Genomic DNA, 105,126 nt, shown 5'->3' with positions numbered 1-105,126 from the left:
AGAACAATTAATGGTTACCAGAGGGGAGAGGGGAGAGAGGTGGGGTTGAGGGGCAGCAAAGTATGTAGAGTGGATTAAGAAACACCAACAACCATTTATAAAATAAATAACTCACAGGGTTATAATGTCCAGCACAGGGATTATAGTCAATATTTTATGTTTTGTATTGTGTGTAGTCTCTGAGAATACGGAATCACTATGTATTACACATGTAGCTAATATAATATTGTAAGCCAACTATACCTAAATTATTAAAAATTGTTTCATGTTGAAGGAACTTGGCCATGCATACATAGAAAAGAAAATACAATATAGGAAAATTCATAGATTAAAAAAATCATGAAATTAGCATTTTCCATAAAGAAAATTTTACTTCAGATGTCACAGAGATGGTTGAACATTAAAGATAAAATATAATGCTTGAAAATTTTTTAATATAGGAATGAAATAAGAAATTCTATGAAAATCATATCAAGAATGAAAACAGAAAACAATTCAGTGCCTCAAAGTCATAGCAGATTAGATATTGTGGCTTACATTTTTGGTAAACTTGAAAATGTAGCCAAAGGTAGGTTTGGTCAGAGGTTGTGGTTCAAGTTGTTAAACACTCTGAAGAGACAGAACTGGCCTTAAAATTTTCCAGGAAGCCCAATTCCTCCCTCAGCCTGGGGCCCCACACAATGCCTTTTTTAAGGTAAGAAGAGCCTGTGTGAGTCACCTTTCCGTCCTGTGGTCAGCTTGCACACGATGTTAGTTTGGGCGCCATCATAACATCCTGTGTACTCTTCAGGCCTGCTGAGCTGCTGCCTCCTGCTCAGGAGAAGCAGCGCCATGCTGTCCACCATCGTCAGCCTGGCATGTGTTGAGTCCTGGAACGGAACAAAGCCTGGTGCAAATACTGACCTGGAGGGCTGGATCCACCTTACAGGAGAGCCCTGCCTCCACAGGGGTGAAGTGGATCTTAATGGTTGGGTTCATCAAGGCTGAGCACCGTCCTTGCCAACAAGGCCCATAGAACAGGCCAGGGGAGTAGAAGGCCAGGTCTGACATGAGATGGATTGTCCATCACGAGTCTTTCTTTCCAGGGTTCTTCTTGGTCCAGAGCATCTGGGCACAAGAGGGTGAGTCTTTCCCCAAAACCGTGGTTGCCGTCCACCTCAAGTAAGACTCTCCAGTAATGAGAGAGGAGATGGCACAGAATGCAGGGTGACGGTCAACAATGGGAAGTCATTACCATATAAGGGTGAGTCTTTTGGAAGGTGAAAATGGGAGCCCAGGGTGGTTTTGATGGTAGAGAGTCTGCCTGCAGTGAGGGAGACCTGGGTTTGATCCCTGGGTTGGGAAGATCCCCTGGAGAAGAACATGGCAAGCCACTCCAGTATTCTTGCTGGGAGAATCCCATGGACAGAGGAGTCTGGTGGGCTGTAGCTCAGGGGGTCACAAAGAGTCAGACACGACTGGTTGACTAACACTTTCAGGGAAATCTAGCCCCCAATTCTGGCCCAGAGACCTTCCCCCAGACACTCTTCCCTCTGCTCAGCCAGGCTCTATGGGCACCTACAGGAGACTGTGATGCTCAGAGCTGGGGTGACTGGGAGGGACTGGTGTTATCTGTAGACTGAGGGAAGGCAGCAGGACCAGGGACAACAGACCCTTTGAGGACAAGGTGATGACTCAAGCTCTCCAGCAGTTCCATGGATGGGCATTGCAGAGAAATGCTGCTGCTGGCCTCCATTCAGAAGAAGGGGAGAACCTATGCCCTGCCCCCTGAGATTCCAGAAGGTTCTATCACAGACTCCATCATGTCCTGTGTTTCTCATGTGAGCTGACATCATTTCACTCACAAAGGTTGTTCTTCCACTGGGTGTCTACTCCATCTTGTTTTATAAAACAAATTTTACATCATCAACATCCAGGAAGAATCTGTTAGTTGACACTTGCTCAACATTCTCAGGCTTCCCGGGTAGCTCAGTGGTGAAGAACCTGCCTGCAATGCAGTGGCTGCAGAAGATCGGGGTTCAGTCCTGGGGTTGGAAGATCCCCTGGAGAAGGAAATGGCAACCCACTTCAGTATTCTTGCCTGGACAATCCCCATGGACAGAGGAGCCTGGCAGGCTACAGTCCACGGCGTCACAAGAGTCAGACATGGCTGAGCACAGACACACGCTCAAAATTCTCAGCAGGTGTTTTTCATGTAGGGTGTGCTATGCCTCTGTGGTGTGGGAATCTCCACGCAGCATGGGTTCCCCTAGTTTGAAAAGGAGCCTTAGAGGGGGCGGTCCTAAGACGGCAGAGGAAGGGGACGGGAAGACCATTTTCTCCCTCACAAATTCCTCAAAAGAACATTTCAACGCCAAGCAAACTCCACAAAACAACTTCTGAAAGCTGGCAGAGGACACCAGGCAACCAGAAAAGCACACCATTGTCTTCGAAAACAGGTAGGGAAAAATATAAAAGATGAAAAGAGAGACAAAGGAGGTGGGGAGGGAGCTCCATCTCGGGAAGGGAAAGCCAGTCCCGGGAAGGGAATTTTAAGAAGAGAGGTTTCCAAACACCAGGAAACACTCTCCCTGCCAAGTCTGTGGCAAGCCTTGGAAACACAGAGGGCAACATAACAGGAAGGAAAAATAAATAAATAATTAAAACCAACAGATTACAAGCCCAACAGTAACTCCCCCAGCTGAAAAGCAGCACAGATGCCTGCATCCGCCACTAGCAAGTGGGGGCAGGGCAGGGACACGCAGGAGGCACGGGCTGCAGAGATTTGTAAGAATCGGGCAGGAATGCCCCACACGTAACCAGAACGATCTAACTTGGGCTAGCAAACCAGACTGTGGGATAGCTACCACGTGAAAAGCTCGAACATAAGACACCACCAGGACCGCGCACAGAACAAAGGACGGAACGGACATAGCCGCTGCAGACCATCCCCTGCTGGACACAGGCAGCCAGAGCCATAAGGGCTGGAAAGGGGCAATTGCAGACCCGGAGAGACTCTACCTACCAAACTGCAAGCAGGCTTCTTTGCTAAGACTTCTGGGGGTGCTGGACAGTCACCATCTGCCTCACAAGGGGCGCCAGCAGTACACCCAGAAAACTGAGCAGCAGAGACAGAAAAGGCGACAAGTCACAGCGACCGCGCTCGCCAAACTCCTGAGCTACTCGGACCTGGGAAGGGCACAAAACGCAGTCCCAACCAAATCTGAGCCTCTGAGGGCTACCTGAGCACCAAACCTGAGCGGCTTAGACCGGGGAGGTGCACGCAGCCTAGGGCCGGCCTCAGACGGTTCCCGGCTGAGCATTGTAGAACTGAAGCAGTGTGTGCACCGCGAGAAGGGACAGGTCCAGCGGGGCTGAGACACTGTGTGCACACGGCAGTGCTATTTGTTTGCAGCATCCCCCCCTCCCCACAGCACGACTGAACTAGTGAGCCTAAAAAACCAGCAAACAGAAGTTAAACAGAGGGAACCGCATTGGAAGTGACTCCACACTGCCCACAACATCAGAGAAGGGCCAGATATATCTTTACTATTTTTACAATCATTCCTGGTTTTTTTCCCCCTCTTTTTTCTTTCTTTTTTTTTTTTTTCTTGCTTTTTTTTCCGAATTTTTTTTTAATTGTTAAGTCTTCTATTTCTCCTCTAATTTTTATTTCTATAACCTACTATTACTCTTCAAAAAAAAAAGACTATTTTTTTAAGGCAAACACCATATATAGTCTTTATGTGGTTGTTGTTGGAGTTTTTAAATAATTCTTGTGGCTTTTTTTTTCCTTTTTCTTTTTTCCTTCTGCTTCTTCTCTTTATTATTGTATTTTTGAAAATCCAACCTCTACTCTAGATTTTTAATCTTTGCTCTTAGGTTTTTGTTGTCAATTTTGGACATTTAAAAACCCAAACTTCACTACCCAATTTTACCTGACAGCAAGATTACTGGCTTGACCACTCTCTCCTCCTTTGGACTCTCCTTTTTCTCCACAAGGTGGCCTCTGTCTCTTCCCTCCCCCATCTCTTCTCTATCCAACTCTGTGAATCTCTGTGTGTTCCAGACGGTGGAGAACACCTAAGGAACTGGTTACTGGCAGGATTTGTCTCTCTCCTTTTCATTCCTCTCTCTTATCCTCCTGGCCACCTCTGTCTACTTCCTCCCTCTCCTCTTCCCTCTATAACTCCGTAAATACCTCTGAGCGGTCCAGACTATGGAACGCACATAAGGAAGTGACTACTGGCTAGCTTGCTCTCTCCTCTTTTGATCTCACCACATCTCATTCCAGTCACCTCTAACTACCCCCTCCCTCTTCTCTTCTCCACGTAACTCAGTGAACTTCTCTGGGTGTCCCTCAATGTGGAGAAACTTTTCATCTTTAACCTAGATATTTTATCATCAGTGCTGTATAGATGGAGAAATCTAGAAGCTACTGTAAAAATAAAACTGAAAACCAGAAGCAGGAGGCTTAAGTCCAAGCCTGAGAACATCAGAGAACTCCCAAATTCAGGGAACATTAAGCAATAGGAGCTCATTAAACACCTCCATATCTACACTGAAACCAAGCTCCACCCAAGGGCCAACAAGTTCCAGAGCAAGACATACCACGCAAATTCTCCAGCAACACAGAAACACACCCCTGAGCTTCAATATACAGGCAGCTCAAAGCTACTGCAAAACCTTTCACTTCTCATAACCCATTACTGGTCACTCCACTGTACTCCAGAGAGAAGAAACACAGCTCCACCCACCAGAACTCCAACACAAGCCTCCCTAACCAGGAAACCTTGACAAGCCACTGATACAACCCCACCCACAGTGAGGAAGCTCCATAATAAACAGAACTCCACAAATTACCAGAATATTAAAAGGCCACCCCAAACACAGCAATATAACCAAGATGAAGAGACAGAGGAATACTCAGCAGGTAAAGAAACAGGAGAAATGCCCACCAAACCAAACAAAAGAGGAAGAGATAGGGAATCTACCTGAGAAAGAATTCCAAATATTGATAGTGAAAATGATCCAAAATCTTGAAATCAAAATGGAATCACAGATAAATAGCCTAGAAACAAGGATTGAGAAGATGCAAGAAAGGTTTAACAAGGACCTAGAAGAAATAAAAAAGAGTCAATATATAATGAATAACGCAATAAATGAGATCAGAAACACTCTGGAGGCAACAAATAGTAGAATAATGGAGGCAGAAGATAGGATTAGTGAAATAGAAGATAGAATGGTAGAAATAAATGAATCAGAGCGGAAAAAAGAAAAACGAATTAAAAGAAATGAGGACAATCTCAGAGACCTCCAGAACAATATGAAACGCTCCAACATTCGAATTATAGGAGTCCCAGAAGAAGAAGACAAAAAGAAAGACCATGAGAAAATACTTCGGGAGATAATAGTTGAAAACTTCCCTAAAATGGGGAAGGAAATAATCACCCAAGTCCAAGAAATACAGAGAGTTCCAAATAGGATAAACCCAAGGTGAAACACCCCAAGACACATATTAATCAAATTAACAAAGATCAAACACAAAGAACAAATATTAAAAGCAGCAAGGGAAAAACAACAAATAACACACAAGGGGATTCCCATAAGGATAACAGCTGATCTTTCAATAGAAACTCTTCAGGCCAGGAGGGAATGGCAAGACATACTTAACGTGATGAAAGAAAATAACCTACAGCCCAGATTACTGTACCCAGCAAGGATCTCATTCAAATACGAACGAGAAATCAAAAGCTTTACAGACAAGCAAAAGCTGAGAGAATTCAGCACCACGAAACCAGCTCTCCAACAAATGCTAAAGAATATTCTCTGGACAGGAAACACAAAAAGGGTGTATAAACCCAAACCCAAAACAATAAAGTAAATGGTAACGGGATCATACTTATCAATAATTACCTTAAACATAAATGGGTTGAATGCCCCAACCAAAAGACAAAGATTGGCCTAATGGATACAAAAACAAGACCCCTCTATATGCTGCTTACAAGAGACCCACCTCAAAACAAGGGACACATACAGACTGAAAGTGAAGGGCTGGAAAAAGATATACCACGCAAATAGAGACCAAAAGAAAGCAGGAGTGGCAATACTCATATCCGATAAAATAGACTTTAAAACAAAGGCTGTGAAAAGAGACAAAGAAGGCCACTACATAATGATCAAAGGATCAATCCAGAAGAAGATATAACAATTATAAATATATATGCACCCAATATAGGAGCACCGCAATATGTAAGACAAATGCTAACAAGTATGAAAGGGGAAATCAACAATAACACAATAATAGTGGGAGACTTTAATACCCCACTCACACCTATGGACAGATCAACTAAACAGAAAACAAAGAAACGCAAACTTTAAATGATACATTAGATCAGTTAGACCTAATTGATATCTATAGGACATTTCACCCCAAAACAATGAATTTCACCTTTTTTTCAAGTGCTCATGGAACCTTCTCCAGGATAGATCACATCCTGGGCCATAAAACTAAACTTGATAAATTCAAAAAAATCGAAATCATTCCAAGCATCTTTTCTGACCATAATGCATTAAGATTAGATCTCAATTACAGGAGAAAAACTATTAAAAATTCCAGCATATGGAGGTTGAACAGCACACTTCTGAATAACCAACAAATCACAGAAGAAATCAAAAAAGAAATCAAAATATGCATAGAAACTAATGAAAATGAAAACACAACAACCCAAAACCTGTGGGACACTATAAAAGCAGTGCTAAGAGGAAAGTTCATAGCAATACAGGCATACCTCAAGAAACAAGAAAAAAGTCAAATAAATAACCTAACTCTACACCTAAAGCAACTAAAAAAGGAAGAAATGGATAACCCCAGAGTTAGTAGAAGGAAAGAAATCTTAAAAATTAGGGCAGAAATAAATGCAAAACAAACAAAAGAGACCATAGCAAAAATCAACAAAGCCAAAAGCTGGTTCTTTGAAAGGATAAAAAAAATTGACAAACCACTAGCCAGACTCATCAAGAAGCAAAGAGAGAAAAATCAAATCAATAAAATTAGAAATGAAAATGGAGAGATCACAACAGACAACACAGAAATACAAAGGATCATAAGAGACTACTATCAGCAGTTGTATGCCAATAAAATGGACAACGTGGAAGAAATGGACAAATTCTTAGAAAAGTACAATTTTCCAAAACTGAACCAGGAAGAAATAGAAAATCTTAACAGACCCATCACAAGCACGGAAATTGAAACTGTAATCAGAAATCTTGCAGCAAACAAAAGCCCAGGTCCAGACGGCTTCACAGCTCAATTCTACCAAAAATTTCGAGAAGAGCTAACACCTATCCTACTCAAACTCTTCCAGAAAATTGCAGAGGAAGGTAAACTTCCAAACTCATTCTATGAGGCCACCATCACCCTAATACCAAAACCTGACAAAGATGTCACAAAAAAAGAAAACTACAGGCCAATATCACTGATGAACATAGATGCAAAAATCCTCAACAAAATTCTAGCAATCAGAATCCAACAACACATTAAAAAGATCATACACCATGACCAAGTGGGCTTTATCCCAGGGATGCAAGGATTCTTCAATATCCACAAATCAATCAATGTAATTCACCACATTAACAAATTGAAAAATAAAAACCATATGATTATCTCAATAGATGCAGAGAAGGCCTTTGACAAAATTCAACATCCTTTTATGATAAAAACTCTCCAGAAAGCAGGAATAGAAGGAACATACCTCAACATAATAAAAGCTATATATGGCAAACCCACAGCAAACATTATCCTCAATAGTGAATAATTGAAAGCATTTCCCCTAAAGTCAGGAACAAGACAAGGGTGCCCACTGTCACCGCTACTATTCAACATAGTTCTGGAAGTTTTGGCCACAGCAATTAGAGAAGAAAAAGAAATAAAAGGAATCCAAATTGGAAAAGAAGAAGTAAAACTCTCACTGTTTGCAGATGACATGATCCTCTACATGGAAAACCCTAAAGACTCCACCAGAAAATTACTAGAGCTCATCAATGAATATAGTAAAGTTGCAGGATATAAAATCAACACACAGAAATCCCTTGCATTCCTATTCACTAATAATGAGAAAGTAGAAAAAGAAATTAAGGAAACAATTCCATTCACCATTGCAACGAAAAAAATAAATTACTTAGGAATATATCTACCCAAAGAAACTAAAGACCTATATATAGAAAACTATAAAACACTGATGAAAGAAATCAAAGAGGACACTAATAGATTGAGAAATATACCATGTTCATGGATCGGAAGAATCAATATAGTGAAAATGAGTATACTACCCAAAGCAATTTACAAATTCAATGCAATCCCTAACAAGCTACCAGCCATATTTTTCACAGAACTAGAACAAATAATTTCAAGATTTGTATGGAAATACAAAAAACCTCGAATTGCCAAAGCAATCTTGAGAAAGAAGAATGGAACTGGAGGAATCAACTTGCCTGACTTCAGGCTCTACTACAAAGCCACAGTCATCAAAACAGTATGGTACTGGCACAAACACAGACATATAGATCAATGGAACAAAATAGAAAGCCCAGAGATAAATCCACACACATATGGACACCTTATCTTTGACAAAGGAGGCAAGAATATACAATGGAGTAAAGACAATCTCTTTAACAAGTGGTGCTGGGAAAACTGGTCAACCACTTGTAAAAGAATGAAACTAGATCACTTTCTAACACTGCACACAAAAATAAACTCAAAATGGATTAAAGATCTAAATGTAAGACCAGAAACTATAAAACTCCTAGAGGAGAACATAGGCAAAACACTCTCCGACATAAATCACAGCAGGATCCTCTATGATCCACCTCCCAGAATTCTGGAAATAAAAGCAAAAATAAACAAATGGGATCTAATTAAAATTAAAAGCTTCTGCACAACAAAGGAAAATATAAGCAAGGTGAAAAGACAGCCTTCTAAATGGGAGAAAATAATAGCAAATGAAGCAACTGACAAACAACTAATCTCAAAAATATATAAGCAACTTATGCAGCTCAAGTCCAGAAAAATAAACGACCCAATCAAAAAATGGGCCAAAGAACTAAATAGACATTTCTCCAAAGAAGACATACGGATGGCTAACAAACACATGAAAAGATGCTCAACATCACTCATTATTAGAGAAATGCAAATCAAAACCACAATGAGGTACCACTTGACACCAGTCAGAATGGCTGCGATCCAAAATCTGCAAGCAATAAATGCTGGAGAGGGTGTGGAGAAAAGGGAACCCTCCTACACTGTTGGTGGGAATGCAAACTAGTACAGCCACTATGGAGAACAGTGTGGAGATTCCTTAAAAAATTGCACATAGAACTACCTTATGACCCAGCAATCCCACTGCTGGGCATACACACCGAGGAAACCAGAATTGAAAGAGACACATGTACCCCAATGTTCATCGCAGCACTGTTTATAATAGCCAGGACATGGAAACAACCTAGATGTCCATCATCAGATGAATGGATAAGAAAGCTGTGGTACATATACACAATGGAGTATTACTCAGCCATTAAAAAGAATTCATTTGAATCAGTTCTGATGAGATGGATGAAACTGGAGCCGATTATACAGAGTGAAGTAAGCCAGAAAGAAAAACACCAATACAGTATGCTAACACATTATATATGGAATTTATAAAGATGGCAATGACGACCCTGTATGCAAGACAGGAAAAAAGACACAGCTGTGTATAACGGACTTTTGGATTCAGAGGGAGAGGGAGAGGGTGGGATGATTTGGGAGAATGGCATTCTATCATGTATACTATCATGTAAGAATTGAATCACCAGTCTATGTCTGACGCAGGATACAGCATGCTTGTGGCTGCTGCATGGGGATGACCCACAGAGATGTTATGGGGAGGGAGGTGGGAGAGGGAGTTCATGTTTGGGAACACATGTAAGAATTAAAGATTTTAAAATTAAAAAAAAAAAGAAAAAAAAATAAAGCTGTCTCTGAAAAAAAAAAAAAAGAATGCAGAATCAAAGTCTCTATTAATGAGTTTTTAATTGGCAACCGGCACTGAGCCTGATTTACAAGGTGGGAACATGTGGTTTCTCTTCTGTAAGGAGTTAAGGTTAATGAGATTTATCATGAGCTTGGGAAAAGCATCCTGCATGGTATACACTGAATCACAGTTACTACTTCCTAAAGGCAGCAAGATCTGTTCGAATCCTCTTAGGTTTATAGTGTTTAGGGAAACAAAATGTGACGATCGGGTCACGAGGCGTGCTCCGCGATGCGGCTCAGGTCAGACTTCCATCATGGAGTGAGAAGAGGCTGGCCATCTTCCCATGTGACCTGAGCCAGGCTGACTGTACCAACAACACTGACCGCTTCCGCATCCTGTGACTCTGTCAGCTTTGCTCAGTTCTGCCTCCTGTCTCACAGAAGCAGAGCCATGTGCCCCACACTCCTCAGCCTCCTGAGTCTCGGTGAGTCCAGAAAGACACCGTTGGAGAGGGTTATGGTGGAAATTAGGAGGTCTTCACACCACTGACCGGGTTCTCTGGATGAGGGTGCAAAGAGCATGGGGTCCATCAGGACAAGCCATCTCTGACATGCTTTTCCTTCCAGGTTTCTGTGTGAGTCTGAGGATCTTGGCAGTTGTGGGTGAGTCCTCCCTATCCCTTATTTCTCTGTTGAGCAGAGCAGTTGGGGCTGATGCAGATGACACTGGAGGCTGGGTGTCAGTACAGTGAGAGCTGCATGTCCTGTGGATCCCAGGTCCTCCTATTGGCCTTGATACCCATCTTCACTCTCCCCAGAAGTTAACCCAGTTCTGGACTCTGGACCTGAAGGCACAGTGTGAAGTTTGGGAGCTGGGAGCTAGGCCCACAGAGTGCCATTTCTATCATGAGAGGGGAGCAAGAGGCTGCAGCCCACAGACCATCCCCTACAAGCTGGCTCATGGCATCTCCAGCTGGCCCTTAACAACAGGATCTGCAGGAAGTCCACTGGACCTGAGCCCAGGGAACGGTCTGGTCATCAGGCAGGGCCACCTGGATCTTGTCACACATTTTATCTAGGTTAGTGAACAAAGGAGCCAGGTTCCAGCTTTATTTCCTTCTTTTCAGTCAAGTGGCTTTTTCATTTGTTAGTTGTGTTACTGTTAGTCACTCAGTTGTGTCCGATCTTTGAGACCCCATGGACTGTAGATCACCAGGCTCCTCTGTCCATGGGATTCTCCAGTCAAGAATACTGGACAGGATTGCCATTTCCTTCTCCAGGGGATCTTCCCTACCTGGGGACTGAACCCTGCTCTCCTGCATTGCAGGAAGTTTCTTTACCATTTGAGCTACAACAAATCCAACAGGGAAGCCCTCTCACTTCTTTTCCATGCATCAGTTTTTTTGTGGTGTTTCTTTTGCCTGCATCGTACAGCATGTAGGATCTCAGTTTCATGATTAGGGATTCAACCCGGGCCCTTGGCAGAGAAAGTGCTGAGTCCTAATGATCGGACCACACAGGAATGCCCAGTGTTTTGTGTTTTGAGGGAGCTTTCAACATTTTGTCAACCCAAGGAGTTATTCTCCTGATAAAAATCACTGCTGAGAATCATATTCTTAGAATCTCTGTGATGTCTGTCCTGGGTTGACTGTGTCTCTGTCTGTCCCCCAGCCCCAGGTGTCCTTGAGTATCAGGGTGATGCACTTTAGGGTTGGTGCCTTGGAAGAATTGAAGGGGAAGCACTCCAACAAGACCAGTGGGGAGAGGGGACCATTCCTATTTTCCTCTCAAAACCTGTGACTCCTTCTCTCCTAGGTGAATATGACAAGCCCTCTTTGTCAGCCTGGACAAGCCCCATGGTTCCCTTAGGACAGACTGTGACTCTTCAGTGTCACTTCCGTTCTCCACGTAAGAGATTCAGACTGTTCAAAACAGATGGGACCAGTTTGACCGAGCTCCATGGAAATCATTTCAACACCTTCACCCTTGGCCCGGTGACCAGAGAACATGCCGGGTCCTACACATGTTCTGGATTCGCCAGGTCATTCCCTGTGTTGTCCAGACACAGCGACCCCCTACAGATTGTGGTCACAGGTAGGAGGGGTCCAGCCCAGCCCAGGACAGCTGTCTATGCAGGCAATACCATCCTAGATCCAAGTTCCTTACGTGGTCCAAGATTTACTCAGGATTTCCAGCTAGGAATGAATCAGGAAAGAGAATCCACTCTGAGAGTTTAAACTCAGGGTGTTGAATAGACGGGGTGCTCTGGCAAAGGAAGGAGGAGCCTCACTAGGCATTAGTTAGACAGGATGCAACTGCTGCTTGCCAGCAGGGAGGATGCGGAATGACCTGATCCAGCACCTGCCACTCAGGAGGGAGCTGTAATGCCATATGAAGGAGCTGGAGCCCCAGGGAGGAGTCAAGGACTGTCTCCAGAGGCATTAGTTGGGGGTCACAGATGGGGAAATATTCCCTTTTTTCTCCACCTCCTTTCCAATCTCCTGCCAGTCATCACCCACATTCTAGATGAGTGTGAACGGAGCCAGGGAATTCATCGTCAGAACCACCCAGCTCCCCACCACACATATTAGGGACAGGATGAAGCTGAGAGCATGGCAACCCACTCCAGTATTCTTGCCTAGAAAATCCTATGGACAGAGGAGCCTGGCAGGCTATGGTTCATGGGGTTGCAGAGTTGGACAGGACTGAAGGGACTGAGTATGCATGCATGAAGCTGAGAGCAGATCCAACAGCTGAAGAGCTTAGAATAAACACAGAGGAGGCTGGAGGTCTTGAGCAAAGAGAAACAGAAGAGCATTGGCCAGAGCCCGAGAACAAGCCTAAAGAAAGTGCAACAGATCAGACAGGAAGGGTAATTGGTGTTGCTGCTTCATGGGGAGATTTTTTACACCTTCAGATGTCAGGGGAAGCGCCGAGGTGGGGTGACTCACTGAAGCTCACAAGCTCTTTGCTCCTAGGTGTGTTCACAAAACCCTCCATCTCAGCCCACCCCAGCCCCCTCATGCGTGCGGGAGAGAATATAACCCTCCGCTGTCAGTCACTGCTGGGGTTTGACAAGTTTATCTTGCACCAAGAAAATAGCACAGGGAATTTCCAGAGACGTGGACAGATGCTCACTGGTGGGCATGCCGCAGCTGACTTCTCCATTGGCCCCATGACCTGGCGAGTGCGGGCACCTACAGATGCTATGGCTCTTTCAGCCACTTCCCCTATGTGTGGTCAGCTCCCAGCGAACCCGTGGACATCATCATCTCAGGTGAGTGTGGCCAGACCATTGCCTTCTGCTCTCTGTGTCACAGAAGGTGTTGTGTCCAGTCCAGCATCAGTACCAGGAGAGAATGACAGGCGTGCAGAGACACTCACAAACTCGGGAGAGGGAACAAAGCAGAGAGAGGAGGTGTGGACGCAGACGGGAAAGGGGAACAGAGTCCCTGCCGTGTGCCTACAGGAAGACACAGCTGGTGACAGAGGGAAGGAGCAAGAACGTGAAAGAACGACCAACAGAGAAAAGTGTACCAGAGCAGGGACGCGGGCAGTTCCCTGCTCAGGCAGCCACTGATGGCTGGTTAAGGGGTTGGTTTCCTGCTTTCACGTCAGAGCTCCCTTCCTCTGTCAGCAGCACACTGTGGTACCGGCCCCCCTGCAGTCTGGCCCCTGGGTGATCGAGATGGAGGTTGACACCCTGAAGTTGCTCAGCCTTGTGGTTAATGCATCCTTCTGCACAAAGAGTGGGGAGTGGTCCCTCCTATTCTCCCACTAAGGAGTCACGTCCAGCCCCTGGGGTCGGACAGGGCAGCACTGAACACTCCCTCAAGAATGAGGTGGTCAAAGATCCTGTGAGATTCTGGCAATTTCCACTCCATAATGCCTGCTTCTGGGTCAATATCATGTTTTCTGATGGTCCCAGAAGTAGTTAGTAGGTTACGGTTTTCTAGAGCAGCCCAATCTGGTTGATTTTTTAAATCTATTTTTTCTTATTTATTTTTGTTGAAGTTTGGTTGATTTAAGATGTTGTTGATTCCTGTTGTACAACAGAATGGTTCAGCTATTCATATACATATATTCTTTTTTTAACTTGAATTTATTTATTTTGGCTAATTACTTTACAATATTGTATTGGGTTTTTTAAAAAAGGATATTACTAGTTTGCAATCCCACCAACAGTGTAACAGGGTTCCCTTTTCTCCACACCCTCTCCAGCAATTATTGCCTGTAGACTTTTGGATAGCAGCCATTCTGACTGCATGAAATGGTTCCTCATTGTGGTTTTGATTTCCATTTCTCTGATATGAGTGATGCTGAGCATCTTTTCATGTGTTGCCAGCCATCTGTATGTCTTCTTTGAGAAATGTCTGTTTAGTTCTTTGGCCCATTTTTTTGATCGAGTCATTTATTTTTCTGGAATTGAGCTGCAGGAGTTGCTTGTACATTTTTGAGATTAATTCTCTGTCAGTTGCTTCATTTGCTATTATTTTCTCCCATTCTGAAGGCTGTCTTTTCACCTTGCTTATAGTTTCCTTTGTTGTGCAGAAACTTTTAATTTTAATTAGGTCCCATTTGTTTATTTTTGCTTTTATTTCCAATATTCTGGGAGGTGAATCATAGAGAATCCTGCTGTGATTTATGTCAGATAGTGTTTTGCCTATGTTCCCCAATATTCTGGGAGATGGTCCTAGAGGATCCTGCTGTGATTTATGTCGGAGAGTGTTTTGCCTATGTTCTCCTCCAGGAGTTTTATAGTTTCTGGTCTTACCTTTAGATCTTTAATCCATTTTGAGTTTATTTTTGTGTGTGGTGTTAGAAAGTGTTCTAGTTTCATTCTTTTACAAGTGGTTGACCAGTTTTCCCAGCACCACTTGTTAAAGAGATTGTCTTTACTCCATTGTATATTCTTGCCTCCTTTGTCAAAGATAAGGTGTGCATAAATGTGTGGATTTATCTCCGGGCTTTTTATTTTGTTCCATTGATCTATATTTCTGTCTTTGTGCCAGTACCATACTGTCTTGATGACTGGCTTTGTAGTAGAGCCTGAAGTCAGGCAGGTTGATTCCTCCAGTTCCATTCTTCTTTCTCAAGATTGCTTTGGCTATTCGATGTTTTTTTGTATTTCCATGCAAATTGTGAAAATATTTCTTCTAGCTCTGTGAAAAATACCCTTGATAGCTTGATAGGAATTGCATTGAATCTATAGATTGCTTTGGGTAGGATACTCATTTTCACTATATTGATGCTTTCGATCCATAACCACGGTATATTTCTCCATCTATTTGTGTCCTCTTTGATTTTTTTCACCAGTCTTTTATAGTTTTCTATACATAGGTCTTTTGTTTCTTTAGGTAGATATATTCCTAAGTATTTTATTCTTTTCGTTGCAATGGTGAATGGAATTGTTTCCTTAATTTCTCTTTCTATCTTCTCATTATTAGTCTATAGGAATGCAAGGGGCTTCTGTGTGTTGATTTTACATCCTGCAACTTTACTATATTCCTTGATTGGCTCTAGTAATTTTCTGGTGGAGTTTTTACAGTTTTCTATGTAGAGGATCGTGTCATCTGCAAACAGAGAGAGTTTTACTTCTTCTTTTCCAATTTGGATTCTTTTATTTCTCTTTCTGTTCTGATTGCTGTGGCCAAAAATTCCAAAACTATGTTGAATAGTAGTGCTAAAAGTGGGCACCTTTGTCTCGTTCCTGACTTTAGGGAGAACAGTGTGGAGATTCCTTTACAAACTGGAAATAGAACTGCCTTATGACCCAGCAATCCCATTGCTGGGCATACACACTGAGGAAACCAAAATTGAAAGAGACACGTGTACCCCAATGTTCATCGCAGCACTGCTTATAATAGCCAGAACATGGAAGCAACCTAAATGTCCATCAGCAGATGAATGGATAAGAAAGCTGTGGTACATATACACAATGGAGTATTACTCAGCCATTAAAAAGAATACATTTGAATCAGTTCTAATGAGATGGATGAAACTGGAGCCGATTATACAGAGTGAAGTAAGCCAGAAAGAAAAACACCAATAGAGTATACCTATGCATATATAAGGAATTTAGAAAGATGGTAATGATAACCCTGTATGTGAGACAGCAAAAGAGACACAGATGTATAGAACAGTCTTTTGAACTCTGTGGGAGAGGGTGAGGGTGGGATGATTTGAGAGAATGGCATTGAAACATGTATAATATCATATGTGAAACAAATAGTCGGTCCAGGTTCAACGCATGATACAGGATGCTCAGGGCTGGTGCACTGGGATGTCCAGAGGGATGGTATGGGGAGGGAGGAGGGATGGGTGTTCAGGATGGGGAACACGTGTATACCTGTGGCGGATTCGTGTTGATGTATGGCAAAACCAATACAATATTGTAAAGTAATTAGCCTCCAATTAAAATAAATGAATTTATATTTAAAATTTTTTTTCAAATCTGTTGTGGAGGCAGATTTTTAAAAATGATGTTAAATGACACTCCATTTAAAAAATTATTTTTTAATTGGATTTTAAATGACACCCCATATTTAAAGTTATTTCTCAAGTTTTCCCTGTGCCGCGTATCCCTTGCTGTGGGGCTTTCTCTCCTGGCGGTGGGCGGCCTTCTCATTGCAGTGCTTCTCTTGTTGCACACTTCCGGCTTTAGTCCTACACTTCGGACTAGAGTTACTTTGTGCTCTAAGATGAAGGTCTCCTCCTTCCAGGTCTGTCCAAGAAACCCTCTCTCTCAGCCCAGGGGGGCCCTGTGGTGAGATCAGGAGAGAAAGTGACATTGGTCTGCAGCTCCGAAAGTGCCTTTGACCAGTTCCACCTGCTCAGGGACGGGGAGAACCTTGGGTGCCCACTTGCTGGAGGGCATAGCCCCCATGGAACACTCCAGGCAGAGTTCCCTCTGGGTCCTGGGACCCCTGACCACAGTGGGGTCTACAGGTGCTACAGATCCTTCACTCGCTCTCCCTACTCATGGTCAGACTCCAGCGACCCACTGTTCCTGTCTGTCACAGGTGAGGAACCTCTTTCTGGCCCATGCTTTCTTGTTGCTGTTCCAGCTTGCTGTCACTAAGCTGTGTCCAATTCCTAGCGACCCCCTGGACTGCACCGCAAGCGACTCCTCTGTCCTTCACTATTTCTGCTTCATGTATCACAGCCTTGTCCTGGTGAAGGGGTTTGCATAACTCAATGAAGCTATTAGCCATGTCGTGCAGGGCCACCAAGACTGACAGGTCATAGTGAAGAGTTGGACAACACATAGTCCCCTAGGGGAGGAAATGGCAACCCACTCCAATATTCTTGTCTCCAGAACCCCAAGAAGATTCCCATGCTTCACAATGCACTAAATCACACTGCGTTGGCCAAGAAGTCCATTTGGGTTTTTCCATAACATCTTACTGTATCACTGAGCTCTATCTCAAGGGATCCACGCTGGTGTCAGGGGAACCTTAGGGCTTCTGGGGAAATGGAGGCAATGAGAACCAGAGAGGAAGAGAGATTGTAGATGACATCTCAACCCTCTTCCACCTCCAGTATAGATGCTTCATATCAGAATTCTGTCTATCCAGGCAATAAAGAAAAAGGTCAGGGTAGACCCAGGGAAGGGAAAGGCTGGGCTGATTTGGGAAGATCAGAGATTGCCTTGGCTCCTTGCTTTTAGTCTTTTCCCAGAAACACCTCTGACATACAGGAGATTTCCCAATTAAGGAGCATGGACACTCATTCCCGGAGCAGAGAGAATGTCTCTAGCTTACAATTGTCTTTCACCACCAGGCGTATCCTTCCCACATCCTTCCACCATCACATCTGCAGGATGGAGGGTCTACTCAACGCATTCACAGGGAGGAACCAGAAGTTTTCCCCTCCCCCATCAGTGCTCTGAGGGATGACAGAGTCAAGGACAGGCAGGAGGTCAACCTTCCAGACAGAATAGTCCTCATTCAGTCAGTATGAGGAAGGTTACTTGTTAACCCTGTCTTTTTTCTTCTAGAATCCAGTACAAGTACTTGCTCATCACCCATGGATCCACACACCACAGAAGGTAAGCAAGACGGTCTCCTATCTCAGCAAATGTCTGAGAAGACAGAGGGTTGCTGTGTGAGTGTTGGCTCTGCCACCTCCCAGCTCTGTGACTTTGGGCTCCTCAACATCCCTGTTAAGTTAGCATTTGAGACTATGGTCTGCAGGAGACCCACAGAGGACATTGAGCTTCTCATGCTCGGGGACTTGGAATTTCTAAACTGGACAAAGTGGGTCAGACTGACCTGACCCCATGCTTAAAGGAGATGCTTACCTTCCCTCCACCAGGATCTTTGGTGATGGATGTAGGGGGGCAAGCAGAGAATTTTAGGGAGCACCTTCAATATGCGTTATTCCTCTGTTAGTGTTTTATGAAGAAAACATTCCAGTGTTCAGATATAAAAGTGTTGTCTTCCTGAGGATTCCACTCCAGGTCTATGTGGATGGAGGGGAAATGTATTGTGGATTAACGCAGTCTCCATTCATGCAAAAATGCCATGGCTTGTAATACGGGGCACCAGACAATAATTGCTTCAATGCCCAAGAGACCTTGATTCAGACTTCAGCTGGTCTTGCACAGCCTCTTTACTTTATCCACTGCTAGCATCTCTTCTGGATGCTTTGGTACCTCCTGGGAAGTGGAGACCATCACTGATCAGGTTGACAGATGCTGACAGTTTGACACAAGGATACAATAAATCCAAGGTGTAGGGGCACAGCCTACTCAACAAATAACCAGATTTTCTTCCATTTGCTTGTTGGTAGAAGTACCGCTTCCTCGAGAACACTCCAGCTCGTGGTATATTGTCCTTGGGCTTGTCATAGCCTTCACCTCTACCAGCATCATCCTCACTGCTCTTGTCTGTCACTGGTTTTCTACCCAAAATCGTAAGTCTGAAAGTGGCGAGCTCAGTATCATCTGACCCAGGGGGAGGTGGGTTCACAGCAGAGAATGGCATTTTGACTTCCTGTAGGTTGGTTAAAAACTTATCTCCAGTGTTGAGATCCCTGATGGAACGTCTTCCAGAGACCCATGAAGCCCTGTTTTTTTTATGAAAATATGTGTTGATTTATTCTTGGCTGCATCATGTCTTGGCTGCAGCCTGGGGGATCCTCATTGTGGAGCTGGGGTGCAGTTCAAGGCTGCAGAGCTTGTGGCCTCAGCAGGTGCAGCACGTGGGGCTTAGTTGCTTCAAGGCAGGTGGGATCATAGTTCTCCCACCCGGGATAGTGCCTGCACCCCTGCACTGGATGGTAGGATCTTAATCCCCGGGCCACCAGGGACATTCCAAGCCCTGTTCTTCCTTTCAACCACAGCCATCTGTTCTTATTCCTTACATGATCTTGGGAATCTGCTGTTACACAGAAAAGGATGGTCCATAACAGAAGACGTAGGATGGGTCCATGGGTTTGCACAGGATCATAAGACAGTCCATGAATGGCTGGGCTTGTATATGGGTGTGTGTGTGTGTGTGTGTGTGTGTGTGTGTGTGTGTGTGTGTGTAGTAGACAGTCTCAACACCTGGGGCATACCCCTGCCTTTTTGTGGCTTTGATGTCCCCATCAAAGATACGGAGGTCTGGAATAACTGCCTCCACCCCGAAGAGCCTTGACTCTCTTCCATTCTCAGATGTTTCCCTCACAGAAGGAGAGCCCAAGGAAGACAGAATAGTGAACAGCGAGGTGAGTCCTCCCAGGACAAACCCTTGCCATAGCCTGAGCCCCTCCAATACCCAGTGGCCCAGCCTTCGAAGGTCACGTCCCAGTCCATCATTCACACCTCCTTCCTCTCAGGATCCTGCAGCAGAAGACGTGATATACGCCCACTTGAACCATGGGACCCTGTCCGAGAGACTTCACTCCCGCTCCCTCGAGCCCCATGCACCCCTTCACCGAGCCCAGTATCTATGAAGAATTCAATGTAAACCACGACCATGCTGAGCCCTGACCTGTCCCCAGGCTGTGAGCACATAGAGTGTTACAAATCGAGGACTTAGATCTCTTTTTTAAGGGGTTCCTCCGTGGACACTCCTCCTTCTCCAAAGCAGTCCAGCAACTCTGAGGTAACAGTGCAGTCCAAGAATTATAGGATCGTCTTCAAAACTCCCACAACCTCTTAGTAATCTCCTGGCTATTCTAGGACTACATTTTATCTATCTCACCATTTGGGGAGAAGGTACAATCAATCACACATCCTGGGAAGGTTACTATGATCATCCTACTTTTTCTAAAATTCCAATAAAGCATAAAAAATTTGCCATTTGACTCTTCAAATTATTCAGTTAAAAAAATAAGTATAATGTCTATGCGGTAATGTTTTACAAGGATGAACATATTTACAAGACAGAAACAGACTTGTAGACTTAGAGAACAATCTTAGAGTTACAGAGGGGAAGGGTGGGGGGAGAGATAGATTGGAAGTTTAAGATTGACATGTGCACACTGTTACAATTAACATAAAATGCCTTCCATGAAGTATAATAAAATCAATGCTAGATGGCCTTTAAAAAGATGAAGTATATTCTGTTTGAGATATCCATTGTGGTGGCACTAGCGATCTGAGGCCACGTGTGTGCGTGCTAAGGCGATTCAGTCATATCCGACTCTTTGCAAACCCATGGATGGTGAGTAGCTCACTAGGCTCCTCTGTCCACGGGATTCTCCAGGCAAGGATACTGGAGTGGGTTGCCATTGCCTTCTCGAGGGGATCTTCTTGACCCAGGGATTGAACCCACGTCTCTCATGTCTCTTGCATTGGCAGGTGGACTTGTTATCACTGAGCCATCAGGGAAGCCCCCTCAGCCTTCCCCAGCCGTGTGCCCTGAGGGTACTGGGGTTCCAGGGGTAGAAACAGGACAACAAGATCTCCTTCAGTCTGGATCTGCAGCGGCCAATAATGTAGTTACCCAGCCACGTGGTACAATGACTCTACACGTATATGAAGTAGAGCATTCAGTTCTTCAGTCACATCCACCACATTTCATGTTCTTGGCAGCGTCATGTGGCCAGGTGCCATGGTGCTGGACAGAGCAGATGTTTAAAAAGTCCCGTCATCACAGAGAATTCTACTGGACATTCCCCGCCAGATCACTGAGGGCTGCAGGGGAACACTTGCCCCAGGGAGGCTTTGCATGTGTTGTGTTAATCCAGCGATATTTGCATGTTTTGTCTTTTTTGCTTCTTTTCAACAAAGCCAAGGATTTGAGAATCTTGTGCCTTTTAAGTTATCAACTGTTGGCACAATATGGCTTGGCTTAACCAAGAGGAGGGCTGAAGAGCATAACACCATGAGGACCCCGGTGTGAACTGAGCTGGCACATGGGGTGAAAATCAAGCTCCACAGAGCCTTAGTTGCTCCCTGAGGTCGTGTGTGTGATCTCTCCCTGGCTTAGAACTAAACCATCCAAGAACTGTTTTACCAAGAGAAATGTCAGGATCACTAAAAGTGAAGACATGCTGGGGCTTCTGGGTTGTTACTATGAGGGAGCATATACCACACTGCTGTGTTATATATCTGAATGTGCAATCATTTCATAATATATGTAAGTCAGGCCATTACCTTGGATACCACAGGGCTGTATGTCAATTATAACTCTGTGAAACTGGATAGATAGATGATACATGTGCTTAGTCACTCAGTCATGTCCAACTCTTTGTGACCCTTTGGACTGAAACCTTGTAGGGTCCTCTGTCCATGGGATTCTCCAAGCAAGAATACTGGAGTGGTTTGCATTCCATTCTCCATGATGATACGTAGATAGATACGTAGATAGATCAATAGACTTCAGTGGTTGCAATACCACTTCCTGAGGCAGTTGATGATTTTAGCAGGCTATTTCCTGTCTTTTTTTCTTTGCTTCATGGAAGTATACCATATGTATTAATATATGCGTCTGTCCTTGATCAGGAGCTCTGATGAGGACCATTCTTGTCTAACCCTGAGTCTCCGTTGGTTGAAGAGGATAGCAACATGCAACATCAAAGGATGCTTTGAAGAGACAGAAATGACTCACATGCTTCCCCTCAAGGGGACAGAGACACAATCTGCTTTTTACAGACACTGGCCTGTCACTGGGGGAAGTAAAGCCTGCCCTCTGGGCCCCAGAGGAAGAGTTGTGCTTTCTTGTGGGAGCAAAGAGTACTTTGCAAAACTCGCCAGCCCTCCTCACTCCCCCACCCCTCGGTTCAGCAGTTCTCTGAGGGCATCGCTGAAGGTCACACTCAACTCCTCGACTCACATCTCGTATTCAATCACACAGTAAAAGAGTTCAGTCCCCAGGGCCCCTCTGACCCCTGATGTCCTCTCCATCCACAGAGTCCACCCACAGCCACACCTGGATCCCACCCATAACCTCCCTCAGTTCTGAGCTCCAGACCCACACTCCCATCTCCAGTTCACCCTCCACTTTTCATCTTTCTAACTCACATTTCAGAATCTGCTTTCTGCCCCAAATCCTTCCATGGTGCCCACATCTTCAGGGCAAACTCCAAACTCTTCCATCTGAATTCAGTCCTGTTCATGGTCCTCCAGAGCTGACCCCTCCCCCCCCAACCTCAGCTCTCACCTTTTCTTCCCTCCAAATGATACTGGTGCAATTACACCACACACACACACACACACACACACAGAGAGAGAGAGAAAATGGACCATTTAACATCCGTGTGCTCTCTCATATCAGCTCTTCTGAGAACACTGAGACTCAACAAGTTCCTTTTGTACTCGCAATCAAAAGTAGACACAAAGGTAGCCACTACCGTTTACATCACTTGTTAATGGGTTTTTGCCTTATTAAGGGGCAATTTTCATAAGAAAAATCGACATAAATCATTTAGAATGCTGGTTTACAGGCCCATATCAGAATAATTGAAGGTCAAAATTATTTATTTTTAATTAAAAAAATTAAATTTATATTCTCATTTCTCTTTTCTCTACAGCAGCTAATACAATATGACCTTCATGAAGTTTTCTTATCATACAGTCTCTTGCTTCTATATTCCATTTTTTCTTAAAATGAAATCATCACCCTTGAACAGAGGACAGCACTGTACCTGACCACCATCCACTCCCCCTGCCCCCTCAGTAAGACCCTGTGTCCAGGGTTCTGTGGAATGTTCTTTTCTCTCTAGAATGCACCTGCTCCCACCCATGGCTCTCCACCTCTTCAAGCAGCTGTTCCCTCAAGTAGAGTGTAGACGTTGTTGTCGTTGTTTGGTCACTAAGTCATGTGTGACTTTTGCAACCCCATGGACTGCAGCATGCCAGGCTTCTCTGTCCTTCACTATCTCCCAGAGTTTGCCCAAACTCAAGTCCATTGAGTCTTGATGTCATCCAACCGTCTCATCCTCTGTCACCCTCTTCTCTTGCCCTCAATCTTTCCCAGCATCCAGGTCTTTTCCAATAGTCAGTTCTTTGCATCATGTGGTCAAATTATTGCAGCTTCAGCTTTAGCATCAGTCCTACCAATGAATATTCTCAGGGTTGATTTCCTTTAGGATTGATCGGGGTTGATCTCCTTGCTGTTCATGAGGTTCTCAAAAGTCTTCCTCAGCATTACAGTCTAAAAATGTGTTCTTCAGTGCTCAGCCTTCTTTATGTCCAACTCTCACGTCCATATATCCCCACTAGAAAAACCATAGCTTTGACTATAAGGACCTTTGTTGGCACAGCACTTTCTAATACAGAGTCTAGGTTTGTCACAGTTTTTCCTCCAAGGAGAAGGGATTTTTAATTTCATGGCTGCTGTCCCTGTCTTCGGTAATTTTGGAGCCCAAGAAAAGAAAATCTGTCACACGTTTTCCCTAATATTTTTTTTTCTTTTTTTGCCATGAAATGCTTGGACCAGAGTTCAGGAGCTTCAATTTTTAAAATGTTTACAGTGTAGACATGAAACCTAGTTATTTTCTTGTTTCTTCTTTTTAAAAAATAATTTATTATTAGCATTTGATGCCCACATTCTGCAGAATCTTAGTTCTTCAAGCACCTACAGAGGATGGGTTTACCTGGGTCATGGGTGTATTTCTGCTGTGTGGCATCAATGCCTGGTACAGAGTAGGTGCTCTGCAATAACTTATGAACTGACCGAAGACGAGAAGTAAATCCCATTTCTAGGGGGGACTGGGAAAATAAAGTTCTGAGTTCTATTGGAGCCAAACTGTCCCAGACTGACTCAGGACGAGAACCTGGGTCCCACCCTCTAGAGCAGGCAGTCAGACTGGGCAGAAAGAGAAAGAGCTGACACCTCAGGTCTGGGCTGAGATGCCTCCTGAGCCCTGCCTGGAGACATCCGGGCTGCGTCCACAGAGGGGCCGCCCCCTGTGCGAGTCCACGGCCGTGGGAACCCGGAGGGGCAGCGCAGCCCCCCAGGGACCACATCCTGTTTGTCCTCTAGGGCCCCGTGGTCTCCTCATCTCTACAGGGTGGGGGCGGGGGCGGCTGGGTGCTCAGAGCTGCAGACATGCCTTCCATCCTCTCTGAGGTTCTCCTCCTCTACCAGATGTGCAGGGCAGGGAGGGGACCGCAGGAGGGCACAGGATGCCCACCCCACCACCAGTTCATGGGAACCTCAGTGCTCGGGCACCTGGAGGGGCCAGGAATTCTGATGGGGTGAGAATCAGCCCAAGCTTTCAGTGGCAAATATCTCACTTTCAGGTCAGAGTCTGGGCCAGAGAACCCCAAACCCTTCTGGTGAGTCATCCCAGGGCTTCTGGGTCCCCATGTCTCACTTCAGTCCCAGGAAATGGGTGAGGGAGGAGCTGGGGGCACTGGGATTCTAGTGTGATGCTTGTGAAACCTGGAAGGGCTCCTGAGATGAGCTGGGGAATGACGGGTGGGGAAGTCCTGGGACTCAGCCTCTGACTTCCTTCCAGGGACCTTCCACAAACTCACCATCTGGGCTGAGACTCTTTTGGGCAGCTCAGGGTGCCATGTGAGTACACCGCATGCAGAGATGGAATGTGAGAGTGAGCACACAGACCATCAGGAAGTATGCTGCAGTTGGCCTCCACTATTTGAAGAAAGAAATGGCAATGCATTCCAGTATTCTTGCCTGCAATATCCCATGAACATTGGAGCCTGCCAGCCTACAGTCCATAGGGTTGCAAAGAGTCGGACATGATTGAGTGACTTCATTTTCTTTCACTTTCTTTTAAAATTTATTTCTTTTACTGGTTCCATTTTTTAATCTCATAATATTTATATTTTATTGAAGTGTAGTTGACTTAAAATGTTTCAAGTGCACAGCAAGGTGATTTTCAGTTACACAAATATGCATACATTATTTTTCAGATTTTTTCCATTTTAGGTTATTACAAGATATTGACTATCACTCCCCATGATATACAGTAAATCTTTGTTGCTTGTTGCATATGTATTTTAAAAATATTGGAAATCTAGCACTGTATTTGTACTTCTATTTTTAAATTGATGGCATATTCCATGTCAGTGTCATGCTACACTGAGAGTGAAAGCATGATGTCCAACTCCCACCATGTGTGTTAAAAGTAAATGGAAAACAATGGCAATGTTAATTGTGGGGAGAAATATTGAATCGCATTATGTTACTGGTGGGCATTCCTGGTGACTCAGAGGATAAAGAATCTGCCTGCAATGAAGGAAGATCTCCTGGAGAAGAAAATGGCAATGCACCCCAGCATGCTTGCCTAGAGAACCCCCATGGTCAGAGGAGCCTGGCGGGTCGCAGCCCGTGGGATCACAAAGAGTCAGACATGACTGAGGGCCTAAACTATTCTCAAGGCTCTGAACTTGAAAGGTATAACACTTTCTCATTCATATAGAGATAAAAAGTGGCAGAACAGACAGAACCTTTTGTCTTGTCAGGTACTTAAAGGGACTTTATGATCAGACTTGCGTGAACAGCTTCAAGAACAAAGGATTCCAGGATTAAAAGATTTCCCAGTGGAGGGGATGTAAGTATAGCTATGGCTGATCCATGTTGATGTATAGCAGAAACTAACAATATTATTCAGTTCAGTTCAGTCACTCAGTCGTGTCCAACACTTTGCAACCCCATGAACTGCAGCAGGCCAGGCCCCCATGTCCATCACCAAGGAATATTACTCAGCCATTAAAAAGAATACAGTTGAATCAGTTCTAATGAGATGGATGAAACTGGAGCCTATTATACAGAGTGAAGTAAGTCAGAAAGAAAAACACCAATACACTGTACTAACACACAAATATGGAATTTAGAACGATGGTAATGATGACCCTATATGTGAGACAGCAAAAGAGACACAGATGTAAAGAACAGTCTTTTGGATTCTGTGGGAGAAGGCAAGGGTGGGATGATCTGAGAGGGTATTGAAACGTGTGTTTTATCATACGTGCAGCAGATCACCAGTCCTGGTTTGATGCATGAGACAGGGTGCTCAGGGCTGGTGCCCTGGGATGACTCTGGGGGATGGGATGGGGAGGGAGGTGAGAGGAGGGTTCTGGATGGGGAATACATGTGGGTCCATGGCTGATTCATGTCGATTTTTGGCAAAAACCACCACAATATTGTAAAGTAATTAGCCTCCAATGCAGAGTTCCTAAGAATAGCAAAGAGAGATAAGAAAGCCTTCCTCAACGACCAATGCAAAGAAATAGAGGAAAACAACAGAATGGGGAAGACTAGAGATCTCTTCAAGAAAATTAGAGACACCAAGGGAACATTTCATGCAAAGAGGGGCTCGATAAAGGACAGAAATGGTATGGACCTAACAGAAGCAGAAGATATTAAGAAGAGGTGGCAAGAATACACAGAAGAACTGTACAAATAAAGACCTTCACGACCCAGAAAATCATGCTGGTGTGATCACTCATACTCACCTAGAGCCAGACATGCTGGAATGTGAAGTCAAGTGGGCCTTAGGAAGCATCACTACGAACAAAGCTAGTGGAGGTGATGGAATTCCAGTTGAGTTATTTCAAATCCTAAAAGATGACACTGTGAAAGTGGTGCACTCAATATGCCAGCAAATCTGGAAAACTCAGCGGTGGCCACAGGACTGGAAAAGGTCAGTTTTCAGTTCAATCTCAAAGAAAGGCAATGCCAAAGAATGCTCAAACTACCACACAATTGCACTCATCTCACACGCTAGTAAATTAGTGCTCAAAATTCTCCAAGCCAGGCTTCAGCAATAGTGAACTGTGAACTTCCAGATGTTCAAGCTGGTTTTAGAAAAGGCAGAGGAACCAGAGATCAAATTGCCAACATCTGCTGGATCATAGAAAAAGCAAGAGAATTCCAGAAAAACATCTATTTCTGCTTTATTGACTGTGTCAATGCCTTTGACTGTGTGGATCACAATCAACTGTGGAAAATTCTGAAAGAGATGGGAATGTCAGACCTGTCTCTTGAGAAACCTGTGTGCAGGTCAGGAAGCAATAGTTAGAACTGGACATGGAACAACAGACTGGTTCCAAATGGGAAAAGGAGTATGTCAAGGCTGTATATTGTCACCCTGCTTATTTAACTTCTATGCAGAGTACATCATGAGAAACACTGGGCTGGAGGAAGCACAAGCTGGAATCAAGATTGCTGGGAGAAATATCAATAACCTCAGATATGCAGATGACACCACCCTTATGGTAGAAAGTAAAGAGGAGCTTAAAATCTTCTTGATGTAAGTGAAAGAGGAGAGTGAAAAAGTTGGCTTAAAGTTCAACATTGAGAAAATGAAGATCATGGCATCCGGTCCCATCACTTCATGGGAAATAGATGGGGAAACAGTGGAAACAGTGTCAGACTTCATTTTGGGGGGCTCCAAAATCACTGCAGATGGTGACAGCACCCATGAAATTAAAAGACGCATACTCCTTGGAAGAAAAGTTATGACCAACCTAGATAGTATATTCAAAAGCAGAGACATTACTTTGCCGACTACGGTCATCTAGTCAAGGCTATGGTTTTTCCAGTGGTCATGTATGGATGTGAGAGTTGGACTGTGAAGAAAGCTGAGCGCTGAAGAATTGATGCTTTTGAACTGTGGTGTTGGAGAAGACTCTTGAGAGTCCCTTGGACTGCAAGGAGATTCAACCAGTCCATTCTAAAGGAGATCAGTCCTGGGTGTTCATTGGAAGGACTGATGCTGAAGCTGAAACTCCAATACTTTGGCCACATCATGCGAAGAGTTGACTCGTTGGAAAAGACCCTGATGCTGGGAGGGATTGGGGGCAGGAGGACAAGGGGATGACAGAGTATTAGATGGTTGGATGGCATCACTGACTCGATGGACATGATTTTGAGTGAACTCCAGGAGTTGGTGATGGACAGGGAGGCCTGGCGTGCTGCGATTCATGGGGTCACAAAGAGTCGGAAACGACTAAGCCACTAAACTGGACCGAACTGAACCAAAATGCACAAACTGAAATGAGAAAGAATACAGATCTATTTTGAAACATGATATTAGGAAAATAAAAGGAAATTTTAAGAAGGGTGACTGTACTGTTACTCCATTACATACAAAATAATCAAGAGGAGACCAGATTTATTACTTACAGAGCATCACTAATGTTAATGACTCATCCCCAGGAAAATGGTGTGGAATCACTGCCCTTACTGAGGTTCTTTCCTGTCTATGAACAACAGTTGAACTGGGTGTATGTCTGCCCTTGGAGTCCTGAAACAGCTGGGCTGTTTTGTCCCAGTTTGGAGTTGATTGTTCTGGACACCCCTCTCACTCAAGCATTCTGGACTTTGGAAGTCTCTACCTTACACAGTTTTATGTAGTAAGCAAGGTTGTCCACCTTTTCTAGCAAAACAATTTCCTTTCCTCACAAAACCCCCCACAATTATCTTACACACATTAAATTTGTGTACGTCTGTGATCCTTGGATTGGAAAAGGAGAAAGAGAGAGAATGTGTGTGTGCAAAGTTTCCACTCATAGTCAGGAAATAGTTTCAGATGAAGAAGAGTCAGGGGAAAGACAAACATCACATGATATTGCTTATTTGTGACATCTTAAAAAATGAACTTATTTACAAAACAGACACACAGAGAATGACCTTACAGTTACCGGGGTGGGGGGCGGGGAATGGTGGCTGGGGGGAGGGATAGATTAGCAGCTTGGGTTCAACATATACACACGGCTATATTTAAAATGGATGACCAACAAGGACCTACTGTACAGCATAGGGAACTCTGCTTAATATTCTGTAACTACCTAAGTGGGAAAAGACTTTGAAAAGCAATAGATGCATATATAACTGAATCACCTTGTAGTATACCTGAAACTAACACAGTTAGTTTCTTAATCACATATACACCACTATAGAATTTTTTTAAATTTTCTATGCATGTCTCCTCTTATAAAAATGCAGAATCAATGTCTCTATTAATGAGTCTTTAATTGGCAACCTGCACTGAGCCTGACATACGAGGTGGGAACATGTAGTTTGTCTTCTGTGAAGAGTTAAGGTTAATGAGATTTATCATGAGCCTGGGAAAAGCATCCTGCATGCTATAACTGAATCACCTGTTCTACTTCCTAAAGGCAGCAAGACCTGCTCAAATCCTCCTATGTTTATAGTGTTTAGAGGGGAAAAAAAGTGATGCTCGGGTCATGAGGCGTGCTCTGTGATGCAGCTCAGGTCAGACTTCCATCCCTGGCATGAGAAGAGGCTGGCCATCTTCCCATGTGACATGAACCAGGCTGACTGTACCAACAGCACCACCCGCCTTCCACATCCTGTGACTCAGTCAGCTTTGCTCAGTTCTGCCTCCTGTCTCACAGAAGCAGAGCCATGTGCCCCACACTCCTCAGCCTCCTGAGTCTCGGTGAGTCTGGAAAGACATGGTTGGAGAGGGTTATGGTGGAAATTGGGGGGTCCTTGCACCACTGCCCAGGATCCCTGGATGAGGGTGCAAGGAGCATGGGGTCCATCTGGACAAGCCATCTCTGATGGGGTTTTCCTCCTAGGCTTTTGTGTGAGTCTGAGGACCTGGGCAGCTGTGGGTGAGTCCTCCCCATCCCTTATTTCTCTGTTGACCAGAGCAGTTGGGGCTGAGGCAGAGGATGCTGGGGGATCGGGGTGAGACCCCTGTCAGTACAGTGAGAGCCGCATGCCCTGTGGATCCCAGGTCCTCCTATTGGCCATGATACTCATCTTCACTCTCTTCAGAGGTTAGCCCAGCTCTGGACTCTGGATCTGAAGGGACATTCCGAATCCACCATTGAGTGCCATTTCTATCATGAGAGGGGAGCAGGAGGCTGCACCCCGCAGACCCCTCTCCAACAAGGTGGCTTGTGGCATCTCCAGCTGTCCCTTAACAACAGGATCTGCAGGAGTGCCCGCTAGACCTGACCCCGGGGAAGGGGCTGGCCATCAGGCAGGGCCACCTGGAACTTGTCACAGATTAGATGTAGTTTAGCTAACAAAGGAGCCAGGTTCAAGGTTTACTTCCTTCTTTGCAGGCAAGTGGCTTTCTCACTGCTTAGTTGTGTTAGTGTTAGTTGCTCGGTCATCTCCGACTCTCTGGAACCCATGGACTGTAGCTCACCAGGCTCCTCTGTCCTTGGGATTCTCCAGGCAAGAATACTATAGGTGGTTGTCATTGCCTTGCCCACGTGATCTTGCCAGCTCAGGGATTGTACCCTGCTCTCCATTGCAGGAAGATTCTTTACCATTGTGAGCTACAAGAAATGCAACACAGAAGTCCTTTCACTTCTTTTCCAGGCATCAGTTTTTCTGTGGTGTTTTCTTTTGGCTGCATCGTGCAACTTGCAGGATCTTAGTTCCCTCATCAAGGATCAACCCGGGCCCTTGGCAGAGAAAGTGCTGAGTCCTAACCACTGGACCAACAAGGAATCCCCAGTGTTTTGTGTTTTGAGAGAAAGTTTTTCAACATTTTCTCAACCCAAGAAGTGATAAGAATCACTTCTGAGAATCATATGCTTAGAATCTCCATGATGTCCATCCTGGGTTAACTGTGTCTCTGTCTGTCCCCAAGTCCCAGGTGCCCTTGAGCATCAGGGTGATGCACTTTGGAGGAGGAGAGCTGGAAGAATTGAAGGGGAAGTGCCCATGGGGGCAGTGGGGAGACGAGACTGTTCCTAGTTTCCTCTCAAAGCCTCTGCCTCCTTCTCTGCTAGGTGAATATGACAAGCCCTCTTTGTCAGCCTGGCCAAGACCCATGGTTAACTTAGGACAGACTTTGACACTTTGGTGTCACTCTGGTCCTCCATTTGAATACTCAGATTGTTCAAAGGAGTTGGGACCAGTTTGCCCAAGCTCCAGGGACATGATTTCAATACCTTCACCCTTGGCCCAGTGACCAGAGAACATGCCCGGTCCTACATGTGTTCTGGATTCTACAGGTCTGTCCCTGTGCAGTCCAATGTCAGTGAACCCCTGCAGATAGTGGTCACAGGTAGGAGAGGTCCAGCCCTGCTGGGGACACCCGTGCCTGCAGGCAATCCTATCCTAGGTCCACGTGGCAGTGCACCCAAAGATGTCCTCAGGATTCCCAGCCAGGACCGAACCATGGAAAGAGAACAGACTCTGAGAGTTTAAACTCAGGATGTTGAATAGAGGGAGGTGTTCCCCCAGCACAGGAAGGAGTAGCCTCCTTAGGCATTAGTTAGACAGGATGAAGCCACTGCCTGCCAGCTGGGAGGCCAAGGCGAGACCCCGATCCAGCACCTGCCACCCATTACGGAGCTGTAATTCCATATGAAGGAGCTGGGGCCCCAGTTAAGACCAAGTCAACCCAAGAATTTCTCCAGAGGCATGAGGTGGGGGTCACAGATGGGAAATGTTCCCTTTCTTCTCCACCTGCTTCCCAATCTCATGCCAGTCATCACCCACGTTTTAGGAGATATGTGTGAAGGGAGCCAGAGTATGAATCCTCAGAACCAACCAGCCCCTGAAATGCATATTAGGGATGGGATGGAGCTGAGAGCATGGCAAACCACTCCAGTGTTCTCACCTAGGAGAATCCCACAGACAGAGGAGCCAGGCGGGCTACAGCCCATAGGGTCCCACAGAGTCAGACACAACTGAAGTGATTGAGTATGTATGCATGAAGCTTAGAGCAGACCCAACAGCTAAACAGCTTAGAATAAACACAGAGGATGCTGGAGGTCTTGAGCAAAGAGAAACAGAAAAGCATGAGCCAGAGCCCAAGAACAAGGCTAAAGAAAATGCAATAGAACAGACAGGAAGGGTAATTGGCTTTGATGGTTCACAGACATTTTTCACACCTTCAGATGTCAAGAATAGCACCTAGGCGAGGTGACTCACTGAAGCTCACAACCTCTTTGCTCCTAGGTGTGTTCACAAAACCCTCCGTCTCAGCCCACCCAGGCCCCCTCGTGCGTGTGGGAGAGAATGTGACCCTCCACTATCACTCACTGCTGCTGCCTGACAAATTTATCCTGCACAAAAAAAGCAGCACAGGGCATTTCCAGAGACGCAGAGAGACACTCACTGGTGGGCATGCCCCAGCTGACTTCTCCATTGGCCCCATGACTTTGGCGAGTGTGGGCACCTACAGATGCTACAGCTCTCTCAGACGCTCCCCCTATGAGTGGTCAGCCCCCAGCGACCCCATGGACATCGTGATCACAGGCGAGTGTGGCCAGACCAGTCCCTTCTGCCCTCTGTGTCACAGATGGTCTGGTGTCCAGTCCAGCATCAGTACCGGGAGAGAATGACATGCATGCAGAGACACTCACAAACTCGGGAGAGGGAGCAAACCAGAGAGAGGAGGTGTGAATGCAGAAGGGAGAAGAGAACAGAATACCTGCTGTGTGCTAAGGGGAAGACACAGGCGGTGACAGAGCGAAGGAGCGATAACGTGAAAGAACGACCCACAGAGAAAAATGCACCAGAGCAGGGCCACAGGCAGTTCCCCGCTCAGGCAGCCACCGATGGCTGGTTAAGGGGTTGGTTTCCCGCTTTCGTGTCAGAGCTCCCTTCCTCTGTCAGCAGCACACTGTGGTACCAGACGCCCTGCAGTCCAGCCCCTGGGTGATCAAGATGGAGGCTGACACCCTGAAGTTTCTCAGCCTCAGGGTTTAACAGGTCCTTCTGCACAAAGAGGGGGGAGTGGTCCCTTCAACCATCACTGCTAAAGAGTCCCTTCCAGCCCCTGGGGGTGGACAGGGCAGCGCTGAACACGGCCTTAAGATTGAGCTGGTCAAAGATCCTGTAAGATTCTGGCAATTTCCACTCCATAATGTCTGCTTCTGAGTCAATACCATGTTTTCTGATGGTCCCAGCAGTAGCTAGTAGGTTCCGTTTTTCACGACAGCCACACCTCTCATTGATTTTTAGAGTATATATTTTTCTTATTTATGTTGTTGAAGTCTAGTTGATTTTTGATGTTGCTAATTGCTGTTGTACGTTAGAGTGTTTCAGTTGTTCCTATATATATATAAGCATTGTGAAAAGACAGCCTTCAGAATTGGAGAAAATAATAGCAAATGAAGCAACTGACAAACAACTAATCTCAAAAATATACAAGCAACTTATGCAGCTCAATTCCAGAAAAATAAATGACCCAATCAAAAAATGGGCCAAAGAACTAAATAGACATTTCTCCAAAGAAGACATACAGATGGCTAACAAACACATGAAAAGATGTTCAACATCACTCATTATCAGAGAAACGCAAATCAAGACCACAATGAGGTACCATTTCACGCCAGTCAGAATGGCTGTGATCCAAAAGTGTACAAGCAATAAATGCTGGAGAGGGTGTGGAGAAAAGGGAACTCTCTTACACTGTTGGTGGGAATGCAAACTAGTACAGCCACTATGGAGAACAGTGTGGAGATTCCTTAAAAAACTGGAAATAGAACTGCCTTATGACCCAGCAATCCCACTGCTGGGCATACACACCAATGAAACCAGAATTGAAAGAGACACATGTACCCCAATATTCATCGCAGCACAGTTTATAATAGCCAGGACATGGAAGCAACCTAGATGTCCATCAGCAGATGAATGGATAAGAAAGCTGTGGTGCATATACACAATGGAGTATTACTCAGCCATTAAAAAGAATACATTTGAATCAGTTCTAATGAGGTGGATGAAACTGCAGCCGATTATACAGAGTGAAGTAAGCCAGAAAGAAAAACACCAATACAGTATACTGACACATATATACGGAATTTAGAAAGATGGTAACAATAACCCTGTATGCGAGACAGCAAAAGAGACACAGATGTATAGAGCAAACTTTTGGACTTTGTGGGAGAGGGAGAGGGTGGGATGATTTGGGAAAATGGCATTGAAACATGTATAATATCATGTAAGAAACGAATCGCCAGTCTAGGTTCGATGCAGGATACAGGATGCTTGCGGCTGGTTCACTGGGATGACCCAGAGAGATGGTACGGGGAGGGAGGTGGAAGGGGTGTTCAGGATTGGGAACTCATGTACACACGCGGCACATCCATGTTGATGTATGGCAAAATCAATACAGTATTATAAAGTAAAATTTAAAAAAAATTTTAAATAATCACTGAAATAAATCTAGTTACTATCACCAAAAAATAAATAAATAAATAAATAAAGGATAATAAGTGACACTCCGTTATTAAAGTTATTTCTGAAGTTTTCCCTGTGCCGCGTTTCCATTGCTGTGGGGCTTTCTCTCCTGGCGGTGGGCGGCCTTCTCACTGCAGTGCCTCTCTTGTTGCCCACTTCAGGCTTAGTCCTCTATTTAGGACTCGAGTTACTTTGTGCTCTAAGTCAAGGTCTTCTCCTTCCAGGTTTGTCCAAGAAACCCTCTCTCTCAGCCCAGGGGGACCCCGTGCTGAGGTCAGGAGAGAATGTGACCTTGCTCTGCAGCTCCGAGCATGTCTTTCAGCAGTTCCATCTGCTCAGGGAGGGGCAGAACTTTCGGCGCCTGCACGCTGGAAGGCAGGGCCCCCATGGAGCACTCCAGGCATGTTGAGGCCCTTTAATGGACCAGAACCCGGTGGTCCAGAGTCGACAATAAGAAAGTGAAAGAGAGAGCCAGAGGGAGGGAGAGAGAGAGAGAGAGAAAGACACGGGGACCCAAGCTCTGATGGAGCAAAGGTGCTTTAATGATCTTTCTGTGAGTATATAAAGACTGATGTACAAGAAATTTATATAAAGACTGATGTACAAGAAATTTCTTTCGACAATGATAAAGATCAGAAAACCAAACGTACAGCAACCGTTACCAAGGGAACAAGGGATTAACAATGGTCACAAGGTCTGGAGACAATCCATATCTCAAGAAAAAGGATCGAGACTGGGCAGTTTTGTCGTAAGGAGAACGTTTACTGAAGGAGACCCAGGCCTGTCTCACACAATGACCTCAGTCCTGAGAGCTGCATGAAGTTCTACTCGCCTCTGGCAGAAGCTGATAAGGAACAGAGGATTTATGAGAAACAGCACATAGGAGTCCTCCTGTTAAACATTCCCTGACAATTCCCTCTTATTTATTTATAATATTTGTAAAAAGAGTTCTGACCATCAGAGTTTGTTCAGTTTTAACAATCTTTGCCTGAAGGCAATGGTAGGTGACAAATATAATTGTCAAGAGAATCACCAAAATTACAGTTCCAGACCCGATGCTGTGGAGAATGCTTTGAAACCATCCACGTGGGTCTAGCCCAGATAATTGATCAGCTAGTTGTTCAGCTAAAGTTTCCAAATTAGTGGAAGAGGGCAGACTATGAGAAAAAGTTTCAAAGATTTCTTTTTGTAATAATTGTACATTCAGAGAGGCATTGTCATGTATGTTTTGTAAATGAAATTTGATTTGTTCCCAGTTGTAGGCACTATTATTGAATTGAACAGGATTAATGCAAAACTGAGTAGAATTCCAATCACATTTTAGCATCACCTGTTTTTGTACATCTATTGATTGATCTCCAACCCATTTGATGGCTGTTTTTAGTTCCTGTATTTTATCTGGAATATCCTCATCTATCTGAGCCTGAGTGGTCCACATAGTATGAGCCTCTTTAGTCCAATTTTGGATAAAATTATGTGTTTGAATTGAGGTTTGTAAAGCAACACCAGTGACAGCAGCAGTGGTGCAAATAGCTATTAATCCCCAAATGCCAAGAATCAGCCATCCAATGAATCGTCTAGATCACTGGAGCAGTTTAGTAAGTAACTGGGAAGCAAGTCCAGCCATGGGGCCTTCTTCCCAGGGCCACTGGAGATTTATTGGTAACCACAGATTATGTCGAGATCAAAGAATCAAAAGGGAGTCATTTCTCCAGGAAATAGAGGAGTTAAGACAAGTATATAATTTACAATTTATGCAGGTTACAGAACATGAAGTCTTATTGAACTCTAAATTTCCTATAGCCACAACAAAAGGAAGTGGAACACAGGCTTGTATAAAATATGATTGATTACAGTGAAAGAAATAATTGCTATGGCTACGACTGGTCCCTGTGAATTGTCCGGTCCAAGTCCCAGGTTCCTCGGTCCTTGCAGCAAGTTTCCAGATGTCCCATTGTTCAGGCCCAATCTGTTTATCGAGGATGATTCGAGGACGAGGGGGCGCCATTCCACCGTCAAGCCACCCAAAAAGTCCTCTGTCGTGGTAATGCTCCACTGTAGTGTTAGTAACCTTCTATGCTACTTGAGTAACATAATCACACACAGTGCTGTTAATATCATCTGAGCAGTTAGATAACCACATACCATGGGGTCCCCAATCGACAATTGTATGATTAGCCATAAACATTAATTTTCCTGATTTGGCCTGACATTTGTCTCAATGAACAAGAATATATTTCAAGTTCTTCTTAGTAAACCCTTTGCATAGTGTTCTTTGTTCTTTCCTCAACTCTTTCCCTAAAGTTTCAGTAGCATAAACACAGTTCACAGACAAAGAAAGGGCAGTAAATAATCCAAGCAGCGTCCAAAAGTCCTCTTTCAGAGGCAGGACAAAAGCCCATGTTGGTCGACTAACATTAATATATAATTTTGTTGGGCCCATGCATAAAGGAAAGACTTCATAGCCTAGAGAAATGTTAATTAGTTTTCCTTCTTTCTCAGGATGAGAGGGCCCCTCCAAGCTCCAAGGAGGGGGCATATGGGTTGAGTTGTCAGTGGATGCGATTAGTCCTACATCTGTCCATTTTACAACCTACAACAAAAAAGGGGGGGTTAGGTATATAAGCCCAACAAGTGTGATCAATCAAGTCAGCCTGAGCAGGGGCAGCAAAAGCAAGCAAAGCAAGCATAGCAAAAAAAATATTTTCAGGATTCCGAGGCATTCAGAATCCTGTTGAGAAATCAGATTTTCAGCTTGATTAGTAAGGGTTTTTATCTGTCCCCATGTAGGGAGATCATAAGGTCAGTGACATCAAGTGCGGCATTTTTTGGAAATTTTTAAAGCCTCCATGGCTTGTACTGGAATTTCTTCTTCCTGGGGTTTTTGTTGGTTCATCTCTAGCTTGAATGCTGGGGGCCCCCTTACGTTGAATCTTCTGAAGAGGAAGCCATGTGAGTTAGTTGGATCCATCTAGAGAAATAGGAGTATACCCCTTTCCCTGTGAGATTAGTTTCTTAGATTTCCATTGATTAGTTAACCCCTCTTGATATCAAATGGACAAAGGAAGGGAGGTGTCTTTAATGTTTCAAACTGTTTTTCTGCTTTTTGTCAAAATATCTCCTTGTGGTAAGTTTTAAAAAATTAAAACAAATAAAGCTATATTAACAACAGTCATAGGAAGAAAGGAAAGTGATAATGATGAAAACATTCCTAGGAAATATTTCAGTAAAAAAAAAAAATCATCTAGAGATCTGTTTGGGGACTGCTACTTGTCTGTGGTTTTGAATTAATGGGTTGATTTCTTCCTCATACAGTACATACATTTTTCCTGATATAAAAAGAAATGGGATCTGACTGTGTTTTAAGTGGTTTGTGTTATTTGGGGCAAAGGATTAGGAGCAAACACTCAAACATTTTTTCCTAAGTTAAATTATTGAAAAGCTGATGCAGAACGTGACAAATGAAACGCTGCTCATATCCAAATATTTGACCTTGTCCCCGGAAAAGAAACGCAGCCTGGTGGCTGTTGAATCTCTCTTTTCAGTGTGTTAGGGAAGATGATTATACTTTCAAGACAGACCTGAAAAGAAGGTGAATATTTTGCACTTTTGATACTCTTAGGAACAAATAACTTATTTGGCAAACGGTGTCTTTTTTATGTTGTTTTAATTTTGCATTGTGAAACAGGCATTGAAGTTGATGTTATTTTGTTTTAAGAATCTTACAGACTGGAAACAGAAATAAAGCTATATTAACAGTAGTTATAGGCTTAAAGAATATATTGCATTAGAATCTAGTGAAGTTGGCTCTAGATAAAAGGAAGATAAAAGTGTTCCTGTATATCCCCTTATTTAAATTTTTATTTGTAGCTTCAGCGTGTAATGTGTTTGTTTAATTATGTTTTGTGCTTGTGGATAATAAGGAATGTCTGTAATTTGTTTAATAGAAAATGAATGTAAAAATTGTTTGAACTGCTTAGAAATATAGGCTGGGCCATTGTCTGTTTTTATAGAATTAGGTGTTCTCATTATTGCAAAGTAAGTTGAAAGGTGGCTTATAACATGTCGTGTAGTTTCACCTCAGAGAGGTGAGGCCCATACAAAAGAAGAAGAATTTGTATTGATTGAGAAATGTAAGAAGGAAGAGGAAGAAAGTTCGGGGCAATGAGTGACATCTATTTGCCACAGAATTCTCTTTCACTTGTCATAAACCTTATTTATATTTTTGTAGTCATCATTTTATTTGCCATTTCTTTTTTTTTTTTTTACTTTATTTTACTTTACAATACTATATTGGTTTCGCCATACATCAACAAGAATCTGCCACAGGTGTACATGAATCCCCAATCCTGACCCCCCCTGCCAGCTCCCTCCCCGTACCATCTCTCTGGGTCATCCCCGTGCACCAGCCCCGAGCATCCTGTATCCTGCCATTTCTTATATCTTTTTATTAAAAGTATACATTTTACTTTTCTTTAGAAACTATGAAGTGTCTTGTATATTAGCATTTTATTCATTGCTGAATATATGTATTATATCATATTATATATATTATATATATACATTTATATTAATACTTTAAAATCTTTTTAGTTTTTCTGTAAGAGGAAGTTAATGTTCAGTAATTAATGTTTTAAAATCTTCTTTTATTTGGAAATGACCTAGCTCTTTAATAACCTTTTATTATTTAGTTTAGTATAACTCTAGAAACTTATGTTATCCCAATCCTAAGATATTATTTTCAGTTCAGTTCATTTCAGTCGCTCAGTCGTGTCCAACTCTTTGCGACCCATGAATCGCAGCACACCAGGCCTCCCTGTCCATCACCAACTCCCGGAGTTCACTCAGACTCACGTCCATCGAGTCAGTGATGCCATCCAGCCATCTCATCCTCTGTCGTCCCCTTCTCCTCCTGCCCCCAATCCCTCCCAGCATCAGAGTCTTCCAATGAGTCAACTCTTCGCATGAGGTGGCCAAAGTGCTGGAGTTTCAGCTTTAGCATCATTCCTTCTAAAGTAATCCCAGGGCGCCATTCATGGGGTCGCAAAGAGTCGGACACGACTGAGCGACTGAAATGAACTGAACTGAATCAAACTGAATCTCCTTCAGAATGGACTGGTTGGATCTCCTTGCAGTCCAAGGGACTCTCAAGAGTCCTCTCCAACACCACACTTCAAAAGCATCAATTCTTCGGTGTTCAGCTTTCTTCACAGTCCAACTCTCACATTCATACATGACCACTGGAAAAACCATAGCCTTGACTAGACGGACCTTTGTTGGCAAAGTAATGTCTCTGCTTTTGAATATGCCTTCTAGGTTGGTCGTAACTTTCCTTCCAAGGAGTAAGCATCTTTTAATTTCATGGCTGCAATCACCATCTGCAATGATTTTGGAGCCCAAAAAAATCAAGTCTGACACTGTTTCCACTGTTTCCCCCATCTATTTCCCATGAAGTGATGGGACCAAATGCCATGATCTTCGTTTTCTGAATGTTGAGCTTTAAGACAACTTTTTCACTCTCCTCTTTCACTTTCACCAAGAGCCTTTTTAGTTCCTCTTCAATTTCTGCCGTAAGGGTGGTGTCATCTGCATAGCTGAGGTTATTGATATTTCTCCTAGCAATCTTGATTCCAGCTTGTGCTTCCTCCAGCCCAGTGTTTCTCATGATGTACTCTGCATAGAAGTTAAATCAGCAGGGTGACAATATACAGCCTTGACATACTCCTTTTCCTATTTGGAACCAGTCTGTTGTTCCATGTCCACTTCTAACTGTTGCTTCCTGACCTGCATACAGATTTCTCAAGAGGCAGGTTAGGTGGTCTCGTGTTCCCATCTCTTTCAGAATTTTCCAGTTTCTTGTGATCCACACAGTCAAAGGCTTTGGCATAGTCAATAAAGCATTAATAGATGTTTTTCTGGAACTCTCATGCTTTTTCCATGATCCAGCGGATGTTGGCCATTTGATCTCTGGTTCCTCTGCCTTTTCTAAAACCAGCTTGAACATCTGGAAGTTCACGGTTCACGTATTGCTGAAGTTTGGCTTGGAGAATTTTGAGCATTACTTTACTAGCATGTGAAATGAGTGCAATTTTGCAGTAGTTTAAGAATTCTTTGGCATTGCCTTTCTTTGGGAGTGTAATGAAAACTGACCTTTTCCAGTCCTGTGGCCACGGCTTTAGTTTTCCAAGTTTGCTGGCATATTGAAGGCACCACTTTCACAGCATCATCTTTTAGGATTTGAAACAGCTCAACTGGAATTCCATCACCTCCACTAGCTTTGTTTGTAGTGATGCTTCCTAAGGTCCATCTGACTTCACATCCCAGGATGTCTAGCTCTAGGTAACTGTGAGTGATGATACCATTGTAATTATCTTGGTCTTGAAGATCTTTGTACAGTTCTCTGTATTCTTGCCACCTCTTCTTAATATCTTCTGCTTCCATTAAGTCCATATCATTTCTGTCCTTTATCGAGCCCATCTTTGCATGAAATGTTCCCTTGGTATCTCTAATTTTCTTGAAGCGATCTCTAGTCTTTCCCATTCTGTTCTTTTCCTCTATTTATTTGCATTGATCGCTGAAGAAGGCTTTCTTATCTCTTCTTGCTATTCTTTGGAACTCTGCATTCAGATGCTTATATCTTTCCTTCTCCTTTGCTTTTCACCTCTCTTCTTTTCAGTTATTTGTAAGGCCTCCCCAGACAGCCATTTTGCTTTTTTGCATTTCTTTTCCATAGGGATGGTCTTGATTCCTGTCTCCTGTACAATGTCACAAACCTCAGTCCATAGTTCATCAGGCACTCTATCTATCAGATCTAGGCCCTTAAATCTATTTCTCACTTCCACCGTATAATCATAAGGGATTTGATTTAGGTCATACCTGAATGGTCTAGTGGTTTTCCCTACTTTCTTCAGTTTAAGTCTAAATTTGGCAATAAGGAGATTATTTTAGATTATAATAATAGATTAGTTTATCTAAAAGTTTTCATCTCATTTATATGTATATATATATAAAGATTTACCTTTTTGTTGACAAATTTAGTTTATCTTAAACCTAGGCATAATAAAAGTATTATATAATGTTGATGATTTAAGACATGTCTTAATTAGATTAGAGAATAATTATATTTAAATTACATTTATATTTAAATAAACATTATATTTAATATTGAATATTTTTCAGCTCACATGAACTTGAATTTAAATAGGGCTCATTAACTTCATATTATCCAAAATCAAAGACATATATTGAAACTTAGATAATTTTAGATAGACTGAGAGAGACAGTTTTCCATTTGAAATATCTTTTCCACTTTAAAATATCTTTTTGATATATATATATTTCTTTCTACCAATTTGTTTATGGCTGGAGTCCCAGATAGAGTTGATTGTGTATCCCAAGGACATGAGAAGAGTTAACTTTAGGGCTTTTTTAGGCCTGTGTTTGTTTCCCAGACAGAACTGGAGCTCTAAAAAAGTATTTTAAGAAGTTAATCTTTTCTTAACTGCACGTGTAAGAAGAATCGGTTTCACAATTTCAAAAAAGATTTTATTTTAATCAGTTTTCTCTGGAGTCTAAAGAATATTAGAATAAAGAATAATATCAATGTCAAAATATTATTTCTCCTTTTTGTAGTTATATTCTATTATTAATGATATATGCATGAAGGAATTGCTGTCACATTGGTTGTAAAGCCTTGGCTACAAAATTTTGACACATAGTAGGACTGTTAAGCATACCTTGAGGTAATATAGTCTATTGAAATCTTTTATGAGGCCCGATATGATTAGGATAAGGGAGAGACAAAGTGAATCTCTCCCGGTCTAAAGGGTGTAAAGGTATATTTAAAAAGCAATCTTGTAAATCAGTAATAATAATGTGCCAATTTTGAGGAATAGTAATAGATGTAAAAGATGCCTACTCCTTGGAAGAAAAGTTATGACCAACCTAGATAGTATATTCAAAAGCAGAGACATTATTTTGCCGACTAAGATCCGTCTAGTCAAGGCTATGGTTTTTCCTGTGGTCATGTATGGATGTGAGAGTTGGACTGTGAAGAAGGCTGAGCGCCGAAGAATTGATGCTTTTGAACTGTGGTGTTGGAGAAGACTCTTGAGAGTTCCTTGGACTGCAAGGAGATCCAACCAGTCCATTCCGAGGGAGATCAGCCCTGGGATTTCTTTGGAAGGAATGATGCTAAAGCTGAAGCTCCAGTACTTTGGCCACCTCATGCGAAGAGTTGACTCATTGGAAAAGACTCTGATGCTGGGAAGGATTGGGGGCAGGAAGAGAAGGGGACGACAGAGGATGAGATGGCTGGATGGCATCACGGACTTGATGAACGTGAGACAGAGTGAACTCTGGGAGATGGTGATGGACAGGGAGGCCTGGCGTGCTGCGATTCTTGGGGCTGCAAAGAGTCGGACACGACTGAGCAACTGAACTGAACTGAATAGGTGATACGATCTCTGGTTGTAATGCACCCATAGGTGTCATAGATTCATTAACTTTTTTAAGGTCTGTTAAGAGACACCATTTGTTAGAGTTCTTTTTTATAATAAAAATAGGAGAGTTCTAAGGAGAGTAAAATTCCTCAATATGTTTCAATTCTAATTGTGTGTCTATAGGTTCTTTAGTAGTCTGTAATTTTTCTTTCCTAAGGGGCCATTGCTCTGTCCAAATAGGCTCGTCATTTTTCCAAGTTATTTTAATAATTGGCTTTGCTTGTTAAATGAGCAGTAGCCATTAGGAAAAATGTGAAATGTATATCTGAGTTTGCCGTAGCATAAGTAAGTCCCTTCTTATTAGATTAAGGGGTGCATCTATCACACAAGGTCTTAATGTTGCAGGCTGGCCTTTTGGTCCTTCATATGGGTAGATTTGAACATTTATATAAACTTCTTGTACTTTGGTTTGAGAAATCTCTGCAATTTGGCAAGAGATTTTTTTGAATAGGCCAGGATTTGGGCCATAGTGTTTGGAAATAACAGTAATATCAGATCCAGTGTCAAGGAGACCAGAAAATCTTTTACCATTAATTTTGGTGTTTATATTTGGTCGGGCATATTCAGATACCAATGATGTCCGTAAAGATTGTTTTTGATCTGTACTGTCTTTATATCATTAGAGGAGTTAATAGAAATGTAAGGCAAAAGAAGTAATTGAGCAATTTTGTCCCCCTTTTTGAATTGCCATAGACTCTGAGGTGACATCATAATTTGAATCTCTCCTTTATAATTTGAATCAATTATTCCAGGGTAAACAGTATTTCCTTTAGAAGTCAAACTAGATCAGCCAAGTAAAAGACAGAAGGTTTGGGGGGGGGCAGGGGTCCAAAAAGTCCGGTAGGTACTCTAGAAGGGCCTACTTGAGGGTAAAAGAAAAAACGTGGAATTTGTCCCTGGTTTTTGTTGATGGGGGCCTGGCGGAGGGTGGGGTCCCCTCTTTGGAGTTTTCTGCAATAGGTTTTCTTTCAACATCAAACTTAGATTTACAATCTTTGGCCCAATGTATTCCTCTACAGCAGTGAGGGCAAATTCTTGGAGGTTATTTATTAGCCTTCTTAGGGCAGTCCCTTTTTAAATGGTTTTTATCTCCACATGTGAAGCATCCTTCATTTCCCTTTCTAAAGGTAGCAGCCATTGTCTCAGCTAGCATTTCATCTTTTTAGTTTCTGATCCTAGATTGTGACAAGCCTTCAAATAATCAATAATAGTCCCAGTCTCACGAATTGGAGCGATAGCTCTTTGACATTCCTGATATGCATTCTCATAAGCAAGTAATTAATTTCTGTAGCTATTTCTTGGTTTCTTCTCTGATTACAGTACAGGAAATAGAAGTTTCTAATCTAGCTAAAAAATCAGCATAACTTTCATTAGGTTCTAACAAAGAAGAGACTTTTGGAGTTGTACCTGTTGGCAGGGGAGGAGCATTTGGAGCAGCCAGGGCAGGGCTAGTAAGAAAATTTGGAAATATTTTATGTTGTTCTAACTGGGCCTTCTGTAAAGTTTTGTAATTTAATTTATATTCATGTAATAAGTGTTCTGTCTGTTGTTGAATATTGGGAGGGCTAGAATTTACCTTGAAATGGAAAAATTACAGCTTTAATGCAACCCCATAGGAGCCAGATATCAATTAGAATGTTTTTTCCTTGCTTGGCGGCTCATTCAACATTTTCTTTGACCCAGTGCCAAATTTCTAAATCAAAACTGCATTTATAAGGGAACCAAGGATTACATTTAACCAGTGTTTGAAAGTAAGCCTCTATTCATTGGTGCAATACCAAAAGTCCCTGAGCTTTAAACAAATGGTGAAGTAAAATAGAGAACTGATGGGACTTTCTAGCCGTTTGACCCGTGTCTTAGTACTTACCGACCTCAATAGGCCCTGACCTCAATAAACCTAGAGTCACTGTCCGAAATCCCACGTATACCAGTGTCCGTGTTCTGGGCACCACTTGTTGGGGTTCTTTAATGGACTGGAACCTGGTGGTCTGGAGTTGACAGTAAGAAAGTGAAAGAGAGAGCCTGAGGGAGGGAGAGAGAGAGAACGAAATAAAGACAGACAAGGGGACCCAAGCTCTGACGGAGCAAAGGTGCTTTAATGATCTTTCTGTGAGTATACAAAGACTGATGTACAAGAAACTTCTTTCGACAATGATAAAAATCAGAAAACCAAACGTACAGCAACCGTTACTAAGGGAACAAGGGATTAATAATGGTCACAAGGTCAGAAGACAATCCATATCTCAAGAAAGAGGATCAAGACTGGGCAGTTTTGTCATAAGGAGAATGTTTACCTAGGAGACCCAGGCCTTTCTCACACAACGACCTCAGTCCTGAGAGCTGCATGCAGTTCTACTCGCCTCTGGCAGAAGCTGATAAGGAACAGAGGATTTATGAGAAACAGCACATAGGCGTCCTCCCGTTAAACATTCCCTGACACAGGCAGAGTTCCCTATGCATCCTGGGACCCCAGCCCACAGCGGGGTCTACAGGTGCTATGGCTCCTTCACTCGCTCTCCCTGCTCGTGGTCAGACTCCAGCGACCCACTGTTCCTGTCTGTCACAGGTGAGGAACCTCTTCCTGGCCCATGCTTTCTTGTTGCTGTCCAGTCGCTAAGCTGTGCCCAATTCTTAGCGACCTGTGGAATGCAGCATGACAGACTCCTCTGTCCTTCACCATCTCCCCTTCATGGATCACAGCCTTGTCCTGGTGAAGGTGCTTGCGTAACTCAGTGAAGCTGTCAGCCATGTTGTGCAGGGCCACCCAAGACTGATGGGTCATAGTGAAGAGTTTTGACAAAACGTGGTCCCCTAGGGGGAAATGGCAACCCACTCCACTGTTCTTGCCCGGAGAACCATTACATTGGCCAAGAAGTCCATTTGGCTTTTTCCATAACATCTTACTCTATCACTGGCCTCTAGCTCAGGGGCCCTGTACAAGCTTCAAGGGAACTTTAGGGCTTCTGAAGAAATGGAAGCAATGAGCACCAGAGAGGAAGAGAGATGGTAGATGGCATCTCAACCCTCTTCCACCTCCTGTATGGATGCTTCACAGCAGAGTCCTGTCTATCCAGGCAAATAAAGAAAAGGGTCAGAATAGACCCAGGGGAAGGAGAGGCTGATCGAATTTGTGAAGATCAGAGATTGCATCAGCCCCTTGCTCTCAGTGTTCTCCCGGAAGCACCTCTGACATACAGGTGATTTCCCAATTAAGGAGCATAGACACTCATTCCCGGAGCAGAGAGAATGTCTCTAGCTTACAGCAATCTTTCACCACCAGGCATATCCTTCCTGCCTCCTTCCACCATCCCTTCTCCAAGATGGAGGGTCTACTCAACGCATTCATGGAGGGACCAGAAGCTCTCCTGTCCCCCATCACTTCTCTGAGGGATGACAGAGTCAAGGACAGGCAGGAGGTCAACCTTCCTGAAACAACAGTCCTCCTCTGGTGGGGCAAGGAAGGTTACTTGCTCTCCCCATCTGTCTTTTTTTCCCCTAGGATCCACTACAAGTACTGCCCATCACCCGTGGTTCCACACACCACAGAAGGTAAGCAAGACGGTCTCCTATCAGCAAATTTCTGAGAAGACAGAGGGCTCCTGTGTGAGTGTTGGCTCTGCCACCTCCCAGCTCTGTGACTTTAGGCTCCTCAACGTCCCTCTTAAGTTAGCATTTGAGACCATGGTCTGCAGGAGACCCACCGGGGGCATTGATCTTCTCATGCTCGAGGGCTGAGAATTTCTAAACTGGACAAAGAGGGTCAGAGTGACCTGATCCCATGCCTAAAGGAGATGCTTACCTTTCCTCCAGCAGGATCTTTGGGGATGGATGTTGGGGGGGGGGGGGGAGGCAAGCGGAGAATTTTAGGGAGCACCTTAAATATGTGTTATTCCTCTGTTAGTGTTTTATGAAGAAAACATTCCAGTGTTCAGATATAAAAGTGTTATGTCTTCTTGAGGATTCCACTCCAGGTCTATGTGGATGGAGGGGAAATGTATTGTGGATTAACGCGGTCTCCATTCATGCAATAGTGCCATGCCTTGTCATATGCGGCAGCCAAGAAAAACGCCTTCAGTGCCCGGGGGACCTTGTTTCAGACCTCGCCTCCTCTTGCACAGCCTCCTTACTCTATCCACTGCTAGCATCTCTCCTCAGAGAAAGCAATGGCACCCCACTCCAGTACTCTTGCCTGGAAAATCCCATGGACGGAGGAGCCTGGTAGGCTGCAGTCCATGGGGTCGCGAAGAGTCAGACACGACTGAGCAACTTCACTTTCACTTTTCACTTTCATGCATTGGAGAAGGAAATGGCAACCCACTCCATTGTTCTTGCCTGGAGAGTCCCGGGGGCAGCAGAACCTGGTGGCCTGCCATCTATAGGGTCACACAGAGTTGGACATGACTGAAGTGACTTAGGAGCAGGAGCAGCATCTCTCCTGGATGCTTTGGTACCTCCTGGAAGTGGAGACCATAACTGATCAGGTTGAGAGATGCTAACACAGTTTGACGCAAGGATACAATAAATCCAGTCTGTTGGGGCACAGCGTGTGCAGTGAATACCCAGGCCTTCACTGTTTGCTTGTTGGCAGAAGCAGGGCTTCCTCAAGGCCACTCCAGCACGTGGTACATTGTCCTTGGGCTCTCCATAGCCTTCACCTCTACCAGCATTATCCTCGCTACTCTTGTCTGTCACTGGTGTTCCACCCAAAATCTAAGTCTGAAGGTGGTGAGCTCAGCATCATCTGACCCAGGGAAAGGTGGGCTCATAGCAAACAATGGTGTTTTCACTTCCTGTAGGTTAAAAACTGATGTCCTGTGTTGTAATCCCTGAGGGAACATCTTCCAGAGACCCATGGAACCCTGTTCTTTTTATGAAAATATCTGTTCATTTATTCTTGGCTGCATCAGCTCTTGGCTGCACCATGGAGGATCCTCTTTGCAGTGCTGGGGTGTGGTTCAAGGCTCCAGAGCCTGAAGCTCAACAGTTGCAGCTTGTGAGGCTTAGTTGCTTCAAGGCATATGGGATCATAGATCTCCCACCAGGGATAGAGCCTGTGCCCCCTGCACTAGAAGGTGGGCTTGTAATCCCTGGGCCACCAGGGACATGCCAAGCCCTGTTCTTCCCTTCAACTACAACCATCTGTTCTTCTCCCCTACACCATCTTAGGAATCTGCTGATACGCAGAAAAGGATGGGCCATAACAGAAGACGTAGGATGGGTCCATGGGTTTGCATAGGTTCCTGGGACAGCCCTGAATGGCTGGGCTTGTATATGGGTCTTTTTTTTCCTTTTGGCTGTTGTTTTGCTTTGTTTTATGATTTGTGGTGTAGACAGGCTCAGCAACTTGGGGCACACCCCTGTCTTATTCTGGCTTTGATGTAACTATCAAAGATACAGAGGTCTGGAATAATTGCCTCCACCCCAAAAAGCCTTGACTCTCTTCCATTCGCAGATGTTGCCATCATGGAAGGAGAACCCCAGGAAGACCAAGCAGTGAAGACCAAGCTGGTGAGTCCTCCCAGCCCAACCACTTGGCATAGTCTGAGCCCCTCCAATGCCCAGTGGCCAAGCCTTGGAAGGTCACATCTCAGTCCATCATTCTCACCTCTCTCCTCTCAGGACTCTGCAGCAGAAGACGTGATATATGCCCACTTGAACCATGGGACCCTCTCCAAGAGACGGATCACTCCCACTCCTATGAGCCCCATGCACCCCCTCACCGAGCCCTGTATCTACGAGGAAGTCAACGTGAACCAAGACTGTGCTGAGCCCTGACCTGGCCCCATGCTCTGAACACGCAGAGTGTTACAAATCGAAGACCTTGATTTCTAAAGGAGTTCCTGCATGGAAACTCCTTCTCCTCCTCCAAAGCAGCCCAGCAGCTCTGAGACAAACAGTGGAGTCCAAGAATTATAGGATCGTCTTCAAAAATCCTACCACCTCTTAGTAATCTCCTGGCTACTCTAGGACTCTGTTTTATCTATCTCATGATTTGGGGAGAAGTTATAATCAATCACAAATACTGTGTAGGTTACTATGATCATCCTACTTTTTCTAAAGTTCCAATAAAGCATAAAAAATTTGCCAGTTGATTCATCAAATTATTCCATTTACAAAATAAAAATAAAAAATAAAACGTCTATTCAGTAACATTTTACAAGGATGAGGTTATTTACAAGACAGGAACAGACTTGTAGACTTAGAGAACAATCTTAGAGTTACAGAGGGGAAGAGTGGCAGGAGAGATAGATTGGAAGCTTAAGATTGCCACGTGCACACTGCTATATTTAAAATAAAATGCTTTCCATGAAAAATAATAAAGCCAATGCTAGTTGGCAAAATAAAAAATGAAGTATATCCTGTTTGAGATAGCCAATATGGTGCCACTAGCCATATGAGGCTCAGTGTGCTCGTGCTACATTGATGCAGTCAGGTCTGACTCTTTGTGACCTCATGGACACTGTGTAAATTGCTAGGCTCCTCTGTGCATGGGATTCTCCAGGCAAGAATCCTGGAGTGGGTTGCCATTCCCTTCTCGAGGGGATCTTCTTGACCCAGGGGTTGAACCCTCGCCTCTCATGTCTCTTGCATTGGCAGGCGGATTCTTTACCACTGAGCCACTGAGGAAGCCCCCTCAGCCTTTTCCCAGCCATGTGTGTGAGGGTGCTGGGGTTCCAGGGGTAGACACAGGACAACAAGATCCCCCTAGTCTAGATCTGCACTGGATACTAAAGTACTCACCCAGCCACGCGGTACAGACAATGACTCTACACATATATGAAGTAAAGCATTCAGTTCTTCAGTCACACCCACCACATTTCAAGTGCTCAGCAGCGTCATGTGGCCAGGTGCCATGGTGCTAGACAGAGCCAATGTTTGAAAAGTCCCACCATCACAGAAAATTCTACTGGACATTTCACTCCAGATCACTGAAGGGCTGCAGAGGGAACACTCGCCCCAGGGAGGCTTTGCATGTGTTGTGTTAATCCATCAATAATTGAGCATTTTGTCTTTTTTGCTGTTTTCACCAAAGCAAAGGGTTTGAGAATCTCGTGCCTTTTAAATTATCAAATGGTGGTACCATGTGGCTTGGCACAACCAAGCAGATGGCTGAAGAGGATAATACCATGAGGACCCCAGTGTGAACTAAGCTGGCAAATGGGGTGAAGGTCAAGCTATATAGAGCCTTAGCTGCTCATTGAGCTCTGTGTGTGTGTGTACTTTCTCCTGCCTTAGGACTAAATAACTCAAGAACGGTTTTAGTAAGAGAAATGTCAGGATCACTAGAAATGAAGACATGCTGCAGCTCCAATTCTTGTTGCTATTGTGAGTGAGCATATACCACACTGCTGTGCAATATATCTGCACATGCAATCATTTCATAAAATATGTTCTGTTCTGTTCAGTTCAGTTCAGTCACTCAGTCGTGTCTGACTCTTTGCAACACCATGAACCTCAGCATGCCCGGCCTCCCTATCCATCACCAACTCCTGGAGTCCACCCAAACCCATGTCCATTGCGTCAGTGATGCCATCCCACCATCTCATCCTCTATCGTCCCCTTCTCCTCCTGCATCAGGGTTTTTTCAAATCAGTCAGCTCTTCAATCAGGTAGCCTAAGTGTAGGAGTTTCAGCTTCAACACCAGCCCTACCAATGAACACCCAGGACTGATCTCCTTTAGTATGGACTGGTTGGATCTCCTTGCAGTCCAAGGGACTCTCAAGAGTCCTCTCCAACACCACAGCTCAAAAGCATCAATTCTTTGGCGCTCATCTTTCTTTATAGTCCAACTCTCACATCCATACATGACCACTGGAAAAACCATATCCTTGACTAGACGGACCTTTGTTAGCAAAGTAATGTCTCTGCTTTTCAATATGCTATCTAGGTTGGTCATAAGTTTCCCTCAAAGGAGTAAGTCTTTTAATTTCAAGGATGCAGTCACTATCTGCAGTGATTTTGGAGCCCAGAAACCTAAAGTCAGCCACCATTTCCACTGTTTCTCCATCTATTTGCCATGAAGTGATGGGACCACTAAGCAGGCAGCTGTGAGCCAGCGCACTAAGCGCGGGTGGCTGCCAGCCGGTGCACTAAGCGAGGCCGAGAGGAATTACCCCACGTCCAAGGTCAGGGGCAGCGGCCAAGAGTGCCAGGCTGCGATGGCACAGGAACAGCTGAGAGAAGCTACCCAATTCGAGGTCGGGGCGGCAGCTGGGAGGAGCTACCCCGCGTCCGAGGTCAGTGGCAGCCGGGAGGAGACACCCCGCGTCTGAGGTCAGGGGCAGCGTCCGAGAGGAGCTACCCCATGCCCGAGGCCAGGGGCGGCAGCCGGGAGGAGCAACCCCAGGAGCGGTGGCTGCGCGGGCGCAGGAGGACCTAGAGAAGCTATCCCACGTTGAAGGTCAGGAAGGGCAGCGGCAAAATTGCCAGGAGAAATATCAATAACCTCAGATATGCAGATGACACCACCCTTATGGCAGAAAGTGAAGAGGAACTAAAAAGCCTTTTGGTGAAAGTGAAAGAAGAGAGTGAAAAAGTGGACTCAAAGCTCAACATTCAGAAAACGAAGATCATGGCTTCTGGTCCCTTCACTCCATGGGAAATAGATGGAGAAACAGTGGAAACAGTGTCAGACTTTATTTTGGGGGGCTCCAAAATCACTGCAGATGCTGACTGCAGCCATGAAATCAAAAGACGCTTACTCCTTGGAAGAAAAGTTATGACCAACCTAGATAGCATATTCAAAATCAGAGATTACTTTGCCGACTAAGATGCATCTAGTCAAGGCTGTGGTTTTTCCTGTGGTCATGTATGGATGTGAGAGTTGGACCATGAAGAAGGCTGAGCGCCGAAGAATTGATGCTTTTGAACTGTGGTGTTGGAGAAGACTCTTGAGAGTCCCTTGGACTGCAAGGAGATCCAACCAGTCCATTCTGAAGGAGATCAGCCCTGGGATTTCTTTGGAAGGAATGATGCTAAAGCTGAAACTCCAGTACTTTGGCCACCTCATGTGAAGAGTTGACTCATTGGAAAAGACTCTGATGCTGGGAGGGATTGGGGGCAGGAGGAGAAGGGGATGACCGAGGATGAGATGGCTGGATGGCATCACTGACTCGATGGATGCAAGTCTGAGTGAACTCCAGGAGTTGGTGATGGATGGGGAGGCCTGGCGTGCTGCGATTCATGGGGTTGCAAAGAGTCGGACACAACTGAGCGACTGAAGTGAACTGAACTGAAAGGTAAGGAGCAGTGGCTGTACTTTGCTGGAGGAGCCATGAAGAGATACCCCACACCCAAGGTAAGAGAAACCCAAGTATGATGGTAGGTGTTGCGAGAGGCATCAGAGGGCAGACACACTGAAACCATACTCACAGAAAACTAGTCAATGTAATCACAGTAGGACCACAGCCTTGTCTAACTCAATGAAACTAAGCCATGCCTGCAGGGCAACCCAAGTCAGGCGGGTCATAGTGGAGAGGTCTGACAGAATGTGGTCCACTGGAGAAGGGAATGGCAAGCCACTTCAGTATTCTTGCCTTGAGAACCCCATGAACAGTATGAAAAGGCAAAATGATAGGATACCAAAAGAGGAACTCTCCAGGTCAGTAGGTGCCCAATATGCTACTGGAGATCAGTGGAGAAATAACTCCAGAAAGAATGAAGGGATGGAGCCAAAGCAAAACCAATACCCAGCTGTGGATGTGACTGGTGATAGAAGCAAGGTCCAATGCTGTGAAGAGCAATATTGCATAGGAACCTGGAATGTCAGGTCCATGAAGGCAAATTGGAAGTGGTCAAACAGGAGATGGCAAGAGTAAACGTTGACATTTTGGGAATCAGCGAACTAAAATGGACTGGAATGGGTGAATTTAACTCAGATGACCATTGTATCTACTACTGTGTGTAGGAATCCCTCAGAAGAAATGGAGTAGCCATCATGGTCAACAAAAGAGTCCGAAATGCAGTACTTGGATGCAATCTCAAAAACGACAGAATGATCTCTGTTCGTCTCCAAGGCAAACCATTCAATATCACAGTAATTCAAGTCTATGCCCCAACCAGTAATGCTGAAGAAGCTGAAGTTGAATGGTTCTATGAAGACCAACAAGACCTTTCAGAACTAACACCCAAAAAAGATGTCCTTTTCATTATAGGGGACTGGAATGCAAAAGTAGGAAGTCAAGAAACACCTGGAGTAACAGACAAATGTGGCCTTGGAATGCGAAATGAAGCAGGGCAAAGACTAATAGAGTTTTGCCAAGAAAATGCACTGGTCATAGCAAACACCCTCTGCCAACAACACAAGAGAAGACTCTACACATGGACATCACCAGATGGTCAACACTGAAATCAGATTGATTATATTATTTGCAGCCAAATATGGAGAAGCTCTATATAGTCAACAAAAACAAGACCAGGAGCTGACTGTGGCTCAGATCATGAACTCTTTATTACCAAATTCAGACTCAAATTAAAGAAAGTAGGGAAAACCGCTAGACCATTCAGATATGACCTAAATCAAATCCCTTATGATTATACAGTGGAAGTGAGAAATAGATTTAAGGGCCTAGATCTGATAGACAGAGTGCCTGATGAACTACGGAATGAGGTTCGTGACATTGTACAGGAGACAGGAATCAAGACCATCCCCATGGAAAAGAAATGCAAAAAAGCAAAATGGCTGTCTGGGGAGGCCTTAAAAATAGCTATGAAAAGAAGAGAGGAGAAAAGCCAAGGAGAAAAGGAAAGATATAAGCATCTGAATACAGAGTTCCAAAGAATAGCAAGAAGAGATAAGAAAGCCTTCTTCAGTGATCAATGCAAAGAAATAGAGGAAAAGAACAGAATGGGAAAGACTAGAGATCTCTTCAAGAAAATTAGAGATACGAAGGGAACATTTCATGCAAAGATGGGCTCGATAAAGGACAGAAATGGTATGGACCTAACAGAAGCAGAAGATATTAAGAAGAGGTGGCAAGAATACCCAGAAGAACTGTACAAAAAAGATCTTCACAACCCAGATATTCACGATGGTGTGATCACTCACCTAGAGCCAGACATCCTGGAATGTGAAGTCAAGTGGGCCTTAGAAAGCATCACAGGAACAAAGCTAGTGGAGGTGATGGAATTCCAGTTGAGCTGTTTCAAATCCTGAAAGATGATGCTGTGAAAATGCTGCACTCGATATGCCAGCAACTTTGGAAGACTCAGCAGTGGCCACAGGACTGGAAAAGGTCAGTTATCATTACAATCCCAAAGAAAGGCAATGCCAAATAATGCTCAAACTACCACACAATTGCACTCATGTCACACGCTAGTAAAGTAATACTTAAAATTCTCCAAGACAGGCTTCAGCAATACATGAACTGTGAACTTTCAGATGTTCAAGCTGGTTTTAGAAAAGGCAGAGGAACCAGAGATCAAATTGCCAACATCCGCTGGATCATGGAAAAAGCAAGTGAGTTCCAGAAAAACATCTATTTCTGCTTTATTGACTATGCCAAAGCCTTTGACTGTGTGGATCACAAAAAACTGTGGAAAATTCTGAGAGAGATGGGAATACCAGACCACCTATGCTGCCACTTGAGAAATCTGTATGCAGGTCAGGAAGCAACAGTTAGAACTGGACATGGAACAACAGACTGGTTCCAAATAGGAAAAGGAGTATGTCAAGGCTGTGTATTGTCATCCTGCTTATTTAACTTCTATGCAGAGTACATCATGAGAAATGCTGGACTGGATGAAACACAAGCTGGAATCAAGATTGCTGGGAGAAATATCAATAACTTCAGATATGCAGATGACACCAACCTTTATGGCAGAAAGTGAAGAGGAACTAAAAAGCCTCTTGGTGAAAGTGAAAGAGGAGAGTGAAAAAGTTGGCTTAAAGCTCAACATTCAGAAAACGAAGATCGTGGCATCCGGTCCCATCGCTTCATGGGAAGTAGATGGGAAACAGTGCCAGACTTATTTTGGGGGGCTCCAAAATCACTGCAGATGCTGACTGCAGCCATGAAATTAAAAGACGCTTACTCCTTGGAAGAAAAGTTATGACCAACCTAGATAGCATATTCAAAAGCAGAGACATTACTTTGCCGACTAAGGTCCGTCTAGTCAAGGCTATGGTTTTTCCAGTAGTCATGTATGGATGTGAGAGTTGGACTGTGAAGAAAGCTGAGCGCTGAAGAATTGAAACTTTTGAACTGTGGTGTTGGAGAAGACTCTTGAGCATCCCTTGGACTGCAAGGAGATCCAACCAGTCCATTCTGAAGGAGATTAACCCTGGGATTTCTTTAGAAGGAATGATGCTAAAGCTGAAGCTCCAGTACTTTGGCCACCTCATGTGAAGAGTTGACTCATTGGAAAAGACTCTGATGCTGGGAGGGATTGGGGGCAGGAGGAGAAGGGGACGACCGAGGATGAGATGGCTGGATGGCATCATGGACTCGATGGACATGAGTCTGAGTGAACTCCGGAAGTTGGTGATGGACAGGGAGGCCTGGCGTGCTGCGATTCATGGGGTTACAAAGAGTCAGACATGACTGAGTGAATGAACTGAACTGAACTGAACTGATGGGACCAGATGCCATGATCTTCGTTTTCTGAATGTTGAGCTTTAACCCAACATTTTCGCTCTCCTCTTTCACTTTCATCAAGAGGCTCTTTAGTTCTTCTTCACTTTCCGCCAAAAGGGTGGTGTCATCTGCATAGCTGAGGTTATTGATATTTCTCCCAGCCATCTTGATTCCAGCTTGTGCTTCCTCCAGCCCAGCGTTTCTCATGATGTACTCTGCATATAAGTGAAATAAGCAGGGTGACAATATACAGCCGTGATGTACTCCTTTTCCTATTTGGAACCACTCTGTTTTTCCATGTCTAGTTCTAACTATCGCTTCCTGACCTGCATATGGGTTTCTCAAGAGGCAGGTCAGGTGGTCTGGTGTTCCCATCTCTCTCAGAATTTTCCACAGTTTATTGTGCTCCACCCAGTCAAAGGCTTTGGCATAGTCAATAAAGCAGATATAGATATTTTTCTGGAACTCACTTGCTCTTTTGATTATCCAGCGGATATTGGCAATTTGATCTCTGGTTCCTCTGCCTTTTCTAAAACCAGCTTGAACATCTGAAAGTTCACAGTTCATGTATTGTTGAAGCCTGTCTTGGAGAATTTTAAGTATTACTTTACTAGCGTGTGACATGAGTGCAATTTCGCGGTAGTTTGAGCATTATTTGGCATTGCCTCTCTTTGGGATTGGTATGAAAACTGACTTTTTCCAGTCTTGTGGCTACTGCTGAGTCTTCCAAAGTTGCTGGCATATCGAGTGCAGCACTTTCACAGCATCATCTTTCAGGATTTGAAATAGCTTAACTGGAATTCCATCACCTCCACTAGCTTTGTTCGTAGTGATGCTTTACCACACACACACGGAAAATGGGCCATTTAACATTTGTGTGCTCTCTCGTTCCAGGTCTTCTGAGAACATTCAGGCTCAACAAGTTACTTTTCTACTCCCAATCGAAAGTAGACACAAAGGAAGACTATCATTTCCATCACTTGTTAATGGGTTTTTGCCTTATTAAGGGGCAATTTTAATATGGAAAATCCACATAAATCATTTAGAATGCTAGTTGACACACTCATATTGGAATAATTGAAGATCAAGAATTATCTTTTTAATTAAAAAAATTAAATTTAAACTCTAATTTCCTTTTTCTCTATAGCTGCTAATAAAATATGACCATCATAAATGTTTTTATCATAGAGTCTCTTGCTTGTATATTCCATTTTTCTAAAAAATAAACTCATCATCCTTGAACAGTGGACAGCAACTGACATGACCACCACCAACTCCCCCCTCAGTAAGTGCCTGTGTCCCCAGGGTTCTGTGGAATGTTCTTTTCTCTCTAGAATGTACTCACTCCTCCCCCATGGCGCTCCACCTCCTCAAGCAGCTGTTCCCTCAAGTACAGTGTAGACGTTGTTGTTGTTGTTCAGTCACTAAGTCATGTGTGACTTTTGCAACCCCATGGACTGCAGCATGCCAGGCTTCTCTGTCCTTCACTATCTCCCAGAGTTTGCCCAAAGTCAAGTCCATTGAGTCCATGATGTCATCCAACCGTCTCATCCTCTGTCACCCTCTTCTCTTGCCCTCAATCTTTCCCAGCATCAGGGTCTTTCCCAATAGTCAGTTCTTTGCATCATGTGGTCAAACTATTGCCGCTTCAGCTTCAGCATCAGTCCTACCAACGAATATCCTCAGGGTTGATTTCCTTTAGGATTGATAGGTTTGATCTCCTTGCTGTCCAAAGGACTCTCGAGAGTCTTGCCCAGCACCACAGTCTAAAAACATGTTCTTCAGTGCTCAGTCTTCTTTATGTCCAACTCTCACATCTGTATATGCCTACTAGAAAACCACAGCTTTGACTATACGGACCTCTGTTGGCACACTGCTTTCTAATATACTGTATAGGTTTGTCACAGCTTTTCATCCAAGGAGAAAGGTCTTTTAATTTTATGGCTGCAGTTACTATCCGCAGTAATTTTGGAGCCCAAGAAAAGAAAATCTGCCACTGTTTTCACTTTTTTCCAAATTTTTTTTTTTTTTTGCTTTGAAGTGCTTGGACCAGAGTTCAGGAGCTTCATTTTTTTTTTAATGTGTACAGTGTAGACATGGAGCCCAGTTATCCTCATATTTCTTCTTTTAAAAAAATAATTGATTATCAGCATTTGATGCTCGCATTCTGCAGAATCTTAAGTTCTTCAAGCACCTACAGAGGATGGGTTTACCTGGGTCATGGGTGTATTTCTTCTATATAGCATCAATGTCTGGTACAGAGTAGGTGCTCTGCAATAATTTATGAACTGACCCAAGATGAGAAGTAAATTCCATTTCTGGATGAGACTGGGAAAATAAAATTCTGAGTCCTATTTGGAGCCAGACTGTCCAGGGCTGACTCAGGACGAGAACCCAGGTCCCACCGTCTAGAGCAGGCGGTCAGACCAGGCAGAAAGAGAAAGAGGTGAGACCTCAGGTTGGGACTAGATGCCTCCTGAGCCCTGTCTGGAGACATCAGAGCCAGGTCCACAGAGGGGCCGCCCCCTTGCAGTGGGCCCACGGCCGTGGGAACCCCGAGAGGCTGCAACACCCTCCAGGGACCACATCCTGTTTGACCTCTAGGGCCCTGTGGTCTCCTCATCTGTTCAGGGCGGGGGTGGGGTGGCTGGGCGCTCAGAGCTGCAGACATGCCTTCCATCCCCTCTGTGCTTCTCTGCCTCGGCCAGATGTGCAGGGCAGGGAGTGGACCGCAAAAGGGCACAGGATGCCCACCCCGCCCCCAGTTCACAGGAACCTCAGGGCTTGGGCAGCTGTAGGGGCCAGGGATCCTGACGGGGAGACAAACAACCCATGCTTTCAGTGGCAAATCTCTCACTTCCAGGGCTGAGTCTGGGCCAGAGGACCCCAAACCCTGCAGGTGAATCCTCGCAGGGCTCCAGAGACCCATGTCTCACTTGAGCCCTGGGAACTTGTTGGGGGGTGAGGTGGGGGCACTGGGATTCTAGAGTCATGCTGGTGAAACCTGGAAGGGTTCCTGAGCTGAGCTGTGCAGTGAGTGGTGGGGAGGTCCTGGGACTCAGCCTCTGACTTCCTTCCAGGGACCTCCCACAAACTCATCATCTGGGCTGAGACTCTTTTGGACAGCTCAGGGTGCCCATGTTAATACACCGTATGCAGAGCTGGAATGTAAGAGTGAGCACACAGACCATCAGGGAGTATGCTGCAGCTGGCCTGCACTATTTGGAGAAGGAAATGGTGATGCATTCCAGTATTCTTGCGTGGAAAATCCCATGAACACTGGAACCTACAGCCTATAGTGCATAGGGTTGTAAAGAGTCGGACACGACTGAGTGACTTCATTTTCTTTCATTTCATTTTAAAATTTATTTATTTCACTGGTTCCATTTTTAATCTCATCAAATACATATTTTATTGAAGTGTAGTTGACTTGCAATGTTTCAGGTGCACAGAAAGGTGATTTTCAGTGATAGAAACATGTGTACATTATTTTTAAGATTATTCTCCATTTTAGGTTATTACAAGATATTGACTATAGTTCCCCGTGCTATACAGTAAATCTTTGTTGCTTGTTGCATATCTGTATTTTTTAATTAGAAATCTAGCATTGTATTCATACCTCTATTTTTAAATTTATGGTATATTTCACCTCAGTGTTATGCTACACTGAGAGTGAAAGCATGATGCCAAAATCCCACCATGTCCATGATAAAAGTAAATGGAAAACAATGGCAATGTTAATTGTGGGAGGAAATTGAATAGCATTATGTTACTGGTGGGCTTTCCTGGTGATTTAGATGATAAAGAATCTGCCTGCAATGCAGGAGACCTGAGACGAACCCTTGGTTGGGAAGATCTCCTGGAGAAGGAAATGGCAACCCACCCCAGCATTCTTGCCTGGAGAATCCCCATAGACAGAGGAGCCTGGCGGATTACAGCCCATGGGATCACAAAGACTCAGACACGACTGTGGGACTAAAACTATTCTCAAGGCTCTGGACCTGAAAGGTATAGTACTTGCCATTCGTAAAGTGATAAAAAGTGGCAGAACAGACAGAAGCTCTTGTCTTGTCAAGGACTTAGAGGGACATTATGAGCAGACCTGCATGGACAGCTTCAAGAACAAAGGATTCCAGGATTAAAAGATTCCACAGTGCAGGGGATGTAAGGACAGCGATGGCTGGTCCACGCTGATGTGTGGCGGAAGCCATCACAGTGCTGCAATGTCCTTAAATTAAAAATAAATAAATTAAGGGGGAAAAAAGGGTGGTCCAGTGGTTGGGAATCTGCCTGCCCATGTTGGGGACACGGGCCCGATCCCGAGATCGGGAAGATTCCACGTCTCAGTGCAGTTAAGCCCGTGGGCCACAAGCCCATGTGCTTAGAGTGAGTGCTCCACAACAAGAGAAGCCACGGCAATGAGAGACCCTGCACCACAGCAAAGAGCAGCCCCCTTCCCACACCTAGAGAAAGCCTGTGCACAGCGACGAAGAGCCAGCAAAGACGTTAACTAGTTAATTAAAACACTGCAACAACCAGCCACACTTCCTCCCCTTTTAGTGTGTGTGTGTGTGTGTGTGTGTGTGTGTGTAAGTGTGGAAGTGTGAGTTCACATGTGGGTATTTAATCGATATTGTTCTCCCTTCTTCTTGGAATTTTCTTCCCCAAGGGCTAGGGTTATTTTACATTCAGTAAACACTGTTGGACCATCCCTCTCACTCCCCAAAAAGCCCATCTAACTCAGGCAAGATGATTCTGTGGGGCACAAGTTCGCCATCTCGTTGGTCTGCTGGCTTTCCAAATAAAGTCACTATTCCTTTCCTGAAGACCTCATCACTCTGTCCCTTGACAAGCAAACTGAGGTTGGACTCAGAGCACATTCATGAGACATTAGCAGAGGTGTTGTTGATTTTAGATGAAATCCGTAGACGTCAGTCTCACAATTGATATCTGTGGTTTAAAAGAAAATACGCAGATGGCCAGCAGGCATATGAATCTGCTCAGCATTGCTAATTAGTAGAGAAAGGTAAATTGACACTGCAAGGAGGTACCACCTCATACCGATCAAAATGGCCATCATTAGACAGTAGATGAATAATAGATGCTGGAGAAGGTGTGGAGAAGAGGGAAACCCTCTTACACTCTTGGGGGAATGGCAACCAGTGCAGCCACTGTGGAAAACAGTATGGCAGTTCCTCCAAAAGAGTAAAAACAGAGTTTCCATATGATCCAACAATTCCAGTCCTGTGCACATATCTGGAAAAAAACTATACCTTAAAAAGATTCATGCACCCCTATGTTCATAGCAGCAAAACTTACAATAGCCAAGACATGGGAACAGCCTAATTGTCCATCAACAGATGAATGGATAAAGAAGATGTATATGCTTATACACACAGAGAATGGAACACCACTCAGACACTTATACACACCAGGAATGGAATATCACCCAGACGTTTAAAAAATGAAATCATGCCATTTGCAGCAGCATGTATGGACCTGGAGTTTAACATATTAATGGAAGCAGACAGAAAGACAAAGACAATTTTCATGTGATATCACCCATATGTGGATCTAAAAGGAACATATCAATGAAACAGGAACAGACACACAGACATAGAGAACAGGCTTGTGGTTGCCAAGGAGGGAAGGACTGGGAGCTTGGGATGAGCAGATGCAATCTATTTATACATAGACTTGATAAAGAATGAGGTCCTACAGTATGGCACAGGGAATTCTATTCGGTATCTTGCCATAAATCATAATGGAAAAGAATATATATGTTGAGCTGAATCAATTTGTTGTATGGCAGAAATGAACTATGCTTCAATAATTTTTCTTAATTTTTAAAAATTTGTGGTTTTAATATCTGCAATGCAACACTACATGGCAGTAAAAATGCACAAACTGAAATGACAAAAATATAGATCAATTCTGAAACATGATAGTAGGTAAAAGATTTTAAGAAGGGTGACTGTACTATTACCTCATTACATACATATGATCAAGAGGGCCCAGATTTATTACTTAGAGAGCATCACTAATGTTAACAACCCTCACCCCCAGCACAATGGTGTGGAGTCGTTGCCCTTACTGAGTTTCTTTCCTGTCTATGAACAACAGCTGAACTGGGTGTATGTCTGCCCTTGGCCTTCTGAAAGAGCTAGGCCATTTTGTCCCAGTTTGGAGTTGATTGTCGTGGACACGCCCCTCCCTCAAAATTCTGGAGCTTGGAAGTCTCTACTTCACTTACTTTGAGTTCGTGTGAGTATCTAGGAAGCAAGGTTGTCCACCTGTTGAGGCACAACAAATCCCCCTCCCAAAAAAACACTACAGCCACCTTTACACACATTATCTTTGTGTACATGCGTGGTTCTTAGATTGGAAAGGGAGGAAGAGAGAGAAACAGAGAGAGTGTTGTGTATGCAAAGTCTCCACTCACAGTCACGAAATGATTTCAGAAGAAGAGTCAGAGAAAGACAAATATCACATGAGGTCGCTTATTTGTGACATCTAAAAAAATGAAGTTGTTTACAAAACAAACTCACAGAGAATGAATTTATGGTTACCAGGAGCGATAGTGTCAGGGGGAGGTTATATTGTAAGTTTGGGATTGAAGTATACACACGGTTACATTAAAAATGGATGACCAACAAGGACCTACTGTATAAAACAGAGAATTCTACTTAATATTCTGTAACTACCTAAGTGGGAAAAGAATTTGAAAAGCAACAGATACATGTATCTGTATAACTGAATCACTTTGCTGTACACCTGAAACTAACACAGTTAGTTCCTTAATCACATATACTACAATGCAGAATTTTTTCATATTTTCAAAGAGCCATAATATGCATGTCTGTTCCTCTCCTAAGCATGCAGAATAAAAGTCTCTGTTCAGTTCAGTTCAGTTCAGTTGATCAGTCGTGTCCGACTCTTTGCGACCCCATGAAGTGCAGCACGCCAGGCCTCCCTGTCCATCACCAACTCCTGGAGTTCACTCAGACTCATGTCCATCGAGTCCGTGATGCCATCCAGCCATCTCATCCTTGGTCGTCCCCTTCTCCTCCTGCCCCTAATCCCTCCCAGCATCAGAGTCTTTTCCAATGAGTCAACTCTTCGCATGAGGTGGCCAAAATACTGGAGTTTCAGCTTTAGCATCATTCCTTCCAAAGAAATCCCAGGGCTGATCTCCTTCAGAATGGACTGGTTGGATCTCCTTGCAGTCCAAGGGACCCTCAAGAGTCTTCTCCAACACCACAGTTCAAAAGCATCAATTCTTCAGTGCCCAGCTTTCTTCACAGTCCAACTCTCACATCCATACATGACCACTGGAAAAACCATAGCCTAGACTAGATGGACCTTTGTTGGCAAAGTAATGTCTCTGCTTTTGAATATGCTATCTAGGTTGGTCATAACTTTCTTTCAAAAGATTAAGTGTCTTTTAATTTCATGGCTGCAGTCAGCATCTGCAGTGATTTTGGAGCCCAGAAAAATAAAGTCTGACACTGTTTCCACTATGAATGAGTCCTTAATTGGCAACCTGCACTGAGCCTGACATACGAGGTGGGAACATGTGGTTTCTCTTCTGTGAAGAGTTAAGGTTAATGAGATTTATCATGAGCTTGGGAAAAGCTTCCTGCATGCTACACACTGAAGCACAGTTACTGCTTCCTAAAGGCAGCAAGATCTGTTTGAATCCTCTTACGCTGATAGCGTTTAGAGAAACAAAAAGTGACGATCGGGCCATGAGGCGTGCCCAGTGCTGTGGCTCAGGTCAGACTTCCATCCCTGGCGTGAGGAGAGGCTGGCCATCCTCCCATGTGACATGAGCCAGACTGACTGTACCAACAGCACCGCCCGCCTTCCGCATCCTGTGACTCAGTCAGCTTTGCTCAGTTCTGCCTCCTGTCTCACAGAAGCAGAGCCATGTGCCCCACACTCCTCAGCTTCCTGAGTCTCGGTGAGTCCAGAAGACATGGCCATAGAGGGTTATGGTGGAAATTAGGAGGTCTTCACACCACTGACCAGGTTCCCTGGATGAGGGTGCAAGGAGCATGGGGTCCATCAGGACAAGCCATCTCTGACGGGGTTTTCCTTCTAGGATTGTGTGTGAGTCTGAGGATCCGGGCAGCTGCGGGTGAGTCCTCCCCATCCCTTATTTCTGTGTTGAGCAGAGGAGTTGGGGCTGATGCAGATGACACTAGGGGCTGGGGTGAGCCCCCTGTCAGTACAGTGAGAGCCGCAGGCCCTGTGGATTCCAGGTCCTCCTATTGGCCTTGATACTCATCTTCACTCTCCCCAGAGGTTAGCCCAGCTCTGGACTCTGGACCTGAAGGCACAGTGTGAAGTCTGGGAGCTGGGAGCTAGGCCCAGTGAGTGCCATTTCTATCATGAGAGGGGAGCAAGAGGCTGCAGCCCACAGACCCTCCCCTACAAGGTGGCTCGTGGCATCTCCAACCGGCCCTTAACAACAGGATCTGCAGGACCGCCCACTAGACCTGACCCCAGGGAAGGGTCTGGCTATCAGGCAGGGCCACCTGGACCTTCTCACACATTTGAGCCAGGTTCAAGGTTTACCTCCTTCTTTGCAGGCAAGTGGCTTTCTCACTGCTTAGTTGTGTTAGTGTTAGTCGCTCGTGTCCGACTCCTTTCGACCCCACGGACTGTAGCTCACCAGGCTCCTCTGTCCAAGGGATTCTCCAGGCAAGAATATGGAGGGGGTTGCCATTTCCTTGTCCAGGGGATCTTGCCAACTCAGGGACTGAACCCTGGTCTCCTGACTTGCAGGAAGATTCTTTACCGTTTTGAGCTACAACAAATGCAACAGGGAAGTCCTTTCGCTTCTTGTCCATGCATCAGTTTTTCTGTGGTGTTTTATTTTGCCTTCATTGTACAACTTGTGGGATCTCAGTTCCCTGATCAGAGATTCAACTTGGGCCCTTGGCAGAGAAAGTGCCAAGTCCTAACCACTGGACCACCCAGGAATCCCCAGGTTTTTTGTGTTTTGAGGGAAAGTTATTCACATTTTGTCAACCCAAAGAGTGATTCATGTCCTGAGAATCTCCATGATGTTTATCCTGGGTTGACTGTGTCTCTGTCTGTCCTCAGGCCCAAGGAGTCCTTGAGCATTAGGGTGATACAGTTAGGGGAGGAAAATTCGAAGAATTATAGGGGAAGCCCACCCACGAGGGCAGTGGGGAGAGCTGACCGTTCCTATTTTCTTCTCAAAGCCTGTGCCTCTTCTCTCCTAGGTAAATATGAGAAGCTGTCTTTGTCCGCCTGGCCAAGCCCCGTGGTTCCCTTAGGACAGAATGTGACTCTTTGGTGTCACTCCCGTTCTCCACTTAAGAGATTCAGACTGTTCAAAACAGATGGGAAACGGCGTTTGCCTAAGCTCCAGGGACATTATTTCAACAACTTCACCCTTGGCCCAGTGACCAGAGAACATGCCGGGTCCTACACGTGTTCTGAAGCCGACTGGTCCGCACTCAGTGACCCCCTGCAGATTGTGGTCACAGGTAGGAGGGGTCCAGCCCAGCCCAGGACACCCGTGCCTGCAGGCAATGCTACCCTAGGTACACGTGCCCGTGCAGCCCAAGACTTCCTCAGGATCCCCAGCCAGGACCGGACCAGGGACAGAGAACCCACTCTCAGAGTTTGAACTCAGGGTGTTGAATAGAGGGATGGGGTGCCCCAGTGCAGGAAGGAGGAGCCTCCCTAGGCATTAGTTAGACAGGATGCTGCCACTGCCTGCCAGCAGGGAGGATGGGGAATGACCCTGATCCAGCACCTGCCACCCAGTAGGGAGCTGTAATCCCATATGAAGGAGCTGGAGCCCCAGGGAGGAGCCCCAGGAAAGTCTCCAGAGGCATGAGGTGGGGTCACAGGTGGGGAAATGTTCCCTCTTTTCTCCATCTCCATCCCAACGTCCTGCAGTCACCGCCCACATTCTAGATGAGTGTGAAGGGAGCCAGGGTATGCATCCTCAGGCCCACCCCAGCCCCCACCACGCATATTAGGGATGGGATGAAGCTGAGAGCATGGCAACCCGCTCCAGTATGCTCAGCTGGAGAATCCCGTGAGCAGAGGAGCTGGGCTGGCTACAGTCCATGGAGCTGCACAGAGTCGGGCTCAACTGAAGGGACGGAGTGTGCGTGCGTGAGGCTGAGAGCAGACCCAACAGCTGAAGAGCTTAGAATAAACAGAGGGGGCTGTGGTCTGGAGGAAGAGAAGCATGAGCCAGAAAGAAGAGCATGAGCCAGAGCCCGAGAACAAGGCTAAAGAGAATGCAACAGGACACACAGGGAGGGTGACTGACTCCACTGGTAAATGGGGAGGAGATTTACACCTTCAGACGTCAGGGGAAGCACCGAGGTGACTCACTGAAGCTCACAACCTCTTTGCTCCTAGGTGTGTCCACAAAACCCGCCATCTCAGCCCACCCAGGGCCCCTCGTGCAGGTGGGAGAGAATGTGACCCTCCGCTGTCACTCACTGCTGTGGTTTGACAACTTTACCCTCCACCAAGAAAACAGCACAGGGCTATCTCAGAGACGTGGACAGATGCTCACTGGCGGGTATGCCGCAGCTGACTTCATCATTGGCCCCATGACTTTGGCGAGTGTGGGCACCTACAGATGCTACGGCTCTCTCAGACACTCCCCCTATGAGTGGTCAGCCCCCAGCGACCCTGTGGACATCATCATCACAGGTGAGTGTGGCCAGCCAGTCCCTTCTGCTCTCTGTGTCACAGAAGGTCTGGTGTCCAGTCCAGCATCAGTACCGGGAGAGAATGACAGGCGTGCAGAGACACTCACAAACTCAGGAGAGGGAACAAACCAGAGAGAAGAGGTGTGAAAGCAGAAGGGAAAAGAGAACAGAGTCCCTGCTGTGTGCTAAGGGGAAGACACAGCCGGTGACAGAGCGAAGGAGCGAGAACGTGAAAGAACGACCAACGGAGAAAAATGCACCAGAGCAGGGACGCAGGCAGTTCCCTGTTTAGGCAGCCACTGATGGGTGGTTAAGGGGTTGGTTTCCCACTTTCAGAGCTCCCTTCCACTGTCAGCAGCACATTGCGGTATCAGACACCCTGCAGTCCCGCCCCTGGTTGTTGAGATGAAGGTTGACACCCTGAAGTTGCTCAGCCTCTCAGTTTAACCTGTCCTGCACAAAGAGGAGGGGAGTAGTCCCTCCAACCCTCCCTGCTAAGGAGTTCCTTCCAGCCCCTGTGGGTGGGCAGGGCAGCACTGACACTCCCTCAAGAAAGAGGTGGTCAAAGATTCTGTGAGATTCTGGCAATTTTCACTCCCTAATCTCTTCTTCTGGGTCAATGCCGTGTTTTCTTTTGGCCCCAGCAGTAGTTAGTAGTCTGTTTATTTAGTAGTAGTTTGTCTATTTCAAGATAATGGCACATCTGGTTGATTTTTAAAATTTATTTTATCTTATTACGTTTGTTGAAGTTAGTTGAATTGAGATGTTGTTAATTTCTGTTGTATAACAGAGTGATTCGGTTTTTCATATACATATATTCTTTCTTTAAAAAAGAACATTAAATGACAATCCATTTTAAAAATTATTTACTATTTTAAAAGGATTTTAAACAACACCCCATATTTAAAGTTATTCTGAATTTTTCCCTGTGCTGAGTATCTGTTACTGTGAGTCTTTCTCTCCTGGCGGCGGGCAGCCTTCTCACTTCGGCGCTTCTCTTGTTGCACACTTCCGGCTTTAGTCCTCTATTTAGGACTCGAGTCACTTTGTGCTCTGAGATCAAGGTCTCCTCCTTCCAGGTCTCTCCAGGAAACCCTCTCTCTCAGCCCCGGAGGGCCCCGTGGTGAGGTCAGGAGAGAACGTGACGTTGGTCTCCAGCTCCAAGAGTGACCTTGACCAGTTCCATCTGCTCAGGGAGGGGGAGGAATTTGGGCACCTCCTCGCTGGGGTGCAGGGCCCCTTTGGAGCACTCCCAGCAGAGTTCCCTCTGGGTCCTGGGACCCCAGCCCACAGCGGGGTCTACAGGTGCTACGGCTCCTTCACTCACTCTCCCTACTCGTGGTCAGACTCCAGCGACCCACTGTTCCTGTCTGTCACAGGTGAGGAACCGCTTCCTGGACCATGCTTTGTTCTTCCTGTTCAGTCACTATGTTGTGTCCAACTCTTCACCACCCTGTGGACTGTGGCACAACAGACTCCTCTGTCCTTCACTATCTGCTCCTCATGGATCACAGCCTTGTAGTGGTGAAGGGGCCTTCATACATCAGGGAAGCTATGAGCCAGTCATGCAGGCCCACCCAAGCCTGAAGGGTCATAGTGAAGAGTCCTGACTAAAGGTGGTCCCCTGGAGGAGGAAATGGCAACCCATTCCAGTATTCTTGCCTGGATAACCCATGAAGCGTCCCATGTTTACAACACACTAAATCTCATTGCGGTGTCAAGAAGGCTGTTTGGCTTTTCCCATAATATCTTACTGTATCACTGAGCTCCTCAAGGGCTCCATGCTGGTGCCAGGGGACCTTAGGGCTTCTGGAGAAATGGAAGCAATGAGAACCAGAGAGGAAGAGAGATGGTAGATGGCATCTCAGCCCTTTTCCACCTCCTATATGGATGCTTCACACCCGAGTCCTATCTATCCAGGCAAATAAAGAAAAGGGTCAGGGTAGACCCAGGAGGAGGAGAGGCTGGGCTCATTCGGGAGGATCCGAGATGCATCGGCCCCTTGCTCTTAGTGTTTTCCCAGTAGCACCTCTGACATACAGGTGATTTCCCAGTTAAGGAGCATAGACACTCATTCCAGGAGCAGAGAGGATGTCTCTAGCTTACAGCTGTCTTTCACCACCTGGCATATCCTTCCCACCTCTTTCCACCATCTCTTCTCCAGGATGGAGGGTCTACTCAGTGCATTCACAGGAAGGAACCAGAGGCTCTCCCCTCCCCCATCAGTGCTCTGAGGGATGACAGAGTCAAGGACAGGCAGGAGGTCAACCTTCCAGAAACAACAGTCCTCCTTTGGTGGGGTGAGGAAGGTTACTGTTCACCCCTTCTGTGTTTCTCCCCTAGGATCCACTACAAGTACTTGCCCATCAACCATGGATGCACACACCACAGAAGGTAAGCAAGACGGTCTCCTGTCTCAGCAAATTTCTGAGAGGACAGAGGGTTCCTGTGTGAATGTTGGTTCTACCACCTCCCAGCTCTGTGACTTTGGGCTCCTCAATGTTCCTGTCACGTCAGCGTTTGAGATCATGGTCTGTATTAGAACCAGAGGGGACACTGAGTTTCTGATTCTCTGGGACTGGGAATTTCTACATTGAACAAAGCGAGACAGAGTGACTTGACCCCATGCTTAAGGGAGCTGCTCAACCTCACTCAACAAGCATCTTTGGGAAGGATGGGGGGCAAGGGGAGGATTTTAGGGAGCACCTTCAGTATGTGCTATTCCTCTGCTAGAGTTTTATGAACTGAACATTCCACAGTTCAGAAACAGAAGTGTCATGTCTTCTTGAGGATCCCATTCCAGGCATCTGTGGATGGAGGGGGAAATATATGGAGGATTAAAGCAGATCAGTTCATGCAAAAGCACCATGTCTTGTAATATGGGCAGCAGAGGAAAACTGCATGGGAGCCCGGGGGACCTGGTTTCAGACCACTGCTGGTCTTGCATGGCCTCCTTACTCCATCCCCTGCTAGCATCTCTCCCAGATGCTTTGGTGCCTCCTGGGAAGTGGAGACCATACTGATCAGATTGAGAGCTGCTGACACACTTTGACACAAGGATACAATAACTCCTGTGTGTTTGGGCAGGCTGTATGCAACGAATAACCAGACCTTCTTCCGTTGGCTTGTTGGCAGAAGCACGGCTTCCTCAAGGCCACTCCAGCCAGCTGCACCTTCTCCTGAGGCTCTCCGTAGCCTTCATCTGTACCAGCATCTTCCTCGCTGTTCTTGTCTGTCACTGGTTACCCACAGAGTAAGTATGAAGAGCCAGACTGTTGCTGTTATTCTACCCACAATCGTAAGTCTGAAGGAGGGAAGCACAGCGTCATCTGACCCAGGGGGAGGTGGGCTCATAGCAGAGAATGGCGCTTTCACTTCCTGTAGGTTAAAAACTAATTTCCATTGTTGTAATCCCTGAGGGAATATCTTCCAGAGGACAATGGAACCGTGTTCTTTTTATGAAAATATGTGTTAATTTATTTATTTATTTTTTACTTTACAATATTGTATTGGTTTTGCCATACATCAACATGAATCTGCCATAGGTATACACGTGTTCCCCATCCTGAAACCCCTCCCTCCTCCCTCCCTGTACCAGCTGCATCAGGTCTCAGCTGCAGCATGGGGGATCCTCATTGCAGTGCTCGGGTGCAGTTCAAGGCTCCAGAGCTCATGGGCTCAGCAGTTGCAGCATTGAGGATAGTTGCTTCAAGGCATGTGGGATCTCAGTTCTCCCACCAGGGACAGAACCCATGCTCCCTGAACTGGAAGGTGGACTCTAAATCCCTGGGCCACCAGGGACATCCAAGCCCTGTTCTTCCTTTCAATCACATCTGTTCTTCTCCCCTTTATGATCTTGGGAATCTGCTGATACGCATTAGAGGATGGTCCATAACAGAAGATGTAGGATGGGCTCTGTGGGTTTGTACAGATTCCTGAGAGAGTCCGTCAGTGGCTGGGCTTATATATGGGATGGTTGTGTTTTGTTTTGGTTTTTTTTCTTTAATTTAGTGGAGTAGACAGACTCAGCAACCTGGGGAACACCGCTGCTTTTTGGCTTTGATGTCCCCACCAAAGATATGGAGGTCTAGAAGAATCCCCCCCACCCCAAGAGCCTTGACTCTCTTCCATTCGCAGATGTTGCCATCACGGAAGGAGAGCCCAAGGAGGAGAGAACAGTGAACGACGAGGTGGATCCTCCCAGCCCAAACCCTTGTCATAGCCCGAGCCCCTCCAATGCCCAATGCTCCAGCCTTCGAAGATCGCATTTCATTCTATCATTCACGTCTTCTGCTCAGGACCCATCAGCAGAGGATGTGATATTCGTCCACTTGAACCACAGGACCCTCTCTGAGAGACTGTTCACTCCCACTCCCCTAAGCCCCATGCACCTCTTTGCCGAGACCAGTATCTATGAGGAATTCGATGTAAACCAAGACCATGCTGACCCTGACCTGGCCCCATCCTTTGAGCACACAGAGTTATAAATTGAAGAACTAGATCTCTTTTTAAAGGGGTTCCTCCGTGGGTACTCCTTCTCCTCCTCCAAAGCAGCCCAGCAGCTCTGAGTTGAACAGTGGAGTCCAAGAATTATAGGATCGTCTTCAAGAATCCCACCACCTCTTAGTAATCCCCTGGCTATTCTAACACTCTATTTTAACTATCTAACCTTTTGGGAGAAGGTATTCTAATCAATTGCACATACAGGGTAGGTTACCATGGTCATCCTACTTTTTTGAAAATTCCAGTAAAGCATAAAAATTTGTAAGTTGAGACTTCAAATTATTCAGTTTAAAATAAAAGAAAGCCATTTAAAAAAAAAAAAAAACCTCTGTTCAGTAATAGTTTACAAGGATGAACTTGTTTACAAGATAGAAACACACTTGTACACTTGGAAAACTGCCGGGGTCCAGCCCCAGTGGATCCAGGGTAATTCGAAGAGGAAACGGAGTAGGCATCCTAGGAAAAAACTTATTTAATTACAGATATAGAGAGAGCTTAGAAACGGATAGTGTAGTAGGAAATATTAGTGGAGAAAAAGAGGCTGAATAATTTGGTTTACGTGGAATACCAATCACCACCTACGTAGGCCACAAGCGTCTTTCCGTTCTCCCGAAGGAGAGGAGGGACTGAGGCCTCCCCGGTCCAATCTTAGAAACCCAGGCAAAGTTAGCAGGCCTGATGAGTACCCACGTACCAGATGGGAATTCAGCCAGAAGGGGAAAGAACGACACGGGGGAATCAGTCTTTGCAGAAACTGATCCCATTTCTTTATTTTTCAGGTTTGCTTATATACTTTTTGTTATACATAGGGATGAATACAGACACGCGGGGGTCAGCAGACCTGACCCTTGTCACAATCAGGTGCTTCATATAAAATTATACAAAGGTCTTATGGGTTTTACATCATCTTCTGGCCATGAGGCCTGCTGACATTTTATGGCCCTTTCTGATAACAGTCAGTCCACCAGAAAACTTATTTTTTCCAGGGGTGATTTTTTCTTAAACCAAGCGCCACCCTCCAAATAAAGTTGCATTCCTATAGGGTGAGGGTGTAGTGGATTACAATCAAGAAAGGAATTTACTTAGCCTAAAGTTTAACATGATTAATCTTAAAGATTCATACTTATTTCTCCTATATGCTAGTTATATTCATTATAAGGACAAGGAATATGGAGATTTAGCAGCAAACATCAGCCCAACAAATGAAAACCCTTCATCAGTGTTCCCCTTAAGATCTATTTAGTCTTAAGATAGTGATAAAGTTACATTTTTACATATCAAGGACACAGTGATTTATAACAAAGTACAGTGATCTATAACAAAGGAGAAAATTCATTAACTCAAAAAGTCTAGTATTGCTAACATCAAAAACTACTATATTTGCTTTTCTATATTCCAAATACATTGATTAATATATTCCCAGGTGCCTAAGGATATGGAGGCCTGGTGGCAATCATTGACTCAACAATGACAAAAGCCCTATGCTAATTAAGACTTTTAAAATACTCCAAACTCCAATACTCCAATACTCCAATACTCTGTGCTGTTTATGGTTGAGAGGTTGTCACACAAGCTAGTCTGTCAGCAGAGAGGTTTGACCTGAGACACCCTTGTCACCCCCAGGGCAGGGAATTAGCAGTAATTATTGGCACAACAAATGAAAAACCCTTCACCAATATAATTCTTAATCAACTCACTATACTATACTAATAATTTTGTAACTTCTCAAAAGAGTCTGCATTTAGAAAGTTTTAAAGGATCTCGTGCCTCTCACGGTTGGGAGGCTGTAACAATCACATGCGGCCGGACGAACCCACTCAGGCAGGCTAGAGAACCTTCAGAGGAGTTTGTAAGTTGAAACACTCTTGTCAGGCCCAGGAATTTTTATTAACTGGAGCTGCAAGGTAACTCCTTCTCCAAGAGAAATGGTGATGGGGGAGAGCCCCGCGTAAAGTCAGAGGTGTAGGTGAGAGCATAAAACAGACTCTGGTTTTGGGGTAGATGCTCAGGAACAGGGGGTTTCCTAAGGCTCGATCCCGCCTTTGCGTATGCTAAACTCTCCTTCCTCATGACCTTTGCCATGGGTGGAGTTCCTTACGCTGGCTCCGGGAAGAAAACAAACTTAGAGTTACAGAGGGGAAGGATGGGGGGAGAGAAAGACTGGAAGTTTAAGACTGACATGGGCACACTGCTATACTTAAAACAAAAGGCTTTCCATGAAACAGTAATAAAAGCAATGCAAGTTGGCCGAATTGAAAGATGTATTCTGTTTGAGATATCTAGTGTGGTGCCACTTGCCACATGAGGCTGCATGTGTGCGTGCTAAGGCGATTCAGTCATGGTCAACTCTTTGTGACCCCATGGATGATGTGTAGCTCGCTAGGCTCCTCTGTGCATGGGATTCTCCACTCAAGGTCCTGAAGTGGGTTGCCATTCCCTTCTCGAGGGGATCTTCTAGACCCAGGGACCGAACCCTCATTTCTCATGTCTTTTGCATTGGCAGGTGGATTCTTTACCATCAGGGAAGGCCTCTCAGCATTTTCCCAGTCGTGTGCACTGAGGGTGCTGGGGTTCAAGGGGTAGAAACAGGACAACAATATCCCCCTCAGTCTGGATCTGCACTGGCAGATAAAGTAGTCACCCAGCCACAAGGTACAGACAATGACTCTACACGTATATGAAGTAGAGCATTCACTTCTTCAGTCACACCCACCACATTTCAAGTGCTCAGTAGCATCATTTGGCCAGGTGCCATGGTGCTGGACAGAGCAGATGTTAAAAAGTCCCATCACCACAGAGAATTCTACTGGACATTCCGCTCCAGATCACTGAGGGCTGCAGAGAGAATACTTGCCCCACTGAGGCTTTGCATGTGTTGTGTTAATCCATCGATATTTGCAAGTTTTGTCTTTTTTGCTTCTTTTCACCAAAGCAAAGATTTGAGAAGCTGTGCTTTTTAAGTTATCAGCTTAGGCACAATGCGGTTTGGCTCAACTAAGCGGAGGGCTGAACAGGATAACACCATGAGGACCCTAGTGTGAACTGAGCTGGCAAATGGGGTGAAAATCAAGCTCCTCAGAGCCTTAGTTGCTCATTGAACTCTCTGGGTGATGTCTCTACTGGCTTGGAACTAAACAGCCCAAGAACTCTTTTACCAAGAAATGTCAGGATTGCTTAAAGTGAAGACATTCTGGGGCTCCCATGTTGCTACTGTCACTGTTTCCATTTTTCCCCTAATTATCTTTTTTTTTTTTTTTTTTTTGGCCTCTAGGTGCAGGGAGCAGATGTCATAATCTTCATTTTTCTGAATGTTCACAGTGTAGACATGAACCCCAGTTATTCTCATATATCTTCTTCTAAAAAAATATTTGAATGTTAGCATTTGATGCCCTCATTCTGCAGAATCTCAGTTCTTCAAGCACCTACAGAAGATGGGTTTACCTGGGTCATGGGTGTATTTCTGCAATGTGGCACCAATGCCTGGTACAGACTAGGTGCTCTGCAATAATTTATGAACTGACCCAAGATGAGAAGTAAATTCCATTTCTGGAGGGGACTGGGAAAATAAAGCTTTGAGCCCTCTTTGGAGCCAGATTCTCCAAGGCTGATTCAGGACGAGAACCTGGGTCCCACCCTCTAGAGCAGGCGATCAGACTGGACAGAGAGAAAAAGAGCTGAGACCTCAGGTCTGGGCTGAGATGCCTCCTGAGCCCTGCCTGGAGACATCGGCGCCAGGTCAACAGACGGGCCGCCCCCTGCTGTGGTTCCATGGCCATGGGAACCCCGAGGAGCAGCACAGCCCCCCAGGGACCACATCCTGTTTGTCCTCTGGGGCCCCATGGTCTCCTCATCTGTACAGGGTGGGGGCGGGGGCGGCTGGGTGCTCAGAGTTGCAGACATGCCTTCCATCCTCTCTGAGCTTCTCCTCCTCAGCCAGATGTGCAGGGCAGGGAGGGGACTGCAGGAGGGCAAGGGATGCCCACCCTGCCCCCAGCTCATGGGAACCTCAGGGCTCAGGCAGCTGTAGGGGCCAGGGATCCTGATGGGGAAAGAATCAGCCCAAGCTTTCAGTGGCAAATCTCTCAATTCCAGGGCTGAGTCTGGGCCAGAGGACCACGAACCCTGCAGGTGGGTCCTCACAGGGCTCCCGGGACCCATGTCTCACTTGAGCCCTGGGAACTTCTGGGTGGCGAGGTGTGGGCACTGGGATTCTAGAGTGATGCTGGTGAAACCTGGAAGGGTTCCTGAGCTGAGCTGGGGAGTGAGGGGTGGGGAGGTCCTGGGACTCAGCCTCTGACTTCCTTCCAGGGACCTTCCACAAACTCACCATCCGGGCTGAGACTCTGGGGCCGCTCAGGGTGCCCATGTGAATACACCTTGTGCAGAGTTGGAATGTGAGAGTGAGCACACAGGTCATCAGGGAGTATGCTGCAGCTGGCCTGCACTATTTGGAGAAGGAAATGGCAATGCATTCCAGTATTCTTGCGTGGAAAACCCCATGAACATTGGAGCCTGCCAGCCTACAGTGCATAGGGTTGCAAAGAGTCAGACATGATTGAGTGACTTCATTTTCTTTCATTTCATTTTAAAATTTATTTATTTCACTGGTTCCATTTTTAATCTCATAATATACATATTTTATTGAGTGTAGTTGACTTACAATGTTTCAGGTGCACAGGAAGGTGATTTTCAGTTATACAAACACGGGTACATTAGTTTTCAAATTATTCTGCATTTTAGGTTATTACAAGATATTGACTATAGTTCCCTGTGCTATACAGTAAATCTTTGTTGCTTGTTGCATACCTGTTTTTTCAATTAGAAATCTAGCTTTGTATTCATACTTCTATGTTTAAATTTCTGGTATATTCCACGTCAGTGTCATGCTGCACTGAGAGTGAAAGCGTGATGCCCAAATCCCCCCATGTCCACGTTAAAGTAAATGGAAAACAATGGCAATGTTAATTGAGGGAGGAGATATTGAATCGCATTATGTTACTGGTGGGCTTTCCTGGTGACTCAGAGGATAAAGAATCTGCCTGCAACGCAGGAGACCTGAGACAAACCCTTGGTTGGGAAGATCTCCTGGAGAAGGAAATGGCAACCACCCCAGCATTCTTGCCTGGAGAATCCCCATGGACAGAGGAATCTGGTGGGTTGCAGCCCATGGGATCACAAAGACTCAGACACGACTGTGGGACTAAAGCTATTATCACAGCTCTGAACTTGAAAGGTATAGTACTTACCGTTCGTAAAGTGATAAAAATTGGCAGAATAGACAGGTTGTTAGGGGCTTAGAGGGACATTATGAGCAGACCTGCATGGACAGCTTCGAGAACAAAGGATTCCAGGATTAAAAGATTTCCACAGTGGAGGGGAAATAAGTATAGCTATGGCTGACCCATGTTGATGTATGGCAGAAGCTATCACAGTATTGTAATTGTCCTTAAACAAAAATAAATAAGTTAAGGGGAAAAAAAGTTTGCAACAGGACTTTGGTGGTCCACTGGTTGGGAATCTGCCTGCCCATGTTGGGGACACGGGCCCGATCCCGAGACCGGGAAGATTCCACGTGCCTCAGTGCAGTCAAACCCGTGGGCCACAAGCCCATGTGCCTAGAGCCGATGCTCCACAACAAGAGAAGCCATGGCGATGAGAGACCCTGCACCACAGCGAAGAGCAGCCCCCTTCCCACACCTAGAGAAAGCCTGTGCACAGCGACGAGGACCCAACACACACAGCAATTAGTTAATTAAAAATTGCAACAACCAGCCACACTTCCTCCCCTTTTAGTGTGTGTGTGTGTGTGTAAGTGTGAAAGTGTGAGTTCACACGTGGGTATTTAATCTATATTGTTCTCCCTTCTGCTTGGAATTTTCTTCCCCATAGGCTAGGGTTATTTTATATTCAATAAACACTGTTGGACCATCCCTCTCACTCCCCAAAAAGCCCATCTAACTCAGGTAAGATGATTCTATGGGGCACAAGTTTGCCGTCTCCTTGGTCTGCTGCCTTTCCAAATAAAGTCACTATTCCTTTCCTGAAGACCTCATCATTCTGTCCCTTGACAAGCAACGTGAGGTTGGAATCAGACCACGTTCATGAGACATTAGCAGAGGTGTTGTTCATTCTAGACAAAATCCATAGATGTCACTCTCACAATTGATATCTGTGGTTTAAAAAAAGATACTCAGATGGCCAACAGGCATATGAAAAGATGCTCAGCATTGCTTATTAGTAGAGAAAGGCAAATTGACACTGCAAGCAGGTACCACCTCATACCGATCAGAATGGCCATCATAGACACTTGATGCATAATAGATGCTGGAGAGGGTGTGGAGAAGAGGGAAACCCCCTTGCACTGTTGGGGGAGTGGAAACCAGTAAAGCCACTGTGGAAAACAGTATGGCAGTTCCTCAAAAAAGTAAAAACAGAGTTTCCATATGATCCAACAATTCCAGTCCTGAGCATATATCTGGAAAAAAACTATACCTGAAAAGATTGATGCACCCCTATGTTCATAGCAGCAAAACTTACAATAGCCAAGACATGGGAACAGCCTAATTGTCCATCAACAGATGAATGGATCAAGAAGATGTATATGCTTATACACACAGAGAATGGAACACCACTCAGACATTTAGAACACGAAATCATGCCATTTGCAGCAACATGGATGGACCTGGAGATTAACATATTAATGGAAGCAGACAGAAAGAGAAAGACAATTTTCCTGTGATATCACCTGTATGTGGAATCTAAAAGGAACATATCAATGAAACAGGAACAGACTCACAGACATAGAGAACAGGCTTGTGGTTGCCAAGGAGGGAAGGACTGGGAGCTTGGGATGAGCAGATGCAATCTATTTATACATAGAATGGATAAAGAATGAGGTCCTACAGTATGGCACAGGGAATTCTATTCAGTATCTTTACATAAATCATAATGGAAAAGAATATATATGTTGAGCTGAATCAATATGTTGTATGGCAGAAATGAACTATGCTTCAATACATTTTTTTAATTTTTGAAAATTTGTGGTTTATATATCTGCAATGCAACACTACATGGCAGTAAAAATGCACAAACTGAAATGACAAAGAATACAGATCAATTCTGAAACATGATAGTAAGTAAATAAAAGGACATTTTAAGAAGAGTGACTGTACTGTTACTCCATTACATACATAATAATCAAGAGGAGACCAGATTTATTACTTCCAGAGCATCACTAATGTTAACAATCCACACCTGCAGCAAAATGGTGTGGAATTACAGCTCTTACTGAGGTTCTTTCCTGTCTATGAACAACAGCTGAACTGGGTATATGTCTGCCCTTGGCCTTCTGAAAGAGCTAGGCCATTTTGTCCCAGTTTGGAGTTGATTATTTGTGGACATACCCTTCACTCAAGCATTCTGGAGCTTGGAAGTCTCTACTCCACATATTTTGCGTTCATCTGAGTGTCTAGGAGGCAAGGTTGTCCACCTGTTCAGGCACAACAAATCCCCCTCCCAAAAAAAACCACAGTCACCTTTACACACGTTATCTTTGTGTACATGTGTGGTCCTCGGATTGGAAAGGGAGGAAGAGGGAGAGACAGAGAGAGTGTTGTGTGTGCAAAGTCTCCACTCACAGTCATGAAATAATTTCAGATGAAGAAGAGTCAGAGAAAGACAAATATCACATGATATCGTTTATTGGTGACATCTGAGAAAATGAACTTATTTACAAAACAAACTCACAGAGAATGAACTTACAGTTACCAGGGATGATAGTGTCAGGGTGAGGTTATATTGTAAGTTTGGGATTGATGTATACACACGGTTATATTAAAAGTGAATGACCAAGAAGGACCTGCTGGATAAAACAGAGAATTCTACTTAATATTCTGTAACTACCTAAGTGGGAAAAGAATTTGAAAAGCAATAGATGCATGTATATGTATAACTGAATCACATTGCTGTACACCTGAAACTAACACAGTTAGTTCCTTAATCTCATATATTACCATATAGAATTTTTTCATATTTTCAAAGAGCCATAATATGCATGTCTGGTCCTCTTATAAGAATGCAGAATAAAAGCCTCTATTAATAAGTCTTTAATTGGCAATCTGCACTGAGCCTGACATACCAGGTGGGAACATGTGGTTTCTCTTCTGTGAAGAGTTAATGAGATTTATCATGAGCTTGGGAAAAGCTTCCTGCATGCTACACACTGAAGCACAGTTACTGCTTCCTAAAGGCAGCAAGATCTGTTTGAATCCTCTTACGCTGATAGCGTTTAGAGAAACAAAAAGTGACGATCGGGCCATGAGGCGTGCCCAGTGCTGTGGCTCAGGTCAGACTTCCATCCCTGGCGTGAGGAGAGGCTGGCCATCTTCCCATGTGACATGAGCCAGACTGACTGTACCAACAGCACCGCCCGCCTTCCGCATCCTGTGACTCAGTCAGCTTTGCTCAGTTCTGCCTCCTGTCTCACAGAAGCAGAGCCATGTGCCCCAGTCTCCTCAGCCTCCTGGGTCTCGGTGAGTCCAGAAGACATGGTCATAGAGAGTTATGGTGGAAATTAGGAGGTCTTCACACCACTGACCAGGTTCCCTGGATGAGGGTGCAAGGAGCATGGGGTCCATCAGGACAAGCCATCTCTGACATTCTTTTTCTTCTAGGATTCTGTGTGAGTCTGAGGATCTGGGCAGCTGCGGGTGAGTCCTCCCCATCCCTTATTTCTGTGTTGAGCAGAGGAGTTGGGGCTGATGCAGATGACACTGGGGACTGGGGTGAGACCCCTGTGAGTACAGTGAGAGCCGCGTGTCCTGTGGATCCCAGGTCCTCCTATTGGCCTTGATACTCATCTTCACTCTCTCCAGAGGTTAGCCCAGCTCTGGACTCTGGACCTGAAGGCACAGTGTGAAGTCTGGGAGCTGGGAGCTAGGCTTACTAAATGCCATTTCTATCATGAGAGGGGAGCAAGAGGCTGCAGCCCACAGGCCCTCCCCTGCAAGGTGGCTCATGGCATCTCCAACCGGCCCTTAACAACAGGAACTGCAGGAAGCCCGCTGGACCTGGCCCCAGGGAAGGGTCTGGCTATCAGGCAGGGCCACCTGGACCTTCTCACACATTTGATGTAGTTCGGCTAACAAAGGAGCCAGGTTCAAGGTTTACTTCCTTCTTTGCAGGCAAGTGGCTTTCTCACTGCTTAGTTGTGTTAGTGTTAGTTGCTCGTGTCCGACTCCTTTCGACCCCACGGACTATAGCTCACCAGGCTCCTCTGTCCAAGGGATTCTCCAGGCAAGAATATGGAGGGGGTTGCCATTTCCTTGTCCAGGGGATCATGCCAACTCAGGGACTGAACCCTGCTCTCCTGCCTTGCAGGGAGATTCTTTACCATTTTGAGCTACAACAAATGCAACAGGGAAGTCGTTTCGCTTCTTGTCCATGCATCAGTTTTTCTGTGGTGTTTTATTTTGCCTTCATTGTACAACTTGTGGGATCTCAGTTCCCTGATCAGGGTTTCAACTTGGGCCCTTGGCAGAGAAAGTGCCAATTCCTAACCACTGGAATCCCTAACCACTGCCCAGTAATCCCCAGGTTTTTGTGTTTTAAGGGAAAGTTATTCAACATTTTGTCAACCCAAGAGTTATTCATGTTCTGAGAATCTCCATGATGCCCGTACTGGGTTAACTGAGTCTCTGTCTGTCCCCAGGCCCCAGGTGTCCTTGAGCATCAGGGTGATACACTTTAGGGCAGGAGAGTTCGTAGAATTAAAGGGGAAGCTTACCCACCAGGGCAGTGGGGAGAGCTGACCGTTCCTATTTTCTTCTCAAAGCCTGTGTCTCTTCTCTCCTAGGTAAATATGAGAAGCTGTCTTTGTCCGCCTGGCCAAGCCCCGTGGTTCCCTTAGGACAGAATGTGACTCTTTGGTGTCACTCCCGTTCTCCACTTAAGAGATTCAGACTGTTCAAAACAGATGGGAAACGGCGTTTGCCTAAGCTCCAGGGACATTATTTCAACAACTTCACCCTTGGCCCAGTGACCAGAGAACATGCCGGGTCCTACACGTGTTCTGAAGCCGACTGGTCTGCACTCAGTGACCCCCTGCAGATTGTGGTCACAGGTAGGAGGGGTCCAGCCCAGCCCGGGACACCCGTGCCTGCAGGCAATGCTACCCTAGGTACACGTGCCCGTGCAGCCCAAGACTTCCTCAAGATCCCCAGCCAGGACTGGACCAGGGACAGAGAACCCACTCTCAGAGTTTGAACTCAGGGTGTTGAATAGAGGGATGAGGTGCCCCAGTGCAGGAAGGAGGAGCCTCCCTAGGCATTAGTTAGACAGGATGCTGCCACTGCCTGCCAGCAGGGAGGATGGGGAATGACCCTGATCCAGCACCTGCCACCCAGTAGGGAGCTGTAATCCCATATGAAGGAGCTGGAGCCCCAGGGAGGAGCCCCAGGAATGCCTCCAGAGGCATGAGGTGGGGTCACAGGTGGGGAAATGTTCCCTATTTCCTCCATCTCCATCCCAAAGTCCTGCAGTCACTGCCCACATTTTAGATGAGTGTGAAGGGAGCCAGGGTATGCGTCCTCAGGCCCACTCCAGCCCCCACCACGCATATTAGGGATGGGATGAAGCTGAGAGCATGGCAACCCGCTCCAGTATCCTCAGCTGGAGAATCCCGTGAGCAGAGGAGCCGGGCTGGCTATGGTCCATGGAGCTGCACAGAGTCGGGCTCAACTGAAGGGACGGAGTGTGCGTGTGTGAGGCTGAGAGCAGACCCAGCAGCTGAAGAGCTTAGAATAAACAGAGGGGGCTGAGGTCTGGAGAAAGAGAAGCATGAGCCAGAGAGAAAAGCATGAGCCAGAGCCCGAGAACAGGCTAAAGAGAATGCAACAGGACACACAGGGAGGGTAATTGGCTCCGCTCATAAATGGGGAGATTTACACCTTCAGACGTCAGGGGAAGTGCTGAGTTGGGGTGACTCACTGAAGCTCACAACCTCTTTGCTCCTAGGTGTCTTCACAAAACCCGCCATCTCAGCCCACCCAGGGCCCCTCGTGCAGGTGGGAGAGAATGTGACCCTCCGCTGTCACTCACTGGTGTGGTTTGACAACTTTACCCTCCACCAAGAAAACAGCACAGGGCTATCTCAGAGACGTGGACAGATGCTCACTGGCGGGTATGCCGCAGCTGACTTCATCATTGGCCCCATGACTCTGGCGAGTGTGGGCACCTACAGATGCTACGGCTCTCTCAGACACTCCCCCTATGAGTGGTCAGCCCCCAGCGACCCTGTGGACATCATCATCACAGGTGAGTGTGGCCAGCCAGTCCCTTCTGCTCTCTGTGTCACAGACGGCCTGGTGTCCAGTCCAGCATCAGTACCGGCAGAGAATGACAGGCGTGCAGAGACACTCACGAACTCGGGAGAGGGAGAAAAGCAGAGAGAGGAGGTGTGAAAGCAGAAGGGAAAAGAGAACAGAGTCCCTGCCGTGTGCCAAGGGGAAGACACAGCCAGTGACAGAGCAAAGGAGCGAGAACGTGAAAGAACGACCAATGGAGAAAAATGTACCAGAGCAGGGATGCGGGCAGTTCCCTGCTCAGGCAGCCACCGATGGCTGGTTAAGGGGCTGGTTTCCCGCTTTCGTGTCAGAGCTCCCTTCCTCTGTCAGCAGCACACTGTGGTACCAGACGCCCTGCAGTCCCGCCCCTGGGTGATCAAGATGGAGGTCGACACCCTGACGTTGCTCAGCCTCTCAGTTTAACGCGTCCTTCTGCACAAAGAGGAGGGGAGTGGTCCCTCTAACCATCACTGCTAAAGAGTCCCTTCCACGCCCTCAAGAAAGAGGTGGTCAAAGATCGAATGAGATTCTGGCAATTTCCACTCCATAATCTCTGCTTCTGGGTCAATGCCACGTTTTCTGATGGTCCCAGCAGTAGTTAGTAGTCTGTTTACTTAGTTAGTAGTCTGTTTATTTCAAGAGAACGGCATATCCAGTTGATTTTTAAAATTTATTTTATCTTATTTATGTTTGTTGAAGTCTAGTTGAATTCAGATGTTGTTCATTCCTGTTGTATAAGAGAGTGAGTCAGTTATTCATGTACATATATTCTTTCTTTGAAAAAGGATATTAAATGACAGTCCATTTTAAAAATGTTAATTTGTTCAAGAAGAATTTAAATAACACCTCCTATTTACAGTTATTTCTGAAGTTTTCCCTGTGCCGGTATCCCTTGCTGTGGGGCTTTCTTCCTGGCGGTGGGCGGCCTTCTCACTGCAGTGCCTCTCTTGTTGCACACTCCGGGCTTTCGTCCTCTATTTAGGACTCGAGTCACTTTGTGCTCTGAGATCAAGGTCTCCTCTTTCCAGGTCTGTCCAAGAAACCCTCTCTCTCAGCCCAGGGGGGGCCCATGGTGAGGTCAGGAGAGAATGTGACCTTGGTCTGCAGCTCCGAGAGCGACTTTGACCAGTTCCATCTGCTCAGGGATGGAGAGAACCTTGGGCGCCCACTCTCTGGAGGGTGGGGCCCCCGCAGAGCACTCCAGGCAGAGTTCCCTCTGGGTCCTGGGACCCCAGCCCACAGCGGGGTCTACAGGTGCTACGGCTCCTTCACTCGCTCTCCCTACTCGTGGTCAGACTCCAGTGACCCCCTGTTCCTGTCTGTCACAGGTGAGGAACCTCTACCTGGCCTATGCTTTGTTCTTCCTGTTCAGTCGCTATGTTGTGTCCAACTCTTTGCCACCCTGTGGACTGTGGCACGACAGACTCCTCTGTCCTTCACTATCTCCTCCTCATGGATCACAGACTTGTAGTGGTGAAGGGGCTCAGGGAAGCTATGAGCCAGTCATGCAGGGCCACCCAAGCCTGACGGGTCATAGTGAAGGGTACTGACAAAAGGTGGTCCCCTGGAGGAGGAAATGGCAACCCATTCCAGTATTCTTGCCTGGAGAACCCATGAAGAGTCCCATGCTTTACAATATAGAAAATGAGATTGCACTGGGCCAAAAGTCCATTTGGGTTTTTGCATAATATCTTACTGTATCATGAGCTCTATATCAAGGGCTCCGTGCTGGCGTCAGGGGAAACTTAGGGCTTCTGGAGAAATGGAGGCAATGAGAATGAGAGAGGAAGAGAGTTGGTAGATGGCATCTCAGCCCTCTTCCACCTCCTGTATGGATGCTCCACACCAGAGTCTTGTCTATCCAGGCAAATACAGAAAAGGGTCAGGGTAGACCCAGGGGAAGGAGAGGCTGGGCTCATTCGGGAGGATCCGAGATGCATTGGCCCCTTGCTCTTAATGCTTTCCCAGTAGCACCTCTGACATACAGGTGATTTCCCAATTAAGGAGCACAGACATTCCCAGAGCAGAGAGGATGTCTCTAGCTTACAGCTGTCTTTCACCACCAGGCATATCCTTCCCGCCTCCTTCCACCATCATGTCTCCAGGATGGAGGGTCTACTCAGTGCATTCACAGGGAGGGACCAGAAGCTCTCCCCTCCCCCATCAGTGCTCTGAGGGATGACAGAGTCAAGGACAGGCAGGAGGTCAGCCTTCCAGAAAGAATAGTCCTCATTCAGTGGGTATGAGGAAGGTTCCTGTTCACCCCTTCTGGCTTTTCTCCCCTAGGATCCACTACAAGTACTTGCCCGTCAACCATGGATCCACACACCTCAGAAGGTGAGCAAGACGGTCTCCTGTCTCAGCAAACTTCTGAGAAGACAGAGGCCTCCTGTGTGAGTGTTGGTTCTACCACCTCCCAGCTCTGTGACCCTGGGCTCCTCAACATCCCTGTCATGTCAGCATTTGAGACCATGGTCTGCCTAGAACCAGGGTGGGCATTGAGCCTCTCATGCTCTGTGACTGGGAATTTCTAAATTGAACAAAGCGGGTCAGAGTGACCTAACCCCATGCTTAAGGGAGATGCTTAATCTCCCTTCACCAGGATCTTTGGGTATGGATGGTGGGGCAAGCAGAGGATTTTAGGGAGCACCTTCAATATGTGTTTTTTCTCTGTTAGTGTTAAGAAATAGAAGTGTCCTATCTTCATGAGGATTCCATTCCAGGTCTATGTGGATGGAGGGGAAATGTATTGTGGATTAAAGGGTCACATTCAACCAAAATCACCATGTCTTGTCATACGGGGCAGCAGAGAAAAACTGCATCCGTGCCCAGGGGACCTTGGTTCAGACGTCTGCTACTTTTGCAAGGCCCATTTATTCATCCACTGCTAGCATCTCTCCTGGATGCTTTGGTACCTCCTGGGAAGTGGAGACCATAACTGATCAGGTTGAGAGATGGTGACATTTTGACTCAAGTATACAATAAATCCAGTGTGTAGGGGCACAGCCTGTGCAATGAATAACCAAACTTTCTACCGTTTGCTTGTTGGCAGAAGCACCCCTTCCTCAAGAACACTCCAGCATGTGGTACATTGTCCTTGGGCTCTCCATAGCCTTCACCTCTACCAGCATCATCCTCGCTGCTCTTGTCTGTCACTGGTGTTCTACCCAAAATCGTAAGTCTGAAGGCGGTGAGCTCAGCGTAATCTGACACAGGGGGAAGTGGGCTTATAGCAAAGAATGGCGTTTTCACTTCTTGTAGGTTAAAAACTTTCCATTGTTGTAATCCCTGATGGGACATCTTCAGAGACCCATGGAACCCTGTTCTTTTTATGAAAATATGTGTTGATTTATTCTTGGCTGCATCAGGTCTTGGCTGCAGCATGGGGGATCCTCATTGTGGAGCTGGGGTGCAGTTCAAGGCTCCAGAGCTCACGGGCTCAGCAGTTGCATCATTGAGGATAGTTGCGTCAAGGCACGTGGGATCTCAAGTCTCCCACCAGGGATAGAACCCACGCTCCCTGAACGGGAAGGTTGACTCTTAATCCTTGGGCCACCAGGGACATTCCAAGCCCTGTTCTTCCCTTCAACTACAGCCATCCGTTTTTCTCCCCTACATGCTCTTGGGACTCTGCTGATATACAGAAGAGGATGGTCCACAAGAGAAGACGTAGGATGGGTCTGTGGGTTTGCACAGGTTCCTGAGACAGTCGGTGAATGGCTGGGCTTGCATATGGAATGTTTTGCTTTGTTTTTTTTTCATTTAGTGGAGTAGACAGGCTCAGCAACCTGGGGCACACCCCTGCCTTTTTCTGGCTTTGATGTAACTGTCAAAGTTATGGAGGTCTGGAATAACTGCCTCCACCCTGAAGAGCCTTGACTCTCTTCCATTCTCAGATGTTGCCATCATGGAAGGAGAGCCCATGGAAGACAGAACAGTGAATGGCGAGGTGAGTCCTCCAACCCAAACCTTTGCCATAGTCTGAGCCCCTCCAATGCCCAGTGGCCCAGCCTTCGAAGATCACATCTCAGTCCATGATTCTCACCTCTCTCCTCTCAGGACTCTGCAGCAGAAGACGTGATATACGCTCACTTGGACCTCGGGACCCTCTCCGAGAGACAGTCCACTCCCGCTTCCCTGAGGCCCATGCACCCCTCCACCGAGCCCAATATCTATGAGGAATTCAACATAAACCAAGACCATGCTGAGCCCTGACCTGGCCCCATCCTCTGAGCACACAGAGTGTTAGAAATCAAGGACCTAGATCTCTTGTTAAAGGGGTTCCTCGTGGACACTCCTTCTCCTCCAAAGCAGCCCAGCAGCTCTGAAGTGAGGAGTGGAGTCCAAGAATTATAGTATCGTCTTCAAAAATCCCACCACCTCTTAATAATCTCCTAGCTATTCCAGGACTCTATTGGAACTATCTCACGTTTTGGGGAGATGCTCTAATCAATCCTACATACTAGGTAGCTTATCATGATCACCCTACTTTTTCTAAAATTCCAATAAAGCATAAAAAACTTGCCAGTTGATTCTTCAAATTATTCAGTTTAAAATAAAACAAAATGAATAAAAGTAAACCCCTCTATTCAGTAATATTTTACAAGGGTAAACTTATTTACAAGACTGAAACAGACTTGTAGACTTAGAGAAACAAACTTAGAGTTACCAGAGGGGAGGAGTGGGGGGACAGATAGAGGGGAGTTTGGGATTGACATGTGAACACTGCTATATTTAAATAAAATGCTTTCCGTGAAAAAAATAATAATGCTGGTTGGCAAAATAAAAAGATGAAGTATACACTGAGATAGCCAGTATGGTGCCACTAACCATGTAAGGCTGAATACATGCATGCGAAGTCAACTCAGTCATTTTTGCGATTCATGGACTATAGCTGCCTAGGCTCCTGTGTGCATGGGATTCTCCAGGCAAGAATACTGGAACTGAACTGAAGTACTCCCTTGTATATGTACATACCCCATCTTCTTAATCCAATCATCTGTTGATGGGCACTTGGGTTGCTTCTATGTCCTGGTTGTTGTAAGTAGTGCGGCTATGAACATTGGGAGGCATGTATCATTTTGTTTCTTTTGCATTTATTTCTGCCTTAATTTTTAAGATTTCTTTCCTTCTACTAACCCTGGGGTTCGTCATGTCTTCCTTTTCTAGTTGCTTTAGGTGGAGAGTTAGGTTATTTATTTGACTTTTTTCTTGTTTCTTGAGGTAAGCCTGTATTGCTATGAACCTTCCCCTTAGCATTGCTTTTACAGTGTCCCATAGGTTTTGGGTTATTGTGTTTTCATTCATTTCTATGCATATTTAGATTTCTTCTGTGATTTGTTGGTTACTCAGAAGCATGTTGTATAGACTCCATATCTTGGAATTTTTAATAGTTGTTGGGGTTTTTTTCCTGTAGTTGACATCTAATCTTACTGCATTGTGGTCAGAATAGATGTTTGGGATGATTTCAATTTTTTTTTAATTTACCAAGGTTAGATTTATGGCCCAGGATGTGATCTATCCTGGAGAAGATTCCATGTGCACTTGAGAAAAAGGTGAAATTCATTGTTTTGGGGTGAAATGTCCTATAGATATCAATTAGGTCTAACTGGTCCATTGTATCATTTAAAATTTGTGTTTCCTTGTTAATTTTCTGTTTAGTTGCTCTATCCATAGGTGTGAGTGAGGTATTAAAGTCTCCCACTAATATTGAGTTATTGTGAATTTCCCCTTGCATACTTGTTAGCATTTGTCTTACATATTGTGGTGCTCCTATGTTGGGTGCATATATATTTATAATTGTTATATCTTCTTCTTGGATTGATCGTTTGATCATTATGTAGTGTCCTTCTTTGTCTCTTTTCACAGCCTTTATTTTAAAGTCTATTTTATCTGATATGAGTATTGCTACTCCTGCTTTCTTTTGGTCTCCAGTTGCATGAAATATCTTTTTCCAGCCCTACACGTTAAGTCTGTATGTGTCCCTTGGTTTCAGGTTGGTCTCTTGTAGGCAGCATATATAGGGGTCTTGTTTTGTATCCATTCAGCCAGTCTTTTGTATTTTGGTTGGGGCATACAACCCATTTACATTTAAGGTGATTATTGATAAGTATGATCCCATTGCCATTTACTTTGTTGTTTTGGGTTCGAGTTTATACACCCTTTCTGTGTTTCCTGTCTAGAGAAGATCCTTTAGCATTTGTCGAAGAGCTGGTTTGGTGGTGCTAAATTCTCTCAGCTTTTGCTTGTACGTAAAGCTTTTGATTTCGCCTTCATATTTGAATGAGCTCCTTGCTGGGTACAGTCGTCTGGGCTGTAGGTTTTTCTCTTTCATCACTTTAAATATGTCCTGCCATTCCCTTCTGGCCTGAAGAGTTTCTATCGAAAGATAAGCTATTATCCTTATGGGAATCCCCTTGTGTGTTGTTTGTTGTTTTTCCCTTGCTGCTTGTTGTTTTTCCCTTGCTGCTTTTAATATTTGTTCTTTGTGTTTGATCCCTGTTAATTTTATTAATATGTGTCTTGGGGTGTTTTGCCTTGGGTTTATCCTGTTTGGGACTTCTGGGTTTCTTGGCCTTGGGTGACTATTTCCTTCCCCATTTTAGGGAATTTTTCGACTATTATCTCCTCGGGTATTTTCTCATGGCCTTTCTTCTTGTCTTCTTCTTCTGGGACTCCTCTTATTCAAGTATTGTGGCATCTAACATTGTCCAGGAGGTCTCTGAGGTTGTCCTCATTTCTTTTAATTCTTTTTTCCTTTTTCCTCTTTGCTTCCTTTATTTCTCTCTTCCACCTCACTTATCCTATCTTCTGCCTTCTTTATTCTACTGTTGGTTCCCTCCAGAGTGTTTTTTATCTCATTTATTGCATTATTCATTATTGATTGACTCTTTTTTATTTCTTCTAGGCCCTTGTTAAACATTTCTTGCATCTTTTCAATCCTTGTTTCCAGGCTATTTATCTGTAACTCCATTTTGTTTTCAAGATTTTGGATCATTTTTACTATCATTATTCTGAATTCTTTTTTCAGGTAGACTCCCTTTCTCCTCCTGTTTTGTTTGGTTTGGTGGGCATTTACCATGTTCCTTTACCTGCTGAGTATTTCTCTGCCTTTTCATCTTGTTTAGATTGCTGTGTTTGGGGTGGCCTTTCTGTATTCTGGCAGTTTGTGGTTCTTCTTTATTGTGGAGGTTCCTCCCTGTGGGTGGAGTTGGATGAGTGGCTTGTCAAGGTTTCCTGGTTAGGGAAGCTTGCATCGGTGTTCTGGTGGGTGGAACTGGATTTCTTCTCTCTGGAGTTCAATGAAGTGTTCAGTAGTGAGTTTTGAGATGTCTATGGGTTTGGTGTAACTTTGGGCAGCCTGTATATTGAAGCTCAGGGCTACGTTTCTGCATTGGTGGAGAATTTGCATGGTATATCTTTCTCTGGAACTTGTTGGCTCTTGGGTGGTGCTTGGTTTCAGTGTAGGTATGGAGGCTTTGGGATGAGCTCTTATTGGTTAATGTTCCCTGGAGTCAGGAGTTCTCTGGCTTTCTCAGGTTTTGGACTTAAGCCTTCTGCCTCTGGTTTTCAGTCTTATTCTTACAGTAGCCTGAAGACTTCTTCATCCATACAGCATCGATGAGGAAACATTTAGGTTAATGGTGAAAAGATTCTCCACAGTAAGGGACACCCAGAGAGGTTCACAGAGTTACATGGAGAAGAGAAGAGGGAGGAGGGAGATAGAGGTGACCAGGAGGAGAAGAGGGGGAATCAAAAGAGGGGAGAGCAGTCTAGCCAGTAATCAATTCCTTATGTGCTCTTCACAGTGTGGAACCCTCAGAGAGGTTCATGGAGTTACACAGAGAAGAAAAGAGGGAGGAAGGAGATAGAGGTGACCAAGAGGAGAAAAGGGGGAATCAAAAGGAGAGAGACAGATGTAGCCAGTAATCAGTTCTCTAAGTGTTCTCCACAGCCTGGAACACAGAAAGAGATTCACAGAGTTGGGTCGAGAAGAGAAGGGGGAGGAAGGAGATAGAGGTGACCTGGGGGAGAAAAAGGAAAGTCAAAAGGGGGAGAGAGCAATCAAGCCAGTAATCACACTCCTAAGTAAAAATGGGTACTGAAGATTGGATTCTTAAAGGTACAAAATTGATAACAAATACCAAAAAGCAAAGATTAAAAATCTAGAGTAGAGGTTAGACTCAAAAATACACCATTTAAAAAAAAATCACAAAATTACAAAAAAAAAAATGACGTTTGCTTTAAAAATAGGAGGTTTTTTTGCAAGGTAATAGTAGGCTATAAAAATGAAAATTAAAAGATTAGTTGAGGAATGAAAAATAAAATTTTTTTTAATTTAAAAAATGATAATAGTAAAAATATATCTAAGAATTTCTCTGGAGCTGTTGTGGGCAGTGTGGGATCAGTTCAGTTTCAGATAGTTCCTTGTTCCATCTTACACTTCTCAAGATCTACAGGCCCCTTCCAATGTATTTGGTGCTAACTACAGGGTTTTAATCTGTTGCGTCTGTCACTTCCAAAGCGGTTCCCTCTGTTTATCTTGGCTTTTGTTTTCAGGTCTCTTCAGTCTCTAATTTCTGCCCTGACACAAAGGGGCGAAGGTGGTCACTTATTTAGGCTCACTTGTTCAGGTATGCTGTGGGGAGGGAGGAACACTGCAAACAAATATCCCTGGCATGTGTGGGGAGTGCTCGCAGTGTCTGGGCCACACTGGGTTTGCCCCGCTCACGCCGTGTATGCTTTCCCAGTCTACGCTGCTCAGTCTCCAGGTTGCTCTGCAGGGGAACTTTCTGAGGTGGATCTTGGGTTGCGTGCACTTCCAGGTCTAAGCTGCTCAGGTTCAGGTTCTCAGGTACTCCACAAAGGCACAGACTTCATTGGGCCTGCCTTTTGTGCCCTTCCCAGGACCGAGGAGCTCAGGCGACCAGGTGCTCGACGAGTGCAGTCTCCTCAGGTGGGGGGTGCGTTTTATCGCCTCCCCCGTCCCAGCCGCTCAGTCTTCCGGGTGCACAGTGGGCGCGCCTTCTCAGGTGTGCCTGTGTCTCCCCTGGGGAGCTGATCTCTGGCTGTGACCCTGCCGGCAGATGTCAACCATCCAGAATCCCAGGTTTTGGTTAGCAACTGGGAGCTTGCTCACAGTTTGGTAGAGGATGCCATCTCTGGGGCTGAGATTGCCCCTTTCTGGCTCTGGCTGCCCCTCGCCTGCCTCCCTGCCTCCGGCTAGCTCTCCTCTGGTATTCGCTCAGTCCTTTGTTCTGAGAGCAGTCCGACAGTGCCCTAGGTTAGGGCTTTTCACGGGATATTTCTCTCTCTCTTTTTCTCTCCCTCTGGCTATCCCACAGTTTGGGTTGCTATCTCACATTAGCTCCCTCAGATTGCCCTCTGGGCATTCAGGCTTGGTCCTTACCCTAAGCAATGCAGCCCGTGCCTCCCTGTCCAGGCCCCGCTTGCTGGTGGCAGACTCTGGGAGTTGCCATTAGGCACATAATCTGTGGGTTTTATTTGTTTATTTTTTTTTTCTACTGGTTATGTTGCCCTCTGAGATTCCAAAACTCCCCACAGACCCACCAGTGAGAGGGTTTCCTGCTGTTTGGAAACTTCTCCTCTTTTGAGACTCCCTTCCCAGGATCGGTCTCTGTCCCTAACCCTTTTGTCTCTCTGTCTTTTATATTTAGTCCTACCTCCTTTCGAAGACAATGGGCTGCCTTTCTGGGTGCCTTATGTCCTCTGCCAGTGTTCAGAAGTTGCTTTGTGGAACTTGCTCAACATTCAAATGTTCTCTCAATGAATTTGTGGAGGAGAAAGTGGTCTCCCCGTCCTATCCCTCTGCCAACTTAGGACCCCTCTAATCCTTCTCAATCCTTAAAAAATCCCAACTGTATTGAGATATAATTGACATACTCTACAATTTACCACCTAAAATGTATAATTCTATGTTTTTTTATTATATCTCCACAGTCACTCAACTATCACCACAATCTAATTTCAGAACTTTTTAAACCCCCACCCCCCAAAAAAAACCCTATTACCCATTATCACTCACTGTACAATACCCTGTCTCTCTCCCAGCATTGGGAAACCACTAACCTACTTTCAGTTTCTATAGACCACAAAGAACTTTTAAAAAATTGTGGTAAGACATACATGACCCAAAATGTACCATTTTAACCATTTTTTAAAAGTTTTTTCATTATTATGGTAACTGCCCCACACATACATACATGATACATAATGTCTTAACCATTTTTAGGTGTACGGTTCAGTTGTGTGAAGTACATTTCCATTGTTGTGAAGCAAATTTATAGAACTTTCTCATCTTGTAAAACTGAAACTCTATACCGCCAATGGAGAGTTGCTATTTAATGAGCATCGAGTTTCATTTTAACCATTTTTAAGTGTACATTTCAGGGGCATTCTGGACATTCATATCATCATGCAACCAACATGACCATCTATCTCCAGGACTTTTTCATCTTCCCAAGCAGAAACTCTGTATCCACACACTTTATCGTTATTCAAATTATATGATTTCTGAGCCTTTGTTTGCTCATGTGATATAATTGGTTATCACATGATTGACTGAATTAGAATTGATTAAATTCAAATTCATACAGTTACAGTGTGTGCGTGTGTGTGCCAAGTCATGTCTGAGTTTTTGCGACCCCACAGACTGCAGCCCTCCAGGTTCCTCTGTCCTTGGGACTTCCCAGGCAAAAATCCTGGAGTGGGTTTCCATGCCTTCCTCCAGGAGATCTTCCTGGCCCAGGGGTGGAACCTGCGTCTCCTGAATTGGCAGGTGGATTCTTTACCCACTGAGCCACTTGGGAAACTCAAAAGTCTATAGAGGGAGGTTGAAAAACAGCAAGGAGAACTGAGAATGCTTTTCGTTATTTTTTATCACAGGAAATGAGTTCAGCCGAGATAATACTGAGAATGTTCTCAACTATGTCTAGAAAGGTGGAATGCTAATATATCAGATGCATACAAGAAAGTACCATTTGATTGGTTTGAAAGGGGATCCAAGCGTCTTCATCTCCCTTGTGCTCTCCAAGCAGCTGCATAGGACTCCGCAGATAGTGGCTCTTCTAAGAAGCTTCAGCTCCAGGAGTCTCCCTGGTGGTTCTTAGGAGTTAGTCCAAAGGTCCATTCTGTCTGACTTTTCTGCCAACTCCAGCTCAGGTCAGGCAGATCTTGCTGGTCTTCCTGGTGTGGAAGCTGAGGGCCCAGCCGATTTTCAGCCAGGATGGCCAAGAGGGCTAGGAGGACCAGCCCCGCCACGCCCATCCGAACCCAGTTCTCTGTCGTGTGATCTTGGCTAGCAGTATCTAGAGATGTCATTACAAGGAAATGAATGATCATTGGTCACGTTCATTCCCTCCCGACCAAGAGCCCATTTCCCTAGTTTGTGGGTTCACTGGGACCCCCTCCTCAGGCAATGCGTACATTCGTGAGCGCCATACTTTATCTCGGGCTTCCCAAAGGCTCAGTGGGTAAAAAATCCACCTGCAGTGCAGGAGACACAGGAGATGCGGGTTTGATCCCTGGGTCAGGAAGATCCCTGGAGAAGGAAATGGCAACCCACTCTAGTATTCTTGCCTGGAAAACCCCATGAACAGAGGAGCCTTGTGGGCTATAGTTCATGGGGTGTCCGACAAGAGTCAGACACGACTAAGCATGCAGGCACCACACGGCACTGCTAAGCTGGTTACCACTGTGTGTGAGTCTCTATACTTCACCTTAAACCTGAGTCCAAAGCTGTGGTCCCCAGAGGCATCTTATAAATGGGGGAGGAGGTAGTTATGAGGCTATTCTGTTTGCTGGTCATCCCCTCCCCACACGGCAGTTTCACTGAATATCTAACCATATCCTTGAAACACCTTCATAGATCCAGAGCCCCAAACTCTCTCCTCTACATCGTCTCACCCCACAGAACAGTGTGTGTTCGTTTTTCATACAATGATTGGTATCTGGGAAGCAAGTAGGAAAAAAAAGTTTAGACAAACCTAGGGAAAATATGAGACTTTCTTGGCAGTCCAGAAATTATGACTGAGCACTTCCACTGCGGCAGACATGGGTTCAATCCTGGTCAGGGAACTAGGATCTCTGAATGCCATGTGGTGTTATCAAAACACAAAAAACTTAGGGAAGCTAAGTGACCTTGGTTCATTGGTGTGTGACCTTTCATTAGTTATTTCTATTCATTGTACCTTTAAAAAATTTATCCATTTGTTTTATGGACCTCATGGGCCCAAGGATGTAATAAAATATTGTGAAATTACAATGCCCAGAAATCCTAGTAACTCCCTTCTGTTAAAACAGAAATCAGTTCCAAGTGGATTCTTTACCATTTGAGCCACCAGGGAAGCCCAAGAATACTGGAGTGGGTAGCCTATCCCTTCTCCAGGGGATCTTCTTGACCCAGGAATCAAACTGGAGTCTCCTGCATTGCAGGTGGATTCTTTTTCTTCTTTTTAATATAAATTTATTTATTTAAATTGGAGGCTAATTACTTTACAATATTGTATTGGTTTTGCCATACACCAACATATGCAGGTGGATTCTTTACCAACTGAGCTACCAGGGAATTCCTGGAATTCAACATGAATTCCTAATTGCAAAGTGCAAAATGTTTCAAGTCTGGGAAGATAATGTTAGAAAAGATCATCCTGACATGGGGATAGGAGGTGATTTCTAAAACAAGTGTACACCCGTGGTGGGTTCATGTTGATGTGTGGCAAAACCAATACAATATTGTAAAGTAATTAGCCTCCAATTTAAATAAACAAATTTATATTAAAAAAAAAAAGAAAAATAAAGCATTTAGCATTTCTCCAGGAAAAATAAAATAAAATAAAACAAGATAGAGTGACTGTCTACATTAAAGGAAAATACTAATAAATTCAGCCTCCTCCACAGGTGCCCAGTTGACCCTGTGTCATGAATTGAAAAGACCACTTGGCCACAGGAGCTTATGAGGCCGTGACCACTGCATTCACTTAGCTTGTAGAGTGACTGGACAAGACAAACGTGAGAGACACAAGTGGTGATCCCACTCAGTCACTAGCAGTCGCTTTCCTCTGCTGTAACTCACGTTTGCTCCCTCTGGGCAGAGTGATGCATGCAAACAGTATAAAAATGAAGCTCTTTTTGAAATTTTTTGTTACACCTCATTGTGGCTTATGGGATCTTAGTTCCCCAACCTGGGATGAAACCCAGGTCCACAGTAATGAAAGCCTTGAGTCTTTGTATATATATGCAATTTTATTTATTGATTGATTTTTGGCTATGTTGGGTCTTCCTTGCTGCTTAGGCTTTTTCTCGTTGGGGTGAGTGGGGGCTACTCTCTAGCTATGGTTCTCAGGCTTCTCATTACAGTGGCTTCTCTCATTGTGGAGCACAGGCTCAGTAATCCTGGCACAGGCTGTTTGTTGCTTTGAGGCATGTGGGATCTTCCCACATCAGGGATGAAACCCATGTCTCCTGCATTGCCAGGCAGATTCTTTACCACTGAGCCAGCAGGGGATTGTCCCCCCTTTTTCTTAAATATTTGCTTATTTATTTGGCTGTACTGGGTCTGTAGTTGTAGCATGTGAGATCTTCAGTTGCAGCATGTGGGAGCTAGTTCCCTGATCAGGAATCGAACCCAGGTCCCCTGCATTGGGATCTCAGAGTCTTAGCCACCAGACTACCAGGGAGGTCCCGAAGCCCCAAGTCTTAATTCCTGGAGCACCAGTGAGTTTCCCTAAATGAAGCTCTTGATAGAGTTTTTTAGAGTCTTCCTGAGTGGTGAGTTACCAATCAACCTCTCTGAGTGGCTCCTATATTACAGGTTAATGTCAGGATTCCCCATTACGACTAAGCATGTGATGAAAGAAAGTGAGTTCATCAAAGGTTGTGTCTGGTATCTGCTGACTCAACGACACCCCTAAAGATGATTCTGAACACGGGCCTCTCCTTTCTTAACAGGCCATGTGTCTTTAAGGACACTGGAGAGCTCGGGGACATGCTGTGAAAGTCACATGTCATGTGGGTGAGAAGGCCTTTCTCTCCATGGTCCTCTGAGCCACAAATCTCTCCTGCCCCGTTCTTTCTTGGTGCCTCTCTGTTCTCCTGCCTGATGCCAAGGCCCTGGACAGCCCACTAGAGCCCCAAGGAGGAGGATGGAAGTCTCTGGCAGCGGCAGGGGTGGGGGGGTGGTGCCCTTACCTGTGACCACCAGCTCCAGGGCATTGCTGGGGGCTGACCATATGTAGGGGCGGCCGCTGTGCCAGCCGTAGCACGTGTAGACTCCTGAGAAGCTGAGGTTCACAGGACCCAGAGTGAAGTCCACCTGGAGTCTCGCATCTTGGTGCCGTGACAGGGTGGGCCCTCCCGGCCTGCTCAGTGAAAATCTGTCGAACGACATGTGTGCTGAACTGCACTGGAAGGAAATATTCTCCCCTGGCATTGCCACGTGGCCCCCATTGGTGGAGAGAAAGGGTTTGTCGTACAAGCCTGAAAGAGAAGAGAGTGAGTTGTTGGCAAGGTTTCTGTCTCTCCCTGTTTCCCCGCCACTCATTTTGGGTCCCTGCTAAGAGAAGGGCAGAAGCTCGTGTTTTCCTGACGCACAGGAACGGGAGGTGGTAGCATTCCACTTCGCCACTGCAGGACCCACGTGCGTGTTCTCGGTCATGTCCAGCTCTTTGTGACCCTAAGGACTGCAGCCCCCCAGGCTTCTCTGTCCATGGGACTATCCAGGCAACAACACGAGAGTGGATTGCCATGCCTTCCTCCAGGGGTTTTCCCCGACCCAGGGATTGAACCGACATCTCCTGGGTCTCCTGCATTGCAGGCAGATTCTTTACCACTGAGCCACCTGGGGAGCCCCCTGCAGGACCTGTCCTCTGTCCCAAATTCTTGTAGATGGAGCTGAGTGAACAAGCAGATGAGCAGCTGTCTTCCAGGGACAGCGATCTAGTCTCTAAAGCCAGAAGGGCCACATGGTTCTGTTCCCAGTTCCAACCTGTGGGTTTCCTCCTTAGACCACTGAGCGAGTCTGAGACACCAGCTGGGCATCCCATAAGTCACCTCAATTCTGACACTCTCTACCTGGCACTAAGGTCAGATCCTGCGGTTTGGGGCTCTGGGTTAACAGCTCAGTCCTACAAGTCCCTCCCACTTCAGAGCCCATCAGAAGTCCAGGTTGTCACCTGTGCTTCTGACTGAGCAGCAATAAATCGGAAGTTATTGGGTTGCAGTTCCTGTGTTCAATTCATTTGTTAGAGTGGCAGACGGAACTCAGGGAGCCAGCTTGCTTACTAGATTACTGGCTTATGAAAGCATGTGTCAGGAACAGCCAGAGGGGAGAACTGGAAGAGTACAGGACTTCATTTCCTAGGCGACACTGATTATTTCATCATTGGCCATTGGTGATGGATTCAACCTCCCACCTCTCTGCCTACACCAGAGGTCAGGTAGGGGTGGGGCAGGGCTGAGTATTCTAACCCATCAATTACTTGGTTGGTTCCCCTGGCAACCAGCTCATATCCTTAGGTGCTTTCCGAAAGGCACTTTTTTACACAAAATCGGGTGTGGTTGAAAGGGATTTCTTATGAAAATGAAGATATTTTAATTGTTCACTGCTTAGGGAATCCCAGGAGCCTTCCCTGGTGTCTCTGATAGTAAGGAATCCGCCTGCCAATGAAGGAGACCAGGGTTCAATCCCTGGGTTGGGAAGATCCCCTGGAGGAGGAAATGGCAACCCACTCCAGTATTCTTGGTTGGGAAAACCTACGGACAAAGGAACCCAGTGATTTTTATTTTGGCAGGTCAGAAACTAATTCTGTTATTTCATAAGACTTTGCAGGTTATTACGTTCAATAGTTACACCTGACACACCTGTAAATTTCTCCAGCACTGTGAGTCTCGTTTTCACTTTCTGTGTCAGAATCAATCACTAAGGTTTGGTGTTTTATTTTTTTATTTTTTTTATTTTTGGTCTTTTTGCTGATCTAATATTCACCTTGTCTGAATCAGAACTTTATACTGAAGAACTATCATCTTCTGAGATACTAGTATATGTGTTGCTCAGACAGAGAAAGTAACTGCGTAAAATGCACCGATAAATTCTTCACTCAAAATTTCTCGATGCATCATTTTTGGAAATTTTACCGTAATAAACTTGCATTTACAATATACACAAGGTTAGAACAAAAACCTAATGGAGCAAAATGTGAATGATAATGTCAATCATAAGTTGTGGAGGGAATCCTCGATAAATTCTAACCTCTAACAACTTTGCACCAGTGATGTTAATTGCATCACTCTCTAAAAATGTGTCGATACGTCTGCAGTCAATATGTTTGGGTAACAAAAGACCTATTAATAAGCCTTTGATCAACGATGTTAAGAATAGGGGAAACTGAGTGCAAGGTATACGGGCACTGTCTGTTGCATCACCTTAATTCCCCTGGAAATTTGAGACTGTTCTAAACATAACATTTCTGAAAAACTAAGAAAGGAAAGAGACTGGCGGGTCGGAGACCTGCCCACAGCCGCACCTGTCACCACCAGCTCCAGGGCTTCACTAGGCGCTGACCAGTGACGTCCTCTCCTGTATCGGCACTGATAGTGCCCTGCGGTGTTTGTATCCATGGGGTTAATGACGAACTCCGCCACCTCCTGAAATCCCAGCTGCTTCTCCACTTGTTTGTAAGTGAGGTTTTCCAGGATCTCCAGTTGGTACAGGTAAGACTCAAGGGTTCCCTGGCACAAGATCTTCACCGACCCATTCCAGGGAATCACAGGACTGGGCGTAGCAGATATGATAGGAATGGGAAAGTTCCCTAAAAGAAAACAGGGCCCAGACTCAGGTGGCCTGCCATGGAGAAACCATACTTCTTTCTTTTTCTGTGGGGGGAAGAACTAAATGAAGGGTGTGACAGACTTATAGCTCCTTCCTTAAATTTTTTTTGGGGTAATTTCTAATTGTGGCAAAAGTGAACTGTGTTATATAAAGATTAAATTTCTCATTTAAACCATTTCTAAGTGCACAGCTAAGTGGCCTTAATTGCACTCACTATGTGTGTGTGTATCTATCTATAGATAGATATAAATGTAGGTTAGGCATAGATATGGATAGATAGATAGATGTGGAGTATTTTTAAAGTCTTTACTGAACTTTTTACAACATTGCTTCTGTTTTATGTTTTGGTTTTTTGGTCACAAGGCATGTGAGATCTGAACTCCCAGACCAGGGATCCAACTGGTATCCCCTGCATTGGAACGTGAAGTCTTAACCACTGGGCCATGGGGGAAGGCCCTCTACTCACCATATTGTGCATCTATTTCCAGGACTTTCTCAGGATTCCAAACAAAACCCCTACAGCCACTAAGCAGTAACTCTTCACTCTCTCTTTTCTTAGGCCCTTGTCATTTCCAATTGACTTTCCATCTCAGTGAATTTTCCTATTCTCGATACCTTGTATCAGTGGAATAACACAGTATTTGCCTTTCTGTGTCTGGTGTCTTTTTTTACTTAGTGCAATGTCATCAAGATTCATCCACGTTGTAGCATGTATCAGAATACGTTTCCTTTTTATGGCTGAATAATATTCCATTGTACGTATAGACTACATTTTGCTTATACATTCATGCCAATGGACATGTGAGTTTTTTCCACCTTCTGGCTATGGTGAATAAAGTTGCTATGAACATAGAGGTGCAAATATCTTGTTAGAATCTCTTCTTTCAGTTTCTCTTGTTACATGTATAGAAGTGGAATTGCTGGATTGGGCATTGAGGTTATTGAGGAACTGAAAGATTTTTTGAGGAACAAAATTCCTTCCTTTACATATTTATATTTATCAAGGTGAAATTTATATAACATAAACTTAACCATGTTGAAAGTATACAATTCAGTGGAATGTAGTACATTCACAGTCTTGTGCAATCATCATCTCTGTCTATTCCATTTTCATTGCTGTCAAAGCAGACCCCATACACATTAATTCTATCCTCTTCCCTGATGGCTGAGAGAGTAAAGAATCTGCCTGCAATATGGGAGACCCGGGTTCAGTCCCTGGGTCAGGAAGATCCCCTGGAGAAGGAAATGGCAACCCACTCCAGTATTCTTGCCTGAGAAATCCCATGGGCAGAGGAGCCTGGTGGGCTACACAGTCCACGGGGTCACAAATGGTCAGACACGACCGAGCAACTAAAAGCGCTGGAGAGTGCCCTCTGGTCTGCCAGGTGGCTTGCTTGGTGTTTTGTTCCCATGGTAACCCTTATCCATATGCAATTCTGCTCTCCACCCTAATGTGAGGGTGCTGAAGCTTGGAATAACCGTGCCAGTTGCTCAAGACCACAAACTGAAGAGTGCTCCAACCTGGTTTGGAAACTAAGACAATCTCAGCCCAGATTCTCTGCTCTTCCTCACTATACGGGGAGAGCTGTCTCCTAAACCAGTTAGAGAAACCAAACAAATAAATATATGGCAAAACCAACACAGTATGGTAAAGTAAAATAAACTAAAAATAAATTTAAAAAAAAGAAGAAAGTAATGAGTCAAGGGATCAAATTGCCAACATCCGCTGGATCATCAAAAAAGCAAGAGAGTTCCAGAAAAACATCTATTTCTGCTTTATTGACTATGCCAAAGCCTTTGACTGTGTGGATCACAATCAACTGTGGAAAATCCTAAGAGACAGGCATACCAGACCACCTGACCTGCCTCTTGAGAAACCTGTATGCAGGTCAGGAAGCAACAGTTAGAACTGAACATGGAACAACAGACTGGTTCCAAAAAGGAAAAAGAATATGTCAAGGCTGTATATTGTCACCCTGCTTATTTAACTTCTATGCAGAGTACATCATGAGAAACGCTGGACTGGAAGAAGCACAAGCTGGAGTCAGGATTGCCGGGAGAAATATCAATAATGTCAGATATACAGATGACACCACCCTTATGGCAGAAAGTGAAGAAGAACTAAAAAGCCTCTTGATGAAACTGAAAGAGGACAGTGAAAAAGTTGGCTTAAAGCTCAACATTCAGAAAATGAAGATCATGGCATTTGGTCCCATCACTTCATGGCAAATAGATGGGCAAACAGTGGAAACAGTGGCTGACTCTATTTTTTTGAGAGCCAAAATCACTTCTGATGGTGACTGCAACATGAAATTAAAAGACGCTTACTCCTTGGAAGGAAAGTTATGACCAACCTAGATAGCATATTGAAAAGCAGAGACATTACTTTGCCAACCAACGTCTGTCTAGTCAAGGCTATGGTTTTTCCAGTGGTCATGTATAGATGTGAGTATTGGACTATAAAGAAACATGAGCACTGAAAAATTGATGCTTTTGAACTATGGTGTTGGAGAAGACTCTTGGGAGTCCCTTGGACTGTAAGGAGATCCAACCAATCCATCCTAAAAGAGATCAGTCCTGGGTGTTCATTGGTAGGACTGATGTTGAAGCTGAAACTCCAATACTTTGGCCACCTCATGTGAAGAGCTGACTCATTTGAAAAGACCCTGATGCTGGGAAAGATTGAGGGCAGGAGGAGAAGGGGATGACAGAGGATGAGATGGCTGGATGGCATCACCAACTCAATGGGCGTGGGTTTGGGTGGACTCCGGGAGTTGGTGATGGACAGGAAGGCCTGGCATGCTGCCATTCATAGGGTCACAAAGAGTCGGATACGACTGAGTGACTGAACTGAACTGAACTGAATGAATCAAGGAAAGTGGAGACTGGGTCCTACACAGAGTTCAGACTTTTTTTCCTCAAGATCATCACCATCATCATCAGAGGTATCTCTACTGCTGAACCACCTAAGAACCCCATCACAAGTAATACACTTACCATGTACATGATTCGCATGCCTTATCTTGATTAATCCCCAAAATTGTATCACAGTGATCCCATCCTCCCAAGATCCAATCTGCTTTCACTGTTATCTTTATTTCTCTTTTGAAAGTGAAAGTGTTAGCCTCTCAGTCACATTGGATTCTTTGCAACCCCGTGGACTGTAGCCCACCAGTCTCCTCTATCCATGGGATTTTCCAGTCAAGAATACTGGAGTGGTGTAGCCATTCCCTTCTCCAGGGGATCTTCCTGACCCAAGGGTCCAACCCAGGTCTCCTGTATTGCAGGCAGATTCTTTACCATTTAAGTCACCTTTATAGACCAAGAAATTGGTTCTGAGAATTGAAGCCACTTACATAAAGTTCTCTAAGGCAGTGTCCCTTTAAGTGAAAAAAGTGGATGGACTGCGGAGAGTTAAGATTGTGAGAACATTTGATGTAGGAAGAATATTGGGCAATGGAAGGTGGTTCCTGACTTCCTCATCCCTGCCGTTGTGAACATTCAGTAAAACATATCTTGGATGGACAGTCAGCCTACCAGAGGCAAAGACTAAATCCTGGTCTGAGCGTGAATTTGAGGGATCCAAAAATTCCAAAGTGAGGTAGAAGTTGTGCAAAAGGAACACAGCAGAGACAGCTATCAACAGAACAGGAAGTAAATTGGAATCCCTGTGAGCTGCTATCCCAGAATTTTCTATCCTAGAGTTGCCGGGAGGATGGAAGGCGATTGGAGGAGACTTAGAGAAACACTTACCATCCTGTGCCTGAATCTTCTGGCCAAGACAGAGCACTGGAAGAAAGACATTCATGAAAACTCCACCCACCAATTTCCAACATTTGTTATAAATTACTCAACAGAAAGACTCTTACTGACAGACACCCTGATGTTGGGAAAGATTGAGGGAAAGAGGAGAAGGGGGAAACAGAGGATGAGATGGTTGGATGACATCATTGACTCAATGGACATGAGTTTGAGCAAGCTCTGGGAAATAATGAAGGACAGGGAAGCCTGGCGTGCTGCAGTCCATGGGGTTGCAAAGAGTCAGACACGACTGAGCGACTGAACAACAACAATAACAAAAAGACATACAGGTGCCATTTGTTCTCTTCAACAGCAAACAAGGCTCATCTTTTAGCTTTATCTTCCAGATTCCAGCCCCTAAGGCTCTCATCTGCAGGAGCTCTGGAACCATTGTGGCCTGCCAGACAGCATGGCATTGGCTGAACAAACCCGGCAAGGCCAACTTGACAACTGGACCACTGAGCCTTACAAGCCAGCATGGGCTTGGGCAGACACATATCTGGGCAAAGACCATCTCTCCACTCAGGAGAGCAGAGTCTTATTGGCAGTCACTGAAATCACTGAGGTCTTATGTTAAGAGAAAGTGAAAATGTTAGTCGCTCAGTAGCATCCGACTCTTTGCCACCCTATGGACAGTAGCCCACCAGGCTCCCCTGTCTATGCAATTCTCCAGGCAAGAATACTGGAGTGGGTTGCCATTCCCTTCTCCAGGGGATCTCCCCAACCCAAGGATTGAACCCACGTCTCCTGCACTGAAGGCAGATTGTTTACTTTCTGAGTCAGAAGTTAAGAGAGACCTTGACTATTTTGGATTCCTCTCATCTTCCCCTCTAACCCACCTGCATTTGGGGACTCACCGAGGCAGAAGAGGGTAATGTCCCTGGGGGCCATGGTTCTGCACAGCCAGCCTCAGCCCACTTAGCCTCTTGACAGTGAACATCGACAGATGACAGAGTCCCACGAGACAGTGAGACCCACAGGAAGTATGAACTCAGAGGTCCTCGTCAGAGAATTTCTACATGTATTGCCCCAGAGGAATGGTTCCTTCCCAAAGAATTTCATTCTGGGGAGCCCTTATATAGAGTCTAAGAGGAGATCAACCTTCCTGTTTATGTTTCAGATGAGAAGTGAACATTTTCTTCCACCAGTTTTGAACGGGGCTCAAATCCTCCTTCAGACAAGATCCCACATCCCAGGGGAAGGGCTGGGGACAGAAAATTATTAGATGGGTGCCATACAGACTGAGATTTTCCTTCGTCGATCCATAAGTCCAAAGCCATATGGCCTTGATGGCTATGGATCCACATAACCTCCACGGAATTCATGGACCAAATATATCCGTTTGGACTTGATCAGGCAGGCAGTGTACTCTTACGTTGGGAATTATCTCAATGGTGGCATGTAGAGGAATGTTTTTTTCATTCATCTCTAAAGAATGAGCCTCCTATATTTATATCTAAACCTGTAATCTATGAATAGATGATGGATTGATAGAGAGCATAAATTAGATAGATAGATAGTCAAGTAGGTGGGTAGACAGATAAACAGATAGATGGATGGATAGATAAATTTGGCTACAGACACCTACCTGGCAATCATTAGTTCTTCAAGTATAAGGAGTCAAATATTTCACATCAAACTTTCTACTGGCTATCTCATTTTCATTGCATCACCCTTGGTTCTCAACTTTATTGAGATGTCATTGACATAACATAACATCATGTGAGTTTAAGGTGCACAACAGGTTGACTTGATACACTTCCTTGCTGCACAGTGATGTTCATTGTGGCATTAGCTAATACATCCGCCAGCTTGCATAATTACCATTTCCTTTTTTCTGTCTTTTAAAATAGTATTTCTTTGTGTGGTGAGAAAATTAAGGTTTACTCTCTCAGCAACTTTAAAAAGATTTATTTATTTATTGAAGAGCTGTGCCAGGTCTTAGTTGTGGCACGTGGGACCTTTGATTTTTGTTGTGGTGTGGGGAATCTTTCTAGTTGTGGCCTGTGAATGCCTAGTCACAGCATGTGGGGTCTAGTTGTCTGGCCAGGGATCACACCTGGGCCCCCTGCATTGGGAGCTCAGAGTCTTAGCCATTGCACCATCAGGGAAGTTCCTCTCAGCAACTTTTAAATATAGAATACAATATTGTTAATTACTCTCACCATGCTCTACATTGTTGCTGTTTACTTACTCAGTCATGTCTGACTCTTTTGCAACCCCATGAACTGTAGCCAGCCAGGCTCCTCTCTCCATGGGGATTCTCCAGGCAAGAATACTGGAGTGGGTTGCCATTTCCTTCTCCAGGGGATCTTCCCAACTTA

The 105,126-nt window shown here is 45.1% G+C and overlaps 3 protein-coding genes and 2 pseudogenes across 3 annotated transcripts; 4 read left to right on the top strand and 1 right to left on the bottom strand.

The window, feature by feature from the left end:
* Nucleotides 1–10,442: 10,442 nt before the first annotated feature.
* Nucleotides 10,443–19,967, top strand: LOC138096277 (putative killer cell immunoglobulin-like receptor like protein KIR3DP1; annotated as a pseudogene).
* A 9,799-nt stretch (nt 19,968–29,766) lies between these two features.
* Nucleotides 29,767–48,797, top strand: LOC138096276 (putative killer cell immunoglobulin-like receptor like protein KIR3DP1; annotated as a pseudogene).
* Nucleotides 48,798–63,527: 14,730 nt separating this feature from the next.
* On the top strand, nt 63,528–70,797 carry LOC138096954 (putative killer cell immunoglobulin-like receptor like protein KIR3DP1). Its single transcript, XM_068993182.1, has 10 exons — nt 63,528–63,561; nt 63,703–63,738; nt 64,853–65,119; nt 66,012–66,311; nt 67,390–67,689; nt 68,654–68,704; nt 69,446–69,563; nt 69,909–70,027; nt 70,448–70,500; nt 70,609–70,797. Exons 1-10 carry the CDS (start codon nt 63,528–63,530, stop codon nt 70,795–70,797), a joined length of 1,467 nt encoding a protein of 488 aa, XP_068849283.1.
* An 8,513-nt stretch (nt 70,798–79,310) lies between these two features.
* On the top strand, nt 79,311–86,370 carry LOC138096647 (putative killer cell immunoglobulin-like receptor like protein KIR3DP1). The gene is made up of 9 exons (XM_068992922.1): nt 79,311–79,344; nt 79,486–79,521; nt 80,667–80,933; nt 81,827–82,126; nt 83,184–83,483; nt 84,442–84,492; nt 85,208–85,330; nt 86,052–86,104; nt 86,215–86,370. Exons 1-9 carry the CDS (start codon nt 79,311–79,313, stop codon nt 86,368–86,370), a joined length of 1,320 nt encoding a protein of 439 aa, XP_068849023.1.
* A 6,882-nt stretch (nt 86,371–93,252) lies between these two features.
* Nucleotides 93,253–103,693, bottom strand: FCAR (Fc alpha receptor). Its single transcript, XM_068991727.1, has 5 exons — nt 103,660–103,693; nt 102,755–102,790; nt 98,697–98,981; nt 96,364–96,651; nt 93,253–93,482 (listed from the first exon to the last, which is right to left on the bottom strand). The coding sequence occupies exons 1-5, from the start codon at nt 103,691–103,693 to the stop codon at nt 93,253–93,255; spliced, it is 873 nt and encodes a 290-aa protein (XP_068847828.1).
* Between the last annotated feature and the right edge of the window lie 1,433 nt (nt 103,694–105,126).

Source organism: Capricornis sumatraensis, chromosome 20 (genome assembly GCF_032405125.1).
Source record: "Capricornis sumatraensis isolate serow.1 chromosome 20, serow.2, whole genome shotgun sequence".
In the NCBI taxonomy this organism is placed as follows: domain Eukaryota; kingdom Metazoa; phylum Chordata; class Mammalia; order Artiodactyla; family Bovidae; genus Capricornis; species Capricornis sumatraensis.
The sequence above is the reverse complement of the archived record's forward strand: the minus strand, read 5'-3'. Positions and strand labels throughout refer to the sequence as shown.

Excerpts from the sequence above, each read along its gene's own strand:
- LOC138096954 (XM_068993182.1), top strand. The coding sequence starts at position 63,528 with ATGTGCCCCACACTCCTCAGCTTCCTGAGTCTCG. Across the intron at positions 67,690-68,653 it reads ACTGTTCCTGTCTGTCACAG|GATCCACTACAAGTACTTGC; the intron begins GTGAGGAACCGC and ends TTTCTCCCCTAG. Across the intron at positions 69,564-69,908 it reads TGTCACTGGTTACCCACAGA|CTGCATCAGGTCTCAGCTGC; the intron begins GTAAGTATGAAG and ends TCCCTGTACCAG.
- LOC138096647 (XM_068992922.1), top strand. The coding sequence starts at position 79,311 with ATGTGCCCCAGTCTCCTCAGCCTCCTGGGTCTCG. Across the intron at positions 80,934-81,826 it reads CCTGCAGATTGTGGTCACAG|GTGTCTTCACAAAACCCGCC; the intron begins GTAGGAGGGGTC and ends CTTTGCTCCTAG. Across the intron at positions 86,105-86,214 it reads ACAGAACAGTGAATGGCGAG|GACTCTGCAGCAGAAGACGT; the intron begins GTGAGTCCTCCA and ends CTCTCCTCTCAG.
- FCAR (XM_068991727.1), bottom strand. The coding sequence starts at position 103,693 with ATGGCCCCCAGGGACATTACCCTCTTCTGCCTCG. Across the intron at positions 96,652-98,696 it reads CCTGGAGCTGGTGGTGACAG|GCTTGTACGACAAACCCTTT; the intron begins GTGCGGCTGTGG and ends CTTCTCTTTCAG. Across the intron at positions 93,483-96,363 it reads CCTGGAGCTGGTGGTCACAG|ATACTGCTAGCCAAGATCAC; the intron begins GTAAGGGCACCA and ends TGACATCTCTAG.